We start from the raw sequence: 144,179 nt of genomic DNA, 5'->3' as shown, positions 1-144,179 counted from the left end.
TTAGCTTTGGACTTAGCTTTGTCTTCTTTATCTAGTTCTTTAAGGTATAAAATTAGGTTATTTATTTGAAGTATTTCCTTTTGTCTTCACAGAGGCATTTACCACAACTGGAGTGCCTGGGTGGTTTAGTCGGTTAAGCATCCAACTCTTGGATTTTAGTTCAGATTATGATCTCGTGGGTTGTGGGATTCAGCCCCACAATGTGCCCTACACTCAGTGGGGAATCTGCTTCTCTTCCCTGCTCTCCCTCTGCCCTTCCATGTGTGCATTCTTTTTTTCTCAAATAAATAAATCTTTAAAAAATTTAGTGCATTTATTACCATAAACCGCACCCATAAATTTTGGTATGTCATGTTCCAATTTCATTTGTTTCAAGATATTTTTTGGCTTCTCTTTTGATTTCATCTTGATCCACTGGTGTTAAGGAGTGTGTTGTTTAATTTCCATATATTTATGAATTTTCTGTGTTTCTCCTGTTATTGATTTCTAGTTTCATACCATTGTGGCTGGAAAAGATGCTTGGTAGGAATTCATTCTCTTTAAATTTACTAAGTCTTGTTTTGTTGAACTAACAGATGATTGATCTTGGAGTATGTTCCATATGGTCTTGAGAAGAATATGTATTCTGTTGTGCTGTTGAATGGAAAATTCTGCATATGTCTGATAGGTACATCTAGCCTAAAGTATAGTTAAAATCCAATGTTTTCTTACCAATTTTGGATGATCTATCCACTGTTGAAAGTGGGGTACTGAGTACCCCTACTATTATTGTATTATTTATTTCTCCCTTCATATTTGTTAACATTTGTTTAATATATTTAGATACTCCAATGTTGGGTTCTTATATGTTTACAACTTTTGTATCTCCTTGATGGGTTGACTCCTTTATCATTATATAATGACCTTTGTTTCTTGTTAGAGTTTTTGACCTAAAATCTATTTTGTCTTATATAAAGTTACCTATGGTCTTTTTGGTTTCCATTTGCATGGAATATCTTTTTCAATCCCTTTACTTTGAGCCTATGTATATTCTTAAAGATGAAGTGACTCTCTTGTTGGCAGCATATAGTTGTTTTTTAAAACCCATTCTGCCATTTTATGCCTTTTGATTGAAAGAATTTAACCCATTTATTTTAAAATGATTATTGATAGGTAAGGATTTATAATGCTATTTTACTGTTAACTACCTGTTCTGTAGTTCCCTTGTTTCTTTCTTCCTCTCCTGCTATCTTCCCTGGGAACTGATGGTTTCTCATAGTGCTTTGCTTTGATTTGCTTGTCTTTATTGTTTATGTATCTATTGTAGGTTTTTGCTTTGTGGTTAGCATAACACTTACATAAAACATCTTATAGGGTGTCTGGGTGGCTCAGTGGGTTGGACCTCTGCCTTCAGTTAGGGTCATGATCTGAAGGTCCTGGGATCGAGCCCCGCATCAGGCTCTCTGCTCTGCAGGAAGCCTGCTTCCTCCTCTCTCTGCCTGCCTCTCTGCCTGCTTGTGATCTCTCTCTCTGTCAAATAAATAAATAAAATCTTTAAAAAGAATCTTATAGATGTAAAAGCCTATTTTATGCTGATAACAATTTTACTTCAATTGCATATAAAACTCTACTCTTTAATCCTCACCCCCCATTTTTTCAAGCCTATTGGTCTTACAGGTTTTTAAAGTTCTCTGGTTCTATTTCACGCTGACCACAGGAATCTACTTCTTTGTAAAGTGGAAGCATATAAGACTACATTAACAACATATAGTTTATATAAGCCTTCATGCTGTGCTTTATAACAAAATGAATTTCACTAACTTAGAGTCCAAAAGCAAACGCCTTTCCAACAAATAAATTAATAGTTTATTTCTCATAATGTGAAATGAATTTAAGTGAATCAAAAAATAATAAGATGATCAAATAATCAGGATGACTATAGTATTATTATTAAAATATAGCAGTTTGGGGGCACTTGGGTGGCTCAGTCCATTAAGTGTCCAACTCTTGATTTCATCTCAGGTCATGACTTTAGAATCATGGGATCCAGTTCCATGTTGGACTCTGTGCTCAGCACAGAGTTTGCTGGAGATTCTCTCCCTCTCCCTTACTGCCTCACTGTCCCGCACTCCCCACCCCCAGACCCCCCACTCAGTTGCACATGCTCTGTCTCTGATAATTAAATAAAGTCTTTAAGATATAGGAGTTTATTTATCTCCAATAATGCCTTTTGATATTTATTATGAGATGTTGCTGATTATGGTGATGGTGACCAGGGGATGGTAACTCATGGAGACCATGTCATATTTGGTATAATTTTAGCCATATCTCAAGGAGGTAAGTATTATTGTCCTTACTTTACTGAAGTTGAAACTAAGGTCCAGTGTCCCATCTATTGTCACATGGTTAGAAGCAGTAAAGGCAAGACTCAAATGTAAAGCTCTCATTAAAGTTGTGACACTTTTCTTTTTTTTAATGTTTGAGCTGCCTACATTAGAATGGCACCCAAATACAGAAGACCATATAACGTAAGGCAATACACCTGGCATTGGCTTTGTTTATTTATTTACAAATTCCCAGAATGTTATAAAATTTGATTCCTCACATAGCAATTTCATGCTCAGTATCCCTTTGTAGAATCTCTGCTCATAAGAAACGGCTGTTGCTGCTGATTCAGGCTGCCCATTGTCTGGGAAGAAGAGTTACATTTTACTAAATTAAAATGAGAAATGAACTATTGATCAAACAAAGCCAAGTGAAACTTTACTTGAGAAAATGAAAAGTACACTGGGCTTCCTGAGAGGTGATCTGGGGCCTCTTTATTCAAGTTCTATACATACTAAATACAGAAAACAGACTCCGGAAATGTATCATGGGAAGTATTCATGAACTGGATTAAAAAAAAAAAAAAAACAAAAAACTCATCCAAAGCTCACAGCATTACTTGTCAGAGAACCTGCGTGCTTTAGTCTGTAGAAGAGCTATCACTACTCAAAATGCTTTATCTTTCCGGAGCTAAGTTTTCTCTTCAGTCAGTTAGGAACAACAGAGTCTGTCCCGATCTTCCCTGGGGGTTGTAAAGGTCAAATGAAATGATAGCTGTGCATACTGACCTCCATGCTGTTCCCAGGTCCCTCTCTGGGCAGGCTCAACCTTCCTGAGAGTAAGGGGTGCAGGCTACGGAAATTGCTATGATCCTACAATTCTCCTTGTTCCAACGTGTGGGTTTCTCCCCACACCACCAACCACCATGTCCTCCGGCTCAACTCAATTCTGACCCTATCCACCCGAAGATAGCATCAGATCTCACAGGTTCAAGGCTCAGCCTCACCAGTACCCTTCACTTCAGATGCCAATCATCAAGTCAGCTTGTCACCTTGGGCTTCTGGCCAGCAGACTATATGTACATCAGAGCTTCCCACTATTCCCTCCTGAAGTTTAATTTGCTAAAGAAGCTTTCAGAATTCAGGAAAGCAGTTTACTCACTAAATTACTGGTTTATTACAAAGAATATGAAAGGATATGGATCCACAGCCAGATGAAGAATTACCTAAGGCAAGGTATGGGGGTTGGAGGGAGAGCTTCCTTCCTCTTCCAGTGTACCCCTCTCCCCAAATCTCCATTCTTTTGGTTTCTATGGAGGTTTTACTACATAGGCAAGGCAGATTAAATCTTGGGCCCTTGGCAACTGAACTCCTAGGGCACCCCCCACTCTCTTCCAGGTCAGGGTGGGGCTGGGGGGTGGGGAGGACTGAAAGTGCCAAAACTCTAATCAGACGGTAAGTTTCCCCGGCAACCAGCCCCCAGCCTTAGGTGACCTAAGGGCTTTTAAGGAGTCATTCATTTATGTAGCAAAAGACGCTTAGGAAATCCCAAGGGTTTTAGGAGCTCTGCGCCTGGAGTGGAGCACTAAGACTAAATGAATAAATATTTTTTATTATACACACATGCTAGGTCCTAAGCCAGGCTTCTCAGGAGGGAGGAATAAGCCTGTCATTTCTCTGCTTACAGTTCCTTGCATGTAGCAATGCCAGTAGGAAAACAGTCAAAACTATGTGGATATAACATCACATGATTTATTACAGACTGACATTGACCAAGGTCAAAAAGGAAAATATCACAGGGGCCCAGAAGCTCTTAAATAGGTTTGATTTAGCCTCTTTATAAATAAGAAGAGTGTTTTCCTCTTCTCCTTCATCCTCTGTCACCTAAAACCCAAGGGGAGAGCTATATGGAGGCTACTGGTAGCTCCACCTCTAGTTGAAACCACAACAGAAATGCAAAGATGGATGGAAACTAAGTCAGATACACTAATGCTTCCACAAGGCTTGACTTTATTTCTTTTTTTATTTTTTTAAGATCCTGTTTATTTAATTGACAGAGAGAGAGAGAGAGCACAAGCAGGGGGAACAGGGGAGGTAGAAGCAGGCTCTCTGGGAGCTCGATGCAGGACTCTATTCCAGAACCCTGGAATCATGACCTGAGCAGAAGGCAGACGCTTAGCTGACTGAGGGAGCCACCCAGGTGCCCCCTCAACCCTGACTTTTTTTTAAAGCTTGACTTTAAACTGAACACATTTTTCTCTTCCTCATTCCTTTTTTTTTTTTTTTTTTAAGATTTTATTTAGTTATTTGACAGACAGAGATCACAAGTAGGCAGAGAGGCAGGCGGGGGGGAGAGGGGAGTGAAGCAGGCTCCCTGAGGAGCAGAGAGCCTGATGCAGGGCTCCATCCCAGGACCCTGAGATCATGACCTGAGCTGATGGCAGAGGCTTAACCCACTGAGCCACCCAGGCGCCTCCCTCTCTTCCTCATTCTTGAAGTCTCCCATTCCCTTGACTTGTATTTCTGTAGAATTCTTTGTTCTAGGAACTCAATATCGATACTTAGTAATGAGGCTCAGACAGCCCGTGTCAGGGCTGGTCATGATACTCGCCTGGAAGACATGATGAAGGCGGCTGGCAGAACCGACTGGATTCCAGAGTCAGTCTTCTACCCCAGGGGCAGATCCGCAGGGTTTTTTGTTTTGAACTAAGATCCACGTCCAAAGTGGGGCATGATCTCGGGACCCTGAAATGAGGGGCCACACACTTTCCTGGCTGAGCCAGCCAGGCGCCTCTTGGGTCTGGAGTTTTGAAGGTACTAGCCTGCTGCAGCCTCCTTGCCTGGCACAGCAATCAACTGTCCTCCTTCGATACCCAAACTCTGTCTTTGAGGTACGTGTTTCAGTTCTGGAGCATAGAGGTTAGCTTTTGACACCGCAATTACTATTAACTTCACTTAGGTTATTTTTTTTTCTCATTAGCAGATGGGAGGAGGGCAGGTCCTCATCAAGGAAACCCCAAGTGGGTGTGTGTTCAGGCTCCATGGGCCTCTCTTTCCCATTAGGTTACATTCCCATTGGCTCAATTCATTTTTGTGATTTCAAGAATATAAATAATTCACACTTTTCTCCTCATTTTTACTTCTCCATAAAGTCTTGGTGACCTGAATACATTCCCCAGAATTCACTGACTTCATACGTTCCATTTCTACAACTGACTTCAATAGCTTTCCCTCCTTGGATAAAATAAACTCCCTAACAGATCTACACAGGCTCCTCCTAGTGAAAAGTTCATGAATAGACACGAGACCCTTTATAAGCCTGATATTGCTATTGTTAGATTTGTGTTGCTTGTTTCAAACCTAAAACATCGGTAAGGGTAAACCTAAAACATCGGTAAGTTTGAACAATAGTTAGGACTACATTTCATCTTTCTTGTCTCTAGGCTTTTGCTACTGCTCTTCCGCCTCATTCCATGCCCTCCTAGCATCTTACCCCAAAAGGTTGAAATTCTACCAACCCTGGTATTGAAACTTACCTGTAAACAGTTCTTCAATCTCCTAAACCTGCAATCATTCACTGGCATTTGTTAGTGAAACACATTTAGCGATCTGCTCAAGAGCTACTCTGCAATATTACTTTGCTTGCTCTCTTTACTGCGTACCTATCTTTCAGTTTAATTTCATGTTAATGTCACTTCTCCCCACCTAGAATTTTAACTCCTTACAGCAAGCACCTGTTAACTTCTAGGTAATCCCACCCTGTTCTATCTGATGTCTTCATTTAGGAGGCCCAACCGAGAATGATTGGTTGTATTTGTTGCTTTAAACATATGATTCCTACATTTTGCCAAAGGAAATTAAATTAAGCTGGTGGTCCTTTAACTATTACCACCTCTTCTACCCTGAAATTTTTTTTTAAATTTACTTTATCTGAAAAGCTAACAGAGCAGAGTTTTTTTGTTGTTGTTGTTGTTGTTTAACACAGAGAGAGGTCATGAGTAGGCAAAGAGGCAGACAGAGAAAGAAGGGGAAGCAGGCTCCCTGCAGAGCAGAGAGCCCAATGCGGGACTTCATCCAAGGACCCCGAAACCATAATCTGAGCCGAAGGCAGAGGCCTATCCCACGGAACTACACAGAAGCCCCTGGAGCAGAGTTTTTATGGGGATTAGACAGCTTCAGGGTGAGGGCCTGGTGGTCTGAAAAACCAAACATGTGATTGGATGGTTGAAACTTTCAGCCTCACCCCCCAACCACTGAGGCCAGGAGAGGGGCTAGAGACCAAGTTCAATCCCCTGGCCTAGTGATTTAATCAACCATACATACAAAATGAAACCTCAGTAAGAACTCTGAAGAACTAGGCTCGGGAAGTTTCCTTTGAGTGAAAATGATGTACTGGGAGTAGGGAATCTGAGTCCATGGGAACAGAAGCTCCTGTGTTCAGAACGCTTCCACATCTCACATCCTATGTATCTCTTCACCTGGTTTTTCATTCGTATCCTTTCTCATAAAATGGCAATGTATATATAGTGTTTTCCAGAGTTCTGGGAGTTGTTCCAGTGAATGAATAAACTTGCAGGAGTGGGAGAGGCCCTGAATTTGTCGCTTGCCAGGCAGAAGTGGGTGGTTTACATTCACCCAGGACTTGTCGCTGGCGTCAGAAGTGAGGGGCAGTCCTGTGGGACTAAGCAGTTAACCTTGGAGTCTGTGCTAACTCCAGGAACCAGAATTGAGTCGAACCAATTCTGGTTCTGGTGTCAGAAGACTGGTATCAGAATGTACACCGAGTGGGCCACACACTTCCTATTATCTCATCTTGGCCTCACAGTAAACCCTAAAGGTCAGAGTGGCTATCATTATCCTTTGTGCAGATCAGAAGGTTGAAGCACACAGAGAGTGATTTCTCCAAGATCAGAAGCATGGTATTTTGATGTCAAAATCCAATGTTGTGACTTACTAAGTTATACCACCCCCAAGTCTGCCAGGTCTCATAAGCTAAAGAGAACTCCCTTGGCAGTGAGGGAGTGAAAATACACTGCGCACCTTTTTTGCTCATCTACAAATCTTTCTGGAGCCTCCTCTTACTGCACCTACTTACTGTGGTAACTGGTTCCGGACATGCCTTGACCAACTTTATGGGGCTACATCTCATTCAGACTAGCCATGCTCCTTTTGTGCAAACATCCTTGGTTTCCCTCAGCCTCTATACAGGTGCTCCCAGATGAGTGGCAGTGCAGACCACTGACCAATGGGCAAAGGAAGCCAACAGGTGCGTAAACACTCTCCTCTTTCGTCTCTGAGACATGTATTATAAAACTCTTCAAACACCAGTTGCCACACAGTAGAGGCTCACTTGGCGGCGTAATCCTGTACTGTTTCTCTCTTTCACCCTGATGTCTTCCTCCTGTCCTACACTCCTGCTTCCTCACATTATTTCCCAAATAAACTACCGACATTTTTGTGGGCTTGCTTTCTGTGGAACCAGATGAAGACAAAATATGGTTAACTTCATCCAAAGGTATGTTGATGATACCCTAATGACAAAATGACCCAAAGAAATGGGCTCTCCCTGAATTGAAAGCCCCTGCACAACTCTGGTTTGTGGCAAGACAAAATATGGTGAAACTAATTAAAAGTGTTTCATATCATGGAATTTTTTGAACGGGATGACTTTAAACTAGTAACATCTGAAATGAAGAATAGTATGGTAAATGAAAAATTAATATCAATGAAGAGTGTTCATAGAATTTATGGAAAAATTAACATGAAGAGATTTCAGAGTAGATATCTGTTTACATGAGTTTAAAATTTATTTTTTAAAAAAATTTCAATTTTGTTTTGAATCTGAGGGATTTAGAATAAAAATTTTTATAAGTTACTATCTGCCTCAGAAACTCAGTTGTCATAGCATACTGTTTGTATCCTCACTGTTTAGTGTCAGGCACATAATCAAGACTTAGTAAACAAGTGTTGGATGGATAGAATCTGGAAACAGAATCAGAGGTTGTAGTAGGTTGAACTGTGGCCACTAAGGAGATGTGTCTTCATTCTAACCTTGGTACCCATGAATGTTAACTTACTTGGAAATAGGCTCTTCATGGATAGAATTAAGTGAAGGATCTTGAGAGGAGCTCATCTGGGATTGACAGGGTAGACCTTAAGTCTGGGGATAAATGTCCTTAGAATAGAAGAAGAAACAGACGCAGGGGGAAGGCCATGTAACTACAGAGGCAGAAATTGGACTGATGCTGCCAGAAACCAAGGAAGACTTGGAGCCATCAGAAATTAAAAGAGGCAAAGAGGGGTTCTCTCCTAAAGGCTTTGGAGCGATAGCCAACATAGAATTTTGTCCTCAAGTATTATTTTTATGATTGGAATAAAACATACTTCATCATATTCTGCAAAAAACTTGGTTTCCAAGTGCTCTAATATTTAACAATTCTGAGTCCTGCTGGGTTAAAATCAGTCAACAAGCAGAGCAAAGTTCTGAAATGCTAGAAGGACAAAGCATAAGGTGAGCAATCAAATCCTACAAAACTAATAATTTGGTGCTTACAGATGAACTGGAAAGCTTCTTTACATTTCAACGTCAGTACTAAACTTAAATGTATTGAACTTAAACAAATTCCATTTGGCAACCCACACACAAGGCACCCCAGGTCTCAGGAAGCTAGCTGAGGAACAAAAATTCTCATCTCACACTGACCATGACACTCACCTTCAATCAGCGGAATGGCAGGCACCATTTTTGTTTCCTCGGTCTCCTAAATTCTGGAATGCCTTGTGTGTATGTGAGTTTCTATAAACTGAGTTGAATATAATTCTTGTGTTTAAAAGTACGTAACTTTCCATTCAGTATGTCCTCTGATTCCAAGCCAATTAATGTTAATAGCCAGAACTTTGATTTCATTAAATTTCTTGTAAGCAATACAGACGTTAGAGGTAATTTGAAGGGTTTTTCAAAAGTAATTTTATCTCATATAGAACCTAAACTCAAAAAAAAAAAAAAAAAGTGACAGAGAGAGAAAGAGAATCTGTTAAGCATTATATTGAACAAAGACAACAATATGAGAAATGGATGACTGTAGCCCCAGCAAACAGCTTGACTCCAATCTCATGAGAGATTCTGAGCTAGAACCACGCAGGTTATGCTACTTCTGGAGCAATCTGAGAAAATAAATCTTAGTTGTTGTAAGCTGCTAAATTTTGGGATAGCTTGTTATGCAAAGCAACAGATTACTAATTCATCTAGGCATCATAGATTTGAAGAAGAAAATGTAGGGCTGTTGTTTTTTACTATTTTGAATCGGAGAGATTCTTATGCAAAAAGAAACTATGTTTTTAAAACGATCTGAGAAATGCCTTAATTGAAGCAGGTCATTAGTGAGCTAAATAATTTCCAGCAACAAAAATGGAACATTGCATTCCAGATTACTAGGGGACTAGTATTAGATAAAGAATCATCCACTCCCCCCCAGATTTCCCTACTTGAAGTCCAAAGCAATGAAAGGAAGAATGGGGGTGGGGTGGGGAGGGAAGCACAAAGGAGAGCTGCTTTTATTAATGATCTACTATGCCTTGTGTACTTTATATAAATGATCTTACTCAGTCTTCACACCAATTGCATGAGGTAGGTATAATTCTCTTCATCTTATAGGTGGACACCTGTTATGCCCCAATAATGGGTCCGTGATTAAAGGAGCGAGACTGATATAAAGCAAAGGTCAAGCAAAGTTTTATTTTGCGGCAAGCATCAAGAATCTAATCGAACGTTCAGGGACGCACCTCTTACAAGAGAGGGCGACCCTTCTGTTTCACAGACTAGCTTTTAAGGGCAAAGGCCATGCAGTTGGGCCTGGCCATGCACAGGTGACCAATGAGATTGTAACACACACAGGAAACTCCACAGTGATGCTAGGTGACCAACTGAATTACAATTTACCCTAGTAGACATTTGAACCAGCCTATTACACCTTGATTAGGATTGGCACCAAAAAGCTCCCAAAGGGCGGGGCCATACTCCTTGGTAGCTAGGGAGACAGTATGCAACCCCCCCATTGATCCGATGTCTCCACCTGGCCTGACCGGGCTTTGCTACCTGGAGCTGGTTTCTAGGACTTGTTTTTAAGTGAATCCCCTGGGGGAAGGGGAGCAGGGACAGTTTAAGGGTTAAACAACAAGGTTTTTGTTTAACCTCAATGAAAGCCTCTTGCTAAAATATAAAAATATAAAATAGGTCTTTACACACCTAAGGCCCAGTAAGTGGTAGAGCTGAAATGTGAACACATGGGCTGCTGGCTCCCAAAGCTTATTTTTGTTCTACTGCATCGGATTGTTCTCCCTTCCCCCTCAAGTTCTTGTGATGCCCCAGGGAATATCAAAGCATATAAAGCCTTTCTTTTTGGAATATTCCACAGCATTTGGCAACGTTGAACACGAAGGCTAGGCTGAAAGTCAGACTCTCTGGCCTATCATAGATGGTGACCTAGATCTTCTTAGTCAACTGCCATCAGACCTCTGTTACAATTTCATAGGGTTTGGCAGACAGTTCAGGAAAGGGGAGAATTAAGCAGTAAGTAAAAGTAACTTAACCTAAGATAGATTGTTTTCTTCTCAGTTCCCTAACTTTATAGACAAATACTACTTTCTAATCTTTTTTTTTTTTGAAGAATTTATTTATTTGAGAGAAAGAGAGTGCATGAGTGGGGGAGGGGCACTCTGCTCTGCTGAGCAGAGAGCCCAACATGGGGCTTGATTCCAGGACCCTGAGATCATAACCTGAGCCGAAGGCAAATGCTTAACCGACTGAGCCACCCAGGCACCCTACTACTTTCTAATCTTATTTAACTTTCCCAAAACACTTCAAATGGAAATGTTCACCGAATGTCATCTTTACCTTGAGAGTTATGATTATGCCTAAATTTTTAAAATCTTTTGAATTATCAAGAATAAGCACAAGACATTTATCTCCCAAGAAATCTGTACTGATGGCTGACATTTCTTTGAGAATATAAACTTCAGCATCACTCTTACTGCTAATGATCTATAATTCTGTGAAATCAGATTTATAAAACTGAGCAGGAATGAAAATCGTTATTACTAAATGAGACATGGTTAGAAGCTGGCCCAGATAATTATCTAGCCAAAGTGGAGAGACATCTACCTCTGTATTTGGAGAGGTGATGAAAAGGTGACCCTGCCAGTGATTAGTTCATTGTTTTGTTAAAACACCTACAATTCCTGTGGTTAGCTTCACTCCCTTTGTGTTCTGCAAAGCTTAATAAATGTGCATGGGTAAGGGTTACAGGATCAACAAAACAACAACAAAACAGGGGCAGTCAATATAAACAAATCTTTATAAATCAGCCTCCCTTCTTCAATTCCTGAAAACTATGCCAAATCTTCAAGGAAAATGAAAAAGCACCTTCTCGCAGATTTCCATCTATGTGAAAGAAGGAGGCAAATATGATCCATAAACTGTAAAATCAATAAAGCAGTGGAGTGGAGCAGCAGCTGCAAAAAGAAAGGGAAGGAAAAAAAAGGGAAGGAAAAAAGCAAGAGATTCGTGGAAGAATCCAGGAGAAAAACAGAGCTAAGAAAGCACTGTAAGAAGTCACTTGCTGAAGGTTACAGGCTGGCCTTGAAGTGACCAGGGACAATATAGAAATGTTACAACTTACACACTGGAGTGAAGAAGGTAAGAGTTAGAAAAGATATGTTGATTATCTCATCTACAATAACTCTGATTTAAATGACATCATTAACTAATGACTAATCAAGGAACAGACATGTACGTAATTCTTAACAGTATAAAGACAACATTAAGAAAGGCGCTATTAATGATTTAAATTGGGTGGTGGAGAAAAAGGGAATGGAGAAGAAAGAGGAAATGTTATTTTTATTATTTCTCATAGCAGAGGACTATAATGCACTGACTGAATGCATTAATAAAGGTAATCACCAGGACAGAACTACAAAGCTTCCTAAAACTCAGAGCAAAATATAAAAAACAAACCAAAGGAAATAGACCACATAGAAAAAGGACTTAAAATATATAGACAGAAAATGTGCAACAATATGACGGAACCAAGATCAAACATATATATCATTTTAGTAAATACAAATGAGTTTAACCTCCATATTTAAAGGATTTTGGATTAGACTGGAATATAAAGAAAACGAAAACTATGCCATAGTCCTTAGGGACTGAGGATAGTCAAAAATAGAAAGATGGGCAAAGTCTACTAGGAAAAAATATATTTTGAAAAAAATTCTTTTTTAGATTTTTTTTTTAAGTGATCTCTACTTGCAATGTGAAGCTCAAATTTACAATCCTGAGATCAAGAGTCGCACGCTCCACCAACTGAGCCATCCCGGACCGGGCGCCGTGGAAAAGGTACATTTTTAAACAACCAGGAATTATTAACATAATATCCACAAAGGAATAATTCAGCCCAAAGAGCAGTGGGCACTTCATGTTTTCTAAAGGTGCAATGGATGCAGAAATATATCCCTTACCATTATCCATGCATCAAATGACATAGCAACAACAACCAGAAAGCAGAAATTACAGAAGATAAAAAGACAAAGAGAAGCACTCTGGTAATAGAGGACTTCAAATCAACTCTTTCAGTCTGTGACAGTTTGAGCGGATGAATAGTCAGAAGGCATATGAAAGGTCTATATGACATAATTTAAAAGCAAAACTGATCAATATATACACGGCTGCACCCTGAAAACAGAGTATATGCATTCTTCCCAGCTGCCCATGAAATGTTCATGAAAATTGGCCATATTGAAAAAAATTAGGGTGCACAAAGAAGCCTCAATAATTTTCAAAAAGTAGACATACTTAAAAGCTTCGATGAGTGAATGAGTGTTTCTGGAACACCTACTGTGTTTTGGGGGGTACTCCTAGGAAACAGATTCAAGACAATGATTTGACTATAATTTGGGAGGTGCAGGAAACATACAGGGCGGGGAAGGGGGTGGTGGGGATGATCTAAGAGAGACGGGGGAAGGGAGAGGAGCCAGGGATCATGTGCCTTATTGAGCCAGCTACTGTAATGGATGACTGGAGCCCAGTTTTGCTGGGAAACTCTGAAAACTAATGTAGAACATATCGGGCTTATCCTACCTGAGGATCAAAGGAACCGGGACATTTTAGACCAACTAGCAGAGGGTAAAAAGCCCTCAGGGGAAAAAATGTGGAGGCTGGCTGCTGAAGTTGAGCCCTTGTACACTGTACTATAAAGAGGAGTGGAAGGGCGCATATGGGACACCAGCAGGATCTGATCTTCAGTGTGCGAGCATAGCTTTTAATAATCGGGGAGAGCTAAAACCAGAAGGGATGAGTTTTTCTGGGCACACAAGTTAGACAGAGCAGAAGTATGAAATCAGAGCTTTTTCTAAAGCTCCCTTGTGTTTTTCTATTTTCTTTGTTCTTTCTTACAAGATCCACCTGCCAATGAGTGTATAAATGCCCCAGTTCTTTCCCCTGGGCTAGGCTGTACAGTTCTTCCATAACGTCTTGTCTTGATTATGCCTAGAGACCATTGTTAGAATAGTTTGCACAACTTTTCCTCATTCAGGTAACAGTGATGTCCTGTTCTAGGTTTGTTCCTCCTGTTTTTCCTTCTAGTTTGCCCCTGCTGCTTTTAAAGACATTTGCATTGATTTTGTGTGGTGGCTGGTGGGTGTTGGTAGAAACTGGAAAGGGACTGTAAACAATTTGGTAAGATGGAAAACATTACATGGGGTGTGAAATGTAAAATGTTTAGCATACAACATGGTGAGAACACCAGCCAACTGTCCTGAACTCTTGACTGAATGTTGGCTCTCCACTCTGTTCTAGAGTTAACTCTTCAGTAGCTGGTTGATTCTAGGACTTTAAGTGGGGAGAGGCTGGGGATGACTGAGATAACCAGGGGATTCCCTAAGGGTACTGGCTAAAACTCAGCCCTAAATGCAATCTAGGTTAAAACTTTGTCAATATTTACTTTTTTTGAGTTAGATTTAAGACGGCATTTTTCCCTCACCTGCTTTGCAGATGGGGACCAGAGAGTCTATAAAATCTCCCAGATTTCTGTAATTCACAATGGTTGTGGTCTAATGATGCAGGAAGACCTCTAAAGAGGCCACATGAACTTGATTAGTCTAGACACGTATCTTAAAATCCTTGCTCCAGTACCATTTCCAAACAATAATCAATTATGTGAGTGTATTTATTTTTGTAAATAAGTTTACCAAGGTGAAATCAGAAGCTACTTTTTTTTTTTTTTAAAGTGCAGTCCCCTTATGTGGGCCACATATAACAAATTCCTGAAGGAAAACCAGGATATGGATGAGTTGGCTAGAAAGATCTGGGTTGATTTTTTTTAATCAAAGAGAAGTGAGTAATTTGAAACACTGAGGACTTAAATGGGTCATGGCTTTGTTCTTAGAAATAAAGAACTCAGTATTTCTCTGCTTTCGATGTGTGTAATTGATTCTGAAGGAGTTTTTGAGAATCTATAATGCTGTCAAGCAGAATTCATTGTGCCGTGTAGCTGCAAAGCATGCAATTTTCAGGCATATGTCCATGATCAGAAGGCACATACTTTTCTGATGTGATTTTGCCCTGAAGAAGGTTTTCTGATTTCACTCTCATGCTTCCCTTTTTTTTTTTTTTTAAGATTTTATTTATTTATTTGACAGAGAGAGAGATTACAAGGAGGTAGGAAGGCAGGCAGAGAGAGAGGTGGAAGTAGGCTCCCCACTGAGCAGAGAGCCCAATGCAGGGCTTGATCCCAGGACCCTGAGATCATGACCCAAGCCAAAGGCAGAAGCTTAATCCACTGAGCCACCTAGGTGCTGCTCGCTCTCGTGCTTTTTTATTAACACGATTGCAATGAAAAATATCATCCAAAACTTAAAAGGGGAATAAAATAATTGTTCCACTCTTGTTTCTGTTGTTAGAAAATGCCTTGTTCCTAGTGTTCCTAAATGAAAGGTTAGCAAGTTGTTTTGTTTTGTTTTCTGTAAAGGGCTTGATGGTAAATATTTTAGATTGTCCGACTATCTAGTGTCTGTTGCAGCTATTCAACTCTGCTTGTAGAGAGACCATCTAATACATAAGCAAATGGCTGTGGCAGTGTTCCTATAAAACTTTATTTACAAAAACAGGTGGTAATCTAGGCCTAGCTATAATTTGTTGACTCCTGCTTTAGAGTCACATGATATACAAATTTGTTTGATTTACCATTACTGTTGATTAGGGCTCATACAATTGTCAACTCTGTAAAGGTAGATGTTCCTTCATTATTAACTGATAAGATCTAAATTATTTTTGGCCAATATTATGCAAATAATTTTGTCCAGGAGCAGTGAAAATTATTTTTGTCTGATAGTAATACAATGATTTTCCTTGTGTCAAAAAGTTAAGCCCAAAGGCTATGGCCATATTATTGATACAACAATAGGACAATAACCAGTTTTGCAACTAACCTTGTGACTTATTGCTGCATTCTTCCTTTCTTTCACTGATAATATAATCATTAATTACATGTATTCTTTCTTGAACTAACTTCCTTCATTGATGAGTTTAATAAAACTTCAGAGCAACCATTCAACCTAAATGCCAGGATGTAGCTACAGGCTTTACAACAAAAAGTGCAGGAGACCAGAATGTACCACCCCCCAAAAAATGCCTTTTTGGTATAAGTACTATTTAGAGCTGGTTGTTATTGTTGTTATTTAGAGCTGATTATTTTAAGAAACAGCAGATGCAGAAAAAGTTCTGCAGACAGAGTAGAAGTTACTCTTGTGTAAGAGAAATTTGCATTTATAAAGGAAATCTTCGTTTGTAAAGGTGTCTCTCTCTTTGTACCAAAAGAGAAGCCTGACTCCAAATCCCAAGAGTCTCTTATTAGCAGAGAAGGTACAGACTCCAATCTGCATAACAGACCTTACCCTTCTTTCCTATACTTTTTCTGTTCACCTTCCCATCCTTCTTCATTTGTTTTAGCTAAAGACAGTGTTTAGGCTCAAGTTCTAGCCACCTCTTTGAGTTACTCATCCCTGAGTTTTTCCCATGTGATGGAAGATATATCTTTTAATAAACTTCTGTTTCCCTTGTTATTCTCTGTTGTTACAGGTGCCCAGTGGAAAACCTGGAAGAGTAGAAGGAATTATTTCCTCCCCTCTGAAAATATGGCACGTACTTCTAATTCTGATAGGTGCACAGGGTAGACCTCTTGCATCATTTTCTATTTTCCAGCAACATTTGTCTCAGTTGGCAGATACTTTACCCACTGGAAGTTGTCAGCACACTTTTCTAATACTACTTTTACTTTCATACATAAAAATGAAGCAAAACTAAAGTAACGTTTCAGTGTAAGCTAAAACCATTTGCCAAATACATTCTCCCCCACCAAACCAAAACCCCCACCAACCCAAAAACAATCCTCAGGGGAATCTGAGAATTTTAATTCTTGTTCTCCCTTCGGCTCACAGCAATGCCTGGACCTGTGTACAAGAGGATAAAACTTTGAAGGACAGTTGAGTTCATGCCAATCAGCAGGCAGTAGCAAAATGAAATGGATTTTCTTTCACACTAGACTAGATGGTATAGTGGAAAGCTGAAAACTATTCTGTTTCATTTTGGATTCATGGCTTTTTTTTTTTTTCCTACTCTGTGATACTTGAAAGTCAAACTGAATGTCAGAGATAAAAATGTCATGCAGATAATGGCTCAGTTCCCCTGGGTTCACTGGAGATGTATGCAATGGAGACTTTTGACAGAGGTATAGAGAGGTCAGTTCAGCTACACTGCTTCCCAGCCATCCCCTGCTATTCCTCACTCCAAAAGAGTAATTCAGTATTGTGTCCAGTTGAAACTCAGGTAAGACTAATATTCAGCTGGGCTTCTAGAGGCTGAAAGACAGTCAATTTATGAAATTATTAAAGAATAATTTTTTTAGAAAAGATAAATCCACATCTCTCATACATATATAAAATGGCATGTCAAAGATTTTACTTAACTCAGAAAATACATATTAGAAATTTTGCAATGAATTTGAATTTGCTTAATTTGTGCCATAATGGCTTCTTCTACAGAGAGGGAGGTAAATTAATCAGACCTCCTCCAAATTCATTTGCATATTTTTAGACAAGAATCATTTGTATCTCTTTCAGTTATTTACAACTCACACATTTGTGAACATCAATAGAATGAAAACTGCAAAGATGCCATAGAACCAGGTAACCTGGAGAGGGATATTAGACAATGTCTAGCTTTTCTTTGAAAACGTCCAGTAATTTTTTTTTCTGATGTATTTCAGTACTTTTCAATTTTTTCCTACAAAAGAAAACCTGACTAACGTTTTGTTTTTATCGCTAGGGTTATATAAAAACACAAAAATGCAATAGTGTTCTCCTCCTGCATCTGTTTGCCAAAAACAATCAAAATAGGACAACAGATGGGCTGAGTAGCAAATACTTGAAAGCTGGAGAAATCAAGTGGAAAGAAAAGTAAACTTTAAAATATCCTTTGCTTAATCATGCCTTTATAGCACATTACTTTGTGTTTCACAATGGGGAAAATTTTAAGAGAAACATACTAAATGGATGAGCTATCTTTTAAGTTACCCTGTTTTCATTTCACAATTTTTTCAACATTTTGGAATGTCAGAAAAAGCCCCATGAATTTTGGGGCCTTGAATCAAAAGCCCTGAAGAATAATGTGAAAGTCTTATGACAATTGTTCTTTGAAGAACAAGGAGGACACAGCTCTTTTCCCACCCAAATCTCCTCTTTCTTGCTTGTTCTTCCAGAGTCTCCATTTGTGCTAGGTTTCCTCCCTACCTCCTCTATCTTCTCTTTTTCAGTTTTCATGAAAAATAATTTCATCATCTCAACTCTTCAGGTCTTCTTTCCTTCCACCTCTCAGCATAAAGTTCTGAAAACCTAAGCAAATACTATGTCCTTTATTCTTTGAATGGAGTGGAGAGAGCTACCACAAAAGCATAATTTGATACATTCCTCCATGCCACAGGTTATTTTAAACTTAAAAGGAAAATATTGGGGGTGCCTGGGTGGCTCAGTGGGTTAAAGCTTCTGCCTTCGGCTCAGGTCATGATCCTAAGGTCCTGGGATCGAGCCCCGCATCGGGCTCCCTGCTCAGCAGTGAGCCTGCTTCCCCCCTCCCCTGCCTGCCTCTCTGCCTGATCTCTGTCAAATAAATAAATAAAATATTTTTTAAAAAAAGGAAAATATTGTTGCTATATATCTTGGAATATAAGTAGCTTCCATGTCATAATTTTAAGTATAGGTACACCATGAATGATAATAATTTTATCAGATCTTTGTAAAAAAAGATTTCACAGCTTTTTTTACATGTCATTCAGTTCCTTCCAACACCTCAAATTCAGACAGGCAAAAAGACTGTATCTGTTTGCTAGGGCTGCCATAACAGAATACTCTAGATTGGATAGCTTAAACAACAGAAATTTATTTTCTCACAATTCTGAAGTCTGGTGTCCAAGGTCAAAGTGTCAGTAGGGTTGGTTTCTTCTAAAGTTTCTCTCTTTGACTTGCAGGTGGCCATCTTCTCCCTGTGACTCACATGGTCTTCCCTTTGTTTATGTTTATGTCCTAGTCTCTCTCTCTCTCTTTTTATATTTTATTTATTTATTTGACACAAAGAGAGAGATCACAAGTAGGCAGAGAGGCAGGCAGAGAGAGAGGTGGAAGCAGGCTCCCTATTGAGCAGAGAGCCTGACGCAGGGCTCCATCCCAGGATCCTGAGACCACGATCCAAGCTGAAGGCAGAGTCTTAACCAACAGAGCCACCCAGGTGCCCCTCTTTTTTTTAAATAAGGATACCAGTCACATTGGATTAGGGCCCACTCTAATGACCTCATTTTAACTTAATTACCTCTTCAAAGACCCTACCTCTAAATAACAGTCACATTCTAAGGTCCTGAGGGTTAAGATTTCAACATATAAATTGGGGGAGGGGCAGATATAATTCATTTCATAATAAGGGCCATTCTTTTCATTTTAGTAGAAGAAAAATGTCAGGTGTTCAGGGATAAAGTGATCTCTGAAAAATCCATCAAGGAACAGAGCCAGCACCTATAATTGATAGCTTATACTATTGATTTCTTTAAGTCATTCTTAGAAGAAAGCATTGTTAGAATGCAGATCTTGGGATGTCTGAGTGGCTCAGTGGGTTAAGTGTCTGCCTTTATCCCAGGTGGTGATCCCAGGGTTCTGAGATGAACCCTCACCAGGCTCCTTCCTCAGCAGGAAGCCTGCATCTCCCTCTGCCTGCTTTTTTCTCTCTCTCTCTTTCTCTCTGACCAAAAAAAAAAAAAAAAAGAAAAAATGCAGATCTTCTTGGAATTTCAGTTGGCATTATGGAACAAGCTTGAAGGAAGTAAAGCTTTCTTTCTTTTTTTTTATTTTTTTCTTTTTCTAAAGATTTTATTTATTTATTTGAGAGAGAGCGTACATGAGAGCAGGGTGAGGGGCAGAGGGAGTAGCCCATGGATCCTGTCCCTGTGCCTTAATAAAACCACCTTTTTTTGCGCCAAAAATAAATAAAAATTTTTTAAAATATAGTGTAAAATTATCATAAGTATCTGAGTGTGTAATTACGTGGCAAACTACTCTGCACTCTTTATGTAGATTAATTATAATCTCTATAACTCTACAAGTTGACATGATTGGCACTTACAGATAAAGACATAAGGCTTAGAAATGTAAATGACTTTATCAAATTCACCCATCAAATAAGTTGAAGTGCTAGTAATTCACACCCAGGTCGATGTGCATTTAACACCCAGGTCTATATAGCATACCACTTTAATCTCTCCTTCCCCATTTTCCCACAGGTAATATGTTCTTGTTGCATGGAAATTAAAGAGCACAGGTAAATAAAAAGAAAATAAGAATCACTTATAATCCCATCACTCAGAATTCACCACCTGTCCTTATTTTGGCATGTACTCTTTAGTTGTTTTCCATTTATATGTATCAAAAATATGTATAACTTCCTACACATAAACTCAGTTTTCTAAGGAATGTCACACTTCTACATTTTCTTCAAATCAAATTAAATTTGCCTCTGACCTTCATCCCCCCAGTCTGCCAGAAGTCTCTTATAAGTACTGGGGCTTCTGATCTTTCTTGGGGTCAAAGAGAAAAATGGGAGGCTTATACACTGCTAGTAAAGTGGGGCGATGCCTTTGATTTTCAACCCATCATGGCAGGCTTTATCACTATCTAATGTCCAGCAATTTGGGAGGGAAGGGACTCCACAGCTTCAGGGCCCAGAAGAGCGCAGTCTTGCTGTGGATTGGAGGCTAAGTAGCAGACTGAGATTCCCTCTCAGGACTCACCACCACCTACAGGTACTAAGAGGCATGAGTCCTGGGATCTCCAGCTCCTGTGCACCTCCCCCCAACCCCTGGAACTTTAAGGAATGCTCCCTTCTATCTGCCTGTCCATCTCTCCTGCAATTCCTTCTCCCACTATATGTATAATCCCTTTTGTTCAGTTAAAAAAACTAAGAGCTGAGAAAGGAAATGTTTATAGTTAATAACTCCCTTTCCAAAAAAAGGGAGAATAAAATCTGTGACTATTGAGGAATTATTTATTCATTCATTTATTATGATTACTGCTTACCAAATCAAAGTCACATTCTACCTGCTGTTTTTTAAATCTAATTTGACAATCTTTACCATTTTTTTAGCTCATTTTTGTCTTACTATTGAGTTTTAAGAATTCTTTGTATATTTTGGATACAAGTGCTTTATCAAATACATGTTTTGCAATTAGTTCCTCCTGTTCTCTCATTTTCTTAACTGTCTTTTGCAGGGAAGATGTTTGAAATTTTAACAAAACCCAATATATCAATTTTTCCTTCTTTAGACTGTGTTTTCAGTATTGTATCTAAAAATTCATCTCTCAATCCAAGGTTATATTGATTTTCTCCTATATTTTCTTCTACAGCTTTTATAGTTTTACACTTTACATTTAGGTCAATGATTCATTTTAGGTTAATTTTTGTGAAAAGTATACGGTATGTATCCCAAGGTCCAGGACCATTTATTTAAAAAATTGTCTTTTCTCCACTGAATTGCCTTTGAGTCTTTGTCAAAGATAAATTGACTATATTTGTGTGGGTCTATTTCTAGGCTCTCTATTCTGTTCCAATGTTCTTCTCCACCCCCGTCCCCATTCTATGCGGTCTTGATCATTGCTGCTTTATAATAAAACTTGACATTGGGTAGTATAAGTCTCCCAACTCCATTCTTCATTTTAGTATTGTGCTAGTTTTCTAGGTCTTCTGCTTTTCAATATACACATTAGAATCAGTTTGTTGGTATCTACAAAATAACTGCTGGGATTTTGACTGGGATTGTATTGAGTCTGTAGGGGAAGCCAGAAAGAACTGACATCTCTCATCAGGACTGTCAAGCAATGACAGATGGGAGAGAGTTGATTGATAGTACCCAAGCTTTCCCAACCTTCAGGTAGACATGTCTGTGCATGTTCTGCAGCATTTCCCAGAGTCCTCAGCAGGATCAAGCACCTGCTTGATTGCCCACCATGGCAACTTCTCGTTAAAACACCTTTTATACCTTTTATGCCTTTTATGGGCTTTTTCTCTCCTCTGCTGACTTCCACATCTTCTCAGCGTCACCAGCTAGACCCTAAGACCCAACCTTTACTTCTGTCTTGCTTGTACTCACTAACCTTTGCCTTACATTCTTCCTTAAGCTCTTCTTTCCAGGGTTTACCTTTTAACTCAGGCAAATGAAACCCGGAACTACCCCTCAGTGGTGGCAACAGCCCTGACAAGACCTTCCACTGGCCCAGACCACCCAGATCATCTAAAAGTCTCATCCCTGCACAGGTGGGCCATGATGTGACCTCCTGGAAGGCCTGGTAATTGTCTGTACCTCATTGTAACACTAAAGTCTCCACCCAAAGAGAAGCCTCAGCCTCATTTACATAACATACAATTTATGTAGAGGAGGTTTCCCTTAGGCACATGGGCGAGCTTATGCCCACCTCTACATATAATGACATGGCTTCCCTATCTGAATAGTCATCATAACCTAAACAAAAGGAACCCATTAACCCTCTCTTGGAGAGTCATGGCTTTGAAAGCCATTTTTCCCAGGATCTCCTTATTTGCTACAAATACAGTTTTCTTGTGCGACTCACCTGGTGCAGTTTCCGAGACTAACCAGGAGACGAACTCACACTGGTTCAGTTACATGACCAGTGGTTCCTGGAATCACTTACCGGAGAAACTATGTACCCTCAAAACCTCTTCTGAGGGTTTGCTTCTGGAGAGATCCAAACTAACAGCTGTGACAACACAGGATACTGAACGGCAGGCTCAAGTAGGACAACTCCCATTTCCTAAATGCATCCAGGTTCCAAAGTAGTACCAGCTTTATCCGATCTAGACAGAAAATATACAGATTTAGGTAACTTAATACCTAACTCCGGGTATTCAAATTTAGTCTTTAATTTAAGATGCAGAAAGCAAGCGCCTCTCAGACCTGCTATCTCTCCAGAAGGAAAAAAAGATACAAATGAAACACATTTAATTTCAACAAGCATGCCCGTGCATGAAAATCTACCTTAAAATAGCTAAAATGGTAAAAGATGTGTTGCTATTTTAAAGCCAGATTTGGATTTGCCTCAGGCAGCTTTTAGCTTCTAGAGTTTTATGGCTCACTAGTTTCAGGTTAGAAAAGTGGAGTTGCAAAGGCGTGCTGTGGTTTGTCTCCGCCATTCTTTCACAATTTCGTGGCATGAGGGTTTTTCCAGGGAAGGAGAGAAGGATGGGGTGGAAAGGTACCAAGAGAATGGATCCAACTATTTCTCTTTATTTTTAACAGTCTTCAAAGCAAGTCACGCACAATGAGCACTGCAGAAGCACCAGACATTTGTTAGGGGGGAAAAAAATCCTCTGCGGATGCTCTCCTTGATGGAAGAAAATGGCTTCGTAAAGAAAGGATACAAACCCTGGGCTCTCTTTATTTGCAATTGCAGAAGGAAATAGCCACTATACCAAATCCTCTGTCAGCTGCAAAAACAATGTGTTGTAATCAGATATTTATTTTTGCTGAAATGGAGCTGCAGCTTTGTCATTCTCTATCCTGCAGCCTTGCAAAGCGCCCAGAGAGCTTTTGTGGGCCTTGGGGAGTGAAGAGAAGGAAACATCCTCACTTCTGCAATGTGATTTTTCTTTTTCCTCAAGAACCCAAAGCAAAGTTAGAGGAGTTTCTCTCCAGCTTCTGGAGCAAAAAACAAAAATGAATTAATTAAGCTTATCAGACGGTCTTTAGCAAATGTAGTATCAGCCCTCTATTGTGATACAGTATCGGCCATCATTTGCTTCATTTTTCCTGGGAGGAACTGGATTGGGGCTAGTGATCATGAAAGAAGCCCTTCGTTGTCTCAGTCCACACGCTCGAGCGATTTCAATCTGGTCTCCAGGAGACTTGACATCATAAAGGGAAATTGTGTTCAGACCTTCGAATCTATGAAATATTACCTCAACGCTGCTTGATTTCTGTCACTACCACTGTTTCTCTCCCCATATCTCCAAACTTCATGGGAAAGAAATCATTGCCCTATTACTTCACCATCTATTATTTCCTTAACTCTAAGATCCGTTGCCATAGAACCCTTGAATGATGCTATTCTTTTGAAGGTCACCAAGGACTTTACTTTCTCCAATCCCATAAGCATGTTTCAGTCCTCATGGCTGCACCATTGGACACTGCCCACCCACTTCTCCTTCTATGCAAGCCTTGTGTTTCCTTGCCTTTTGTTGACATGGTCCTTCCCTCTTCCCTATGCCTCCTCCTGGCCCTTCCTTGTGGTCTTTCTCCAAGTTTCTTTCTTGCAGCCTCCTATTCTTTACATTTACTCTCTCAAAAAGCATCCATTCCCATACTTTCGAACATCATCTCCTTGATGGCTGGAGCTTCAGCAGCAATCTTGAATGATGAAGTACCTGGAAGAAGGAATTCCCCAGGGGAGGATGCTAAAGCAGGACATTAGAAGGAATCTGGTCCCCTGATGATTTTGCTGAAACCACCATATTTATCCTGCCCTGCCTACTTCCCGATTCCTTCTACATGCTAAAATAAACCCTGTGTGTGTAAGCCATTGTTATTTTGGATTTTCTATTATATGCCACAGAATCTAGTTTTCTTTTATTTGACAGAGGGAGAGATCACAATTAGGCACAGAGGCAGGCAGAGAGATTGGGGGAAGCTGGCTTCCTGATGAGCAGAGAGCCCTATGTGGGGCTTGATCCCAGGACCCTGACATTATGACCACAGCTGAAGGCAAAGCCACACAGGCACCCAACAGAATCTAATTTAAATAATAAAAATGGGTATAACGATGCCATCTCATAAAGGTAGTGTAAGCTTTACATGATATAAGGCATGTGCCTAGCTCGTGTCTCTAGCCAGGCATGGCCTCTTTGGTCAAATATTATAGATATTGTTATAAACTCTATGCTTGTGTTCCCAACTTCATGGTGCATTGTATCACAGAATGTTGACTATGCTGAAAACAAATTTCTCCGCAAACCAACTCTTCCTCTGATTGTCTTATTCTTTGGTGTATGACATGACTAATCTCTTATCAATCAAAGTTTTGATTCTTTTTTTTTTTTTGCTCCAAATATTGAGTCAATCACTGAATGCTATTGATCTATTCCTTCAAATTTCCTCCAAATAATTCCCTTACATTTTCCCTGTAAACTCCCTAGCTGAAACTTTCATTACTTACTCAAACTATTATAATCATCGACTCAATTGATTCCCCACTTCCTGTATATCTTCCTACTCCAAGTTATCCTACTGAAACGCTGAGATAAGTTTTCCAAAAGCACAGCTCTAATTTCCTTATTCCTCTGATTAAAAACCTTAGTGGCTTGTTAGTGCCCACAGAGTTAGACAATATGCTCTTCAACTTGGTGCCTGAGACCCCAGTCTGTATCTTCTGATCCTCATCTCTTATCTCCTTCCATGTCCATCAGTCTAGACTCTTTGATTTGCTTTCTGCTTTCTTAATTCTGCTGCCTGGCTCACATTTCACTCACCTAGAGTGTCCTCTGATTACTCCGCTCCCTACATTTCAATATTTCAGCTAACATTCAAAGCTTCATGGAAGAACTATCACTCCTAGAAGGAAGTTCAACTTTCAAATCAAATGTGATTTTCCCTTTACACAAAGCACCTTGTATCTCTCCCATGGTGCTTGTGCTCAATTGCTTTAGCGTATTAGTGCTCAAATTTTAGGGAGAATCTAAATTATCTGGAAGAACTGTGAAAATACAAATTGCTGACTCCTAGAAACCCTGATTCAGAGGGTCTGGGGAGGGGTCTGATATCTGCATTTCTTCCTTCCTTCCTCTTCTTTTTCTTTCTTTTTTTCGGATTTTTGTTTATTCATTTGACAGTGAGAGAGCAGAAGAGAGGGAGAGGGAGAAGCAGGCTCCCTAGGGTTACCATCCTAGGACCCCAGACTCATGACCTGAGCTGAAGGCAGACACCTAACTGACTGAGCCACCCAAGCCTCCCAGAGATCTGCATTTCTAACAAAGCCCCCGGTGACGCTGATGCTGCTGGTCTGGGGATCACATATTGAACACTGCTTTCTAGTTATCTGTATCTCATTCTCTCATTTGCAGTATAAACTTTTTGAGATCAGACAATATGGCTCATTCCAATCTTTGTATCTCCTGATGCTCCCAGCACACAGTAGATAATAAGTATTTATTAAAATGGACCTGGGGCGCCTAAGTGGCTCAGTGGGTTAAAGCCTCTGCCTTCGGCTCAGGTCATGATCTCAGGGTCCTGGGATCGAGTCCCGCATCGGGCTCTCTGCTCAGCAGGGAGCCTGCTTCCTCCTCTCTCTCTCTCTCTCTCTGCCTGCCTCTCTGCCTACTTGTGATCTCTGTCTGTCAAATAAATAAATAAAATCTTTAAAATAAAATAAAATGGATAAAATGAATAGAACAAGAGGCCAAGCAAAGCGGGCAAGGACCCTTTGAAGCTATGTTCAGATGTTGATTTCCATCATAGAGAAAGAAAGCATTTAAGTGCTTTTGCTAAGAGCATAACCAAATTCTTCCTGGTCTTAGTTGTTGTTCTTGGTCTGGGGAAGTGAGCTCACAGCATGTGCTTAGAAGAATGTTAGATATTAAAGGCAAGAACACGACATGAATTCAGGGAAAGCAGGAGCCGAAGGGCTCCCCCAAGGAATAGGACAACAAAAGTTCAACATTGGGGAAATTAAGTATGAAGGTTGCCATGGTAAGGTGACAACAGATTTCAAATCTGTAATTGTACCTGGTGAGAGGCATGTTAGAGTCCCTTCCATATACCTTTGTTTCCTTCTTATGCTTTTAATGCTTTAGAAACAAGTCACTCTGAATTCAAGTTGTGCTTCTAATTGCCCTTATTATTATTCTCAGAATGTTCTTCAGAACCAACGTGAGTTTTTGGGAAAGCGAATTAATTGCAGCTTTTCTTGATTTGGAAATGTGGGCAACTGGGTATTCTGGTGGCTCCGTGTCCCGTTTTCCTTCTGTGTGTGGATAACAGACTGATACTCACCTTCTGCCTGTCTATCCAGTTCTCACGTCGTGGCTTTTTTTCACGGGGGTGAGAGGATATTTTGCATATGGAAAGTGTTTTTGAAATGACGAGAAAATGAAGAACAAGTCAGCCAAGAAAATAAAACGCACCACAGTCATCCCCCAAAGACCTTTGTTCTTACTTTTTCTTTGTATTTCATGTCATACCTCTCACGAAATAAATCCTACAGAAATAACAAAAGATAGATGTAGACCATTACAAGAAAGGATGTATATCCAGTATGGATATTTTTTATTTTAAAGAGGCAATTCAATTAGACCCAGATGGAACATTTAAAAAGTCACATCTATGCATCATCGTCTCTCAGCAGCGGCACAGATGGTCCCTCTCCATTTGCACCACATGCCAACACGGTCCGTGTGTTCAGCTGTCTGCCCCTCCCCCATCACGATTCCAAGTTTACATGTAAGAGGACATGTTGCTTGAGTTAACTCAGAGACCCTTGGGAAACTGCCTTGCCTGGAGCCCTGACATTACTATTTTATAATATTTCCTTCTTCAAGGAAGCAGATGGGATTGCCAGACCGTGACTTTTATCTACTGTTCTTGAGTAAGGCGCCCTAAGGCTTCCTGCCCCTTCCCAGAGACAGGCCACAGATCTCCAGTGATGAAGAGAAGCAGGCAACAGCTGTGGACCTTCTGTTAAAAGCCCTTATTTGTTTAAACATCCTGTTTCCTCGCTGTTTATGTTTCTAGAAATTAGGGAGATGCTTATCCCTTCTTGTCCCAATACCGTTAAAAATTACAACCGATGTCATCAAGGGCCCACAATTTCTGTCCTGAGTGAAGACACAAAACAAAACAAAAAACCAGAAAACAAAAACAGAGTGAAAATACACCATCACTCTTACTGCCACATCATCACCCCCATCTGAGTGCTGGAATGGTTTGCCTGGGGACGGTAGCAGATGTCTGCCTTCTCTTGGGAAATGACTATGGTGTTCTAGGGGAATATACCAGCTCAGGGCTTCCAGGAGAAACCCACTCAGGGAAGATCCTGCATCACTAATGGCTGAGAAGAACTTACAATTAAACTAAAGGGAGAGTGAAATTGTCTGTCAGTCTATCTCGAGCTGTCCCACAATGTCAGCTTCACTGAGATAAAACAGAGCCGGCCAGAGAGCAGAGAACCCCTCGTCTGGGCATATATTGAGGCCCTAGCACATTTCACAGTCTAGCATTTATGTATCACTTGAATTCTTAGCTTTCTGAGCTCACTGATTTCACAGACAGTGAAAGGCATTTCTCATTTTCAACATTTCACAACTGTGTTAACTTCTGCTGTATCCAGTCCCCAGTTGGCAATGGAAAGCTAACCGTCCTTCTGCAAAGCCATGTCTTCCCATTCTTCAGCCCCTCCTGTATCTGTGCCCTTTGCCACGTGGCCTTAGAGTGCTCCGTTTGTCCTGGGTAAAGACAGTCTGGATCAACCAACAGTCAACTGACTCCTGTACCAATCCTCTACCATTCATTCACTGTTGAAATCTGGTTTTTTGTTTTCTCATCTCTCTCCACCTCCACTGTCATTGCCCTAGTCTGTATACACCTGAACCATATTTCACCAGGATTCTGTAATGTCCTCTTAGATGGGGCCCTGGCTTTCCCTCACGTTCCCCTGGAAGCTTATTCCCACCCAGCAGCCAAGGAACCTTTTAAAGACATAAATCGGATGGTGTTAGTCTCATGGATAAACCTTGTGATGGGTTCTCGCTCTTGGAATAAAATCCAGTATGTCCACACAGTTCTCAAAGTTCGCATACCGGGCTTCCTCACTGGAATGGATACCAGTCTTCCTAGTCTCCTACTGCAGTGGTCTGCTCCTTTGTCTCCTCAGATAAGCCAAGCCCACTCCCATCTTAGAGCCTTCAGCCCAGTTACTCCCTCTGCTGGGGACCCCCTTTCCCCAGCCATGTGGATCATCAGCTCCATGTCCTCTGTCAGTGGTTGCTTCAATATCACCTCCTCCTGCAGCTCCTTTCGGAGCTTCTCCTTGTCCTCTGCTAACAGGTCTCTTCCAAGTTGTAATCAGAGCAGCTAGATGGTTTCTTCCCTAACATTAATCACAATCTGTAATTATCCTATTTATTTCCTTTTTTGTTGGCGGCCTTCCTAGTTAGAATATAAGTTTCCCATAGACAAGATCTTATTTTCTTATTTTCACCGATCTTTCTAATACCTCACCCATAGTCAGTGCTCTGTGTATGTGTATGAGAGATTAAAACCGGAGGACTCTTACATACACACACACACACACACACACACACACACATATATATACACATATTTGTTTCCTATGGGAAACTCATAATTTATACATACATACGTAATGACTACTTGCACATATATGTTAATGGGCCTTTTATCAGTAAGTTCATATAACATACTAATGCATATTTGAAACACACATGTTTGTAATCTATGTATATGTATAATGTACACATATATGTAATGAGTCTTTTATTTTTAACCTGACACACATCTATGCAATTTACTCTTTAGAGTCCTGCATTACAGACAAAACTGGAACATTTTTTTATAACAGCAGATACAAGCCTACCTCATTAAATTTTCAGAGTATTCCTTTGTATGAATGTACCATAATTTATTTAGTCAATATGAGCTAGCGCTAAGACTGTTCCCATTCTAGAGTTGAGGAAACAAAGGCTGAGGGAGAGAAATCCTTGGCCCAAGCCAGCCAGGGCTGGACCTGGTGGCTGAGTCCCAGTGGTGGGATGGGGTAGTATGGGCCTGACCTTGCACTTGCAAGGCACATGCATGAACGGAGGCAAGTCTGTGGGGGCTTGGTTTTTGTTGATGTTGCACTTCTTTGTTTATGGCTTTCTGTCGACCATCCTCCCTTTCATGAATCCTTCTTCCGACAAGTTGAATAAGATGACACACATTAGTGGTTTTCAAATATTAGTGCCCATAAAATCACCCAGGTATCTTGTTAAAACACAGATTTCTAGGCCCTGCCCCCAGAGATTCTCACCCAGCAGATCTGGCTGGGGGCTGAAATTCTGCATTTCTAACAAATTCTTAGATGATGCAGATGCTACCAGTCCACTGAGCCCGCTGTAGGTACACGAGGTGCTCCACAAACAGTAAAGCCCATGCAAACTCCGGACAACATGAACTTTAAGTTTTTAGTAAGCCCCTACCGAATGCCAGCTATGGTGACAGACGTTTTGGCGAAAACCCCGTAACGTGGGGCCTCGTCCGTGAAGATTTAAGAATTCAGTTGGTGAAAACAAAATATGTGTCACAAAAACATAAACTTTCAGTGCCTTAAAGAGTGAGATAAGTGACAAAGGAATGGTCTTTAATTAGAAACCAGCTCTAGGCGTACAAAACACTCCGCGCCAACCACTGGGTTTGGGCATGTACTTATCAAACAGCCATTCTGCTGATAGGCCTTCTTCCTTCATTTTAGCTGTGTGCCGAATTAGCTTCCTCACAGAACTCATCGGACGACTGGTTTGAACCTCTGCTTGCTGCCCCCTAGCTTAGCTAAGCAGGTCCTAAGAGGTGCAGCATCAGAAAGGGTGGCTGTGTTCAGCTGGGTTCCCTAGAGCAGAGCCTGAGATGAGGGTTCTTGTGCACATGAGTTATTTACGGAGAACTCTGGGGACGACCCTGTGACCAGGTGAGGTGGGTAGGGCAGGGTGGAAAAGGGATGTGGTCTCGCCTGCAGCCTCACTGGACTCCACAGGGCACCCGACTCCAAGGTACCAAGAACTGTCTCACCTTAGGGGGCTGGCCTTTGTACCCCAATATTAGTCACTGTGGCCTGGGGCTCTGTGGCATCTTCTCCCATGTGCTGTGCCTCCCATCAGCACTGGCAAGTTCAGTAGGCCCTTGCAGGCCAAGGGGTCCTTCTCCGGGGGTTCACAGAACGCCAGCCTTTCCCCCATTTCCACACAGATGCCCATAATCTTTGTAGAAATTCACTTTTCTTATTTTATTTAACAAGCATGCATGGCCTATTGTAGGCACCAGGTGTTTGTAAGGTCAGGGCCTTCACCGGTAGGGCCTGAACTTCTGTCTCACAGCCCACAGTGATGTCATTTAATACCGAAATCTGACCTCATGGCTGCAGAGAGAGCTCAGGTGCACTCTCACTCGGGGCTGCACATATGGAACTCACCCGACAGAAAAGGGAATGGCCTGCCTTTAATGTAGTCCTCTTCTACCCTGCTTCCTACGGCAGCTTGGGGAGCCTCTAGTAAAGCCAGTCTGTTACTGCCCTCTCACAGAAAATCTTGAATGGGTACCCTATTGCCCTCAGAGTAAAATCCAGAGTCACTGTTCTGGTCTGCAGGGTCCTTCATGCTCTCTTAACTGCCTGCCTCACCTCTCACCTCTCAGTTAAACCTGAGGAATGCTGAAATACCTGCTCACCAGGATGTCCACCGTCCAGGTCTTAGGCTGTGGTAATACAATGAGTATGCCCAAGATATCAGTTCCTAATCCCTGGAAACTATTGATCTTACTTTATATGGGGGGGTGCCTAGGTGGCTCAATCGGGTAAGTATCTGCCTTTGCCTCAGGTCATGGTCCCAGTGTCCTGGGATTGAGTCCTGCATTGGGCTCCCTGCTCAGCGGGGAGATCTATGCTCGTGCTCTCTTTCATGGTCTCCCTCTCTTTCTCTCTCAAATAAATAAATAAAATCTTTGAAAAAAAATCTTACTTTATACAAAAATATCTTTGCAGATCGGATTAAGAATCTTGAGAAGGAGAGATTATTCTAGACTATCTAAATGGGCCTTAAATGCAATCCCAAGTGCCTTATAAGACAAAAGCAAAGGACAATCTGACAGGGCAGTAGGTGATATGAAGACAGGCAGAGACAGAGTGATGTAGCCACACCAAAGCATGCCAGCAGACCCCAGAAGCTGGAAGAGGCAAGAACAGATTCTCCCCTTGAGTCTCCACAGGGAGAATGGCTCTGTCGACACCTTGATTTCAGACTTCTAACCCCCAGAGCCGCAAGAGAACAAAACTCTGTTGTTTAAAGATGCCCAGTTGTGGTAATTTGTGGGAGTGGCCCTAGAAAACAAGTACAATTATAATATTACCCGTCTCTGGAATTACCTGGGCGCCCTACTCTCTCCCACAAGACAAACTTCATCACGATGACTGTTTCTGCAGCTCACGGGTTGCCCTCTCCAGGCAGCCTGCTAGGTCTTTCCGCCCACCACCTCCAGGCTCTGGTCTGAGTAGACACCCCTCCTCTGTCTCCCACGTTCCAGTGAACAATCCTCTTCCTTGCTTTTTGCCTCATTCTTTTATATGACCTTCCAGGGTCAGTCTCCCTGTGAAATGCTAAATCCCTCGGACCTTATTCCTTTTTATAGTTCCTAGACCTGGCTGAGGGCAAAGTGGCTTTTTGGTATTTGTTTCTTGACAGGAAGAGGGGGTGGATGCTGCTGTTCAGTGGCTGAAGTGGGAGACTCAGGGGCCCTCCGGGTCTCACATCACTGGCTAAATCTCACTGGATGTGGGTAGATGGTGGCTCCATGCACAGGCTTCTCCCCCGTGAAGTGTCACTGCAGCCTTCCAGGTTCCCCCGCCCCCACCCCCCTGAAGCTTTCTGAGGCCTCAGGCCTGGGTGCTCCCTTCAGCTTTGCGTCTGCAGAGCTCGCGTTTACTTTCTGCTTGGCTCTTCCTATGTTCTTCTCCTCTCTCTGCTCTCACTCTCCTGGCTCCCAATCAGCCGTGACTCACCACCTCAGACACTGCTCCCTTTTGTCATTATTTTGAGGAGTAGCATGATTTTGCTCATTATCGCCTTCGGGCTAGAACAGGAGCTGGCCTGCAGTGTTTTAATTCCCAGGGCCAAGCTGGGGGGCGTAAAGCAACTGACAAGTTCAATAAGCTGGGGGTCACGTCAGGGTTCTGGTAATCTAGTTGCTCTGAGGAGGTGGCGGCTAAACCTGGACTCAGAAAATCAGCGACGGGGCTTCAGTCAAGAAGACGATGTTAGAGTCTTTTGAATTCTTCATCTATGAATTTGCTTTCCAACTCAGACTTCTTGGACAACATTTATAGTCAAATTTTAGTCTCTCCCAAAACCTGACAGTTTTGTCTCTTTTAGCCTCCAAGGAAGACAGATAATGATTTTGTCCTTTTTTTTTTTTTTTTTTAAACATTAGGTAGGGGGACTCCCAAATACAGGGGTGGTGTGTGTGTGGTTTTATTCTCTCTTTTTTATGCTGCTGAGAAGCCACTATGGTATTGTAACTATGGAATCTGTGCTCTGGGGGAGGTTTTAATAATTTATTCAAAAAATGGCTCAATTATTTATTTATTGTTGCCTAACAAAATATCCCAAAACTTAGATGCTTAACACAACAAGCATGTGTTAATTCACAGAGTTTCTGAGAATTAGGATAAAGCAGCAGCATGTTCTGGCTCAGGGTGTCTGATGAAGTTGCAGTCACAATGTTGGTTGAGGCTCCTACAATTTTCAGAAAGGCCTGGAGTAGCTGCTTCCAGAAAGTCTTATTCATACACCAGTTGGCTGGAGACCTCAGTTCCTTGTCACACAGACCTCTCTACAGGGTTGTTTGAGTGCCTTTATGATAGCATAGCTGGCTTCTCCCAGAGCAAGTGATCCCAGAGAAAGAAAGGAAGAAGGCACAAGGCCTTTGATTATCTCGTCTCAGAAGTTACACACTATCTTTCTACCTTATTCTATTCCTTAGAAGTGAGTCACTGTGCCCACACTTAAGAGGAAGAGAATTGGGCTTCACCTGTTGGAGGAAGTGTTAAAGAATCTGCAGGTATGTTTTAAACCACTTGGGGTGACTTTCCTTCGAATAGCTCCAGAGAATGCAAACAAATCATTGTTACCACCTGGTATTTGAATGTTTTGCTGGGAGGTTGCAAGAAACATAATCATCTTACATTATAATCATTAGAATAGGGAAAAAATAATAGCATTAATAGTGAAAAAATAATGTTTATGAGGATCTGTGAGACGATACTGTACTATCTTATCTTAGATCTGGATAGGTGATAGGATTTGAGGAGAATAGTGGATACCACTGGCTTCGATCTCAAACTTTCTGTTTAATATATACAATATTAGCTACCTATCTCATTGTGTTCTTTGATTCAACAATTCAACACCAAGTACCATGATAAATGAGCCAAAATCCTTGTTTTCAAGGCTGAGAAATGGAAGAGAACTATCCTAGAAACAGCCAAGCCCAGCACCAATAGAAAACCCCATCTGACCACAGATGAACCTAGCAGAGACCAGGAGAACCACAGGGCTCAGATATGTTGAACTCTACAGAAACACGAGACATTAATATTTATTGTTGTATACCTCTGAGCTTATGTGACTATTTGTTACACAGCAGTAGTAACCGATACAAGTTCTCTGTCTAGTGGAAAAGACAAACAGAAAGGCAGATTTTATAATGTAATATGATATTTATCATACTCTAAGACTGGATAGGGTCTTCTGACAAGAGTGAGAGGGGAGGGCCTACATCTACCTCAGGGTGATCAGGGAAGCTGAAGACTTCTGGTGTGCCTGAATGAAGTCCAAAGGATGATTGCCAGCGTGGGCTAGAAGGCTGGAGTGTGGGCCCCATCCTTTTCAGGTAAGTGCAAGGTCTTAGTAAGCTATTAAGTAGTTGTAAAGGATGGGTCCGAACTGCTGGCAGCCACTGGATCATGAATCACTTCATATGTCCTGCTGAAGAGTTTGCTCTTCATCCCAAAGGTAACCACTGAAGGACTAAAGAGCCATAACATAATCAGATTGATGGTTTATTAAGCCCACCCTGGGAGTTGTGTGGACCCAGGCGGGAACCGGGGTGGCTGGTCTTGAATCTGTGCTCCTCCAGATATGGCCATGGGAAAGAAGGGGGCAGAGGAGGGAAATATTAGGAGGTGGTTCAGACAAGGCTTGGCAACCGGCAGAGTGAGGGGGTGGTACTTGGCTTCAGCTCCAAGGCAGAGAAGTTTGGAAGGGGGCGGTGGTAAGCATTTCCATGTGGGTCATGATGTGTTTGAAATGCCTGTGGGTGAGCTGAAAGGAGGTGTTTAGTAGGCAGGGGAAAAGCAGTTCTGTGCCTCGGAAGAGGTGCCTGCAGCAGGCAGCAGGCATAGACTCTGGAGCATCAGCCACAGGGAGGCAGTAACCAAAGCTATTATAGGCAAGGTTGGGTTTACATAGCATGAGAAGCAAACCAAATTTAATACCTTAGGGAAACACCAACACCTAAATGATGGGCAGAGGAAGAGAAACCAAAGGAGACTGAGAAGGAGAAGCCAGAGAGTGCGAGAAGACACAGAGGAAAGTGGGTGCACATAAAACAAAGGGTTTTGAAGTTGGAGGTTAACAGTATTACATATCACCATATCATGGGGAGGTAGGAGCATGGAGGACTGAAGAGTGTTTTGTTTGTTTGCTTTGTACCCAGAAACTATGATGAGTTTCATGGCGACTTGAACAAGGAGTGAATCAAAGGTCAAGAGGAATGAGAAATGTATTGCCACAAGTACAGAAGGACATGCAGACAACAATGGATATTAACTACTGCTCAATAAGAAAACCATCCGTGGTCTCTTGGCTGCAGCTCTAACTTCAGCCATGGATAGGGAAAGAGTTCTGTGCAGGCAGGCTTTGACTCACTTCGAGCGGACAGCATCTTGCCTCTGGTATGTCCTCTGAATTTTCCTTTCTGTCCAGGGCTTTTCCAATACCATGGGCACTAGTGAGAGCTGGCTCGGCCCCATATATCTAAGCTTGAAAGTATGGGGGAATTAACACTTCTATGGGAGAATTAATAATTACCCACCCATGGGGATGCAAGCTAGTGAATAAACTCTTCTACCTTGCATTTATTGACAACAGTCAAGATATGGAAATAACCTAAATGTCCACTGACGGACAAAAGGATAAAGAAAATGTGTTATATGTATGCAATGAAATATTATTCAGCCATAAAAAAGAAGGAAATTCTGCCCATTTGTGACAACAGGCAAGGAGCTTGAGAATATTATGTCAAATGAAATAAATCAGACAGAGGAAAACAAATACTGTATGATCTCATTTATATGTAGAATCTGAAAAAAGCCAAATTCAGAGTAACAGGGAGGAGTAAAATGATGGTTGCCAGGGGGTGTGGGAAATGGGGAAATCTGGTCAAGGGTACAAATTTCCAGTTATAAAATGGGTAAGTTCTGTGGATCTAACATTCAGCCTATAGTTAATGATTCCTCATTTTCTATCTGAAAGTTGCTAAAGAAGTAATTCCTAAACGTTCTTACTATAACAGCACTCCAACTGATCTTAAGAGTTAGCTTGCTTTAAGCTATGGACTCCTTGCATTGAGTCACTAAAACTGAAATTCCTTGATCTATGTCAGAACTGACCTTCTTTCCTCAAAGCTTCATTCCTTGAAGCCTAGAGGAGTGAAGAACCAACTTTCCCAGAAGATGAGGTCTGACCACATTCAGAAACAGCTGCCCCAGAGGCCAGCAGGTCTGGGTGGAGTATGATCAACTTGTGACTAACGACCTGGGCACCTGTTTCTCTTACATGTAGCTCCCTTCCCTTTTCCTGTGCCTTCCCCCTTTAAAACCCTTGGTCTTTTGAGATGTTGGTCCACCGTCTTCCCAGGTGGCCACCTTCCTGAATCAAGCAATCTCTTCTTTCCCACCCTCACTAGTCTCTCGAGTACTGATTTTTAAGCATTGAGCAGCGGAACCTGAATTCGGAGCCAGTTCTCTGGTAACATTACCACACACACAAAAACTGTAATTATGAGAGGGGACAACGTTAACTAACTTTATTGTGGTAATCATTCTGCAATATAAATATGCAGTAAATCATCTCCTTGTGTGCTTTAACACAGTGTTTTATGTTAATTATGATTCAATAAAGCTGGGGGAGAAAATGCCTGCCTCTCATCTTTAGAGTGGACAGTTCTGAGAGGGATTCTGGAACTGAGCTCAATCATGAAGAGCAGCGCTACTGACAACACATGCTCATATTGGCCTTTCTTCCTCAGCTCCCTCTCTTGGGCTCCCTGGGATCACCACTCAAATAAGCTACTTGAATCTAAGGTCATATCTCAGGCTCTGTTTGGGGTACAATCTAAATTAAGAATAAAATTTTTTACACTAAAGATGTAAGATAACTACATAGGTATCAACAGGTACTCAACCACTGCACTCCCTCTCCTTTGCTGCTTTAAGTGGCTTGTTTTGTATCACATGACCTTACTCTCCAAAAATAGCTAATTGAACCAGGAGCGGGTGACTCAGCCCAGCCAATCCAAACTCACTCTGGTCAGTAACCTATGATGTTGCTGTTGTGAACATGGGGGAGGAGCTATTGACTAAAAAGAAAATGTCTTCAGCATGCAGATGTAAGCAATGAGAGCGAAACTGAAAGGTGGAGATGGGTAGAGGGAATGGAGGAAATACCATAGCCACATTATGAGAGAACAAAAGCAGTGAGTTAGGGCTGCTTCGGTGGTTCAGTCAGCTAAAGGTCCGTCTCCTGGTTTTGGCTCAGGTCATGAACTTAGGGTCATGTGGTGGAGCCCCGCTCTCTCGGGAGTCTGCTTATCTCTGTTTCCCTCTGACCCTTCCCCACCTCCCTTTCAATGCTCACTCTATCTCTAAAATAAGTAAGTAAGTAAATAAATAAATCTATCTTAAAAAAAAAAAAAGGCAGTGAGTGAGTTACCAAAAGAATGTAAAGAGACAGGGTGCCTGGTATATTTATGCAATGAAATATTATTTCATTGACTGTGGATCAGCTCAGGTCATGATCTCAGGGTCCTGGGATGGAGCCCCACATCAGGCTCACTGCTGTTTGGAGAGCCTGCTTCTCCCTTTCCCTCTGCGATTCCTCCTGCTGTGCTCTCTCTCACTGTCTCTCTCTATCAAAGAAATTAATTAATTAAATATTAAAAAAAAAAAGAATATAAAGAGACAGAAGTGGAGTTTCCATGGGGCTCATAAACAAGAAGAGAGGAGTCCTGCATGCTCCTTCTCTTTTTTTTTTTTTTGGATTTATTTATTGATTTGAGACAGAGAGCAATAAGTGAGTGCATGTGCAAGTGCAAGGACAGAGGAAGAGGGAGAAGAGGACTCCCCACTGAGCAGACACGAGGCTTGATCCCAGGACCCCAAGACTGTGACCTAAGCTGAAGGTCGATGCATAACAGAGCCACCCAGGAACTTCTGTCTCCTTGATTTTTAATTCCGTTTCCAGCCTTGTGACTCTGAACCCCTTCCCCCTCCTTTTGTCCACAGGACTGTTAATGAGACCATTCCCTGCAGCCACAACAGCCTCCATAGTCAGAGTGGCCAGAGGGCGATGCCTGAGGGGAGAAAAGTGATGTCATCATTTCCTCCTCCAAACCAGTGCCCTTCCCTTCTCTGCCTTTGTGTTTCATGGGGGCTTTTGGTACCAAAAGGGGGTTTTATTAAAGCACAGGGACGAGACCACTGGGCAGAAAGAGCTGTCTCGCAAAACAGCTTTTGTGAACTTCACCTCCTCCCTTCCCCTGGCTTCTGGTGGGGTTCAGCATATGGGAAACATCAGAAAGGCCAGGGATGGGAGGGTGGGAGGGGAGGGAAACTCTGGTGTTTTATCTCCTGTTTCCTTCTACCACGGTGATGTAAGTTAGCGCCATCTTCACCCCGGCAGTCTTCTCTATGTAATCCAGCCACCCTTTCCAGATTCAGGGAGCTGGTCCCTTCCCTCCTATCTTTGTAACTATGGTTGGGAAGGACCCCTTATTGATGCTAGCCCCAGGGGGCTGCACTCTCCCTCTTCGTTTCTCTAAACCTGCTCACACCTTCATAAATAGTCCCTGTTATTAATAGTCCCTCTGACAGGATCCTGACTGTTGTGGGAAGACAGTACACCAGAAGAGAGGGATGATCTTGAACCTTGAACTGGAAGGACAGGAACTGCAAATTTGTGCCTGATAATTACAGACTGCCAAGCTGCACTACTCCCAGAAACATTTTTCACATTGGGATGGAATTGTGTGAACTATGCTCCCACTGACAACTGCACTTTTCCCCTTAAAATATAAGGTAAAGTCATGCTAAGAGAGAAGGAGATAAGAGGGGGTGCAGGAGAGGTTCTTTGAGATCTGAAAGACCCCAGCAGTGAAAGGGAGAGCCTGATGAAGCTGGGAACTATAGCTGGTTGTTTTTACAATCATTTCAAAACTTCTTGTTGTGGTACAATGTGTATGCCGTAAAGTGCACGCATATCCTATTACATAGTTCTGTGAATTTTTGCAAACTGAACACACTCGTGTAATCAGTACGCATGTCAAGAAACAGGACATTTCCCATGCCCTAGAAACTTCCCTCATGTCCTGGTTAACTCACTAACCCTTAACCCCACGGTTAAGGTAACCACTATCCTAAACTCCAACACTATTGATTAATTTATCCTGTCCTTAAATTTTATATTCATGGAATCAAATAACACGTTCTTCGTATTTCGCTTTTTGCATTCTACATTGAATTGGTAAGGTTTACACATGTTATTTCAGCATGTAGTTGTGGTTTCCTCATTCTTTTTTTTTTTTTTAAGGTTTTTATTCATTTATTTGACAGACACAGCGAGAGAGGGGACAGAAGCATGGGGAGTGGGAGAGAGAGATGCATGCTTCCCTCGGAGTAGGAAGCCCGATGTGGGACTCAATCCCAGGACCCTGGAATCATAACCTGAGCCGAAGGCAGATGCTTAATGACTGAGCCACCCAGGCGCCCCAGTTTCCTCCTGCTTGTTGCTGTATGTACTACATGTATAAGCAACCATAATAGATTTCTCCATCCTATTGTTGATGGGGATTTACCTAAATTTCAGTTTGGGACTATAATGAATATTTCCACTATGAACATCCTAGTACGTATGTGTCTTTCAGTGAACAAAAATGCACATTTCTGTTAGGTAGATATTTAGGAACAGAACTGTAAGTCTGTACACATTGAGTTTTGTAGATGCTGCCAAATGGTTTTCCAAAATGGTAGTACCAATATATGTTGCCACCTGCTGGGCATGAGAGTTCCAATGGGACCATATGTTTTTATTGGTAACAGTCCAAGTAATTGTGTGATTTTTAAGCTGTGCTCCCAAGAATCCCAGGTATGGGGGTAATCAGGCAGAGTTTGGGGTTTGTAGTCCAAGGCTGAAAGGTAGAAAATTGAAGCTGCCAACATGAGAGTGGAAAGAGTCATGCCCTGGGGCTCTTGCCAATCTTGGAAGCTGGAGTTATGGCTAGAGAGCTTAGAAGAAGGAACTAGAAGTTTAGATGAATTTGAAGGACACAGGGAGAGCTGTAAGCCCATGAGAGAAGAGAGGTGTGAAATATTCTGTTCAAAGAACGAGTTTAGAGAAATGTTGGATGAGTTGAGACTGAAGATGAACAGCTTGAAAGAGAGTAGCCTCAAGCTAGAGGAACTTGTAATCAAGGTCACCTTGATGCCAGCCATGAGAGAAGAGAGGAGGGCCAAGGAACACAGGTAGGGTTATTTCGAGAAGATGAAAGAGAAGGAGCCTGCAAGTGGCTTGCCCCATGTCCTCCAGTCTTTTCAGTCACTATTTCTATTTAAAAGTTATATTTCTTTCTTGTTCCCTTTTAACTAGTTGTGTCAATTCCGCCTGCATTTTCTTCTGTTACGACTTTGCTGGAATTGCTCAACCTTATCTTCTTTGGTATTCCTTTTTCCCTTTCTTTCTCCTCATGCTGAACTTTCTAGCCCTCTGCCTCTGGGTCTTCAGGATTCAAAACGACAACAACAAAAAATGAAAACAAGTCTCCTTTACTTTTCTACTATCATCTGAAACCTTGGCTCTGCCACCAGTATTTAGAACTTTATCTTTGCTATCTATTCTACAGTTGGCCTTAGCTATTTGTCCTCCAAGTTATTCTGAAACGGTGGCTTTTAAAGGTTTTATTTTATTTTTTGTTGTTTTGTTTTGTATTTTCTTTTTTATCATTGGAAGGTCTTTCAAACAAAATCTCAGTTGAAACCCTATATAGGGAGCAGGAGAATGTGGAACTGTTGTTATGATGTGAATGATGCCCCCTAGGGTTGAGCAGTATGCAACCTGTACAACTGTATGCAGTGCATGTAAGACATTTCTTTCTTTTCTTTTCTTTTCTTTTTTTTTTTAAAGATTTTATTTATTTTTCAGACAGAGATCACAAATAGGCAGAGAGACAGGCAGAGAGAGAGAGGAGGAAGCAGGCTCCCCACGGAGCAGAAAGCCCAATATGGGGCTCGATTCCAGGACCCTGGAATTGTGACCCGAGCCGAAGGCAGAGGCTTTAACCTACTGATTGGGAACCAGTTTTATGCAGACTTCAACCAGCCTCATACAAGTGTGAACTGATGGTGCCTTACCTCAGCCCCACTTCTCACTTCTGCCCTAGAACTTCTTTTTCCTTGAGAAGAACCCCTTGACATATGTGTGCACAACCCAGAAATACAGGGCTGTCCCATGACTGAGCTTGATCAAAGGAAAATGAAAGTGGCTGGGTAAATCTCCCTTTTTTGCCCCCCGGAAAATTGTCCTGATGTGCATTTCTCAAGATATATCAGTTGCTTCACAGGAATTAATCACCCAGGTGCCTATAACACTGGCTAATTCATGCATTCTTGCATTAGCTCTCCCTCCTTCCGCACTTCCCTCTCCCGCCACTCATTCCTGCTCCCTGAAATCACACTCTCAAATTAACTACTTTGACTTCTTCCTCTGTCTGAGGCTTTGTTTTCTGAGGAACCAGCTGGTAACACCTCCTAACTCAACCTGCTGAGGGAGGAGAAAAGTATTTCCAAGGCACTCTGGTGATTCTTCTTCGTTTGAAATGAGTGTTCTGGAAGAAAGTTATATTGAGACAGTTAGTAGGGATATCTTGACTGAAGAACTGCTCATTATTCTTGGAGCTGGACACATTATTTATATTTAGGTGCATATATGAAAGTTCAGCAGGCAGAAATGGAAATGGGCCATTGTCATGGTCAGATCAATAGGTGTGGAACACAAAGTGGATTTATAGTGGGAAGGTATAAAAGCTCTAGTCCCTTAGAGAATCTGCTTGGCCTAGACTGGAATTTTGCCTTTAATAACAAATGAGAATAAGGGTTTAGGTCTCTAGGGCTTTCTATCTGCACAGCCTCTGAAAGTTTAAAAACACACACCATTAGCACTTGCCTCATCTTTCCTAAACTGGCGGTTGTCACAGTTCCTTTAAAGAAGTAAGACAGTGCCTCGGAAGACAGCAGTCACCTCCCACACCCCCACTCCCCCAGACACCCAGGATACATCTTGTGTATACTTAAGCTGTCTCTGACACACATAATTTCTTTTTCATCCCTGAGTAATCAGTCTTCTTTATCCTCTTAGCAAAGAGAATGGTGTATTTTTGTACAGAAAAGATTGGGAGGAAAGGAAAATAAAAGAAAGCCCTTTCCCCCAAGAAATACAAGTATAAATTCCCACAAGGTAGCAACAAATAAAAGATGGCAAGGAAAAGCCACAGAAGCTTCTCGAATGAGGGTGTTTGTCAAGTGCTGGTTGAGGATCCAGTTCTATTTTGAACATTTTGAAATTGTTTTTTTCAAATTCTGTTGTTTAGGGGTTAATGACGGTACTGAAACCCTACTGCTGTGAATAGGAGGGATTAGTTTCTCTATTTCGGGATTAAGGTCAGTCTTATCATCCACAGGCTGCCACATCCTGTCAGCAACCCTCAATCCTACGATCATTCTGCTCACAGTTCTCAAATCCTCCCTTGGGCTGCTGGCCTCGCAGGGCCCTAGACTTTTTCTTTTGAATATTACTAAAAGGGAAGATTATTGGCATGAGTCCACTCTAAGACACATGGGGGGCTCACCCTAACCTTTCATTTCCATGAGATTCTTCTTCTTCTTCTTTTTTAAAAAATATTTATTTATTTATTTCAGAGAGAGAGAGAGAAAGAGAGCACACAAGCAGGAGGGGTAGAGGGAGACGGAGAAACTCCAGCAGACTCTGCACTGAGAGCAGAGACCGATGTGGTGCTTGACCTCATGACCCTGAGATCACGACCTGAAAGGAAACCAAAAGTCTGATGCTTAACTGACAGCCCCACTCAGATGCCCCACTTCCATGAGATTCTAAAGACACAGAGGAGAGTAGAACTTCACAGGCCTCTTTGAGGTAGCGGTTGATTGACCGTGAAGATAGCCATATTATTCACCCTTCTCTTAGCACTAGGGCTTTGAAGATTTCCCCAATAAGAAGTGGAGTATATTTCCCTATATCTTGAATTTGAACTGGTCCTGTCACCAGCTTTGGCCGACAGACTGTGGTAGAAGTAATAACCATTTCCACTCTTTCTGACTTTGTCATGAGAAAAAGTCCCAGCTGACCTCCTGGAGAACATGATACTACACCATCTGCCAACTTCCAGAGGCTGAGCTGCCCAGGTGACCTGTAGTTGACCATAGTCATGTGCAGAACCCAGCCAAGACCAGAAGAACTCCCAGCCAAACCTAGCTCAAAATGCCAAACTGCAGAACTGCAAACTAAATAAATATTTATTTTAAGTCATCATGTTTTGGGGGCAGTCAGTTACAAAGCAGTAGAAAACTACTACGGAGGGGTCCACCATATTTTATGGATCCTTTGTCCAGTTTGCCTTATTATCATTAATGGTATTGGCAGCCATGAAAACAATACATAATATGAGGAGTAGAACTGTAGATTGTACAACTCATTTGGGAATAATTCCCATTTTGGACATGAACAATGGCAAAAGCAGTATTAATGTTCTTGACTTTAATGACCTACTAGATGTCAGAAAGACTGGTTGAACTTCAGTTGTGAAAAATTTAAAGCACATTTCTCTACAGCAGCATCTTGGGGGAGACACTCAGAAGCTGGCATGTATCATAATGAGAGTATATTGCCTGAGGTAGGGCTTCCCCAGGAGCAGACCTGAGACAAGGATTTCAGGGGAAGTAGTTTATTTGAGAAGAGATTCCAGGAAACATAAATGGTGAGATGGGAAAGAGAGAAGAAAAGACAGCCAATAAATAGTGATAAGTACCAGGCAAGGTATCATGTGAAGAACTGAAGATTGATTCTTCTGAGGAACTCTGGTAGATAGGGTAGAACACACAGCTCAAGGCTACCCCAATCTGGGGCCAAGGAAACTGGGCATCCATCTACTCACCAATCCCCATCCACCCTTGGTTAAGGACTGCTTCCCAGGGCATTAAAACTTTAGCGGTTCTGATGTTCTCTGCCCCAAGACAGAATTTGCTGTGTTCTTCACTGCAAACAACCTTTTGTGAGTAGAGGTAAGTGCTCAAGGGGATATGAGCAAGCACAAGCAGTGTCTAGTAGAAGGACGATGGGCCACATTTTTCTGAATTGCTTGTGGAGAGAGGATCATGAACTTAAGACAGGAAGTCCGCTGAACAGAGTGGTCTTGAAGCTGTGTTATGGCAAGCAGCTGCAGGAGCTAAGGATGGTGAGATGGTGGGTGGGAAACATCAGTTGGGGCTCCCCACCTGGGATTGGGACTCCTGAGTAGATACCTGGAGCTTTGGCAACTCATCCTGGAAGTAGCTGTGGGCATTGGAGTTCATCGACTTGTTAATGGTTTACTTTTCTTTAGTTTCCTTGTTTCCCAAAGTCTTATACATTCTAGGAGATGGATTTGAGTTTCAAATCCTAGATGGACAACTTGAGATATATGACTAACTTGCTTGAAGGTAAACTAGTATGTCAATGACTGTATGAAGAGCACCCAGAGCAAGGACCTTGAAGTCAACAATTTCTCCTCTCCTAAGAGAAATTAACTTGATGTTCATCCCGTGCACACTGTTTGCTACATCCTCTGGTTTATGTCCTTCCTCTCTGAGCCAAGGATTTTGCAAGTTTCTTCCAGACAGTGTGGGAAATAGTTAAAACTGGTGTTGACTGAGTTGCAGAGGAGGAACTACAGGATTATTAAATGACAAGATATAGTCTTTATGTTTGTTTTCTCACTCCCAAACCCTGCCTCTCAAATGAGTTCACTCTGGACATATCGCTCTTGTTACTCCAAACCTTGAAGAATTCTCTACTTAAACTTCACTTATCTGTGAGGTCTTCCCCAATCATTCCATCTTAAAATAACACCCTGTCCACCTTCTGCCCTCTTTTTACCCTTCACTGCTTACATTTCTGTGTGACACGTACCATCTGATACACTTCATACTTGATTTGTTGGTTTATCTATCTCCCTTAGCTTGAATATAAATTCAATGAATGCTTGAGAATTTTCCCTGTTCCTTCTGCTGCCTCTTCCCCTCCCACTGCCCTGTGTACTCCCACATACTCAGAACAGGATCTGGCCTAAAATCTCAATAAATATTACATGAATGAATGAAGGAATGAATCAAAGGTGTTCGCTATGACTTTTGACTAAGAAATCCAGCTTATTTGTCTTTGCTGCTCTTTGTGAAGCCAAATAACTCCTGAAGTTCCCTGGCTGGTTAAACTGAGAGAGGCACAATCCTGGATTTCTCTTTCAAGCTTCCCTATAGCTTTGAAAGTACACATCTGGTTTGAGTCACATCTACATCACTTACTAGCTGAAAGGTCTTGTTCAAATAAACTATTAATTTCTTCTTCCACACAATGGGCTAATAATCCCCACTTTGCAACATTTTTAGGAGTGTTTAATTAAGTTGACATAAATAAGGCACTTAACACAGTACCTGGGATGTAGAAGATGATCACCAAGTATGAATCTTCTTCCTTTTCTCTTAATTTCAAGGGCAGTCATCAATTGGCTGCCCAAATCAGTGACACAAAGATTGGTAAAGTTGATCAAAGGAGAGGATGAGGGAGGATGTGAAAGAAGGAAAACAAATTAGAAATGGAGAGGCTCCATCCTAGGCTGCTCCTAGGATCTGGGACCACCTTTCACCTTTTGGTTGTTTGTACAAGGACCATGGATGAGGAGGGCAGAAGATTTAGCCTTTCCCTAATCATTATGTTTCTAATGTACTTCCTGAGTAGCTTCCTACCCAGAGCTGATTCATTCCCAGGGAGTATGTCCTCTTTTAGCCAAAAGGAACTGACTGCATAAGAGTTGAGGCTAGACAAACACAATTATTCAGGGAAATGGTTTTCAGAATGAATTATGTGATGGGCCTTAAAGCAAAATGCTTATATCTCAACTTTCATGTATCCAGTAGGGGGTTTTAATTACTCATACAATGTGGGAAGACACCTGAGAGGAGAAGAAATTTAGGACAGGATTTTCTACTATGACTCATACATTGACCCCTTAGCAGCTCTGACACATGTAAAGAATACTTATCTACTTTATCTTCTAGCAGCCTCTCTATGGCTTTAATTTTCAACAAGAAATGTATTGTTATAATCGTTCCTCAGAATAACTTCCCTGAGCATCTGGTTATGTCTAGAACTTCTTCTGAGGCTTGAGAAGAGGGTGAGGAACTGCCAACAGTTATTTATTTATTTATTTATTTATTTATTTATTATTAAAAGATTTTATTTATTTATTCGACAGACAGAGATCACAAGCAGGCAGAGAGGCAGGCAGAGAGAGAGGAAGGAAAGCAGGCTCCCTGCTCAGCAGAGAGCCCGATGTGGGACTCGATCCCAGGACCCCGAGATCATGACCTGAGCCAAAGGCAGCGGCTTAACCCACTGAGCCACCCAGGTGCCCCTGCCAACAGTTATTGAGAGTGATGAGTTTGTCATCACTGTTTCCACTAACTTTTCTAGCAAGCCCCCAGAACGGCTTTCAGGGGTTAAATTATCTGGTGGCCGATCAAGGCAACCAGGACAAATTCATCTGTATCAATATTATGGGGTAAAAGAGGAAGGCAGAGGAGGAGATGGAGGTGAGGGAGATGATGGTGGTGATGGTGAAGGTGGTGGAGAAGGTGGAGGTGAGGGCATTGGTGGTGGTGGCAGGTGATGGAGGCAATGCTGGTGACTGGGAAGATGGCAGTGCTAAAGATGGAGATGCTGAAGATATTAGGTAAGAGGAGGTAGAGGAAGTGGAGATGGTAATCGAGCTAATCAAGGTAGTAGTGGCAGTGGTGTTGGTAGGGCTGGTACAGGTACTGGTGGAGATGATGGCAGGGGAAATAGTGACAGAGGCAGTGATGGAAAAAATGGTGATGTCAAAAGAATTGAAAACATGCCTGTACAAAAACTTGCACATGAATGTTCACAGCAGCATAACTCATAATAGCTGAAGAGTGGAAACCATCCAAATGTCCATCAATGGATGAATAGTTAAATAAAATATGGCATCCACACCATGGACATTATTTTGCCATAAAAGGGAATGAAGCTCTATTACATGCTACAACATGGATGGACCTTGAAAACATGCTAAGTAAAAGAAGCCAGACACAAATCCATCACATACTGTATAATTCCATTTATATGAAATGCTCAGGAAGACAAATCTATACACAAACATAAATCAGTGGTTGCCTATGGCTGGAGGAAGTGGGATGGGAGTGACTGCTAATTGGTATGGGGTTTCTTCTGGGGGTATTAGAAATATTCTAAAATTTGATCACACAACTCTGCCAGTATACTAACAACCATTTAAGTGGGTGAATTATATGGTACATCAATAAAGCTGTCAAACAAGTGGAGGCAGCAGTGGTGTGGTTGTGAAGGGTACACTTTTGGTGCTGGGATTGGATTTTGGAGAGAGGAAGGAAGAGTTGATCGATACCTGATAAACCTAAATATAAATATAAATATATATATATAAAATATAAATATAAACTTAAATATAAATATAAACCTACATATAGGGTCAAGCCTGAGTACCACAGATTTTTTTTTCCATAGCTGTTTTCTTCTGTCTTCTGGAAAACTATATTTTCTCCCCTAGCCAACACTGAATCCACACACAGATATTTCTGAATGAAGCCAAGTGTCACCTGCCATTGGAATTGTGTCTAAAAGAGACATCTTTTGTTTTTTCCACACAGTGTTCTTAGCACACAGAACTGGCTTCTCAGGAGCAATGGGAGGGAGTGGCCAGACTTCCTCTTTTCACGTGAATGCAAAATCAGACGGAGTCCATGAAGAAATTAAAGCAGACATCTGGGGTCTATAATTTTTAATAATTTTAAACTAGCTACAAAATGTCAATCACTTCACAAACCGACAGAGGAGACAGGAGGAATTTAATATTACATGCTGTAATGATATTTATCTCACAGTTTATCTATATTTCATTCATTTATATTATTTTTTTAAAGATTTCTTTATCAGCTACTAAATATCTCAGCAATTTGGTGTGCATAGCTCTAGATTAAGCAACAGAGAATTGTACTGATAACAAACCACAGGGGGAAATGGTGATTAGTAAGAGTCAGCCTTATAAAATTTACATCTCCACACGGTTTCACAGCAAGATTGCTTTCTCTGAAACATAGCCTTCAAAAGCAGCAAACAAACCCTATATTACATTCATTTGACATAGTTCAGCCAAACGTCTATTTTGCTGGAAATGATTAAATGGTGAGTGTGTCAAATCCATCTTTTTTTTAAAATTATTTTTTTTAAAAAAAGGATGATCATGATTAGTAAGTCTATATATTGACAGAAAGAAAGTGACACTACTTCAGTTTTGCTGGTAGAACTTAATCTTGACAGTGTCTCAATACTGAGCATGCTTTGTTGTTGTTTTATTGTTTCTGTTGTTGTTGTTGTTATTGTGTGTGTGTGTGTTTTCTCATCAGTATGCTACTGTCATGGAAAGATTTTGTTTAAGTAGGAATCTAAAAATCTATTTAGTTCTCATGCATAAATGCATAAATCACATCACTTTTAGTGCAATGCCTGTAATGTAATTCCACATTGTCTAATCATGAAATCATAAAGACAGATGACAGCCATGAGGAACCAAGGACAGCAAATTTTGGGAGTTTCAGAGCCTGACACCCAAAGAAAGGACAGTGGCAGTAGCTCTGTGGAATGTCACAGTTTTACAAGAAAAATACTGTGTATTGAAAGAATCAACAGCACATTGAGCATTCCTAAATTGTTGTCATTCAGCAAACACCACTGAGGAGAGAAAAGGAAAAATGAAACCCAAGACATCTTAATGTAGGGAGTTAGAGCCACCAAATGACTATTATATATAACCTTTGGAAAGAAAGAGACTCAGAAAGAACAAAAGACACATAATAGTTTGGGGAAGCTGATAATGACACAAGACAACATTCACAATGGGGGTGAACTGATGTGTGTATGTGTGCAGACCTACTAGGTAATACGATGAGAAAAGCCTGAAGGTGCTATCTTGCCCAACAGCATTTGGAAGAGAACACAGGTGGACACATTTAACCACTCCCCAGCATCTTTGTTGCACGTTGGTTGGCCTCATCAATTCTGGTTTTGTTGGAATCAGCCTAGAAAAAAGGGAAGAAAATAGAACTCAGGTTACCTTTGGACAGTCTCTTCTTCCTTCTGGGTCTGTTCAAATGCCCCCTTCTTGAGTGAAGGTATCTTTAAACTTCTGCCAGAATTGACCCTCTCTTCTTCTGTGATCCCAGAAACATTGCTTGTGGTTCTATTTGGACATGGTCCTACATCTCAGTACTCATGACTGTTTCACCCTACCAGAGAGTACCCTTTTGAGGACAGGGTTATATCATTTATCTTTCTGTCCTGGAATGACACCCAGTGATGTCTCTGGAAGGCATTCACATCTGTGGATTGAGTTGAATTACCACCATTTATGCAGTTGGGTTTGAGTCATGGCTAACTTATTACCAGTGTCATGTTGGGTCATTTACATAACATCTTGGGGCCTTGGCTTGCTTGTCTCTTGGCTGGGACAAAAAAGAATCCTGCTAACAAGCACGAATGTCTATTATATCCCATTCATTCAACCTTGACATCAAGATTGATATTAACTATGAGGTGTATATTATTATTAATTCCTTTGTCCAAATGAGGAAACCAGGCAGCATGGAGTCAGAGTCCACCTAGTAATCACAATGTTAATTATTATAGTATTGACGTCTGCTGTGAAAATGAAATGAGTCTGTACGAATAATGTGCTTGGAATATTTTTTTGCAAAGATTAAGTGCTCAATATATTTTAAGTTGCAATTACTGTTATTGAGTGAAAACTCGACTTGTTTTCAGGATGTTTAATAATTTTAAGCTCCATTTCTAAAGACTCACTCCCATGAGTTTGAGAATCGGCTTATTTGTTTACTTACTTACTTACTTGCTTATTTAGTTTTAAGGAGGCTCCATAACCAACTGGGGCTTGAACTCACAAATCCAAGGTCAAGAGCCACATGCCCTACTGACAGAGCCAGCCAGGTGCCACTTACCATTGCACTTTTACCATAATTTTGTGCCTTGACTGATCTCACTCTTTCAGTCACCTTTTTCTGTATATGCAGCATGAAACCCAGAGCTGCTACCAGGATAGGTTTTCAAACCCCAGAAAATGAACTATTCCTAACACCACTGAGAAAGGTATGAGTGAGCAAGCAGAGACAAAGATGAAGATTCTGTGTATGCTGCTGTTTTTGTCTTACCAAGACTTGTAATGGTGTCTGCCCCTCTCTAGCCTGGAAAGAGGAACACGAAGCTGAGAGCCAGGACAGGGAAACTGAACTCCTTTTTTATCCACCTGCATTTGTTAATGATTACTGATTTTGCATTTACTAGGGTGCTTGGTGCTTTCCAATCTCCACCAAGCTGGATATACTTTATTTAGTTTAATTGTGAATTCCTAGCACATTTAGAGTTATCTATATTCAACTAGAAATTTGCCAAGTTAAAATAGAAATATTGCTATATTATTCATTATTCTGAATTATCTGGCAATGGTTTCCTACCATCTGTTTGGATAATCAAAAGTTGACTTTCAAAACAAGTTAAGATAGAGCATAATTTTCCTTGATTGTTTTGATCTATGGATTCATATTTTGGACTCTAGGTTCCTGATTTGGAAAATAAGTATTCTCTCCAATTTTATGTGGTTCTTAAATCTTCCCTCTTTAGCTATAAAGTCTATCAGAAATAAGGATACTTTGGTGCAAAGGAAAATTCTAGGCTCAGACCAATGTGAAATGTTTCTGCAGATTTAATTATGCTATTTTTCCAGGCTGAATACTAAGGAAAGTTCAAATGGGAAGAAACCATTAATTTAAAAATGGATGGCACATTTAGAAATGAGAATTCTAGAAACTTTTGCATTAAGAATACACTGGTGAGCATTCACCTGGTGGCGGAAGGGGATATTTTGAAGTAGAGCATGAGATTATTCTCTGGACATCGTCAAAGGATGTAAAACAGACCTATGTCCACTGAAGATCTGTGATTTCCACCTAAATTTTCTCTGAAGCATATAAAAATTCAAGCCCATATACCTTATGCAATAGGCACTGCATCTTTATTATGTAACAGAAATCGCATCTTTTAGGAAAGAATCCTGAGGTAAGCTCCTTTTAGATGTCTCCCTGGTATTTGGAGAATGCCTCTGTGTTCATTCTTTTTATATGCTTTAGGACTGTATTTATGGAATATGCCCCACCCCAGTTTCCATATTTCTATTTGGAGAATCTTAAGCTCATTGGCATACCCGAGATATGCCACATGATTTGCCCTTGTGAGAAAGCAAGGATGATCCCCACAGAGCTACTAAGAGAGTTAGAAGGAGATCATTAGCCCATCCTTCTGAACACTCTGGAAGTCTCAACTTCAGACCATGGCAGTTAGCTTTTAGGCCCCTGCTCAGAATTCCAGAAGTGGCTGCTTGTTACCCTACATAGTAGCCCCATTCTCATCTGAGGTTTGAATTGTTCCCTTATTATCTTTCAGATGAAGAAATCAGGTCATGAAGCTGGTAAGCAGGAGGAAATGCCACTGGAACTGAAGACCTTAGTTTTCAGATGCTGGGTTTCCTCATTGATAGAATTGAAAGGAAGGCTAAATCTTCAGCCTCACTGTATTTCAACATGTATGTGGCATCTACACTGACAACTCTAAAATTGAAGTTTGAACATGACTATTTCCTGAACAACATAAAGCAGCTAATACAACTTTCCCCATTTTATTTTTTTGAAATTATACCATTTCAACCTTAGAAGACTGTACCTATGTATACCTTAAAGCAGAAAGCAAGACTTTTAAATAGACAAAGTAATTTCTGGACAGTCCATGGGGATGTATTAAAAATTACATTGTTTTGGACTTACAAAACTTTACTATCAATCCAAGTGATGAGAGAGGACGATGATTGATGAGGTAGGTTGAAGATTATTGTCGGGGGCCATGAGAGAATATGGGAGAAACATCAGAACATTTGCTTTCTTTGGTTTTGTTTTTTAATTTTTTAGTCATTTATTTATTTTAGAGAGAGAGAGACAGAGAGCATGAGCAGGGGAAGGGACAGAGAGAGAGAATCCCAAGCAGCCTCTGCATGGAGCATGGCATCTGATGAGGGCTCAATCCCACAACCCTGAGACGATGGCCTGAGCTGAAACCAAGAGTTGGATACTCAACAGACTGAGCCATCCAGGTGCCCCAAGATTCTTTTTATTCTTAGACTGTAAGCCTAATTTACTGTTAGAGATGATCACTGTTTCCTATTATCACAAGTGAGAACCTACGTGAGAATTTTGAAATCTATTAAAAACTGGGCAGCTCATAGGACATGTATCATTTGTGCCAATGCTGGGTTGAAACTGACTCTATCCAATCATGTTCAGATTCTGATTTTGGAGCTACGACAAAGGCTAGTTATTCAAAGGCAACTAGACCCCTCTCTCACTTCTTAAACAATTCAGCACTTCAAGAATGACACAAACCATAATGGCTATTCCCAAACCACTTGCCTGACTTCCAATTACACATCATAGCTGCATACGTTTTTGCCCTTGTCATAAATTGGGCCCCTCTAAAAGTTCTCTTCCCCAGAGAAGAGAAGTAGAAACGCGAAGTGGCAGAATTAAGATGCCACTTGCCTTTCCAGGAACACTTTTTTGTGCTGAAAGTCCTACTCTATCAATAAAGATTTGACCCCTCTCTCTTAGTAAAAGTACTCCTTCTGGAACTCTAATTGAGTTAGAGGTACATTATCTCCCTACATCTGTGAGTAAATTGGGTTCATTGACAGAAAGTGAGTACTTCTTGTTTTTTCAGATCATTTTCCTGATGGAAGATGGTTCTCTCATTGTTTCTTAGCTCATTTTTCTGGGCCGTAATGGGTTAGGTCAGCTTGTGTTGGCTCCAGCACTTTTTGAAACTCTCAATACTGTCCTACAATCTATTGATTTGTGCAGCTTTAAAAGCTTTAGCATATCAAAGGCTCTTAACAATGATATGTGTGTCATGACTTGTAAAAGTAAGCAAAGCACAAGCTTTCTGCCGGCAAACACTGACATTTGTGTAACTCCGTATCGATCAGGCAAAATATTATGCGATCAGATATTTTTAATAGGGAGCACATGGAACACAATAGGGTAAAGCGTTTCCTTTATGTTTGCTCTTTCTGTTTTCAACTCAGTGGAGCATTCTTGGGTACCAAGAAACCCAATGTTTGCCCTTGGGATTCAAAGCATCCTTCTCTGCTTACTAAAGTGGAATGAATTGTTAAAAAAGAAACTCAGGGTTTTAGGCTCAAAACTTCAGTATCTCCCAGGGCATAAACTCATACAATGTAAGATTAGCCAACTAGAATTGATTATAGATGCATAATTACCAATAAAGCTATAATGTATCTATTTCTTCCTGTTGGCATTTTGACATCTTAGATTATAAGCAATATTCAGGACTCTACTGATTGGGGAGGTGCCAGAATACAAGATCATAGCAAGTATGTCAGATTTGTATAATGTGGAATATCGGGTTTTGGTGTCCCAAATCTTTTTATAAAGGCTATCCAGTGTTTCTTTCGGTTCCCTTCCAGTCTCAAGCCCCTGAACCCACCCCTTCCCATTCTGTCCTCTTCACTTTTCCTTATGCCTCTTGTTGACACCAGGGGGTTTTGTCTTCGAGCCACATCTGGTGTCCTTGTGTGAACTCAACTTCATTAGACTACGCTTTCTATTTTGAGATCTGGACATGTGAACTGTTGAACTGGAAATGGAATCTGGGCCTTTTTGAACTATCATTAAAGCGCTGGCATTTATAAAATCAAAGCTTATATTCATCTTCTGGTTAAACTAAAATAAGTATTCTTTCCCTTATTTCCTGATTCTATTCCTACATCATCTCTTGACAAGCTCCTAACCGATCTTCAAGACTGGATTTGATTTTTTTTGGAGATTTTCCCATTGCTTAACTCTTGAAATCTTTCCTCCTCTAACCCTACTTGGCATTTTATGTGTGGCTCTCTTGGCAAATTATCTTTCGTGTGATAGTAAATTCAGCTGGAGGCTCACTGCCTCCTGTAGGCTGTGAGTTTTTTAGCAGTGGGGATGATGTCTTTCTCATCTTCATATCCTTTGGAGCCTAGCACAAGTCCCGAAAAAGAGGTGCCTCTGAAGAAAACCTGCTAGATTAAATTCTACCTTCTTACGTACTTATATGTTGTGAATTTTTGTCTAAAAAAATAATGGGGGAAATTTCCACCTATCAGGATGCCTGAATCCCATGTCACAGTTTGAGGGACTTACTATGCTGTTTATCCCAGTGGTATTTCAGAAGAAGTAAGGAACAATGGAAGCTTACTGACTGCCACAAGCTTACCTTCTCCATGATCCTGTCGATCTGGCGATTCTGTGTATCGATCTCATTGCCCATGTCCAGGGCCATGTGACGGAGGTTTCCAATGATACCGCTCACCTGCTCCAGATTCTCATCCATTTCATTTTCTCGGGCATCATTTGTTACCCTGGTAGTCAAAATGCAATTTTTTAGCAGATAGAAAATGTGAAAAAATTCAAATACTATGGACCCAAAGCTCAAGGAAACTATGGAGACTCGTAGGTATCAATCCCATGCACCTTTAATTTCTGTTCAAAATGAGTACATTTTGGCTTTTATACATTAGAAAATAATTTTTATTTATTTAATCATTTATTTAGTAGGCTCCAACACAGTGCTTGAAGTCATGACCCTAACATCAAGACCTGAACTGAGATCAAGTCAAACCCTTAACTGACTGAGCCAACCAGGTGCCCCTAGAATATAATTTTAATATCTATCTATCCATTTATTTATTTATTTATTTTTGGTAGGCAGTGAAGCAAAATTTACCGAGAGATAGCAAAATAATAGTACAGAGTTCCCAGGGAGGAATGGGACCTAAAGGGGTTTGCCCTTGGAAAATAACTTTTAAATATCATTTCTGAACCCTTGACTTTCTATTTTTAAAGAAGGCGTATTAAATAGATTAATTTATCTATTTCTCTCACTTGCACCAGCATGTCATTTCCTCTCTGTGATCATATGCTTATCCCAATTTTCATTTTTTAAGAAAAAAATTATTTTAGTTGAGAGAATTGGGTCAGAGAATGAAGATGGAACTACTTAGAAACTGTATTTTTCTTTCTGAAATGTCAACCAAAGTCTCCAAGAGTTAAATTGAGAATAAAAGAAAAGGCTTGTTGTGTTAAGTCAGAGAATTTCTCTGCTCATCTTCTTTCCCATTTGAGACCAAAATCACTGGGAAGAGTAAGAATAATTACAGTCTGCCCCTTAATCCTGCTTGCTCCCAAGAAACTCAAATGGAGCTATTTATTCAAGATGATTTCTTCTTGCTCCAATTTCATTGCAGTGGGGGTGGGTTGGTGGCATTGTGAATAGGTGATTTTGTAGGAAAAAAAATGTGACGAAAGATTATTTTTCCAGTTTGGCAAGGAAGGGGTGGGCTCTCGAAGTGCCTTACCACCTCGCCATTTTTTTCACAGCTCAGCTTAAAAGTTAAGAAGGTAGTGACTCTTTATTGCAAATAGTAAGTATTCATTCTAGGATGTTCTGGCTAAGTGACATTTCCCACTGCAGATGGTGATAGGCTAAAAATGTTCAGAGGGGTTAAATCCCATCCCCCATGGTAACTCCCAGTGTAGACTGGCCCACAAAGGTTTTAAAGCAGCCTAAACCAGGAGAAATTAAACGGGAACTTCCTAGCTTTCTTACCTACAAAAGCAGCTTATTTAAATGACTATCAACAGCTAAGACATACTTCTGGTTCCATGATTCTCAATGCTGATTATATATTAGAATCACCTGAGAAGCTTAAAGAGCCCAGATGCTTGGGTCTCACTTTTTTTTTTTTTTAAGATTTTATTTTTTATTTACGAGAGGGAGAGAGAGAGAGCAAGCGAGCACGTGAGTGGGAGGAGGAACAGAGGGAGAGGGAGAAGCAGACTCCCTACTGAGCAGGGAGCCCAATGCGGGATTGGGGGGCATGCTAGAACCCCTGGATCCCAGGATTATGACCTGAGCCAAAGGCAGACATTTAATTGACCGAGCCACCCAGGTGCCCCTCAGTACTGATGTTTTTTAAAAACAGCCTCAGGTCATTCTAATGTGCATCCAGGATTGAGAACCCTTGGTCTAGTTTCCCTGGGAGCAGATAGAAACAAGAATAGAATTGTCATCTGTGAGACTTTATGTAGCTATCTGGACTTAATACCTAAGTGACCATGATCTGTCACTTGAATCTGGCTTTTTGGCTAGTAACATCAGCTACAATGGCCCAGGCATAGATAGATATACATCTCTGTACTACTCAAGCCACTAGGCACCCTAATCACTGCGGAGTCAAAGTAGAAGCCTCGAAAAAAAGAGGTTTTTTACATTTTCTTTTCTTTTTAACAGGAATATTTATCATTATTTCCTCTGTTTTCTAGTTTCCCGAAAGCTGATTTTTAGATAGGCAGATTTGTGTAATTTGAGATTTTTAAATAGGTCCTTAAGTTGGGTTTTGCTTCCAGGTCCCACAGGAAATCAGAAGTCAGGGATGCTTGTTATTCTGTATTTGTCTTCGCAAGTCCGTTCTCTGACCTGTTTTGCTCTCTGCCAAGAGATGCTGACCTCTCTCAACTGCATCACCCAGATTCTCTTAATGCTCAGGCTTCCAGTAGGCTTTGGCAGATGTCCAGTGACATATTGGGGGGCAAGAGGAAAGAGGAATGGGGGCATTTATTTCCCTTTCTCATTTCCTGCTATTTTGCAACAGCTGCATTTCTCTGTAGTGGTAACTACTGTTGGGTTCTGATAACAGAAACTTCAAGAGTTTTCCTGCTATTGCTAGTCCACAAATGCTTTACCGTCGCTTGTTATCAACCTGGCCCACACCTCTGTAAACAATGTCTTTAATAAGTTCTGTTCAATTCCATCTGTGGAACGAGACACCTGTTTACTGCCACATCGATGCCGGTCACGGTCATGTGACTCCCTTTGTCTGATGAAACTGGCAAACCCGACAAGGCTTGATAAGTGCTTGTACGTTGGAGCCTGCCCCTTTGGAATGCTGCCACCAACATGGAAGAAGCCAGGGTTCTGCTGGAGGAACCACACGGGGGAGAGTGGAGGCGCCCTGCCCTAGCCAACCCTGAGACGAGTGCCTGAGACCATCTAGTGCCATCGTGCATCCACCTGCATGAAATGAGGGAGCCCAGGAGGAGCTCGTGGCAGAACTGCCCATCCAACATACACATTCATAAGTCACCACTAAAATGGTTGTTGTTTTAAGAACCACCCAGCTAGGGGTGATTTGATACTTAACCATGGACAACGGCTATAGAGCTGGCTGCATGCGGCTCACCTCCGAATGAAGCCACCACTGATGGCCATCTGCTCCCGTTCATCCACCACACGAGCAGGCTGGCTGGCCACCACACCGTCCTGATTGTTGCCCCAGGCTTTTTTGTAAGCATCACTTGATTTAAGCCTATGCAAAAAAGAGGGTGAGTGACAAGGCAAGGGAGTGGAGCATCAAGCTCACAACAATGGTCACCTCTTCAAGCGAAGAACCGAACCAAGCAAATGGGTTTTAATTCGAGGCATCAGAGAATACCGATATATCATGATCTGGACCCAAACAGTTGGCCACCACCATGCCTCAGCTACTTAGCATTTCATTTCCAATCGAGCCAATTGCAATTGTCAAGACTGCAACCTTTGCCCAAAGGTTGTTCTTGTTTTGGTCTGTTTTTGCAGTTTAGTTGGATTTAAGACAAGGATTAAGGTAGCTGGAGGACATTCAGTTCTATTTCAGTGACATGGTTATATTTTGAGACACAAAACACACAGAAAAACATACTGGCAGACAGACACATAACAAGACTGCCAAGTAGAGTGTGTACATCACACCACAGCAACACACTGTTACCAAGAAAAACATACTCGACCAAGTTTTGACACACCATCATGCAAAGATTCCCTGTTTTAATTCTTTCCCCAACGCATGTGTGGAACTAACTCTTCCAACTCTGCATGAAGGACATAAAGGATTGGTGGTTGGCCAAGGGTGGTGGTCTTTGAGTTGCCTCGAGAGTGATTTGAATTAGATAATATATCGGTACTTCCAAACAGTCACCATACATCTAGTTGATGTACAAACCTTTGTCCACAGAGACAAAAAGTAAAAGAGGCATAGTGAAATGAATGCAGGAAAATAGAAGAGAGAACAAGCCATCTAGCACCAGAAAAGGAAATCCCTCTACGTCTTCTTCATGCACCAGCTACAGGCATGAGTAGAAAGTGAAGCATTCTCATTTAAGCCAAACTACTCCAGAAGTTGGCCATTCTCGAGAAAGGCACTAGCAGGACAGTAATAGCCTTCATGTGGGTTTGAAACGCAGTTCAATAGCTTCTTTGTCAGGCTGGGGGACGGGGTGGGAGTGTTTACCAACTCCTATTTCAAGCTATCCTGGGATGTGGCAGGGGAGAGTGGTCTGGAACTGCTGTGGTCTCCACGGGCCATATTTCACTGAGCTGCCTTGGAGACAAACTTAAAATCCAGGCATACCTGTTGTGCCCAATAGAAACATGTGCAGCATATTTTGGTGGGTGTGTTGTAATTTAAGGCAATCAAAGATGTTTTTAGGTTCTTTGCATAGTAGAAACCACATGCTTTTCAGTCCAAAAACAAGAGAACTTCCTGTGGTCCCATTTTCCTATTTTCTCTTATAAGACACCAGAATTTATGCCCACCCCCCTTTTTTTTTCTTACACTGGAGGATCACAGCCATCTATTATAAACTGGCTCTAATACTAATATTTGCAGATTGGGGACCAAGTAACCCTGGAATAAGCCGGAAAATTGTACAAATGGAATTTCAGCAACTCCCACAATCTAGTGTATTATGCCATAGCCCTTGGAGCTGTCAGAAGTGACTCTGCTAAAGAGCCACAGGGCCACTCCGTGGGACAGGATCCAAAAACCAATTTAATAGAGCTGAGAGTCTGGCTTTGTTTTCTTTCCGACTCCCCATTCCCTCCCTTCTCACATTACAAGAAGTTATATGGACCTCGTGAGGTTTTCTGCTATGTAAGATATCTGGTATACCATCTTTGGCAAAGTCAAGGGGGTGGGAAAGTTTGCGTTTCTGAAAGAAGGCGAATCACTGCACCCACAATGCTGCACATAGACTCACAGAACTGCCGTACATCTACCATAGTCCTTTGAAACATGCCGAGACAGGGCGAAGCCCTCACAGAGTCTGGGGCACCACCAGCCACTGCATTGTGACACATGGTTTTTAAAGCATTATTTACACACAATAGGGAACACTTCACTCAAGCTTTGAAGCTCAGTTAGGGTCTCTTGTGCCAACTACTATGTGGAATGCATAGGGGCCATGATTTCATCTGAACTTTAGAATTCATCCTGGGGCGGGGCCTGCCTCCATGCTTTCTCCACACAGTAGATGAATGGGGAAATCGTGTCTGTGGGAATTCATCACAAGACAGGTGGAAATCTCACCTGGGGGGCAAGCGGCCACGGAAAAGGATATACAGTTAAGTCTTGACTAACTGGAATGCGTAGCCATGAGTCGTTTTGGTGAATGGCACAACTTTCTTAATTAACAGTGGGCCATGGAAGAAAATTAGGTATCAGGGGTGATTGCTGAACATCTGTTAGATTCTCAAGACACTTTCTTGCCTTAGAGTCTTTGGGTAGTGAACATGACCGAATTTTTCCTTGGTTATGGTTTCACTTGATGTGCCTGATGGCCCTTCCTCTGAGGATCAACCCTTATTGTTTGGTCCCCGTAGGTGTGGAAGTTACAGGATGTAGTGATAGAAAGAGAACTGCCTAGATTGCCCTTCAAGAGAAACCATTTTAAGTCCCCGAAATGATCCCCCAGCCATTTGTTCAACTGTCTCTTTTTACTAACAGTGGAAGGAAGCAAACGTATAAATACATTTGAGAGTTCCAGTCAGCTGGATTCCAGTTAATCAGGCTTTACTGTAGATCATTCTTTTAAAACAGTTTTAAATTTATTTGTACATCGAGCCCCTCCCCCTCCTAAACAGGAAGTGGGATATTTTAAATCAGCCTCAAAGTTTAAAGGATGTGAACGGTCGTATAATCAGCTAGAAATGACATCAGTTGCTGTTCTAAAAGCTAGGATCAGGAGAGCTTTTAGGAAAAAGGCTTCTGTTCAAAGGGAAGTGGGAGGGGTGAGGGAGGCTGGGTAACGGGTTTAATTTTCCAAATGCATGTTGGACAATCCACTCATGCATTTTTTTTTTTCCACTGCTAGTCAAATAAGACTATCTTTCAGAACCCTCATTTTCAGGTTCCTTCTGTTGTAAACCTTTATAACCACATGTCACATTTCTGCTACATTCCAAAAAAGCGTTGCAGAACCTTGAGAACAGTTGAATGTTTTGTGATGTTCGTGCATGCAAAATCTACACATTTCAACATTTTGGTCAGTGTACAGGTAGATCGTCCAAGAGGAAGAATTTCAGAGGGATGGGTCCAATTTGAGTAAGGCTTGAGCACCTCTTGCTGAAGGGCTCACGGCCTCTGTGCTGGGTGCAGCTGGGGCATCTACAGTCTAATCGCTGGGCAGATTTGGCAACAGGTGGGGCAATCTCTGTCACACTCTCTGTCTTATGGATGCTCGCTTACGCCAAATTACCTGTCTCTTTTGCTTCTGGAAAAACCCAATCTTGAACTACGTGTTTCTCAACTTCCAAACTTACCCCCACAATCTTTTCTAGCTCTGCAATTTTGGCTTTTGGGGTGGTAGGAAAATAAAATTTCCTGGGTGCCTCTTTCTTGAGGCTCATCTCTGTCTCAAGGTACACTTTCTGGAAAATGTTGAAACGTTCGTCAATAAAAGTTGCTGACAGTGAAGCTTTCACTGTAGTATGCCTGATTTTTAATGCATCAACAGTAACTCCCACTAATATCATCTATGCTATGAGATGAATGCATTGGATACGGTATTGATCTGTTGTTCTGCATGCCACATACTCATCCTGCCTTTGTGCTTGGCAGGAATGAGCTTATCAAGGCTTGGAGATGGGCCTTGGGAAACCAAAGCTTCAGGCAGGCAGGCAGCACCTACTTGTTACAGGGACACACACAAAGCCCGCAGAATTTTCCTAGGTCCGTCAAATTCTTTTCTGCTTCTTTCATGTCCTTATTGATTTGGTCCATCCCTTCCTCAATGCGTTCCAGTTGTTCTGATTAAACACAAGTATTTTATCCCCACAGAATGAAGCAGATGGAAAAGGACAAAGAAAAAAAAGACAAAACTTCAGACATTCACTTTGACATTAAAAAAGAAAAAAATCAAAAGAAAGAAGAAAAGAAAGAAAACTGGACGCCACAGATTAGAGCTGGTACCCAGTACCTACTTGTTACAAGGACATATGAAAAGGCCACAGCATTTCCCTAAATCTTTTAAATTTTTCTCGGCCTCCTTCATGTCTTGGTTGATATGGTTCATGCCTTCTTCGACACGATCGAGTTGTTCTGGTTAGGACAAAGGGATGACAGTGTGGAATGAATTTTTTGGGGGTTTCCAACAGAACATGAGAAATGACTATGTGGAGCAGAATTTGAAAGAGAAAGATTTTCCAATGCATGGTCCCAGAGGATGCATTGCTGGAACCTGCTGCCGCCCTACCAGGCACAGGTAGAAGGAAATGAACAAAAACAATGCTTGAAATAGTTTGTAATTCAGACATGATGGGATGGGGTACGTGGGTCTGTTGGATTCTGAGTGTCCAGGAAAGCAACACAACCTATTCACTTATTCAGACACCAGCGAAACCCAAGAGAAAGAAAAACATGGTGTTAATGTTTTAGGAATTCAAGATGTCATGATACTAGAGAAGGTACCTGCTTCAACTTTAAATATCTCTATCTTTTGGTATTAAGTATCCTCCACCAGGTAAGGGTAGTAAATAGAGTCAATCTTCTTTGGGGAAAATAACAATTAAGGTGATAATTAGCAATGGGTACCAGATCTTTTTTTTTTTTTCTCTAGTGGTGGGCTGTTCCCTAGCCCAGGGACAGTTCTTGATTTTGAATCCTTAACTCATAGACACTGCTTAAAAAAAAAAAAAAAAGAAAAAAAAAAAAAGGCAACATCAGCAGAGTCATGTTACAAGCACTGGGACATTTAAATTCCTCTCTTTATCCTATGATTTAATTGTTATGAAAGTTCTGGAAGGCATTTCACTTCTCTGCTCTCTGATTTCCCAGGCTCTACAGTGGAGGAGGGGGGCGTGTTAGATTCCAACCCCAGGCAGACAGCAGGGAGAACAAACACATGGGTGTCTGGAGGAGGGGTGACAGGCTGGAACACAGAACAGTTACCGAGTCATCTCTTCCAGCAAAGCAGACCTGAGTGCATCTGAGACGTAGATCAATAGCCATAAAACCAGCTCATGCTTCTACGTTGCCACGGTTACGTTCACTAACTTGATTAATTTTTCAAAAGTTATGGCACCACATTGAGTAAATTACAAGTTCAATGAAGGGGTTTTTAGAATAGCTTTTAAGACCCTTAAAGGAAAGCAGCAATGTGATGTGTTGGCTGTCAAGTTACAGAACCTAATTACACTTCCATCCCTCTTTTCATCTACATTTCTATGCACACCTGCCTGTGCCTCTGGGAATAAAGTCTTGATTGGAATAAAACTGATAAATCTATTTCCAGTCTAAGGGCAGACATAAGCACTTAGAAGAATTTCACATTAAATTGTCCAGTGGAAATTATCATTACAAACTAAGATAGGTTCCTTATTGACCCAAACTGGAGAGACTGTCCATTTGGAAAACAAGAACCCACTGTGTTTCTCTCTAATGGGGCTAAAGAATAGAATCCAGTTTAGAGAATCTGCTACCGGTGCTGTGCCCTTCAAATAATGGATGAAGGCAAGATTTAAGTGTCTCTCCAGCATTGGATAGCTGGGGAGAAAAACAGTGTTGTGCCGGTGAACTTCTGCTGGGTAAGCATGGGTCTAGTAATGTCTTTAAGAAAATCTTTAAAAGGACAAAATAAAATAAAATAGAAAGGATGGCAAGTCTTTACATTCCAGAAGATTTTGTGTCTTTATGAAGACTTCTTTCCAGTTCCCTTTAAAGAATGTAATAAATTAGCCTGCAGATAAAATTAACTATTGACTAGGGGGACTGATAGAGAGAGAAAAAGCTCAACATCGTCAAAAGGAAGAACCATGTTAAGTACAGACCGAAATCCCAATGGAATAATTGCTAATAGCTTCCTGGAGTGCGGGGTGGAGATGGAATTGAAGGAGCATCTGGACTCAGGGAAAACATGCTGCACTCCACTAATGACCGCTGAAATACACAGAATATGGCATGGGGGTACATATTCAGGCCTTTGTCCTTTCTGGGGAATTTTTCTGACAACATTTCAGGAGCACCACCTACTGTAGGCCCAGGGATTAGGAGGTAATAAAAATAAAATAAAAAATGTAAATTGATCCACAAGTGCTGTGTTTCTGAACCAGTGAATTCAAATTAAAATATAAAAACAAACAAGCTGGTTGCAGTCGGAATTTCTGTGAACTGGGTTCTATCACAGGTTGACAGACTATTAGGCAAAGGTCATAGCTAAGAGAGGGATGCTGAAGCTCTTTCAGAAAACAATTCTATAGCTACCAATATTGGTTGAATTTATCACTTCAACACAATTATGAGCCAAGCCCTTAATATAAAAACTATTGTGGTGCCATTTTGTCATTGGTATTCTCACTATTCATCTTTAGAGGATACCGTATTAGGTTTGTGGGTGTTTGGTACATGGAGACTTCATGGCTTTTCAATGGAATTCTGTGAGGACATCTCTCAGGAAATGCTTGAAAATAACCAATATCTTCATTCCATCCTGGTGTGACCAGCAGCATCTCACCGGCTGATGCAATGTACTGCCCATAGTTGACTGCTCCTTACCTCTCTAGGGTGGTTTCTGGCTGTTTTCTGTCTATTCTTGGAGACTCAGGAGGACAATAATATTTTGAGTTAGGAGAGGCATTCCAGTATGATGATGACACTATATGTTGAGGCAAGAGATTGTACTTTTTTTTGCCGTGTTTGGATGACTGGTTATTTATGAGAGATCCACCAATGTGAGGATAGTGAGGGATCTAAGTTTAGACATTTTTTTTCCTACTAATCTTACTTAAGCAAGACAACATGAGGCCCTTAGAATCCCCAACCTGGCTAAAAAACGAACAGTAAAAGAGTAGCAAGATGTCAAAGTTATTGACCCAGTGTACAGGACTTCATGAGTATAGTCAGTTACCAGATGCCACCTATGTGATTGCCATTATCCTTAGCATTATTGAACATTTGGAAATTCATTACATAAATTTAAATAGTCACATGTGGCTAGTGGCTATCACACTGGACAGTGCAGCTTTCATCATTTGTAACAGATATTAGTGTGTAGACTTTAGCAAGAGGAATGTTTTCTCAAATGCTTTCTTGTAGTGCCATGAATCTTTTAAGAAAGTCAGCAGGCACTCTGGAAGAGGCCTTTGCTCTTCCTCTGTCAGGTAGAGGTCAAAGCTTTCACTGTTTAGCTTCAAGTAGATCCCACGGGATTTTCCCAAGGGCTGCATCTTCAGCATTGAAACAAACACATAACCCAGTAAAGACCAAAAGGAACAAGAGATATGGAGATGAAAGATTAAATCATCCCACATCAGTGATAAGGTGGTTTCATGGTGATTTCACTTCGAAACAAATTTTCTAGAAGGAATAAAAGTCCCAGGACTCAGTACATTTCCAGGGCCATCTGTCATACTCAGTGCTCCTTGGTGTCTCCTGATACCTGGGTATAAAACAAGAATCCCATAAAGAATTTCTGAATGCAACCATTTAGCTGGACAACCTGGAATGGTTCTTTGGAAGGATGTCTGTTTCTTGAAACTCCTGTGCAGCTGCAGGAGAGAAGCAATCAACATTTTTGGTGCTGAGGCATAGACAAAATTAGGAGAGCATAACTGGAGAGAAATTTTAAAGCATCTAAACACAGCATATGCAGAATGAAAATGCATTTATCATGACAATGAAGACAGTTGTTGACTTAGGCTCATCCATCATTTTAAAAGGTCCTAATCACCTTATAGTATAAATGGAACATGTACCACTTAAGACCAGGCAGAAGCCACTCACTTTGTGTGGTTTTCCAGTTGTGTGTTTTTTCTCAGTATCATTGGGATCACCATAAATCTGGTAAAACCAAGGCTAGCCTACAAAATACGTTTACTGAGGGATTCAGCATTTACTGTGGTGTGGCCACAAATGAAATGTTTTAGCTGAGAATATTAACTATCTTTTGGGGGAAATCTATTCTTTTTCTTCCTTTCTCAGAAAAATAATACATAGATGTTCCTGAGAATCATTTGTGCTTAAGAATATATTTTTGTATGGAGATTCTGGCAAATTTTATCTCGAGATTCTCTTCATCAAAGTGCAATGAAATTTGCAACTCAATTTAAGCATGTTATTCACTTTCTCTCTTTTTCATTCCAGATTTGTATATATTATTTTCCAAGTCTTCATGTCAATGTTTTATGGTATTGGGAAGAAAGCATTACTTTGAATCTTTCTCAGAACTTTCCTGCAATTATCTTTCTCCCTTTTCTATCCCCTTCACATGAAAATTAATAAGGTGGAATTCCTAATTATTTGAGTGTATATGTATCAGTTTAACTCTGGAAATGAGGTACTACTCTTCCACGCGGGCACCTGTGGGTTAATTTTTAAAAGTTATTTGCTATGTCCAGAGTTTCAAAATCTGGGACATTGTTACATGGATCAAACCAGCAACTATTACAACATAGCAAATTTATTTGGGGAGTTCTGAAGACTGCCACTGCTATTATAATTCCTTCAAAACACAAGTACGTCACTAGGCCCAGTTATTTGTGTCTAAATCGTTAACAATTTGTATTTTAAAAATTGTGGGGAAGTGTTGGGGTTGATGTTCAATTATTTAAAAAAACTTTTTTCTCTTGATTTTTTAATTGGTTGGCATATATTTATGGACAAAGCTCAATACAAATAAATAATACAGAAACAAAAGCTATATATGACAGCCAGGATGATGTGTCCCTCAGATCTCCCTTTAAGAGGGAATTTGTAGTTACCTCACATGTCCAGTTGCTACACCTAAGGGATCCACCAAAGTATTTTCATGGAGACCATGCTGTCACTGGGATACTTCTAGCCGTGAGCTCAGCCATATGGCTCAGCCGTAGCCATAAGCACAATGGCATCACTACATTCCTTCCTACAGTGGGGCTGCTTCACTGGGTTTTCTTAGCCCCTGGACTCCCCATCAGCCTGCCTAACATTTTCTCAGAGCAGGACTGGAGTCTGAGGCACTTCCTCCCAAATCCTCTCTGCTCTGTTCCTCTTAACAAGTTGTTAGGCCTGCATCAGTCAACAGCTTTCCCCACCTACTCCTACTCCTCTTCCCTTAACCCATCACAGGCATCCACAAGAGATCTCATACACTTCTGACTCAGCATTTATTCCCAGGGGACCCCAAATGATACCTTTTCCAAGTTCCTCCCTGCCTTGCCCTAACTCATCAGAAGGTGGTAAAGATTTATCCCATTTAGTGTAATGGTTGAAGAATATTTCTTTTATGGCTAGTCCATAATTCATTTGATTGGTCTCCCCACTGACAGATATTTAGGCTGTTTCCAGTTTTATACTCTTAAACATAATAGCTGTCAATGTATTTCTGCAGTATATAATTCCAGGAGTAGAATGTCTTGGTTAAAGATGGGTATATATCATAATTTGAAAATATTATCCAATCATTCTTCAAACATACATATCAGTCTAAAGTGCCTATCTGTACATTGAAGATCTCTGTTTTCCCAAAATACTCACAGCATTGGTGATTATCAATTTTAAAAATTTGTATCGGTCTGCTAAAGACATTATTGTCAGTTGAAACATGGTTTCATATGTCTGTTTATAAACTGATGATTTATATCTTACATCAATTTGCTTGTAGGTTGTTGCCCTTTTCTCTGATCACTTGCAAGGTCTCTCTGTATTTTAGGAAAATGCCTTATGTCTGTTATCTGTATGGCAATTCCCATGACCCCACCCCATTTGAGGTGTCTTTATTTTTGAAGTTTGTTTGTGGTGTCCTATGTTGTGAATACATTTCACATTTTTATCTTTGACATTAAAAAATTTCTGATGACTTCTAAGAATTTTCTAATGTTTTCAACAACATAAATAAAGAGAAAAAATTCTCAGCAATTTGCTTGTTATGATAAGAATTCAGAATAGAATCAGCTAGCTAACTTATGGCTAGAATTAAATAAGCATCACCATACCACAAGATATACTGAGACAGAAGATATTATCTTTCTAGATTCCACTTTAGAGTATAAAGATGCTTTTCATGGGTTTTCCGATTTCCGTTGCTTTTAGCATTTCCATAATAATTACAAAACAATTTAAATATTTTAAATGGTCCAATTCCCCATTTTCCAATGATCTCCCTCAGCTTATATCCTGTTGAAGACCTAAAAGGACCTAGTTTGGTTACTTAAGGAATCCTCATGATGACTTAGAAATCAAAACTGTCAGATACTGAAATAGGATGGTCACAAGAAATGGAAGTGATATATTAATCTCTCATTCTATCTAGGTATTACTATAAGAAGACTAAGTTTATGGGAAAAATTGGGGGAAAGGAGAATCAGAGAATTCTCAAACTGTCCAAAATACTATCGTTAAAAGAAAAAAAATGACTTTTGCCTTAAAAATTCTGTTACTCCAACATATTTAACAGGGAGAGTAGTGACATTCAATCAGTCATGAAGGCTTTAACATTCCCATACATCTACCAATCTTTTCAACAGAGAAAGGGAAAAAGCAAGATGGTGAGAACTCTAGTACCCTTATACTCATACTCATATATGCATATAAATATGTTCCAAGGACTACCTCTGTGTACACAAATAATATTTTTAAATGCACTTTATTCAGATGAGGAATTGTTCTTACTGAAGAAATCTCAACTTACCTCCTTGTTCATCCAACATAACCAAAGTCCTGATACCAGCATCTTTACTCTACATTCCAATAATGGTAGCAAAGTTGAATAAAGAGTTAGAGAGAGAAAAGAGAGAAAGAGAAATCAGTAAGGGGACAATTAGCCCTAGAATTGGAAAATGAAGAAGGACCAAAGGAAAAAGAGGGAGGAAATAGGGCAAGTGTACTAAGGGTGCAGGAGGGACTCAGAGGAAGTGGTCATCTGTGGACTTGCCCTATCAGTGAATCTTAGGATAGATGAGGGGGTGTGGCTCAATTTCCATGGGGGTAGGGCTGGGGTTGGGGGTTGGCATGGAATTGGAACACACAACTTAATATTATAGTGTGGTTTTATATTTGCAAAACAAAAATGCCCTGTAGTTTCTATAACACCAACTATAAAAAGCAAACCTTTCAAAATCTTCTAAACTAAATCTTTGCTGGCATGATGGATCAGGAAGTTTCCCTCAGTGAATTGGGACTGGATGCCCCATTGGTAAGTAAAAAACTTTGGGGGTGAGGTGATTGCCTCACAATGGTTGAGAAATACAGCCCCAAACAGAACTCACCCTCCCATTTTCCCTCTACGCGGAAAAGTTCTGTGAGATTTAGAAAACCAATGGCCAGATGAGAAATAAAGGCTCTCTATTCTGAAATCTAAAATTCTGCACAATAATAGAGTATGAGAAAATAATTCACCCACAAGCTTTACTGCACTTCTTTTATGCAGAAGTCTGGGAAAGGCAATCCTCATCTCCCTCCACATGATCTAAACAAACCAAACACCACCTGAAATATCTGGTGATCGGAGTAGGATGTGGTGGGTAGGGGAAAAGATATTTGAATGGCTCAGTCTTAAAAATCATCATTGCTGGGAGCTCAAACTGGTGAAGGAAAGACTTTTCATTTTATAGGGTGATTGTTAATAAGTATGAATTGGTATTGCTAACAGTTTGGATTAATTGGTTTTTCAAGGAATACTCATGGTGGTCCCTAGAATAAACTTGAATGGAAGACACTTCTCATGGCCCCATATATTTTCCACTGACTTATTTTAAACTGAGAAAGAAAGAGAGAGATGTTAGTGGAAGTCCCCAGAAAGATTTAGCTTTGTTTTGTTCTGTTTTGAAATAGTATTTTAACAACTCAATAGGGCTTCTAAAATACAGAGCACTGAAGATGTTTTCTGTGAGTTTTATAAACTCACTATTTCAGAGAATGGTCCAGAAAGGAAAAACCAAGTTTCCTCTGAACACATTTTGATAGGCTTCAGTTAGTGAAATTAGGAAGTCGTTTGGAGAGCTTAGGTTGGCTTTCAGAGTCACCAACAGCACAAATTCTGGAGCCAGACTCTGCCCTGGGATCCTGGTGATTTCATTTCCTAGCTGTGGAACCTCAGGTAAATGTCTTAATTATTCTGTGCCTCAGTTCCCTCATTTGTAAGACAGCAATAATAATAGTTAATACCTCATGAGTTGTCATGGGAATTAAATGAAATAGTATGTGGCACATGCTAGAATGGTGCCTGGCCTAGAGTTAGAATGACATAAGGGTTTATAAAATAAATATCTTCAGAAAATGCATCTATAGCAGGATATTTGGCAAATGAAAAATATCGTCATTACCTGCTATGGTCAGAAGCTTCCAGAACACTACCTCCCAAACCTTAATATGCAGGCAAATCCCCTGCACAGGAAACATCTTATTAAAATGTGGACCCTGATTCAGTAGGATTGAGATAGACCCCAAGATTTTGCTTTGTGAATAAGCTCTACCATCTAATGATATTGCTGGTGCTGGGATACCTCTGGAGCAGCAAGATTCCAGACCCCAGGACACGTTTCAAAATCTTTTCTTTACGTGTGCTGTAAATAGACATCTGTTTACACTGGCCTGTGTTTCAACCATTTCTGTGCCCAGACAGGAACAGAAACAGCTCCCTCACTTCCCAGAGTATGTATAAGGACAAAACGAGCTACAGAATGTAAAGACTTCTAAAAGTTCAATTCCAGGGGAGGCTATGGTTCCAAAAACAATTAAGATAAAGGATTTAACTTGTATAAAATCTCGATCAGTGTGGAATGGGCTGCTGTGTTTGCTTCCTCAGAGCCTTCTGCTTTTTGCAGAATTCTCAAATAAAAAGGAAATATGGTAGGAGTTGCTGAGGTTAGGGAAGTGTTACGCATAAGTTCACACTCTGGGATCAGGAACACCTGGGTTTTAATTTCATCTCTGCCATTTGTAGCTGGGAGTCTCAAGCAAGTTCCTTAATCACTGTGTACTTCAGTTTCCCCCTTGGTAAGATGGAGATCAGAATAGTAGTAAAAGGTAGGGACCTACAAGGGTTAAGTTAGGTTATATATGTTTGATGAAGATAGCTCTGGGTATAGTACCCAGCATATAGTAGGCTCTTGATAAATATTAGAACTTACATTCGATTCCATCGTGTTGCTGACAGTTTTTATCAAAATAACTGGATTGTTCTTTGGGGAAACTAGAAATGTAAGGGAGGAGAAGGGCAGGGATGAGGACAGTATTTCAGGGAAGGCAGAATATTACTTTCTCTTATTCTTAAGTATTATGTTTTAATAGCTGGAAGTGAGAGGAGGTGGTTCCATTTTTGTCTTAGCTTAATTGTTTGAGATGTTTAATTCTGTTTGAGATTGCTGGGAAAACTGTCACCTAAAAACCAGAGGATTGGTTTCATTTCTTTCTTTTTTCTTTTCATTTCTCTCTTTCTATTTTTCCTTCCTTGCAGATGAATCAAGACCATATCTAGAACATTTTTAAGTCTTTCTTTTGTCATTCTGAGATGCTTTCCCCAAAGTCCAACACATCTGAACTAAAACCAGGACTCTTCTGGCATTTCCTTAACTGAGAGAATTCCCAAAGGCCCCACATCTACCTATATGAAAAGAACTACCCTGCTTCAAGTTTCCAGTTTTAGTAGAAAGTCTGGCATAACAAAGGCATGGCTTTAGAATGCTTATTTTCTTCTCATCGCCAAGGTGCCTTGAAAGAGAAGTTGGGATGAAAAGAAAATACGCTTAAAACATCGATGCAATGTTGAAGAACCTCAGTAACTATTACTCCGTGAAAGCTCTAGGTGGTGCTTCTGGTCCGGCCTCCCCTCAAGCAGTGAGGCTTTCTGGGGTGACTTTCCATAGCCCAAGACATTCATGTGTAGACTTCATTCCCAGTATGTAGTGTCCACAAAGTCAACTTTTTTGCCTGGACCAAATATTCCCTTCTTGAGGAAACATTCATAACTCTGTTGCCAGAATTAATTACATGCTCCAAAGACAGGACTTGACTTTGGAGAGCTATTTTCATTCCTGTTTTCCCACATGATACCAATTTATATCTTCCCTCCCGCCCCCAAAGAGAGGCCTTCCATACACGTTTGTTGAAGTGCAGCCATCAAAAGAGCCAACGGGAAACTCGAAACTGGGAACCAAGTACTATATGATTTCTAATCTTTTTGCCTATGTGTGGTATCCAGTTTTTCTGATCTTTCCCAACTAACTTCTGTAAAACCTTACATTATCCTTGAGATGCCAATAATGGCACCTATTAAAAAGCAAGTTTCTATACCTGCCACTCTGTTACACCCTAATGTCTGTGAGGACTGGCACAAAGTCCTATACTGAACTGCAAGTGGTGTTGTCTGCCTTAGGGAGACTCTACAAATTTAGTATACTTTCCCGTCTTTGAGACTAAATTTCAGTAAGAATTCAGCTCAATTCAAATTATATAGCACTGATATAGCACTTGGGATCCTGGGCAAGATCCTGGTATTTCAGTGCTCGTATTTGCCAAATGATTTCTGCCCTTAATGAATATTTAATGCTGATTCCTTTAAAGAGAATTTCTTTTTTGATTGAAAAGCAGACTACCTTCTGAATAACCAATGCCCTAGACCTAAGGGGTATTTGACCATCAATATAAAATAACCCAGGGGGAAGTAAAAGCAATCAACCTATGCTAATAATGCCTTGCTCATAAGTTCCGAAGGCTACAAAGTCTAATAGCGTCTTCTCATTTATGAGCGGAAGGAACTAGCTTCCATCTGTTTCACCCCTTGTTCTAAGATGCAACCTCATGCTTGATCAAGAAATCCTTCAGGAGAAACAAAAATGTATGATTCAAGTATCCTACTTCAATAAATAGAGCTTTTGAGAGTTTCTCCTCCCCCAGAATAAATTAGAACAAACACTGCTTACTCAAGACTGGTTGACACTGTCTGCCATTTAAGAAGAGGCAAAAAAGAAGTTCATTGGCCCACTGACTCTGATGGATGAGGAACCAGTTCAATGTAATGCATCCTAATGCATTTGTTCCACCACTTCCCACATTCTAAGCAGGGTTTCAACACTGCACGGGTGGACCAAATGGTGATAGTTCTGATATTTTAGAAATTTACTTCACGTGGGCACACACATAAATGAAAATGAAAAATGAGCCTGGAGTCTATAGTTGAAGGTCATAAAGACATATAACATGTCAGTTGACATGTGGGTTCCCTTCAGGTCAACGTGAGAACTCATGTGGGAATGTTAAGAAGATTTGCTCCTTTTGTTTGCTCTCATTATGGGCTGAGAGACAATAAGCCAACTCTGAAAGCCTCGCCAGCACTCAGATTTTGAATACCTGCCTTCTCTTTGGGGGTCCTCAAGTATTTCTGCATGAGTGTTCCCAGAATAGAGCAACAACAACATTTCTCTTCATTTAGAGAAGGAAAGCTGCTTTCTGTGCTGCCAAAGGCTGCTGTGTTGGCCTGCCTTCCTGTGGGAACCAATTTGTGCTACATGGCAGGCTCAAGTACTCATTTTTTGTGATAACAGGTTTCATTAAGTGTATCTCCCACCCTTCCCTCGTGTCCTGGGGAGCTCACGGTGCCCCCTTCTCCCCACTCCTCTTGTGGCAAGTCACGTTTAGCCAATATTTCATTTCTGGATATGAAGCTGAAGCTGCAGAAATAAAGGAAGATGTTGACTTCCCTCGCTTGAGGGACAGCCGAACTTCCTGTTAGCCTTATAACATTGATCTTTCTTTCCTTTCATGTCATTGCATAAGCAATTTACAGTAGCATGAGGCAAGTAGGCTCATTTAATCATTCTGCTCGAGAACACACAAGATCTCTAAAAATGATAACCACACATGAATTGATAAGCAGTTTTAAAGCATAGCTAAAATAGCATTTCACTGAATAAAAACTATTAGGCTTGTGTTATTCAGTTAAGATAAATATAGCCCATCCCATTCTTTTTCCACTTCATCTCTCCCAATGGGCAAGTTCAATTAATCCACTTATTCCTCCTGGTTGACTACTGCTCTCCCCAACTGGAATGAGCAAGCTTTATTGTAAATGCCCTTTTGATTCTATTATTGCTATCTGCCCTATTTTACCCATTTAAAAGTAGTTTGGGATTCATTAACGATGCCTTGCAAATGGATGTTCAATCCAGAGTCGGGAATATAAAAGAGCTTCTATATTTGTGTTATGGCCTTGAAATTCCTTTTATCAAAGAATTTTCCTATTACTTCATGAATTTTAGTGCCTGACTCTCAATATTACAATTTCTGAAAACATTGTAGTCTATGGGGATATATATTTTTAAAAGTCATATGTGTGGCTAAGTCAAAACAGAATGTCAAGATTAGATGTGACTTAGAGGCATCAAAAGCATTACAAATGAAGTTTTTATGTAAGTAATGACTTTATATTTGTTTAAAGTGATTCAATGTTCTACGATTTCTTAGGAGCATTTACTTGGAAATACCATCCTTCTCTACTTCCCAGACTATAAAGGTAGCCAGGACTGGGAGGGAGAGAGGATCCTTTGATGACATCTCCTTCATTAATGTGAATTCCAGGTAGGCTATAATGAAATCAATGGAATCAATAGGATCATAGCCTAGGAAAAGGCAGTAGGGTCTAGGAAAAGAATATGCCAGCAAAAGGGATTAGTTTATTTTGAAACATGGCCACTCCTTACCTCTTCAACCAGTTGCAGCATACGACGGGTGCTTTCCAGTGACTGAGATTTAAAAAAAAAAAAAAAAAATTATGAATGCAGGAATCAGAGGTCTTGGAAAATCTAAACTATTCTCTTCACTTGAGAGACACAAAGGGTTACTATCACATATTCTTTTAAGTTTGTAACTGAACACATTTTCAATCTATTTCCTATCAGTCTTTCTACATAATAAGATTCCCTAAAGCAATTACATTAAAGCTGATCTTCTAAAATCAAAACCATATGATGAAGCTGATCTTGATATCAAAGACAAAGTAATCTGGAAAAGATAATTTTGCATGTGCAGGATGCATGAAAAATTATCTCAAATACTCAGAGGATTAATTTGGCCTCCTTGGACCAGGAATATTGAATTTTAAACACAAACATAATTTCTCATGAATTGAGATGAATCTAACATCAAGTTTCTTATAAAGCTCCTAGAAACACAATTGGAAGTTCTTATCAATACAAATTAAGCTGTCGCCTTAGGGTGAAAAAAAAAATCAAGCATGTTTGAAATAACCAGCCTATAGGAGACAGCTACAATAATTATCTTCAGCCTTAGATAAGACAAAGTGAGATGGAAAGTCTGAAGTCAGCACTGGTCCCTCAGGCACATCATTGTCACTTTTTTCTCAGTTCCTTTGAAACTAACTACTAGACTCCAGAACGAGTGTGATTTCTCAAGGCTTTGTTTTTAAGTGACAAACTTATTTTGGACAAGATTCTGCAGGAGCAGGAAGAATGTTAAGTTTCCGGGAAGAGCTGTCAGGAGGCTGCTTGTTGAAGTAAAATGGCTATAAGGCGTGGTATGCTGGTAAATGCTAAAATAAATGAATATGAATATGTGAATATAAAACAGATATGAATATACATATATGTATAGTTGTTATTTAAACTTATTATTTTCCTGATAGAAGGGATCGAGATCATAAAATTTAGAGATAATACAATACACAAAGCCCTTTATTACAAATTTCATGTAGCAAATTGATTCTCGCAGAAAGCTTTTGTCAAGTTTTGCTGAACTCTTGTGTCCATTGCTAAGCAGGCAAAGAACAAGTGTAGTTCTGACATGAATGTCATTTGCATTAATGAGTAAGAGAAAAGTGAGACAATGAAGAAATGTTGGGACTTTGCTACTTTGTCAATGATGCAAGTGACTTCTTTGCTGAAGAGAAAAAATTTTTCAAATACTAGATTTTCTCCATTTTTTTGTGTTAATTAAAGAATAATGGTGAGAGACATGCACACTTTGAAGTTCAATCTATGTTATTAATATTTTCTCCACTTAAGTCTAGACAGTCAACAAAACAGTAAATCAAATCCTGATTGGGAGCATTTGCAGATTCCTGTGCTATAAACATCCTTAACCTGTCTGATTTTTGACCACAGCATGGCATCCCTGAAGGTGAATTTGGGAAGATGTACAGTAACACGCTGTACTGTTATATGGTATTCCTGCACTATAGTTGTAACACAAGTCAAAAACTTTGAGAACATACGTAATAGGGAAATATTTAAAAACTGATTGAGTTTTGAGTATTTATTGCCCTTGGTTTTTTAATATAATCTATTTAATTATCAATTTGTATAAGTCAATTTTAACACCAGCTTGAAAGATTCTGGAAAATGTAACAATCAGCTGTCAGAATCAGGCCAGCTCCAGACAGCCAAAGACAGCTTTTCTTAGGGGATCTTGACTTCTCTAGATTTCTAGGAATTGGTAGTTTCGGCTAAGACTAGTTCTATGTAGGTTTATCCACCCATTCCTATCTGTAGAGGTGTCAGGTGTATAGAAAATCAAAGTCCTACTCCTCCGTTTTTAAAATTGAGATGTTAGTAGACCTTTTCCACCTGAACCTGAATAAGACAAACTACTCAGCTCCCCATGTTTTGCTCCTTTCTCACGTCCCATTCCTCACCTCATCAGCCAGCTGGTCAGCCCGTCGCTGCATCTCCTCCAGCTCATTGCGCATGTCCGCGTCCTCGGCCATGGTAGTGGTGGGGGGGTGGCTGGGTCCTTGGCCTGGGGGTCAGTGATGGCTTTGGGCACAGAATCTAGAAAAAGCAGATTTGAACATGTGAGAGTTTATGTAAGTGCGTGTCATATGTGCAAATAGGAGAGCTAAATAGCCTACGCTCTGTCTCCATGACTCAGTCATCTTCTGAAAGACAGAAGCCATACTCAGGGTTCAGTAGAATCTTGCTATTTCTCTAAAAGGTGCATTATAAATGCATACTTGCCAGCTTTACAATGGAGACAGATACCTGTCTACATATGAAGCATTTTTAAGACACACCACCCAAGAGTTTGGATGGTGGTGTCGAGGGATGTGGTTCTGGGTTAGTATACTTTTTAAAAAATATATTTTATTTATTATTTGACAGAGAGAGACACAGTGAAAGAGGGAACACAAGCAGGAGGAATGGGAGAGGAAGAAGCAGGCCCCTCGCCCAGCAGGGAGCCTGATGTGGGGCTCGATCCCAGGACCCTGGGATCATAACCCGAGCCAAAGTCAGATGCCTAATGACTGAGCCACACAGATGCCCCTGGGTTAGTATACTTTTAACCTCACATTTATTTTCTATTTTTATTTTATTTTTAAGACCTTTATTGAGGTATGATTGACATATAATAATCCCACATATTTGAAGTGTATAGTTTGAAAAATTTTGACATATGTACACACACAGGAAACCATGACCACAATTAGGAAAACATATTCATCACACCCAAAGTTTTTACAGACTCTTTGTAATCCTACACACCCACTCATCCCATCTCATCTTACCCCTGTGTTGAGACTACTGCTTATCTGCTTTCTGTTACTATAAATTAGTTTGCATTTCCTACAATTTCATATAACTGGATGATACAGTCTCTACTATTTTTTGTCTCTTTTTTTTAGTTAGCATAATGATTTTGAGATTTATTGTGTTGTAGCATGTATTAATAGTTAGTTCCTTTTTGATGTTGAGTCTTACTTCACCGCATTTAGAAGCATTTAGATTGTAGAGGCTAAGGGCAGGCCCGAAGTGCCTACAAGAATTTAGATAGAGAAACTCCTCCAGGAAAGGAGCAAGCACCATAGATAACTATAGTATAACAAGAATTTGGGATGGTAGACACAGAAGGATTTAGCAAAGTCTGATTATTACAATTCCTCCCTATGTTGCATTGTTTCTCTATAGCCCAGCAAACATTTGTTTACCAACCATTTACTCTTTTTTAATCTTTCTATGAATTTTTTTCCTTTCCTTGGAAGTTCCAGACTCCTACCCTCTTCTCCTTAGTTCAGGATGACATATATACCTCATTTTGCCTGACTGCCTTTGGCACTCCTATCTATGTGGATTCCCCATTTACATATAATTAAATTTGATTTTTCTCCTGTTAATCTGTCTCATGTCAGTTTAAGTCTAAGGCCAGCTTAAAGAATCTTAAAGGATAGAGGTATATTTTCCCTCCCCAGCAAGGGAGCTAAAGGTAGAAAATTTTTAGTCTCCTTCAGTTGTTATCAGAGGTTGCCGAGAAGGCTTACGTGAGTATGCATAGCTATTTTTCCAGAAAGGGATGGATTCTTGTTTCTGAAATGTGACCAGCCCTTTCTTGGTTATACACCTGAAATTCCACATGATGCAAATTACACGGAGCCAACCAGCCCCGTTCCCCTCTTCCTTTTTCCTTTCTTTCTTTCTCCTGTCTTCCCTTCTTTCTCAAATATTTATTGAGTATTTTTAAGATGCCAGGGCAGTGTTAGGCACTAAGGATACAGTGATGAATGAGACAGGTAAATTCACTGTTGTCATGGAGCAACAGCTTAATTAGGAATTTGGGAGTCAAATAAGGAAATTAAATTATTCAGTGTGAAGCTAATTTTTTGGGTCACACCATACCTGCCTATGGGTCACAGCAGGCCTCCCTGAGGAAGTCATGTCCCCAGGAAAGGCCATCAGAGCCCAAGGAAGGGTTTGAGATGATAAATATTTGATACACAAAAGCCTTCTCTGTGAGTAGCACAACTATAGAAGGCCTGGGTTCTTGCTTTGTGGCTGAGATGGTCAAGTGGGCACTGGAATTTTCCCTCTCTCTTCCATGGTAGTGCATGGTCCTAGGGAAATGGCTGCCCAATTGGGAATTACATCTCCAGTTCTCCCTGCATGGAGGTGGTAGAGTTGGTAGAGATGGCGCATGAGTTACAGTGGAAATGATGTGCATCCCTGCCACGCTAAGGCCGTTCAGAAGCAGGCATTCTTTCTGTGTCCTCTCTTTCCCTCTCTACCAAAAAAGCCAGAGCCCTAGAGGATGGCCAGGCCATGAGACAGCAAGAACTTAGGCCTTGGAAGCCATGCAAGGAGGCTTGGAAGCCATGCAAGGAGAGTTAACCACAAAGACCTGAACCTTCATATGAAAGGACAGTGCACTTCTACTGTACTGCACTACTGAAAAGGTGAGCACTTTATTTTGTTACAGCAGTGGGTGTTACAATAACAAAGGCAGGCCAGAAGAAACGTAGAACGGAATAAAAATACTGCGCAGGAGCATGAATTCCCAACTGAAAAACATATCTGTGTATGTTCTTCTATTTAAAATTGAAGATGGGAAAGGAACTTAGATTGAGGGCCTTGGAGCAATACCATGTTTAATTATTATTCATTTTTTAAAGACTTTATTTATTTATTTGAGAGAAAGAGAGAGCATAGGCAGGGGAGAGGAACAGAGGGAGAAGGAGAAGCAGACTCCCCACGGGAGCAGGGAGCCTGATGTGGGGCTCGATCCCAGGATCCCCAGATCATGACCTGACCCGAAGGCAGATGCTTAACTGACTGAGCCCCCCAGGTGCCCCCATATTTAGTTATTATTTTAATAATTATTGTTATTATTACTTGTAGGAAAAGGTGTTTTTTTTCTTTTTTTTCCAAAAATAAAGTGAAAAGTCTTAATCAAAAATAATCAGGTTCTGAGTCAGGCCCTCAATGAACTCATCTCCTAGGTCCGCTGCTATACTGCTTTCTCAACAGTTAAGGTTAAAGTCCTCTGGGATTTTAACTTGGCACATATTATTAGACTCTTCCACATGTATTACTCTTATGAAGTAACTCAGACTATTCAGGGTTCCTCAATAGGAGGAGTCCTAGAGTGAACCTTCTTTGGAGATAATAGATTTCACAGTTCTTTTATACCCAGTGGTTCTTGGGCAAGTGACAAATGTGGAATCACAGTAAAAAAAAAAAAAAAAAAAAAAAAAAAAAAAGAAGAAAAAAGCTTCAGAACTACCTTCTACTTACCAGCATTTTTTAAAAAAAGGTAGTAAGCTTATATTAGGTTAGTTCTGTGTGCAGCCATTTAAAATGTCGGCAGAGCATCATACCATGAATCTGCTGATTTTTATTTTTTAAAATATTTTTATTTATTTATTTGACAGAGAGAGAGAGAGAGAGAGATGGAATACAAGCAAGGGGAGCTGGAGAGGGAGAAGCAGGCTTCCCGCTGAGTAGGGAGTCCCATGTGGGGCTCCATCCCAGAACCCTGGGATCATGACCTGAGTTGAAGGCAGACACTTAATGACTGAGCCACCCAGGTGCTCCAAGCCTGCTGATTTTTTTTTTAAAAGATTTTATTTAGTTATTTGAGAGAGAGAGACAGTGAGAGAGAGCACGAGCGAGGAGAAGGTCAGAGAGCGAAGCAGACTTCCCATGGAGCTGGGAGCCTGATGCGGGACTCGATCCCGGGACTCCAGGATCACGCCCTGAGCCGAAGGCAGTCGTCCAACCAACTGAGCCACCAATATTTACTTATTTGAGAAAAAGAAGGAGAAAACATGAGTGGGGGAGGGAGAGAGGGAGAGAGCATGAGTGGGGGAAGGGGGAGACAGAGGGAGAGAATCTCAAGCAGACTTCCCTCTGAGTCTGGAGCCCAACATGGGGCTCAATCCCATGACCCTGAGATCATGACCTGAGCTGAAATCAAGAGTGCCATGCTTAACCAACTGAGCCACCCAGGTGTCCTGAGCCAGGTAATTTTTGAACACCAGTTCTGGCCACCATAATATGTACTCTTGATATAGAGCTTTATATGCTTTGTGTTTTACTTAAATACAGGTCTGCACTTTGGAAATTAGGGATCTAGAAAGCAGAAACCGGAAGGAATTTACATTAAGCCATTTCTGAACCTTGAACTAGGCAGAAACAAAATTCCTGTGTTCTTCTGGGTGGCTGGAAACTACCCCTCAGAATAAATGGTGCATCCACGGAAATGTGGAGTAGATTGTGAGCCCTAGCTTAGTGGAGTGGACAAGAGCTTGCATAGATGGTTGAATCTGGCACTAGGTTGCAGGCTCACCCTGGGCAAGTTTATCACCATCTCTGAGCCTCAGTTTTTTTCAACAGGGCACATAATCCTAAGGTCATAGGCTTTCCGAGAGGAATTTAGTATATATTTTTTTACTTTTATTTAAAAAAACAATTTTCCCTTGGGGAGAGACTTTTATTTATTTATTTTTAAATTTTTCATTTTTTATAAACATATATTTTTAACCCCCGGGGTACAGGTATGTGAATCGCCAGGTTTACACACTTCACAGCACTCACCATAGCACATACCCTCCCCAATGCCCATAACCACACCCCTCTTCTCCCAACCCCCCTCCCCCCAGCAACCCTCGATTTGTTTTGTGAGATTAAGAGTCACTTATGGTTTGTCTCCCTCCCAATCCCATCTTCTTCCATTTTTTCTTTTCCTACCCCCCAAGCCCCTCACATTGCATCTCCACTTCCTCATATCAGGGAGATCATATGATAGTTGTCTTTCTCTGCTTGACTTATTTCGCTAAGCATAATACCCTCTAGTTCCATCCACATGAGACTTTCATTTTTTAATTTTTATTTTTTACTAACATATAATGTATTATTTGCTTCAGGGGTACAGATCTGTGAATCGTCAGACTTACACAATTCATAAAACTTACCATAGCACATCCCCTACCCAGTGTCCATAACCCAGCCACCCTATCCCTCCCATCCCATTTACCTCCAGCAACCCTCGGTTTGTTTCCTGAGATTAAGAGTCTCTTACGGTTTGCCTCCCTCCCCAGTCCCATCTTGTTCCATTTTTCCCCTCCCTTCCCCCCACAACCCTCTGCCCTGACTCTCAAATCCTTCATATCAGAGAGCTCATATGATAATTGTCTTTGATTGACTTATTTTGCTTAGCAGAATACCCTTTAGTTCCATCCATGTAATTGTAAATGGCAAGATTTGGGGTTTTTTGATGGCTGCATAGTATTCCTATATATATATATATATACCACATCTTATTATCCATTTATCTTATTATCCATTTATCTAGGAAGGAACCTAGATCCTTTCCATAGTTTGACTATTGAGGACATTGTTGCCAAAAACATTTGGGTGCCCGTGACCCTTCAGATCACTACATTTGTATCTTTAGGGTGAATACCCAGCAGTGTGATTGCTGGGTCATAGGGTAGCTCCATTTTCAGCTTTTGGAGGAATCTCCACACTGTTTTCCAGAGTGGCTGCACCAGCTTGCATTCCTACCAACAGTGTAGGAGAGATGAGGGGAATATATCATAGAAAGTTCTGATCAACCTTGTTCGTAACGACCTGGGGGCTTCATATTCGGAAAGCCTTGCTTGTTTGGAATAAGCCTGTACCTTTTTGCAAAGAGTGGAGGAAATCCAGTATTTGTTAACTAGGGTTTCCTTTCTAACGGCTGGCCAGGAGGCACGTTGCTGAGATGCTAAGCCCTGCAGCAGCCTGAAACCAGGGAAACCAGCAGAGTGCCCGAGCCTGCAGTCCTGAAGCAACACCTCTCACAGGATTGCCATGTGGAGACAAATAAAAGCATCTTCTCCCCCTGTTCTCTATCTTTGTATTTTGCTGCTGGGTTCCTTGGGGAATCATCTTCGTTCACTCTAAGCAAGCAACTGTCCTTTCCTCCTAATAAGTTAGTTTATTAGAAGGCTGGTCCTGTTTTTTCCAAACTAGAGTATGATTGCTAGTTCTCTCTTCCAGGTCTATTTCCCGATGGTGCTCTCTCTTGCTCTCCCTTTGTCTCTCTCTGTCTCTGTCTCTTTATCTTTCTCTGTCTCTCTTTCTCTCTGTCTCTGTCTCTGTCTCTCTCTGTCTGTCTCTCTCTCTCTCTCTCTCTCTCTCTCTCACACACACACACACACACACACACACACACACACTCAGGTCTCATGGGTTTCTTTGGCAATTTCCTCCCAAAGTTGCTATTCTCAACCCCTGAAAAACAGCTGTAGGGCCCTCCCCGCCCCCCACCGTGCCCCAGCTTCAAGTTGACAGCACTGACAAGGATCTGGCTGATGGGCTGTTGGGTGTGATGGCAGAGAAGCCATCCAGTGGATATCTTTGTTTTCAGCGCTTCTACGGTCTCCCCAGGAGCTCCCGCACCTTAGTCCTGCTCTAAGAGGTGAGAGATGTCTGATGTGGGAGGAGGGCCAATGCACATAACGATCTCAAGTGCACAGCATTTTCAAGCTGAAAAAGCAGCGTCCACACCCTTGAAAAGACGAGAGGGAGAGCAGGCATGGGGTATGTCTCCAGATGTTCTGTTGGGATACGTAATGCTAGTGTTGGCTAAATTTGCCCCACAAGCCCCAAACCCAGGCACACTAACCTTCTAAGAGATAGCGCCTGCAGAGGCCTACTGATGTTGATGAACCCCAAACCGATCAGCTGACAGGATGGTCCTAGTGAAATGGTTTTTAGTGTCCAGGTGGCATAGCACAGTCACTCATATTATTAGCACATTGAACCTTCATCATGCATGTCGCTTGGGCTAATGATGCGGTCCAGGCCAACAAAGCCTGCTGCTCAGTTAAATGAATTAGGAACAGAGCCACTCCAAACTATTCCCTGGGTCTCTGCTATAAGATAATCTCCCATTCTATTAAGGATCCAACAGTATCCTATTATCTCAAACCACCAGTGTTTAGTAAAGGACCTGGCCCCTAGTAGGTGTTTAATTCATGTTAATTGATTCGTTGAGTGAATGAACACACTGTTCTGATGCACACACCACCCCCCCCACACAGGTGGCATTTAATGTTCCCAAGTCAGCAGTTTTCCAGGTATGGTCTAGAGCAGTGCTTCTAAAACTTCAGCGGGCTTCAGAGTCTCTCAAAACCTGGTTAAAATGGACTGCTAGGTCCCACGCTCAGAAATTTTGAATCAGTTGGTCCAAGATGCGTTCCCAGATTCTGCATTCCCAACAAGTCCCAGGCGATGCTGCTGTCACTGGCCCACAGACAGCACTTTTGCACAGCTCTGATACCTAGGACCCTATCTCCTGGAGTGTTAGTGAGTGTCACTGCGTGAGCGGGGAGTGGGCAGGTTCGGCAGGTACCCAGACTCTGGGGGAGACCAGAGGCTCAACCAGGGGTTTCAGGGAATTATGGCCAAATCCAGTTCATTGCCTATTTTTTTACTGGCTGTATGCAAGGACAATTTTATATTTTAAATGGTTAAAAAGACTCAAAGAAGCATAACTTACACATGTAAAAAGAGTATGAAATTCAAGTTTTAGGGCCCCTGGGTGGCTCAAATGGTTAAGCGTCTGCCTTTGGCTCAGGTCATGATCCCGGGGTCCTGGGATCAAGTCTTGCATCGGCTGCCTGCTCAGTGGGGAGCCTGCTTCTCCCTCTGCCTCTCTCTCTCTCTCTCTTCAATAAATAAATAAAATCTTATAATTTTTAAAAAACATTTTATTTATTTATTTCAAAGAGAGAAACAGTGAGAGAAGGAACACAAGTAGAGGAAGCAAGAGAGGGAGAAGCAGGCTTCCAGCCGAGGAGGGAGCCCAATTTGGGGATCGATCACAGGACCCTAGGATCATGACCTGAGCCGAAGGCAGACACTTAACCACTGGCTACCCAGGTTCCCCATTAAATAAATAAAATCTTTTTTTAAAAAATTCAAGTTTTAGGGTCTATAAATACAGTTATATGGACACAAGCATGCCCATTGGGTTCCCTGATGTCAGTGGTCCTTTCAGGGTACAAAGGCAGAGCTGGGTGGTGGCATGTGTCTCTCACTGGTGCTATACAGAAAACATGGGCTGATCCCTGGGTTAAATCAAGTTAAACAAAAAATCCTTAAAGCATTCCCTCTCAGTCTTTATACCCACAGAGCACTGTACATTTCTTGTAGAAAGACACATTTTCTATATTTGTCTGAAGAAGCCCCTTCTTGTGCAATGGGTTTGTATTTCCTGGACCATTTATTTTTTTATCTTTTGTTTCTTTATTTTTTAAGATTTATTTATTTGAGAGACACAGAGAGAGACAAAGAGAGCACATAGGGGCAGAGAGAGAGAGAGTTCCAAACAGACTGCACCAAGCACAGAGCCCAATGCGGGGCTCAATCCCAGGACCCCGAGATCATGACCTGAGCCAAAGCCAAAAGTCGGACGCTCAACCGACTGGCACCCCTGGACCATTTTATAATTTAACATGTAACATGAATTTGCTTTTGACTGCATTAGAGATAGAAACACCTGAGAAGCTGTTGCTGTCTGTACATGGTACAAAGTAAGCAGGGTGCTATTCCTTGATGTCAAGTATAATTTGGAAAGTTCTGTTTTTTCATGTGGCACATAAGTCTATAAGACTAGCATTAGACATGGGGCAAGTAAAAGGCAGAGACAACCCTTACTTCCTTGTCAAGAGGGTTACTTATTTTCATGCACTAGGCTAAAGCTGTTCTCTCCATGCAGAGTCTGGGACTCAAATATGGGATTAGGACCCAGGAAAAGAGATGAGCATGGAAATAAGAGATGTGTGTTTTTAGCACATTTAGCTATTAGAGATATGGATTGCTATTATTCTGGGGACGTTGGCCATTAACCTAAGCATGATAGGGCAGGAACATATTGGAAAAAAATGTAATGAGAGTATGCCATGAGCTGACATCTATTTCTCTTCATGCTTTATCTTTTAATTAATACAACAAATCAACAAACCCACACACATCAACACCTACTGGCTGAAATCATCCCCAAGCTGAAACCTATAACTTGGTGTCTTCTCACACTGCTGATAATTGGAATGAAGCCTCTTCAGGGTCATCTCTTTCTTCTCCTGCAGAACCTGCCTGCTTTCTGGTGGAGATACACTTTAAAATTCAACAAAAGTTTATCGAAGACTCACTGTGTTCAACCAAGCCCAGAGAAGAACAAAGGGATTTTATAAATTAAATTGGACAACTCTCCTTAGTTACTAATAAAATTGCACTAACCGGTACTGAGGGCTCTTTGCTGGACCCTGTTTCAAGTGCTTTTCATATAATAATTTACATGATTCTTCAATGCCATATGGTGTGCATACTATTACTATCCCCACTTTGCAGATTAGAAAACACGTTTAGAGGTAATTCTCTATTAACCACACAGCTAATTTTCTATCAGAAACCTAGGTCATTTTCTTTTCTTTTCTTTTCTTTTTTAAAGATTTTATTTATTTATTTGACAGAGAGCGATCACAAGTAGGCAGAGAGGCAAGCAGAGAGAGAGGAGGAAGCAGGCTCCCTGCCGAGCAGAGAGCCCGATGCGGGACTCGATCCCAGGACCCTGAGATCATGACCTGAGCTGAAGGCAGAGGCTCAACCCACTGAGCCATGCCAGCGCCCCTGGGTCATTTTCAAAAGTATAATTTCAAAGCATATTTATTCTGAAAGCACATTGTGTGTTATTTTTGTCTTCTAATCAAAAACTAAAAACTATTTTATTTTTAGTTTCATTTATATGCTGAAAAATAACATAGAGTGGTTTGGCAGGTACATCTCAGGATACCCCAGCTTTCGAAATGATTTATCATCTCTACCTATGCGTTTACTCTCCAGTTCTTCCCCTCCCCATTTTTAGCTTATTTTAATTCTCTTTTCCTCCTAGGATGTGACTGTGTTCTCTTTATATCTTCTTGAATTGACAAGAGATTCATTTATTTCACTTTTTTTGGTACAGCATACTTATTGCTGTAAAATTGTTCTCTATGTGTTATTGTGGCTCTATCCTAAAAATTTGGGAATATTTGTTATTTATTTCTAAATAGCTTTAAATTTGAATGTTAATTTCCTCTATTCTCATTTCTTCTGTTTCAAGTTTAATTTGAAATAACTCAAGAGTTATTTGAAAGTATGGTTTTAAAATTTAAATAATAGAAAAAAATTAAATAATAGAGGTTTTTTGCTTGTCATTTCTAATTTTATTTTCATCATGGTCATTGACGGTGGCCCATATGATTTGGTTTTTGAAATCAGGTGAGATTTCCTTTGTACCTCAGTGCATGGTCAATTTCTCGTAATGTTTGATTTGTGTTTAAAAAGAAATTCTAGGGATGCCTGGGAGGCTCAGTCTGTTAAGCGTCTGTCTTGGTCTCAGGTCATAATCCAGGGGTCCTGGGATTGAGTGCCATGTTGGACTCCCTGCTCAGTGGGGAGCCTGCTTCTTCCTCACTCTCTAATCTCTGCTGCTCCCCCTGCTTGTGTTCTCTCTCTCTCTGTCAGGTAAGTGGATAAAACCTTAAAAATAAATAAATAAATAAATAAGTAAATAGAAAGTCTGTTCTATCTCTGACTCTCTCTTGCTATCTCTACATCAAATCAAGCTGAAAAGGCAGGTTTGTTATTCAGATGCCCTGAAATCTTTAGTAAACTTGATCTACTGATTTCCATGTAGTTAAGTCCCTGGCATTACTGTAGCTTTATCAATTTCTTCTTCCATTTCAGCTCATTTCTTGCTTTTTGTATTTTGCAGCTGCATTGTCACATAACAGTCCCATGATCACTACTGTTTCATAATAAATTGTAGTTTTTATGAATATTAAGTAATAGAATTGCACCCATTTATCTCATTTCACTACATTATTGATTGATTGACTGAAGTACAGTTGACACATATGTTACATGAGTTTCAGGTGTATGGCATAGTAACTTGGCAAGTCTGCACGTTATACAGTGCTGACCACAAGTATAACTACCCTCTGTGACCACACGGCACTACAATCATATCCCCGACTATCCATACCGTACCTTTCATCCCCATGACTTATTCATTCCATGACAGGAAGCCCGTGTCTCCTATTCCCCTTCACTATGTTATTTATGCTGCACAACCTTGGTCAAACTCAAGGGTCAGGAATAAATGAACTGGCCCTATTCCTTTCATCATCTAAAACAAACCCAAACAACAGCAATAACAAAGCAGCATCACCCCTCTAAGATGGGGGATCTCTCATATGGCTCACGACTCAGAATTTAACAGTAGAGCAGTCACCTGTTTTCTTTGGCTTCTTGTCCTCACTCGAGAAGGACCTTGTACTTGGATATGTTTGGAGGCAAGATATCTTTCCCCAACTACAACGATAGGAGAATGCAATCAAGGAGGAGCCTACTGCCATTATTTTTACTGGATGGAATTTCTTCTTGAAGATAATGGAACCACAAGACCCAAAGTGCCCATTCTAAGGGAACAGTGAAGTGCAGTTATGGCTGCTGAGACAAGTCCCCAAGATTCCTCAAGTGCATCAGGAGCATCATTTACTCTGAACAATCAGAATTTGACCCAGGTTCGAACCAGCCTTTCTCAAATAAGAAAAATCAGCTGCATTTATTCCAACATTCTATGTCATTATAACTATTGTTGTCTAAATATTATGCATAATAATCACCATTTACTGAGAACTTTCTATGTGCTAAGAAATCTATATAAAGCTGGGGGTGGTTTATATAGGAATCCCCAAACCTTTGCTACTCCAATGGCAGAACCCAGACAAGCCACATCAGCTTCATGTGGGAGTTTGTTAGAAATGCAGAATCACAGTGGTGCCTGGGTGGGTCAGTCTGTTAGTGTCTGCCTTTGGCTGAGGTCATGATCCCTGGGTCCTGAGATGGAGCCCCGCATTGGCTCCCTGTTCAGCAGGGAGTCAGCTTCTCCCTCTCTCTGTCTTCCCCTCCCCCCACCTGCTTATGCACTCTGTCAAATAAGTAAATAAAATCTTAAAAAGAAAAAAAAAATGCAGGATCATAGTCTCCACCCCAGACCTGAATGAGATCACCTTCTGAACAAGGTCATCAAGTATCAGAAGTTTGAGAAGTGCTGCCCCAAACCATGTTATCTCCAATATTAAACAAGAAAAGATGAAGTACAAGTTGGCTCAATAAACAGCCAATATCAGAAGGTCAGTGGGAGAGCCTGAGAAGTCCCCAGCACGGGAGCCAGACTTTGGGGGAGCAAGACTCTGGGCCTGTCTGTGCTTCCAATGCAGCACCAAATCCCATGATTCCACTTTGCCCCCATTCTACATGGCCTACAGACTTTCAGCAGCATTTGCTTCCCAGCAGATGGAAAGCTCCATGGGCCATGGGTTCCAAATGTCCCCCAACAGTGTCCTGTACTTAAAGGATGGTTAATTTCCATGAGAGTCTTTCCTTCAGATAACAAAGGGTAGATGCTTATCAGAAAAAGCACATGGAGACTTTCCTTCAAATAAGAGTCCATGGGGGTGCCTGCGTGGCTCAGTGGGTTGGGTCTCTGCCTTCGGCTCGGGTCATGATCTCAGGGTCCTGGGATGGAGCCCCACATTGGGCTCTCTGCTCGGCAGGGAGCCTGCTTCCCCCTGCTCCGCTTGCCTCTCTACCTACTTGTGATCTGTCTTCCAAATAAATAAATAAAATCTTAAAAAAAAAAAAAGAAAGAAAGAAAGAAAGAGCCCATGAAGGCTAAGACTCATTTAAGATGATTAGAGCTGGGGGTTCCGCGTCCCCCGCACAGGTCTGGAACAGAATCTGACAGTGATGAATCAGTACCAGAGCTTGAGGAACAGGATTCCACACAGGCAACCACACAACAAGCCCAGCTGGCCGCAGCCGCTGAAATTGACGAAGAACCAGTCGGTAAAGCAAAACAGAGCCGGAGTGAAAAGAAGGCACGGAAGGCTATGTCCAAATTGGGTCTTCGACAGGTTACAGGAGTTACAAGAGTCACTATCAGGAAATCTAAGAATATCCTCTTTGTCATCACAAAACCAGATGTCTACAAGAGCCCAGCTTCAGATACCTACATAGTTTTTGGGGAAGCCAAGATCGAGGATTTATCTCAGCAAGCACAACTGGCAGCTGCTGAGAAATTCAAAGTTCAAGGTGAAGCGGTCTCAAACATTCAAGAAAACACAGAGACTCCAACTGTACAAGAGGTGAGTGAAGAGGAAGAGGTTGATGAAACCGGTGTAGAGGTTAAGGACATAGAATTGGTCATGTCACAAGCAAATGTGTCAAGAGCAAAGGCAGTCCCAGCCCTGAAGAACAACAGTAATGATATTGTAAATGCTATTATGGATTAACAATGTAATCATCTGAAAACGAGGACCTTTTTTTGGTGTTTCAAAAGAATAACTGCAGCTTGGTTTGAAATTTGTACTGTTTCTATCATTAATAAAGTTATGGCTTCTTGTTGGATGAAAAAAAAAAAAGATGATTAGAGCTGGACAGTCCCAATAAATGCTTCCTCTGAAACTGATAATAATTAAATTATATGTCTTAATGCCAAACTAAGGATCAGAGGAAATCATAATTTTTAGCAAGGTTCTATTTATATTCCTGTAATTAAAAATGGTCAGTTCTTAAATCTATGTTCATGGTTATATAAGTTCTTCAACGTGTGGACTGGACTCAGTTCCCTGTTCTTCTACGTTGGATAGTCTTGTGCAGGAAATTCAATTTCCCTCTCTCTTCCTAGTGGGCACTACTGATTTTAACAAATTGCTTAGTTGAATAAAAAAAAAAATCTTTCAAATATGAAGAACAAGGGGCTCATAAATAAATGGATTTACCACCTTCCTTCCATTTTATGACCATGATCTGGCTCACTGATAAGTCACAGGGCTCACAACAGCACTTTTTTGTAGCATGGTCTAAGGTCTCTTTGCATCTAAACTTTTTTGGTTGCTTGTAAAAATGCTGACTGCCATTCATACCACCTATGGAAGGAGACAGATGAAGATGGGGCTATAATTTGCATCTTCTACCACAATAGACCCTTCTTATGTCCAATAGAATGGGAGGATTCATGTATAGCTTTGTGTAGCACTAAAGGGCTTTGCAAGTGTCCAGTGAGAAACTCTGATAATTCTAGAATAAAACCATCTAGAAAGGCAAATATGTGGCTATTGTGATCTGAGAAAAGGTGGCCTCCTTTTCTCCCCACCAACTTCTTCTCAATCTCTGATGGCACAGAACGGGCTAGGTTAAACTCGATGAATGCATTCCTCCCAGGAAAATTTGCCTTAAGAACCATCTCATGTAAACAGCTCACAGATATGTCGCTGTTTCCCCAGTCTCTCCAGGGGAAGCCAATGACCACCATTACCACTCAGTGCCTTTCAAACTCAGCTTCCTTATTTTCCAAACCACTGCACCCCGCCCCATTTCTACATGGGATTCCGTGTCTGTACATCTTGGTATATAAAGAAATACAGTCCCGAACTGGTTTCTTTGCAAAAGAAAAGTCTGACTTCCGGGTGAGACCCCTCCCTGAGCTATTCTGGGCATAAAGACAGCATGGTGGGTAGGCGGCATCAGCTTGGGTTTTGTTTTTTAGGGTCCTGGTCTAGGACCCTAAAGCAGCCAGCTCCCATGCAGCCAGCTTTTGGCATCTCTTAATTGCAACAGGGCTGCCAGCCACAACCAACATTGACTATGCCTAAATCTCTCTTTTTCAAAAGTGCCAATGTTTCCTTTGTTTTGCAAACGCAGCCAAATGGGTATTTAGCAGTGGAGGTTTGTATTATGCTACAGTTCCGGATTGTTTACTTGGGAGCCAAGCACTGAGGACTCATTGACGGGGAGAGAGGGAAGGGCAGAATGGTATTTCATCTCACTTACTCTGATCCTACTCAAAGCAAACCACAGTAATCTGTTCAGCCATTTAACCAATGTTTACTAAGTGCGACCCCAGCACCCCACATTCAATTCAGTGTGCAGCTGGAGTGGAATGGCCACCTGGAAGGGTTGACTCTAGGAGCCTTGTTAGCGGCCTTTTGCTTCCAGGTCTCTTCCCCCATCTTGCCTAGGAGGAAACTGAAGATGTTTGTATTCCAAGGGACCTGGCTGGTTCCTGGGAGAACAGTGATATCCATGTAGGACTAAGCAAATCCAAAAGCACAAAGACCTTAATTCTAATCAAAACAAACTATTTCTGGGCACCTGGGTGGCTCAGTGGGTTAAGCCGCCGCCTTCGGCTCAGGTCATGATCTCAGGGTCCCGGGATCGAGTCCCGCATCGGGCTCTCTGCTCAGCAGGGAGCCTGCTTCCCTCTCTCTCTCTCTCTGCCTGCCTCTCTGTCTGCTTGTGATCTCTGTCTGTCAAATAAACAAATAAAATCTTTAAAAAAAAAAAAACCTATTTCTGTGCCCACAGGACCAAATCAGCAGTTGTTGGCTGCTATTATGTTCCTGTTCACTGATAGTCTTGCCTTCAGTAAGGGATGTTGGTGCTCTGTTTGGCCCCCTGGGATCCCCCCTCACTTGTTCCATACGGGCATCCCTTAATTTTGGTATATTTCGCTCCTGACGCCCCACTAGGACCCTTTTTGTAAGAAGCCCGCTAAGGCTGCTTCATCTGATCTGCTGAGAACTATCAGTGCCTGGGTCTTGCCAGGGAAGACCTATATATAGCTGGTGACCCAAGGGCACAGCAGAACAGAAGCCCAACTGCTTTGACCTTAAGGTGAGGCATGAGGTATAATGGACCATCCAAAGTTTCTCTTGGAGGTTATGCCACATCTAAGACCTCTCCTGAAATTGTTCCACAGCCTGCTTCCTCTCCATCTCGCTGTCCTGCTTCCTCCTCTCCTTTCTTTTTTTCTCCTGGTGCCACTTCCTTAATAAATCTTGCACATACATCCTTGTCTAAGGGTCTGCTTCTGGGGACCCCAGCCTAAGACAGCTTCCATCGGCTTGAGAGTTATATTTCATGAAGTATGGATGACTGTAGACCAGGTACAGAAAAGAATGAACACATCATTGCATCAGGAAAGGAGCAAAGGCAGGAGCAGAACAGAAACTGCCTCTATTCCCAGCCATGCCAAAGAATACGGTAAGTTCCAGCTGGACTTACTTGGATTTGAAGACACCACAACCAAAACACCACAGAGTGGCTAGAACTTGAAGGTTACTAGACCATCGCCATCACAGGAGGAAGGAAAGCTCAGAGAGGTAGAGTAGTTTTTTGGTAGTCATATCATCATCTGGAACCCACATCTTTTAACTCCTCTTCTAGGCCTCATCTTAAGGTACTACTGAAACCGCACATATCAGGAAACTTGGAGGGAAGGGACTAGACTGATGTGGGCTCATTGAAGGTCTTCAGAATGTATAAAAATACCACAACTAATGCCCATGTGGCCTGTGCTCTTTTCCTCCTGTTAAGTTGAGGCAATTGCTCTATCTGCCATCATATCATCTCTCTACTAACAAAACCAAAACTGTAGTTTCTGCTAGCTTAGATCTCTTCTGGTGGTACTGATCTTGGTATAGAATGTTTCCTCTACTGAATTTAAAAGGAGGCATATGAGCTCTATGGGTTTTCTCTAAGAATCAGTAGTATTTGCGTTGTTAAACTAACTGAATTTTGGCATTTTCCTTTTGGAGACATAAACAGCTTGACAGATGAATGATGCTGATTACCACCATCTGCTTTCCTAGGAAAGGTACTCATGGTGAAGACACCCAAAGCCGGGTCCTCCACATCCTAGACCTGTTATCCATGTGAATAGTTTGTTCAACTCTTATGTTTTCTGCACAATTAAAGCATAAATGCACACCAGATTGTTAATTTCATCCTTTTTAAAAATTGGCTCTAATGGACTCATGTTTCAAACTTGACCTCATTCTAAGTAATAATACCTATACAACCAGATGTTTGATGTGTTAAGTATGTTTTCCTGCTATATACAAATAGACACATCACTACTCAAATTTTTTTTAAATATTTTATTTATTTATTTGACAGACAGAGATCACAGATAGGCAGAGAGACAGGCATAGAGAGAGAGGGGGAAGCAGGCTCCCTGCTGAGCAGAGAGCCCGATGTCGGGCTTGATCCCAGGACCCTGAGATCATGACCTGAGTGAAGGAAGAGGCTTAACCCACTGAGCCACCCAGGCACCCCTCACTACTCAAATTTTTTAAAAGAAACTTTATCAGACTCTTTCAGAAGCCATTTTGTGTGTGTGTGTGTGTGTGTGTGAGAGAGAGAGAGAGAGAGACACACACACACACAGAGAGAGAGAGAGAGAGAGAGAAAGAAAGATACCTGGGAGTTCATTGCTTTATAAATGTAAAGGGAAGGGCCACCCACCCATATTCTTGCCTACATTTGCACATTTTTGACCCATGTAGAGAGAACAAAGATAGGCAAAGGAATTTGGCAAATAGTGGCTCTGAGTTTGAGCAAAATCTAGGGCGTGGTGGCCAGGGCACAGTAGTGGAACATTAGTATATGCGTGTGTGTGTGTGTGTGTGTGTATCTGAGTGCGCGTGCACGCGCACGCAGTTGGTCTGGATCTTGCTCTTGGCTTAAAGTTTAAAATTGGTCCTTTATTCTATTTTAATTAAGCAATTCTCTTGCTCACTGGCTCTCCCACCTGAAGAGCTTGTTAAAGCTGAGATCACTCATGTATTAAGTGGTTCTGTAACGGTGTCTGATAATTTGCACTTCTAAGAAATTCTCAGGTGATGCCACTGAGGATGGTACAGGGAACACACTTTAGAACCATTTCTCCTTAAGTCAATCAGAGAAAGACAATTATCATATGGTCTCCCTGATATGAGGAATTTGAAAGGCAACGTGGGGGGTTAGGAGGGTAGGGAAGGAAAAAATGAAACAAGATGGGATCAGGAGGGAGACAAACCATAAGAGATTCTTAATCTCACAAAACAAACTGAGGGTTGCTGGGGGGTGGGGTTATGGACATTGGGGAAGGTATGTGCTATGGTGAGTGTTGTGAAGTGTGTAAACCTGGCGATTCAAACACCTGTACCCCTGGGGCTAATAATACATTATATGTTAATAAAAAATAAAATAAAATCCACCCCCCCCAAAAAAGGAACTATTTCTCTTAACTGATCTGACTACAAGGTCACCTGAGCCCCGTTACTAGAATATCCTTGCATCATCCTGGATAAGCCTTTTAGGCAAAGTGCTAATTGGAGTGCCCAAAAAGAAAGCTGGGGTATCATGCAGGTAGAACAGGTTGTTCAACTAGGATTGTGTCTTCCTTCCCAATAAATACGTGCATGAAGTGAAGAATTCATCCTGAGGCTTGTTTTCCTTGAACATAATACCTACTCTCAAAGTCATGGGAAAGGAGACTACAAACTTCACCTACTCTAACTACGAAAGGCTTCAGATATCTATTAAATAACTACAGACAAATACCAAATTGGCAGAGATCAATTTACTAAAGACACTGAGGAAATAAACAATAATAATTTAAAAAATAAAAAATAAAAATAAAAATAAATAGAAACATCAGCACTGGGAAGTAGTTATAGGCAAATAAAGTTTGTCTCAATAAAGAATACTGAAGAAATATGTCCAAAGTTTAGGTTGCAAGCCTTCAATGAAGGGAATTCCTGCTTCTTGGAAATACATGAGGAAAGGCTAGTGGCCGGTGGTGGTCAAGATTCAGTTAAGAGGGCGCCTGGGTGGCTCAGTGGGTTAAGCTGCCTTCGGCTCAGGTCATGGCCTCAGGGTCCTGGGATCAAGCCCCGCATAGGACTCTGCTCAGCAGGGAGCCTGCTTCCCTCTGTCTCTCTGCCTGTTGCTCTGCCTACTTGTGATCTCTCTCTCTCTGTCAAATAAATAAATAAAATCTTTTAAAAAATTTTTAAAATTAAAAACAAAAGTTTCAGTTAAGAGAGAGACACTGGGTTTCCTTGCAACCTGAGGTTGCTGGATCCATGAAAGAAGTTAAGGTGTAGTTATGATATTGATGCCACAAGCATGGATCCCCACAAAAGAGTAGGTTCTTTATAGCCAGGGGAATTGGGGTTCATTGATTAGTCAGAGCAAAATCCTTTAACATGCCTCTCAGTATCTACTTCTTCCATAGGCAGTCTTGAAGAGGCAGACTTAGATGGACCTAATTCTACCCTCTTGTCCTTTTGGGGAAAGGTTTGCCATGCAGGAGCGGACACCATCCACGTCTGGGTATTAAAGGATCCACTGTGGTTGTCAACAGGGAAGATGTTCCCTAAGTGGACAAATTCCAGGGAGGAGCTGGCTCATTTGCAAAGTGGCTTCACGGAGATGAGAGGACCAAAAAATGGTGACTTTTTTAGTGATTATTTCCCAGATGAATCTGACAATATCATATCCAAGAATATAGGCATTCACCCTGGACTTTATCATTTTGACCTTTGATGGAAATTATTATTATTATTATTATTGCCTTAAATAACAGTTCTGCTATGTCTCCCCTTGAAGCAACCAGGAGCTACAAGCACACCCCCACTCTAAAAAAACTCATCATGCACCAACTTACTAACGGATTAAGCTAAGAGACTCACGGAAAATTATTTGGTCTAAAAACAAATTCACAGGGATGACTGGGTGGCTCAGTTAGGCAGCTGCCTTCAGCTCGGGTCATGATCCTGGGCTCCTTGCTCGGTGGGGAGCCTGCTTCCCCCTCTGCTTCTGCCTGCCACTCTGCCTGCTTGTGCTCTCTCTCTGACAGATAAATAAATTTGTTAAAAAATCTTTAAAAATGAATTAACAGCAAGATTTCTTTAAAATAGCAAAGCTCTGGGCTTGCATTCTAGAATGTTTCATATTGTTAAGTACTTGACAGAAAGAATAGGACCAAAAAAATAAAAAAGTCCTACCAAAGTGTGAGGCGCTTCAGCTGACCTCAGAAGAGCTCCAAATGATGATAAAGTGTTTCTGAAGTGATTGTGTTAAGTCACTGGGAACAGAAGACTGATTTATAAAACTAAATTTACCCAAATCTCTAGTTGCTTAAGATAGGTAACTAATGTGACTATAATTACCCCAGTCTATAAATTTGACTTCTTCAGTTACTCTATCTGGCACTCACTATCATTAATATGGAGTGGATTTAAGAAACACTTTAGATGAGACCTTGTGGGCAGAGAGCCTGGGGACTTTTTTTTTTTTTTTTTTTTTTTTTAATGAACCAAGAATATCCAAGGTAAGGAATCTTTCTGTGGTCAAATGATAAGATTTTCATGCTGGATAAATCTCTACTCTATGAGTATCCCATGTTCACTTCCATCATTCAATGTGTGTTTGATTATTGCTAGTTTCAAGATACAATTTCAACAAGTTAAAAACACAATTCTTATAAAAAATATAGAATGAATATGTGTCAATGATTTACTTAACTCATTAATGAGGGAACCAACTGATGATAATTGGATTCAAGGATAGCTCATATACAATAATGCTGGAATGAGATTTTTGAAAATCTCATTTTTGAGAAAATCTTTTATCTTTTCTACCAGACAGAAACATTTACATTTTTAGCACATAAAAAAATCTTGAGGTTAGGGAACATGTAACTTCACAGAGTAGGGAACCTGATCAAAAGTCAATATAGGTTAAACAAAGAGAGTTACATAATCTGTGAGTGGGTCCCTTAGACCACCATCCTTTGCCTTATTCCCTAGTTTAGGATAACTTTTTTTAATAACAGAAATGGGTGAGTTTTTCCTTGGGCACAATGCCATTTTATGTGGTGGCAGTCACCAGATGAACTTCCTGCTTTGGAAGGCTCAGTGGTTAGTCATGCTTTCTCCCAGTGCACTTGGTGAAGAATCTTAAACATCTTATGCCCACGGTTCTCAAATCTGGTGGGGGGAGGAGTGGGGCACATCAAAATCTCTTGAGGAGCTTAAAAAACTCCACATGCCAAGCCAACACTCCAGACCAATTCAGTGCGAATCTCTTGAGAATAGGTCACAGGCAGCAGTATATTTTAAAGCTCTTCTGGTGATTCCTCTTTTTTTGCTCTTCTTAAAAAAAATTGATTGATTGATTTTTTAATTAACAGATAGTATATTATTTATTTCAGGAGTACAGGTCTATAATTCAGTCTTATATAACACCCACTGCTCATCACATCACATGCCCTCCCCAATGTCCATCACCCAGTTACTTCATCCCCCCAACCCCCTCCAGCAACCCTCAGTTTGTTTCCTAAGCTTAAGAGTCTCTTAGGGTCTTCCAGTGATTCTAATATATACCAAGACTGAGAACCACTGTATTAGAATCAATATGTGTGTGTACATGTGTATACATAAATTATTTTAAAATTAGGATCATACTAACATTTATTTATACTGTTTTTATTTTTTTATTTTTTTTAAAGATTTTATTTATTTATTTGACAGACAGAGATCACAAGGAGGCAGAGAGGCAGGCAGAGAGAGAAGGGAAGAAGCAGGCTCTCCGCCAAGCAGAGAGCTGTATGCGGGGCTCGATCCCAGAACTCTGGGATCATGACCTGAGCCGAAGGCAAAGGCTTTAACCCACTGAGCCACCCAGGTGCCCCTATACTGTTTTTAAACTAGAGAATTTTCATGAAAAACATTGCCCGAATACCATTTGATTATTTTTATTTATTTTTTCAAATGCCATTTTAAAAGACTGTATTGTGTTTCATCGTATAAATGTATTATGATTTATTTGGCTATCTCTTATTCCTGGATGTTTAAAGCAATTTTTTCTTTTCTCTCTCTTCTTTTCTTTTTTTGCCATTATAAATTAGACTGCAATGAACATATTTATATAAAAATTTTATCTACATCTTGGATTATTTCCTTACAATGGATTCTGGGAGTGGATTTACTGGCCAAAGAAAATAAATGTTTAAAGGCATCTGAGACATGTCACCAAAATGCTTTCTACAAAGGCTTATTAATGAATACTTTTCAAATGGTGATTTCCTCCATAATTTATTTAGAAAATGCTTGCATATTCCAAGAAGAGTTAAAAATTCCTTTTTTTAAAGATTTTATTTATTTATTTGACACAAGTAGGCAAAGATCACAAGTAGGGAAAGCGGCATGGAGAGAGAGAGGGAAGCAGGCTCCCTGCTGAGCAGAGAGCCCAATGCGGGGCTCTATCCCAGGACCCTGGGATCATGACCTGAGCCAAAGGCAGAGGCTTTAACCCACTGAGCCACCCAGGTGCCCCAAAAATTCATTTTTAAAAGTATTTCTTAATGGACATTTTAAATTTAAGTTTAATTTAATTCAGCTAAAATTTATTTTAGTGTGTATATGGAGAGAGTTAAAACCCCAGTTTGATATTTTCTCCAAACAGCTCCTTTTCCCAATGCTATTTGTGGAATAATTCATTCTTTCTCCATTAGTTTATGTAACATAACATACATAGGTTAGTACTCTTAACCACAGAGAACAAACTGACAGTTACCAGAGGGGAGGTGGGTGGGGGCATGGGGGCAATCGGAGTTGGGGATTAAAGGCTGCACTTATCATGATGAGCACCGAGTAACATACAGAACTGTCATATCACTACATTGTATACCTGAAACTAACACTCTATGTTAACTATACCGGAATTAAAATTTTAAAAAATATGTAGGTTGGTGAACTGTACTTTGTAATGGTGGATAGACTCACAGATGCACATGAAAGAGACTGACACTTGTAACAAACTATTTTGAGTACATTCTTTTCTCAATTTTAACCATTAGTATATTTTAGAGTGATCTAGTTGTGGTTTTAGCTCTCACTCCCTTACAGAAGTCTTAGGTGTTGAAAAACAACTCGAAAGCTCATCCTCTCTAAGATGGCTTTAATCTGTCTACAAGCAGCTTGTCGCTTTGCCAATAACAGACCTGCCTAAATCCATCTGTTCTACTTCAAATATTCTCCCTCTGCAATATTGGTTATATCCCTGCATCGCCTATGAAGAAAAGGTTTTTTTCCATGGAATGTCCCAGATCAACATATTATCAATTCTGAATTGAGTGGAACCCATTTTTTACATATTTTTGTTTGTATTTATTTATTTTTAAATATTATTTCTATAATCATCAGAGTCTCATTATCCTATGCTTAGTAGCCCCACTGAAAATCAATAAAGGAAGCCTAAAGTCATCAAAGACAAATCACACAACAGAAAAGGAAGCCAGAATTACACTCAAGAAATCAGGAATACTTTCCGTGAATTCAGGACACAAATCTTCTCCTTCCTTACCCACAAGATTCCTCTGTTAGATCATAAGAAGTAGACTTGTCTACTAAGTTTTTTAATGAGTGTACCTCATCAGCTATTATTCTTTTTTAGCTTTGTGGTGTCTAAATTCAAAGAAAATAAATTTATTTTATTGCATCTCTCCTACAGACAGGCAATATTCAGACCACTAGTGATTGCCTATTATAAAGCAGAACAACGGACTTCAGTAAATTTCCACCCACAAACCTCTGAAGGCAGAGGAAGGCATAACATCACCCCTCTCTTCCAAAGAGAGGAGGGGGGGTCTGTGTGTTGCTGTTTCAGAAGCTGGGAAGAGCTTATGGGGACCAATTCACCTTCACCCACCCAAACTCTGTTGTCATCAAGAAATTATTTGCACTTTGGAAGGGTACACTCCCAGATGGTGGATAAGAATTAAGGGTGTCATCTGTGGTCCTTTAAGTGATCAAACTTTGAAGTGCTTTCCAGCGCCAGAGTCCTTGTCAGACCATCTCGACTTTTGGAACTCTAGCAAGTTGGCAGCTATGGTCATTACAGTCACGCAAGGGCCCACTGGGACTCCAACTCAAAAAGGCAAACTTTCAGGTTTTTCTGTTACCAAAGGCCTGGCTATGGGCTGCCCTGACACCTTCTAGGGAAGGGATCCCTCCATGTCACTTCAAGTACTTCCGGCTAGCAGGGGCTGTGCTACAAAGTTCCAAGGTGCCTCAGCAACCTTTTCACTTCAAGTGAGGAAACAGAAGCCTCAGACCCCCTGATGTGGCTGAGCTGAAGGAGGAAGCTGAGGGAAGTTTCCTGAGGTCAGTGAGGCACAGAGCAGGCTGACCTTTTTCAGAAGTTTCTGAGGTTCTGGGGCTGCCCAGAGCACGGGAACATCTTTCAGTAGGGCAGGCCTGACTAACCCTTGGGAACATGAGTTTTCTCTTTGGAGGATTCGGAATGGCTGCTTTCCCCCACCCACTCAAAGCTCCATGCCTTCCTTTCCTGCTTTCCCTCCAGCCCTCAGAGTGCTTATAGAGCAAGCAGCTTAGGATGAGGCCAACGGCTCAAAGCAAGCCCTAGCTTTGTAAAAACTTCCTCAAGTTCTTGCAAAGATATTTCCCTACTGGCAGTGAGGGTAAGGGGAGGAGGTGGTCCTGGGCTGGCTTCTTCCAGGAGTCAACCTGAGCCAAGAATCTGTGTCTAAGAAGTTTACTAGGTAAGCCCCCCACTGCTGTCCTGGGAGACCAGGGAGGGAGTGGAGGAAGTAAACCTAGAAAGGGGTAAAAGCCAAGCAAGACAAGATCCTCCTGTGGGAGCTCTGATGTGTAAAACATACCTTCAAGTATGTCCCACCTCAGGGCCAAGGTGCTGGGCTTTTGGAGTTGTTCGTGAAAGTCACTGAATGCGGCAGGGAGACGAAAATTCCCAGGCATTTCTGGAACTCTATAAGGATGAGGCAATCCTCTATGGGGTTATACACAGGCAATCCTTTGCATGGGGAAAGTCATAGGTTGCCTTTAGCAGCAAAACCTGCAGCAGAAGCTCTCCAGTGGGGTGATAAGAAGGATCCAAGGTGAACTTATGTGGTAGGGGGCTACAATGTCCACTGTCAGAACCCTCTGGAGATAGATCTTGTAGCTCTGGGCTGAGCAGTACCCCAGAACTAGAGAAAAGCATCTTGCCAAAAGCAGGTGGTAAGCCATCTGTGGGCTCTGTGGGAACATGAGGGTACATCCTGCTTAGGGAACCTTGCCAGTCAGCAGGGTGGAAGGCCTGGCCAGGTCCCCTGAAACCTCCTGGCCAGCCTCTTTGTGGGTGTCAACACCTTTTTGCTAGTCCCACGGTGTGAGTGATATGTAGATCACAGAAGGTTTTTGTGTCATTCAACTGCATTTGCTTCTGCCAGACAACCCCAAATATTGGAGTTATTCTTGAATGATCCCCCCCCCCCAAAAGGAGAATTGCCCTGCATATGAAAATTACATTTCAACCCTCACCACTCTGAGAAATTCAACAACACTCCTTGGTCTTGCTTAGCATCCAGGACCCATAGCTATTCAGCCACTCATCCAAAGGCCCTAATAAAAGGGACAATCACTGAGTGCTTAGTGTCTGTCAAGCCCTGTTTAGAGCCTTGGATGTGAAAACTCAGTGTAAAAGTTCCGGTAACTCTGTATGAGATGGGGGCCTTTACTGTTTCCGTTTTATAGATAGGAAACCAAGGCACAGAGGGGTTAAGCAGATGGCATGGGGTTCCACAGCTAGTGAATGGCAGAGGTAGGATTTGAAGCTAGAGGGCCTGAATCCAGAGTCTTTGCCACTGACCACTGAGTTACAATATGGTGAACATACAGCCCTAACCTAAGGGCTTATGAATAGTTTCTGGATGTGAAGAAGTCAGAATTCCATCAGGATTCAGTTCAAGGCCTGGTGAGTGAATTCCAATTCAAAAGTTAGATCCCACTCTGACCCTTGTTTACACTTCTTATAGTTCAATTGGTGTGAAATGAGAGATAAGAGGAATGGAAAGGACTTGGTCAAGATCATGCAGTTCTTAGTATCCAAAGAGCCTTATTCTTGGTCTACGGTCTTTCTATCCAACATATTGTCTCATTCAGACTCTTCATTGAGATACTTCATTCCTTGGAAACAATGACTAAGAACAGTTAACATTTACTAAGTCCTTAATGTAATATATACCAGGTGCTTTGCTAAGTACTCCATATGTGTCATTTTATTTAGTCCTAGTTATATGCCTATGACATAGGCATGTATTAATATATTCATTTATTTTCAGATGGAAAAATCTGAGCCTTACGTGGGTTTAAATATTTTGCCCAAGGTTATACAATTAGCAAGTAACCAAACCCTAAATCACTTTTATTATAGAATCAATTGCTTTAATTAGTGTCAAGAGAAATTATCCAAAAGTTGGAAATAAAGCAAAAGGATGATAGCATCTTTTTAAATCATACTGAGACCCTGTCTAACAGACTCACCCAAAGGATCATCTATTTTCCTAAGGGAATGTGCCTTTGTTTTGCTTACTACTTTTTTTCTCTCTCTCTTTTAACTGCTTTATTAGGATATAATTGATGTATAATAAATGCACATATTTAAAGCCTATAATGTGATATATTTTGTCATATCTACATTGCCATGAAACCATCACCACGATCAAAGTAATAAATAAATCCATTGCTCCCCCAATTTTTTACTATTGGTCTCAGTGGGAAACCAGACTATCAAGTTCCATGTTCCTTTACAGAAGACTGGGCAAATGACCTTCATCCAGTAAAGATGCAAATGATTTCTCTTTGGTAGAAAAGATAATCCCAAGTGTTACAGTTTTACTGCCCTATAGGACATTAATCAGTCTCCTACTTAGCTAAGAAATTTATTTTAATACACCTTTCCTGACTGTCTATATAAATCTTTGTTCCTCAAATGCTCTGTGAATGGACTTACAGCCTCCTGTTACGTTAATGATGTGAAGGAACCTTTGGTATATATCCATTGAACGTTGGTAGGGGAAAGTCATGTTTTAACTCTGGAAATTCTATTTTGCCACTCCTGAGTTTGTGAGTGTGCATCTCAAAAGCAGTTGTTGTATTCTTGTTTCCACAGGCCCTTCCAGAGAGCAAATCCAGGCACATGTAACGATGGTAGAGCTCTACATGGTTTTAGAAGATCATGTCTGCCATGTTAGAGAGCAAGTTTGCAGCTCTCACTCATTCTTATTTGGTATATACTGGTGGAGTGACTTGGCAAACACGGTGTCCACAGAATTCGTGCCTTGAGTCTGTCTGAGTTCCTGTTCTTTCCATTCCACCAGATTTGAGACTTCTTTTCTCTGTAACTATACAAATATCTAAAATCTCCATAAATTTGCTTTCCAGGAGGCAGGTATCACAGGCAGACAGGCTTTCTGGAGCCTGCAATCCCCATAGCTAGACCCTCAGGGGGATGTGAAGAAAATAGAAGATTTCATGAATAACAAAATGTTAAGACGAAAGCCACCAGGAAAGGTTAGTCTGCTTTAATCACAAGTGCAAACACTGCTTCCTTCAAATAGATTTATGTGTTGCTTTTTGGAGGTAGCAGCAGGCTTGTTTAACATTTTCTAAGGAATCAGATCTCATGCTTATTAATCATTTGCTCCCTCAGGAGCAGAACTGATGAAAATGCTTACCAATTTCACTTTGACTGTAATTCTCCAAACCCCTGTCATTTTGCTTGCCATAACCTCACCTCTCAACCTTGCCCTGCCTCTTTTAGCTGTCCGGCTTCCATCCCACTTCCAAAATTCAGCACAAAGGGCATCTCCTGGAGGAGTCTGGTAGCCGTAAGGCCCCTCTGGCCTGCCAAGCACTCTAAGGAGTCCTGTCCTGGTATGGTTGACCTTGTGCCACAGTGGTCCCTTCATGTCCTCTCCATCTCCCACTACCCTAGGACAGGTTCTCAAAGGATACCCTCTTAGTGCCAGTGGCTAGCAGACAGAAATCATTGAGTAAGTATTTTTGAGGACAACAATCATAGCTCACACTTCTTTTTAACATTTTTGACACGATGCTGCATCTCAAACTTAAGCAGGCACTCACATATATGTTGCTTAATTCTTTCCTGCAGCTTTCTGGCACCAATCTCTCTTTGACCATTTAAGGCAAGATATTCTCAACTATTTTGAACATGTTAGTATTTATGAGATAATCCAATAAGCAACTTAAGAAATTACACACACACACACCCACGCACACGCATTCACCAGCTTCAGTATCATAGAAGGGGAAGTACTGAGGGCTTAGCAGAGATTCAGGTGTTAGAGAAACACATTCAGGTTTCTTTCCCAGAGAATTTCGAGACCATTCTTGGCCATTTGGATGTTATTTTTGTGGGCCCAGATTAATGCACCCAGAAAAATGTAGCCCCATGCAATGTTTATCAGCGGCTCTGGGTCTAAGCAGATCGAGGTTTATCAAAGTTTCCCACACTGGAGTCATGAAGCTCTGTCTTGCCCTCTTCCACTTACTTAGACTCGACCGGCTCCTTAAGAAATGCCTGGGACACCAGACTCGGCACTATTTCAAACACAGTTTGTGGGCTTTGGTTGAAAAATAAATTTTAGACGTAAACAGTTTTCTGAAGAAAATGAATTCCCTAATTAAGAAAATGGCATTTTTACTTTATTTTATTTTTATTAGTATTTTATTTAAAGTTTTTATTTCTTAATTTGACAGTGAGAGAGACAGAGAGAGAGAGAGAGTGCACAAGCAGAGGGAGCGGCAGACAGAGGGAGAGGGAGAAGCAGAGTCTCTGCTGAGCAGAGATCCTGATGTGGGGCTTGATCCCAGGACCCTGGGATCAATTCTGAGCTGAAGACAGATATGTAACCAACTGAACCACCAAGATACCCCAAGAAAATACCATTTTTTAAAATGTAAGTATAGACTCAGAGATCTTAAAAAAGTCTTAAAAGTTAAAGTCAGGTTTTGTTTTGTTTTGTTTTCTTATGAAGAATGTTGGCTGAAGGACTGCTAAATTGGCATATGGTTAAATTAAAAAAACAAAAAAGAAAGAAAAGCTATACTCCATCTAGCTAGAACATCATGAAGGCTTGGTGATCACAGTTCCTATTTTGTTTTTGTTTTGTTGTTGTTGCTGTTGTCATTGTTGTTGTTTTCTCCTCCTTGTAAGAAACCTGGCAAAATATTACCAGGCTCTTAGATATTTAAAAATAGCACAGAAGCTTTTGGAGCAGGTTCCATTCTGTAGTTTCAAAAGGCAACATCTTTGTGCATTTTTTCTCCCTTTCAGATCTTTTTTGATCCGAACAGTCCATTAGATGCCTGTACATGGAGGATGCTGGGGGCAGAGCTCATAGCACTACCCATGCCAGGACTTCCCAGCAGGACACCCTCACCAAGGAAATGAATAATAAAGAAGGAATGAGTGTAATCTCTGCATCTCACAGGACAGCCTGGCTGTCACAGAGGCTGCATCTAAGTTCTGAATCATCTCCTTGAGTGCTAGAGCCACAACAGAAGAAAAGCATGAGCCATAAAATTCAGTGAAAATTGCCCATTCATTGTTTTCCATGAGAGTAAACTGGACATAGGAAATAACATAGAGTTAACCAGCTGTGTGTCCACGGGTTGTTTACTGAACCTCTCTGAACTTCTACCTTTCCAGCTGTGAAGCAGAATTAACAGGACATACCTAACTGCTGCTGCGAACAAAACTATACAGTGTGGTTCATGGACCAGTAGCCTCAGCATCACCAGGGAGTCTGTTAGAAATGCAGGATCTGGACACCTGGGTGGCTCAGTGGGTTAAGCACCTGCCTTCAGCTCAGGTCATGAGCTGGGGGGGTCCTAGGATTGAGTCCACATTGGGCCCCTTGCTCAGTGAGGAGGCTACATTTCCCTCCATCTGCCGCTCCCCCTGCTTGTGCTCTCCCTCTCTCTCTGACAAATAAATAAAATCTTAAAAAAAGAAAAGAAAAGAAAAGAAATGCAGCATCTCAGGCCCCACCCCAGACCACCTGAGTCATAACATCTGAGGGTGGGGCTTCGTAATCTGTTTTAACAAGCCCTCTAGGAGATTCTGATGCACACTGCAGTTTGAGTAACAGTGAATATGACTGACAGTAGATTCTAATGGTTAAGAATGGTTTAAGGCATAAACAATGAATCTTGGAACACTGAAAAAAAACAATACAATACAAAAATGGTTTAAGGAGTGAGGTTGCAGTGTTTCAAATGTTGACTCTACTACTCACTTTCTATGTGAGCTGAGGCAAGATGTTTTGGCTCTCTGAGCCTTATTTTCCTCATGACAGAAATGATGGCTATTGTAAGAATTAAATGAGATAATACAGGTAAAATAGCAGAAAGCCTGAAACACAGGGCTCAACAGATGGTATCATAGATACTTAAATACAGAAAAGAACAAAGCCAGTGTTATACCACTGAACCAGGGGATCATGAGTGAATTTTTTTTTCTTTATTTCTTAAACTTCTCTTACATGTTTATTTTCTGCAATTGCCATGAATTTCTTTCATAAGCAGAAGAAGAACCATAAAATGATTTGTGTTGAAGGAAGACAAACATTAACAACTGAAATAGAAGAGGTATTGGGTTTGGCTAAGGAATATTTCATGGGTTGTTATGTACACATACCCAGACCCTTATCTGTACAGCCAAGCATAACTTTTACTGGCTTCTGAACATACATGTGTGAGTTTGATCATTCCCATGCAATCAGTTAGGAAGAAACTCTTAGGCCTCATTACCCATAGGCATGGGCTCAAGATAGATTACAATGAGCTGTCCTCCATCCCTCTTTGTAGGCATGCAACCATCAGGTAAACAAACCAGGTAAGCCCAGAAGATCACAACATAGACCATCATGCGATAAGCCAACTTAGCGAAGGTCACTCTAGACCAAGAAGTTCCCAGTTGACTCACCCACTGAGCACAGAGTGAGCTCAACCAAGACTAAAAAAAGGAGCCCCACTGAACTCAGCCCAAACTGCTGTCTTGTAGAATCAAGAGCTAAATAAACGAATGATGTCTGAAGCTACTATATTTGGGGATTATTTGTTACCCAGGGAGAGCTAACCAAAATACCGAGTATATCTCAAGAGTTTGCTACAGTGTCATCATCCATACCCAGCAGTCAAAGTTCTTTCCACTCTTTTGTGTTAGAAGTTTTACAGGCAGTTGAACGATCAGTACGAGTAAGTAGCAGGCGGCAAGTAGAGCAGAAATAAAGCATGCTTGGAAGGCAAGTCAGTAATGGAAGGTGCTGTCTTCACGTCCTTTAATAAAAGAAAATAGGCCAAGAGGAAAGAAAAAGAAGACTGACTTAATATAAGTTTTTCATATGGCATATCAGGAACAACCGGTAATTCTATTCTTAGCCTTTTCCTCTATTGAAGCTGAAATTTATTTTCAGGGTAATGTCTATCTTGGTCTGAAAAAGAATACTGAAGTCGTGGCCAGGACAGGAAGAATGTAGTTGGCAAAATAAAATGTTGTCATCCCGTTTCATCGCAGGAAGCTAAAATAAAAAAGTCAATGCAGGGCTGGACCCAGATGTCACCACCAATCTGCCCAAGTGATTCTTGGTGACACATCTTTACTGATCTGCTGATGGCTGACAATTAATGAATCCTCAGGAGCAGCAATCTGGGCAGAAGTAGGGTGTTCTCTGAAGCTTTAGGGAGAAAGAAAATCCTTGCCTTAGCTGTTGAGATACTGCCTAGTGTTTTCTAGCTTTTGGGTCACAGATTTTAATTAGATGAATTAATCCATCTTGAGTACCTAGAAGCACCCCAATTGACACACAGTTGACTCACTGTGTGCCAGGCAGCGTCTAACCTCTCTGTGTGTGCTAATCCTTACAACAACCCTATTATCCTCACTCCTATTTTACACATAAAGAAACAAGAACAGAGAGATTATTTAGCTTCCCCTTTCATCCAAGGCCAGAGTGCCCACCATTAACCAGATCGCGACCAGATAGCAGCACAGTGCAGGAACGCTGCAGAGGTTTGATAAACACTGTGTTTGACTTAGCACAGAAGCCCTAACAGGGATGCTGTGCCTGGGGGGCGGGTGAATACTCATAGCACATCCATTCTTTCTGGATTTCAAAGGGACACTGAAACTCTTTATAGTTTAAAAGGTGGCAATTTAGTAGACTTGTCTGGAAAGTGACTTATCCCCCACAAGCAAGCAGTTTTCACCTGGGTTCTGTGTGTAGATGATGGCAGAAGTACCCCCTACACACACCCATCATGGTCAAGGTAGCTTGCCTCTATTCTTTCTTCTCTGTAAAGTGTTTTAACCAAACATCAACATTTCCTGGGCTCGGCATCTTTCAGTCTTTATTGATAAGGAGAATCTCGCAAGTGCAGTTTTCTCTCCTTCTCAATAAATGGGTCAGCCCCCTTTAATCCTCCCATTTTCGACTCCCAGCCCACATACCCTTACAGAACATGCATGCCTATCATTCTTTCTTTTGCTCCAAACCAGGAAAATTCAATGTGAGACTGTTCTTTGAAGTATAATGGCTAAGAATCCGTTCAGAATCAATATGGCCCCAGCAAAACCACCAGAATTCCGAGTTTTCCCAGCAGGCTTCAGACAGAAATGGAACCAACATATTCAAGCATAAAATGAATTCCAAATTGCTCCATTAAATAACACCAGAGCAGGAGAGTGCTCTTTACCTGGGCTGAAGGACATGCTGCTTTGAAGTCTTAGATGTCAGTAAAGATACGTTTAAAATTTCAACCATGATGTGAATGAACGTACTTTTATTCCTTGCCAATTTTGGAAGCAGAAGTCGATTTTATATGGGGATAAAATGGAACAAAGGAAGAGACATAGCTTGTCATTTACATGTACTCCTGAGATTTCAAATATAGATACAGCTTCAAATATGGAAAAATATAAGCAAGTCACAACACCTTCTCATAAGCTTAATTATAAATCCATTTAAAAGCACATATTGAGGGGCACCTGGGTGGCTCAGTGGTTTAAAGCCTCTGCCCTCAGCTCAGGTCATGATCCCAGCTTCCTGGGTTTGAGCCCTGAATCAGGCTCTCTGCTTAGCAGGGATCCTGCTTCCCTTCCTCTCTCTCTGCCTGCCCCTCTGTCCACTTGGAATCTCTATCAAATAAATAAATAAAATCTTTTTTAAAAATAAAAAATAAATAAAAGCACATATTGAGGGACACTTGGGTGGCTTTATTGGTTAAGTGTCTCAGGCTCTTGAGGTCAAGCCCCATGTGGGGCTCTGTGCTCAGCAGGGAGTCTGCTTGAGATTCTCTCTCTCCACCTCTCTGCTCCCTCTGCCCCCTCCCACCCCACACTCAGGATGCACACTTTTTCTCTCTTAAAAAAAAAAAAAAGACCAAAACATCAATGTGTGGAATTTTTTTGTGTGTATATATGTAAAAGATAGATAAGATGGCATTCTTGTCACCATTTCGGGTGCAAGAATATGGGTCTGGGACATACCCAGGGTGAGGACTTAAATGCAATACTTTGAAATCCAGAGAAACAGCCTTTTTTTTAGACTCAAAGATTCAAATGAATATTCGTTTTCCCGGAACACATTTTGATAGCTAATCTAAGTTCTCCCAATCAGGAATTTCCTTTGCATCACTAAACTCTCGACATAAAAATGAAGGAGGGTGAGTTGATTGCCTTAAGTGTAGAAGACAAAGCATGAGGGGGATGTGGTTTGAAAGGTCCAGATTCTTTGACGCCAACCATCCAGTTCCAGTTACTGAAAGAGATGTCCTGCGCACTCTGATCTCCCTAAAATCAAAGACATGCCAGATTTCCCCATTAAAGAAGAAGTCAAGAGAGGTGAGAGAGGAGACTTCTTAGGGAAAGAATGTCTAACAGCAGCTGGTTTTGGGGGAGAATCAGAATGTTCCTTAATCTTTCCAAACACCTCCACTCTCCTTCCCCATACCCCACCCCCACTTGCCTGGTATGTCCTGGCTGAAGATTTCACAGATATTTTCCCTGACTGGGCTCCCTTCCCTAATGCAGCCAACCCCCCCCCCCGCCAACCCTTTTAAGCAGCATCACTACACTCACTCATACACTACACTCAGCATACTTATCATCTGGTTGTGGTTACCAACATGGACCTGAGAGTCAGACTGCCTCAATTCAAATCCTGGCTCTGCCACTCACTCTCTGTGTGTCTCAGTGAGCCAAGCTCCTTCACCTCACTGAGCCTCAGTTTCCTTATCGGTAAAATGGGGATAATAATCATTGTTACCTCATAGGATTTTTATGAAGACGAAGTGAGGCAATATTTATGAAAATGATCAGTGCGATGCCTCGTGTATGGTAAGTGTTAAAGAAGTGTTCATTTAAGAGGTAAACATTCCGGAATGAGTTGTTTAATATATCCCTCTCACATGTAAGTTTCAACATAGTGTTTCATGTCACTGAGGTGCACTAGATATCTGATTCACAAGGTTGGAGTGGGGAAGGTATTACTAGTATTATTGCTATTGTCAATAGTTAACACTTACCAAATGCTTGCTCTATGTCCAGCACTACAGTCAGAACTATATGGATTATCTAACTCATCTTTGTAATAACTCTTAGAAATAGATACTCCATTGACACCTGTTTGTCAGATGAGAAAAATGAGGCTCAGTAGGGACTAATCACCTGCCCAAGGTAATAAGGTCAGGAAGTACTGGCTCATTCATAGGGGGTTGGAGGAGTATGCCAAGTTCTGGATCATTTGAGAAAGTTTGCACAGTAATCATTGGGAACCAAGCCAAGAGATCAGGACAGTATGGTGGCCATGAAAATGTGCCCTTTGGATTTTTGCCTGGAGGTAGGGCTTGATTACCACCTCCCCCCAACCCACACACATAAACACATAAACCTTGATGTTGGACTAGACTCAGTGACAGGTTTCCAAAGATTAGAATGAGAGAAGGGAAAAAAGAGTAACTTGACAGTGGAGTCACCTGGCAAACGCTATCCTGGGTGAATAGTGAATTTTAACGTCACCATTGACATCATATGGATTTGCTAAATGTGAGATGATGGGTGGGGCACTTTACTTCCGCCATATTCTTTCCCAAAACCCACAACCCCAGTCTAATAATGAGAAGAAGAAACAAACCCAGATTGGATGACATTCTGTGGGTACCTGGCCAATTCTTCTCAAGACTATCAAGGTCATGAAGAACAAAGAAAGATGGAGAAACTATCACAGGAAGGAAACGGGGAGACACAACTAAATGCAGTGTGGTACCTGGACTGGACTCCAGAATAGGAAGAGAACATTAAGAGAAAACCTGGTGGAATCCATCTAAAATCTGGAGTTCGCTTAATGTAAATTTTCTAGTTGTGACAAAAGGTACCATGACAACAGCAGGTGTTAACAGTGGGAGAAACTGGATGAAGAGTATTCCTTCGTCAGGGGAGAGGTATGCCATCTTCACAACTTTCCTGCAAATCTAAAACTATTCCAAAACAAAAAGTTTATTTAAAACTGCCCCCAGAAGTTGTGATTTGGTCAGTTTAGGATATGGCCTGGCTTTGGAACTTTTATAAGATCTTAAGCAATTCTGATGTGCAGATAAGTTTTGGAAACTCCTGGTCTACATTCTTAAGAGCTACACAGTTGAGCACTGAAAGCAGTTTTTAAGTAATGCCGTGTTAAGGTGGGCCCACTCCCAAGCTACTGGCACTTTCCTGTGATAATAGTGCAGGGGTTCCTCCTAGACCTATACTCCTTGTGAACAGGCCACATCTATTCTCAGAAGCAGATTTAGATCTCTCTGGTGGGAGACTCTGGGGGTACTGGGTAGGTGGGCCTACTCCTAATCTTCTTCTACATTAGCTAAATGGATATTTAGGTGTAACCTTTATAGAACCAAACTAAAATGGAGTTACTTATGTCAAGGACAAAATGGAGCTGGTTAACACAGGTGAGTTAAGGAAACTTAACCTGACCTTACAGGAATTAACAGTTCTTCTCAGAAATCAGCAGAGGACCCAGCCAATCCCCCAAATTCCGAGTCTGTTCATGCCATCTCCGGACTCATTGTTCCCCTGACTCAGCTCCCCAGGTAAACTAGACCACAAGGCAACCAATCAGCTGAAAAAGCCAAACAGCTTCTGTATTTATCCCATAAAAATCCCTCAGTGTGTGGGGAACTTGGAACTCACTGTTCCCACAGCCTTGGGTTTCCTGGCTTGCAGGTCACAAGCCTTTGAGATTCGCTCATCTCTCTGCTTTGTTTTATTCCATATGCAGCTTGGTTTTTGACACTTTCCAGCATGGGCTGAATTTATTCCTGAGAAGCTGGGTGAATGGAACACCAGTAAATCAATTCATATTTTAAATGCATAGTGGGAGCTGACTCTTTAAAGGTTTTTTGAAGAGAACCTGTGGGTAACAAGAGCTTCCTTCTGTAACAGGTCTCCCATGTTAGCTCAATTCATGTATTTTGGAAAATTTGGGCTCTAAAGTTTTCTTGCAGCGAATGCTTCATGGCCTGGTTATCCCCCCCTCCCCTCCCCGGGGTCCACTGGGGGAAGACATGGCTGCAGGAGGCACCTGCCCAGATCCTTGTTACCCCTACCGGCAAGGGCACCAGACCCCCAGACGTGCAAACACCTGCCTGGCTCCTGCCTCAGGACTTTGCACCAACCTTTGGAAATACTCTCCCCACCATCATGGATCCCTCCTCCTCTGCAGCTTAGCTGCCATGTCCTCAGAGGGGCCTTCCCTGCCTCCCTTGTTTCCACCTTACCCGATTTTAACCTCCTGCCTAGCATGTGATAAACACGTGGTGGATGACTGAGGAAGAAGGGAGGTCGGAAGGCTGCTAATGAGAAGCCATCTGGTTCAACCCACCACATGCCCATTGGGGCTCTGGAGGCATTGCCAGGCCGCCTGTAGGTCACCAAACAAAGAGACCACCCTGGCCCTGACTGTAGGCCCCTCCCCCTGCCAGCCTGCCCCTGGAGACCCGTCCCAGTCCCTGACTTTCTGGACAAGGCCTCCACCACTCTTTGTGGCTCAAAGCAGCCCAGCTTTGGCAGGGTTCAGAATGCCAAGGGCCCCACAGGCACGCTGACCTCCCGTGAATGGGGTGGGCAGCCCCAGACCTCTTGTTTGGCCCTATGGAAGCTCAGCAAGGCTGCGGGACATCCCTAGTACCCCCAGCAGCTGCTTCCCACAGGCGTTTCCATAGCTCACGCCGGGGACACCCCCCCCCCACCGCAAGCCTGCCGTGATTGCTGGCTCCACAGAGCGATCCGTGCCATTGGCATCACTCTCCAGGACGCTGACAGCGAACACTGAAAGTCAAATCCTCTAGAGCCCCCTGCCTGCTTTTCCAGGGCTCTGTGAGCCTCGCCTCTTCTAGAGCGATGATTGTGGATGGAGGCAATCAAGGTCGGAAAGTGCACGCAGGCCCTAACTCAGGCCAGCAGGCAGGTCTGCAAACATCAAAATTACCGGTTCAGAACGAGGCCCGGCTGCTGAGAAACGGTCGTTTGGGAGGCCCCTGACTGTGTGACGTGCATCCAGGTGCCCTCTGGAGTAGGAGCACGTGGCCGACTTATGGAAGAAGAACGGGGCTTCCCCTGGCGTGGAGGGCGGAATTCTAAGATGGCTGTCGCAATTCCTACTCCCGCCACACAGGCTCTGCGTGGAAACTCCTCCCATTGAGTGTGGGCGGCTTCTGTGAATAGGATGGGGTGTCACTCTGTAACCAGGTTAGGTAATATGGAGAAGGTAAAGGGATTCTGCATGTGTGATCAAGGTTCACAAACAGTTGACTTTGAGATCATTGGTGGGCCTGGCCTGATCAGGAGAAAGCCCTCCCAAGAGGGCTGGGCGGGCCTTCTAACAAAATCCTTCTAAGGATATCCTGCCGCTGACCTGGAAAAGGTAAATTGCAATGCGGTGAGAGGTCCTGCGCGGGGGGACCAGGTGGTGAGGACCTGAGAAGGATTCCAGCCTGCCAGCCAGCCAGGAAACCCGGCCCTGGGTCCCACCAGGCAAGGAACTGAATTCCACCAACAACCTGAATGAGCTTGGAAGCGGACCTCAGGCTCCTGATGAGAATGCAGTTCTGGCAGCTTGTGAGACTCTGAGCAGAGAGCCCATCCAGGTCGTGCCCACAATCATGACCAGTGGAAACTGTGAGATAATAAATGCTGCTTGAAGCCTCTGGGTTTGCTGTCATATGACACAGCAGGAAATAAGAAATGCTTCTGGGTTCCAGAAAGGCCTCTGTGCATTGCTGGTGTAGTCTCCTGAAATCAGAGGGCTTCTACCCCCTCCTATCTCCCTCTCTTGCTCCACTTAGGAAAGCCTTGTGGGTGTTGTGGTATAGGGTGGGGGTCTAGTTAACAGGTGTTAATTTAACAAAGTCACAAGAGTATCGTTACTTATTAGTGAGGGTTTTGGGGTTGAAGGCTTCCCAATATTTCTTCCAGCTTGACTGTCCCTGATTCTGCGATGTAACCCCCACACGGAGGCACAGAGTTGGCACAGCACACCATGCATTCCAAAGGGCCTAGTGAGTTGCGGCCCAAGATGGGGTTCAAAACTACCCTAAATGCCAAAGGCCCCTACTTTTCCTTCTCTGCTAAAACACTTTGGATTTTAAAATGGTCATTTAAAAATGATCTATTTGGGGGCAACTTGGTGGCTCAGTCCATTATATGTCTGCCTCTTGATTTCGGCTCAGGTCATGATCTCAGGGTGGTGAGATCGAGCCCCACATCAGGCTCTGTGCTGAGCATGGAGCCTGCATGGGATTCTCTCTCCCTCTCCCTCTGTCCCCCCCCCCACCTGCTCATGCTCTCTCTCTCAAAAAATAAAAAAAAAAATTTAAAATTAAAAATTAAAATGGTCTATTTGGATCCATGGTATACAATTTGCACTCACAGGTCTACAACTAGCCATTTTCCGTCACAGACCTCAGCCCCATTCTTTCACTTCTTGTAGTTTCAACTTTATCTTCTGGTTGGTTCAGGGAGAGGTGGACAGAATGGGCTGCTCCCCGGTACTGGCCGCTGAGCACCAGAGATAGTACTGGCGCTGATGCTCTAGGATATTGTTTTTCGAAAGGATCATATATGTTTCATGAAGTCAGACATACTCTCTCCGAAATGGTGCCGTGCAGCATTGTTTTGCACCCCACCTGCCCCCTTTATGTTCCTTTGCCACCTGGAGGCTGAAGCTCTGTGTTTACTGCAGGGTGTCCTCCCCAAGACAGCAAAAGCTGCTGCCTTCCTCCCACTCCCCTGCTGGCAGGCTGGAATTAATTATTCCCTCTCTTGGTCCTCACCTCATGCCATTCTATTTTTAAAATATTAACAACAGTAAATTGGGACTTGCATTTTGGTCCGATGCTCAAAAACAAGCCATTTGCTGCCTGTTTGCATGGAGTCCCCAGGGTGAAAACTGAAATCAGCCCTCAAGTCACGAGATGTCAAAAAGAGATGGTTCCCTGATTCCTTCGGCAGGATATCGGAAACAGCAGGACCTGCCAAAGTGCCGATGCGTGCTGGTTGAAGGAGAACAGATCACGGGTGGATGTAAGCTGGGGGTTGTTTAAAGACCTAGAGAGTCAAAGACGTAATGAGGTTGGAGAAAGAGGTCACCATGGCCAGGGTCAGGGGGTCTGGAGGATGGGAGCGACAGCCCCCTGCCCTGAGAGAGGGTTTGAAACACCAAAGAGGTTGGAGGCAATTCCCCGGAACCAGCTTGAGAACTAGAGATGAGAGAACAGGACAGACAAAGAAGAGAGAGGGGAGAGATTCTGGAAGATGGTGGCACAGGGGCTGGGCGGGGTTGAGGCTTCTCTCAAATGAGGAGAATCATACCCTGACCTAATGGGGTGGTGGTTTACTGAGGAATGGAGTTGAGACTTGAAGGTGGACCAGGATGGGAATCTTGGCTCTGCCATTTTCAGGCCGAGGGACTAGAGGTAATTTATTAACCTCACTGAACCTCACTTTCCTCATCTGTAGAATGAAACCAATAATCCCTCCTTGCAGTTTGTTGTGGCAAGCAAATGAGATGATGTTCCCCCAAACCTTAGCTTACTGCCTAGCCTACGGGTGTGAGTGAATGGTACCCAGTAGGAGCCCAATGAATATGTGTTAAATAAACACAGGACTAAATCATCAATGCACCAAAGCTCGAGACAGGTGTTGTGATGCTTGGGGTGTCTGGAGGTGACAGCTGACACAGTGGTACCAGCCATTCTTAATGCCCCACCTGTATCTCCTTGGCCCCCACCTTTCCTGTACATTCCGAGGGCTACTCAAGCTATGACTCCCTACTGTGGGGATTTCTCTAGTCTCAGGAGTATGCTGAGCTTCCCACAGGGCTGGAGGCAAGTTTACAGCCCTTAGCCAATGAAGGATGGGAGTGCTTCGCAAATACTCGATTCCTGGCCTTTCAGATGAAGCATTCTGGGACTGAGGCCCAGCAGGTGGTAACCTGCCCATACTCACCACTGCGCTGACTGCCTCCTCATTCTCTTACTTCCCTTCTCACCTACCAGACTTCCCTAGGATCGCCTCTCGAATACGATATGCGTACTAACATCCCTCTTCAGAGTCTGCTTCTGGGAGGACCCAACGTGAGATAGCACTCTGACTCAAGAATTTAGAAACCTTTAAGTTGTGCGTGTGTGGTGGGAGAGCTCAGTAAAGACGCGGGTGCAGGATCTAAAAGAGAGAACAATTCTTCTGCTCGGGGTCTGAGCTTCAGGAGTCTGCCATCTGATATGTGAAGTGAGCTGAGAAAATGTACAGCAGGACTCAGAATGCTCTTTGAAGTGTGGGACTAGACAGCTGGGTGAGTCAGACATCCCCTGATCATCTACGGAATAACTAAGACGAGGGCTCCAGTGGGACCTGCTGGGAGGCCCAGTGCAGGTGCCTGGCTGCTTTTCCATGACGCAGCAGCACAGTTGAAAAGCCTTCAGGGTTTTTTCCACTGCCTCCTCCCTTGGGCTCCCATTTCCAAAGTGCTCATTGGGCAGAGGACCGGCTGAGAATTGTTTCTACCGTTATGGGGAGCTCTTGCAATTAGAGCAGAAAGAAGAGTTTGCTTAAACAGGGGAGGGCTTCTGGAAGGAAAGGAAAAAACAAAAACAAAAAAACAAAAACCCTTCAAATACAACTGCCCTCACCAAGGCCAGCCCAGGCAAAATTTCAGATAAAGAAATGTTGGGCACCTGGGTGGCTCAGTTGTTAAGCGTCTGCCTTTGGCTCAGGTCATGATCCCAGAGTTCTGGGATTGAGCCCTGCATCGGGCTCCCTGCTCTGCAGGGAGTCTGCTTCTACCTCTCCTACTCGCCCTGCTTGTGTTTCCTCCCTCGCTGTGTCTCTGTCAAATAAATAAATAAAATCTTTAAAAAAGAAAGAAAGAAAGAAACGTCATCACCAAACAATAAGAAGGTGATTTTTTTTTCCAGTCTGAATCCAGAAAGGCTTACTCAACCTTAATGTTCAGAGGAGAAAATTTTCATTTTGCCTACCCCATGAATTTACTGGACATCTGGGGCTGTGGTTGTTTGGTCAACTTGGAGAGATGTAGCAAGATGTTCCAGGTGCCTTCTTGACCCAAGGATATCTAAAACTTACACCCAGGGGCTCTAAGTTTGGCAGGTTAATAATAAACCATGCCTAAATTCCCTGATTTCAGTGGCATTTGGTGGGAGTTGTCAAGCCCCAGGATGGACAGGCAGAGCCTGGTGCCTAACCTGTGGTAGATGGAGGGCTTTCCTCTGTCTAATGCTCCCAAGTTTGCCGGGAGCTGTGGTAGATAATTTTGCAAAAATGGTTGGAAAAACTCCCCTCTCGGTGTCTGTCGTTTCTCCCATACTGACTCTGTGCTTGGCCATGAGACTTTCTTTGGCCAATGGGACAATAGCAAATGTGACCTAAACAGACTTGAAAAGTGCTTCCATATTGGCGCTCACACTTTCTGTTTTTGGATGATGAGAGATATGTGGTCTAGTTACCTGCCACTCAAGCCCACACCCAGTACCAATCACCATTCATGGAAGTGAGGATGTTACAGACCGACAAGACCCAGTAGAAATCTCAGATGTCTTCTAGGATTATGCCATGGTTGTTACAGATATCTCAAAATATATATTCTCATCACCACTTGAAATTGTGGTTATTGTTAGACTCTCCACCAAATATTGCTATTTTATGCTGTACTTTTTAAAAGATCATGTATTACTATATCACAAATTATAAAAAAATTTTGATAATTGTATTTCAATACAACTTGTTTCTTATGAGATCTTACATATTCTATTTTATACATTAAAACAATGTCACTCTGCAAAGGGATTCATAGCTGTCACCAGATTGCCAGCAGGATCAGTGGAAAAAGCAAAAAGCTAATTGTATTCAGATTTTTAAAAAGTAAAAAAATTGGTTGGTCTATTTAGTGCAATTTATTTGCCCCATCTTAGCTCTCAAAATATTGATTTAACTTATGAAGACATCTTGAGGAAAGAATTTCGGCAAAAGAATTTTGCCACAATTTGCCAAGAAACTTCTTGTATTTGGTTCTGGCAGGTCACAGAACCACCAAAAATGCCATAACTTTGGCAGGCCACAGAAGAAACTCAAATGTCTCTGGATAGAGGAAGATAACAGAACCAAGTGGACAACAAGGTATAAAAAGTTTTGTAGTGTTAGGCTCTATGGCAAATTGGAGGGGACATATGCTGCCTTAAGGCATTCATATTTAAGATATCTGCAAATCCAGCACTGGCCACATAAAGTAAGTTTTGGGGTCACATTGAGCCTAAGGCCACTAGTTCGCCATCCATGAATTAGGAACAGAACTGGACATCTGGCTAATCTTCATCCTTGAGCTGGCCCTGCCTTTGACTAGTTTGACTGCCTTTTTCAGGGCGGTCAGATTCTTCTTCTTCTTTTTTTTTTTTTTTTAAGATTTTATATATTTATTTTACAGAGATCATAAGTAGTTAGAGAGGCAGGCACAGAGAGAGAGGGGGGTGGGAAATAAGCTCCCTGCTGAGCAGAGAGCCCATGCAGGGCTCTATCCCAGGATCCTGAGATCATGACCTGAGCCAAAGGCAGAGGCTTAACCACTGAGCCACCCAGGTGCCCCCAGGGCAGTCAGATTCTTAGGCCCCCGTCTTTAGATCTGAAAAAATGGTTATTTTTTGTTTTCTTTTACCATCTTTCCTGCCAGAGATGCCATGAAATTTTAAAAATTAGGTCATAGCAGGAGAAACAATTTGGAAAAAAGAAGCAAGTGTCACTAAACACTTACAGGGTGAATTAAGACAAGTGTTTGGTAAGTGACCTGATAAAAATTATGTCTGTGTATATAGGACACATAATATGACTTACTATGTCTGCCAAGAAACTGGTTCTTCCCCCAATCAAATCATGTGGTTCCAGCCTCCAAGTCCTATTCTCCTTAACACTTCACATTCACAGCTGAGGGGTGTAGGTGAGCACTTGCGCCGAGCTGGATCAACCAGGGTCTTTCCCCAAGATTTCTGAACATGGAGTACAGGAAACAAATGGCAGTGCCTTTTCCATAGTGGATGTGTAGGAAGAACAAATTGGGAGTCACGTTTCCGGTACATGGAAGGAGGAACTGGGTGTTTCAAAGAGAAAGCAGAATCAGTACTCAGAAGGAATCAAGGATAGAAGGGAAAAGCATGAACCTCCATAGTAAACCTCTGCTTTTTCCATGGTTCGGCTGTTCAACATTTACTTGAATTCTCTGAGCCAGTCAATCCCCATTTTTGCCTAAACCACTTATATTTGGGTTTTTGTTATGTGCAAAACCAAAAAGACATAAGCCACACAGCCATCCTTTTCAGGAAGCTCTGCCTGGCAGCTGAGAATCATAAGAATGTTCCTTCTTTGCTTTTATAGACGTTGGGTCACCATCCGAGGCTGAAGGCCTCGGAGGGTAACAACAGACTGAGAGATTTCCAGCCTGGAGTGTGGCCCCGTGCTGGAGAGAAAACGTGAAAAGAGGTGAAGGCAGAAGTGGCAAGGCAGCCCAGGGCAGCGGAAGCAGCACTCAACAGTGAACCGACAGCCCTGGCTGCAAACACTTAAGCTGCGACTCTAGTAAGTCATTTATCTCTGGGCCTGGTCATGTGTCATTTTTAAAAATGCCATTTGTGAAGTCTGCCCCAGCAACCCAAATGTGTGATTCTACACAGAAAAGAAGGGCAATGTGAGCCAGCAGGATCCTTTCTTTCCTCAAGGGCAGTTGGTGCTGGGGTCCAGAGCAGAAAATAAGAAACGGCAGGGATGTATGAAAAGCGGTCATGTCCCCTTCTTGTATCTGTGACAGTTTATGGAGGAGACCAAAAGAGGAATGGGAATTCCTCCATGGGAATGGCTGTATCGTTTGTACAGTGGGTACATTTTCCTCTCTGATATCCTTCAGGCTGATGCAGCAGAAAGAAGAAAGGGGCTCTCTAGTCATCTGGTGCAATTTTGCATTTTGAGAGGTTTTGGGGGGCAGATTCTAGGAGCAAGAGATTGAGCCATTGTTGCAAGGGGAGAAAAGCATAAAAAGGAGCCCTGCATCCCCCACCTAAGACTCCTGTCCTCAGTAAGTAGAGACTTCTAGCCAGTGGCCCAGTATAGCTCCTCTCTAAGTTCCTGGTCACAGCTTTTGTGAGGCAGAGACAGTGAAAATACCTCATCCTCATCGGACCCTGTTTAAGATGAATGTGAACACTTGAGGAGCTCCTAAGATGGCTAGCACGTTAGTTCTCAAACTTGAGCCTGCCTCAGAATCACCTGGAGGGGATGAAAACACAGACTCCAGCCCTCCCCACAGCACTGGAGTTTCAGATTGTGTAGGTGTGGAGTGGGGTCTCAGAACAGCATTTCTAGCAGCCTCTCCGGTGACGATGATGATGATGACGCTGGTCCAAAGACCCTCGCCTAAGAACCAGTGTCCTAATGTAATGGGTCACTGATTGGGGAGGGTCAGTAATCCTGCACTTAGGATCTTAAGTTCAAACTCAAGTTTTCTCTCGTATTAGCCAGGTGGAAGAAAGAGGAACTTTTCTGATGTTCAAAGACTCATCAATTCCTACTTTGTCCCTTAAAATGGGAACCTCCTCTCTTTGGGAAAACCAGTACAGGGAAGAGACCTTCTACCACCCCCTCCAACCCTTTTCTTATTTGCCCCAGCTCAAGTACTCTGTGAGATAGGAAATGGGCAGTGAGCAATCAGAGCTCATGATGGCTCCCAACTTTCTCTCTCCCAACTTGGTTTTTTCTCTCAGATTTGTCTGCTCCAAGCGGCAAACCTCCTGAGAAAGATTCTGTTCTTTGGGAAGGATGGATGGAGAAAGAAGGTAGGACCTTAGGTTTCTAGATGTTCTGATTACACATATCTCTGCAGCCCTTTCTCCCTTAGTGGGTCCCAGTGTAGACTTGGAGCAGAACTCATCTGATTCCAGCTGCTGGTCCTAACCATTTTTTTCCCTAGTCAGGCTAAAACAGAAAGCCTGATATTTGGATCACTAACCCCAGTTAATGTATCCACTGGTTCATGGAGAGGGGACGGGCAGCACTTAGCACCTTGAAAGGACCTTTATTAAACAGTATCCTCTCTAAGTATAGAAAATAACACCCAGCACGTAGAAGATTGCTGTACAAATTAAGTATAATACTAGCTACAGTAGGGAGTGCCTGGGTGGCTCATTTGGTTAACTGTCAGACTCTTGATTGTGGCTCAGGTCGTGATCTCAGGGTCCCAGGATCTAGCCTCTTGTGAGTATCTGTGTTCAGTGCTAAGTGTGCTTGAGATTCTCTCTCTTTCCGCCCCTCCGCCTACTTGCACACATGCTCTCTCTCTCTCTCTCTAAAATAAACACATAAAATATTAAAAAAAAACTAACTACTAGTATCCTAGACCATCCTATATTTGTAGTATACTAGTACTATACCAGTATAATGGACTAAAATATAGTAACTAGTACATAGTAGATGCTCAAAAGACAATGTGAGTTTCAAAAAATTTCCCAAAAAGCTCTCCTATCCTCAAGGTCTAGATGCACAAAAGCAGAATCTGAGGTCATGGCCATAGGCAGGGTTGCTTTGGGGGATATGGAACTTGGAAGAGAAATCATTCTGTGAATGCGACATAGCAGCATCCATTTTGCAGCTCATGTAACTCACCTATGCAGGTTTTATATTTATTGGCTTATGAATAAAACTAAAGCTTTTGACAATGAGGTGAGATAGGCCGGAATCTTATGCCCAAGGCTGCCTCCAAGAAAACATCTGTGTTTGCACCTCTCTGCTTGCGTATTGTGTACACATACAAAACACACACGCATGCACACAATATTTAGTAAGGAATCCAACCCTCCCCGACAAAAAACCTCACACAAAGCTGAATACAAAATGAAGCCAACAGATGTAGCTTCGGTAACGATTCATAAAATAGCTTACAGCAAATTTCTTTTTCTCAAGCTAAAGAAGAGCAGGAAATTTTGCCTACCATCTCTTTTTAACTCATTAAGGGCCTTAAGTCCCCAGGCACCAAGCAAAAGGGGACCAGTGTTTAAAACATAACTGAACCTCTTGTGTCTCCAAATGCTATCCGGAGACTCACAAGTCCACTCCGTAAGCAGAAATGCTCTTCAAAGGCATTTTTAAAAATCCTCCCCCAAGTAGAAAAACCAGACTGTTGACACATTTTCCCATTTTATCATGCATGCTGCGCAAACAAAGATATAATGATACCAAGACCTATGTCTTTAAGCAAACTCAACATTATAAAGAGGAAAAGAAGCATACGGCCTTCACATCATCTGCAGTAAAGAACACTGAAAATCTGGCATGGCAAATGATGGCTACTAGAGCATGGTAATAACAGTTTCCTCCTCGATTGCAGAGTGATGGAAGGAATAGACCTTGACAAGCATTAGCTCCTTTAAGTCTCATGACAACCACGTGACATACGTAAGGCAGCTATTGCTTGCTTTTTATAGACGTGAAAATTGAGGCTCAATTCAGGTTACATAAATTGGTCCGGGTCCTATAATTGCAGTGGCAAAAATGGGCCAAGTATGCAACCATTTCTCTCAATGCAGTGCTCAAGGAGCTTGCTGGATACTTTGTTTCTCCTGGTTCCCCATACTACCATATCTCACCTGACTTTCTAACCCAGAGGACTGAGTTTTTTTGGATTTTGCTGACTCATGTTCTACATGTCCAGAGCATGCTTTCTGTTAGATCTCAAGGATTGTATGCAACTGATGGGAAAATTCATAGTTGGGAAAAAACACAGGCTTTGCAGTCAGAGATGAGAATTTTAAGCCCTTTTAAGGTTGCCATAGAGATTCAATGAGAAAATGTATGCGAATGATCTAGTGTGCCACACCACAGTCATTCTATAAGTCAGTTAGCTTTTTCTTATGTTCGTCAAGTGGTAACCTTGTTTGCAGCTGGAGAAAGTAGGGTGCAGGGTAACTGACCCATGGTTTTAGAATTGTTTCATGAGAAGGGCTGGGGAAAAAGAAATGCAAAATTCATTCCTTAGCTGGTAAGAGGTTTTTTTTTTTTAAAAGATAAATGGGAGTGATTTACCACATCATGCCTCAGTTTATTTTTCTCTCCTAGGCAAGAGAACACTGGATGTTTGAAAGGAAAAGTTAGCATTTTCTGGGGAGCCAACTCAACCATGCTGCCATTCTAACAGAGAAGCAGCAAATACGTAACCCAGAAAATTAAAGTTGGCCGAAGAACCACTCTATCCCCCAGTGACTATGATATGTGTGGACAGCAGAATCAAAAACATCTTTTTCATCTTAGTAAAAAATAAAGAATTTTAGCTATGTATTTTATATATGTCAAATAGCTTGGCTCTGTATGTAATTTGACTTAAATCACTCATAGGCAATGGCTTTTCATCCCTGAATACAAACCTGCTTTTGGCCACACTTTCCTTGAGAATCACCTGAGTCTTCATTAGCATTTTAACCCCTGACTTATAGGTGATAAAAGAGCAGGTCAGAAAAAAGAAATTATTGGCCAAAGTTTCGCAGCTAGTTGATGTGAACACAAGAGCTTCGTTGGCATCAAACTTCATTCCAACAGTTAGGGTGAATATGCATTCCTGAGTTGTTCTGATCGTAACATTTGGTTAATAAAAGGAGGAATTACTTACAGTAGTAGAATTCTTTTTTCTGCAAAGGGGTGGTTGGTATTCCCATTCACTCATTCATGTCCTGTATACCTGGTGTGTGACAGGCACTGTTACCAAGGATTCAAAAATGGTTAACATATTGCCCTTGCTCTCAAAAATTTTATAGTCTGTTAAGGAAGAAAAATGCATATGTAATTACAAAGCTATGTGAGAAATCATATAAGGGAGATGGGAGCATTGCTCATTGGGAGGAAAAGGTACATTTCTAAAGGCAAGAGTTGGGAGCCTAATACATACTTCTACTTGATCCTGAATCTTTGAAACCTGGTTTCACGACAGGAAGTTCCCAGAGGAGGTAAGTGGATTGGCTTGGGAAGTACTGTCATCAAAAAATACTGCTCTTTCTCTCAGTCACCCTATTCTTACATTGTTCCATGACCTTTATAGTCAGGGCTAGATTTTCTGACTGAGGAGGTACCACGTTCTTCAAAGCTTGACCTGTTTCCCCCATGACTGGTGGGAAGAATCTATAGAGATAGGTGCCAAAAGCCTGGGATATATACACTTAAAGGAAATGTTAGTGATATCTTAGTTGATTGCCATGTCCATAGAGACAAATTTACGTAAGGGCATATCTTAGACATTTACTGAATTCCTTGATGACTGAGGGTGTTAATTCATATTCTGTTTATGATGTAGCAATCCCTCTATGGATACTGACCACTCAGTAGAAACCTTCAATCAATTGCGCATGTTGAGTAGAGAACCACGTTTTTTTCTAAGTTGGGTTAATATCTTAGATTTAAAAAGGGATCCTATGTGAAACACATCTTCTAAAATAATAACATGTCAAAAGGGGATGCCCAGAAAAATGCAATGAAGGCAGAAACGTGCATGCTTTATTTACTGCTCTTTTACTGAAGATAGTACAGTGTTTTCCTGGCACATGACAGATGCTCAATAAATATTTGTTGAATTAATTAATTAATGAAAAGTGCCATGATGATGGCTGATTTAAGTTTGAGGAATACTAGGGAGAGTCATCTTAGAATTGGAAAAATTGGGTATGTTCAGCAATTTCCCTGGCCTAAATCAGGAATGCTATCTTGATTTCTAGTGTTACAGTGAGGTTACAATAGGATTTCCCAATAAAATAAAAAATTCACTTGACAGGACTATTGCATAGCCTTCCTAGCAGACACATGGGCATGTATGTCCCTCTACTTTCTGTTTATCAATGGATAAGTCACGGTCTGATTTACTTGGAGCTGTCAGATGGATCTCGGACTAACTGCAGAGAAATTCAAGAAATGCATGGCTTAACAACTTGTCAGTCATTATTTTTTTGAAATTGTACAAAAGATGAATATAAAGAAAGGAAACCAGCAATTTGGTCTGAGAGTCCCCATCGCAAAGGAATTCTGTCCAACTTGCAGAATTCTCAGAACTATACAAATGGATTTGTCTGAAATAGGAGCAGGGCCAGAGTGCAGTGCAAATCTGGCCTCAGGGGGGCACCTCTGAGGCTTTCATTTTCAGAAGTGCTTACGTCTGTAAAGAACAGAAGCCACTGGCTCAAGCCTGCAGGCATGAAGAGTCATCTCCCAAGTTCAAAACCTGTGACTGGTGGGATTTGGTTATAGGAAGCGATGGGGAAATGATGAGACCAGATGGTCATTTTATAGAACCTACCATTTTAGTGGGAATAGAATCTTGCTCTTCAAGTATAAAATGGACCGTTTTGGAGGATGGAGGAGGTGAGGGAGCCGAAAGCACAAACACGAGACGCGAGAGCATTAGCCATCTCTGGGTACTAGGAACCAAATCAGGTCAACAACAACAAAAACCCCAAAGCAGAAGAAAAGATTAGTGAGTCATTTGAGTTCCCACTTCACAGGAAACACAGTTTGGCTTCCTTTACTAGCTAAGAAGATCATGTGTATTTTTCCACGACCATGGAAAGCCCATCCATAAAGCCAGTGCTGCTGTCATACAGCATCAATCTGGTGATGACACTGTCATTTACTTTCAATTTCTCTAGAGTGATCACTGAGCATTTAAAAGGAAACATGCACCCTTCCACAGGATTGTCCCCCATCTCTTTTAGGGGATACAGATCTGTTCTTATCATCGGTTAAATTGCTGCCAAGGCTAACCTCTGAGAGACAGCAGTGAAGAAATCAGTTAGGATCTCCTCTTGTCATGCCATGCTTTACTCTGGTAAAACGCTGCTCAAACATTGAGGAGGAATGGGATTTTAGCAACAAGGGGAAAACACGGCTTTTCGGGAGCATGGGACTTCAATTCACATGTGACTCTGAGTTTAATTAATGAACATTGTACTGCCAGCTGCTAGCCTCTGAACTATAAATCTCAGAGGCTTTAAGGCTTCACCTTCTCTTTGTCCCTTGACCTTTAAGGCTTTTATTTTTTTTTAAAGATTTTATTTATTTATTTGACAGACAGTGATGACAAGTAGGCAGAGAGGCAGGCAGAGAGAGAGGAGGAGGCAGGCTCCCTGCCCAGCAGAGAGCCCGATGTGGGGCTTGATCCCAGGACCCTGAGATCATGACCCTGAGATCATGACCGGAGCCGAAGGCAGAGGCTTTAACCCACGGAGCCACCCAGGCACCCCCTTAAGGCTTTTTTAAATGTTATTTTCCCTCTCCACCCTTAACCCATCCATCAAACTTGATTAGTTTTTGAGCTAGCTACTAATATTACGTGATTCAAATCATATGAAATTGTTGTTTTAAGTACTTAAGAGCTCACAGATTCTAAGAAAGTGTTTTCCTTTTTTCCAAGTGGCAGAGGAAGAAAGAGGAGAAATGAAGAAACAGTAGCTAATAAACTGCTTTAGGTCTAGAAAAGGATAAAAAAAACAACAAGTTAATTAGTCTGGGAAAAGAATTATAAAAAGTTTAGGCAGGTTGTAGGAAACAGTCTGTGCCAGAGAACAATAAATCTGATTGAGAAGGGTGAAAGGTCCCCACAACACTGATGGCTCAGATCAGGGCTTTGAGGAAAAAGCCAGGATTTCTGAAGTCTGACCATAAAGACTTCAGAAAGATGATGCGAAAGAAATTCCTGGGAGAGAGGGAAAGAGAGAGAGAGAGAGGGAATGAGAAATTGAAGAGGAGGGAGACTGTGGATGTAAATTAATCTCATAATGGGGGTGGGAGTCAGGTCAGGTACTGAAGCAATGTTAAGGCAGGGCCTGCTGAGATCAACAGGTCACTGGAACCAGACCTACTATCCAGAGTTTGCAGCACCAATTTCATTAACTTCTGAATGGTACAGATATTGGAAAATATTAGTCCAGATCTGCCATTCTATAGATAAACAAACTGAGTTCAATGGTGGTTGAGTGACTTGTGTAAAGACAGGGGGACTCCCAAACAGGAAATTACAAGCAGATGCTTCAGGGCTAGAACTGGGTCTCCTGGCTCCTGATCAGCATCTTTGCCATCATGCCCTGCAGCCCAATCTAGGGGAAAAGATATTGGAAAAGAAATCATGTACATTCTCTGGGCTTGATTTGGCTGATACGAAAAATGTGGATGATGCAAGAGGTTGTGTAATAGACAGTTAATGGCTTAGTCTCTGGACTCAGAGTGATCACATTTAAATCCTGGCTCTGCTCTGTGATCTTAAGCAAGTTTCTCAGCCTTCCATTGCCTCAGTTTGCTCATCTGTAAAATGGAAATAGTAACGATACCCTGAATACAGGGTTGTTATGCAGATTTACTGAACTGGTACAGGTAAAAGCTTTTAGAATTAGTGGCTCACTCTTCTCCCCCATAAGCCTATTCTGATTAATCGTGGCTTTGGGTATCTCTGTTCTTCTACATGAGAGCTATGGCTTACTAAATGTTATCTAATATCATATATAAATTCATCCTATAACTGTGGTTTGCAGTATTCATTTAGAAATCAGAAACTGGTGGTACATTTATATTGGGTGAAATGCTTTGAAATCCTTGTGAAGAAAATTATGTAGCAGTGAGTAGCTATTATCATTAGAGCAGTGATAGTAATTCTGACACTGCAGCTAGAGTTCTCTGGAAATTTCCCTGAAATCTCTTCCCCCTTTTACAATTAATTATACTTTAAAACCCTTTCTGCACTCATCATGTTCTGCTTCCTCAATGCTATACAGTGTCTCCTCCCTCCCTCTTGATACTTGGAAGGTGCTCTGCATTCAGTTTAATAACCACCAGTTTGACCTCCTCTGAAACGTCACTATTTCCAAAATCCCCCCCCAGGGAATCATCTTGGAAATCAACATGTTATCCTAAGGATGTCTCACCTGCCAGTGTTTCGGTGAAGAACAGATGAGCATAGTCCCTCGACACTTCCGCGTGAGAATTGAAATAGCAACAAGATCTATGTCTGCAACTGCCACTTATTCGTCTGCATGGAGTCTCTGACTATTTCAGTTCAGCAGTTCTGACAGCATTTGTAATTCTGAAGCTCTGCTGTGAGAGTGGTAACCACAAGATTAAAAATGAAATAGGTATAGTTCAGACTTTGAGCTAGTCCTGGAGTAAGGAGACTCAGCAGAGTCAGCTACGATGGTAGGGAAAGAAATAGGCTCTCTGTCCACCTCACCTCAGTTTTCCAAAATTTTACTATAGTTTTTTTTTTTCTTCTAGTTTTAGCTACTTGGGACTGGTTGTATATGTCAGGCAGCCTGAAACATGCACAGAAAAACTGGCCTCTATTTTCATTCAGCCCGCCAGTGTTATGTTACAAGGCAGAATGCTCCAAGGATGCAAGAGAGTGCTCTACAAGTTTATTGTGCATGTGTACCTTCTGGGTACCTCTCATTCCTGGTTCTTGACCTGGTTTGCAATCTTTCTGGTAGGTGCTCATCTTGAATAATTTGTTCTAGTCAATAATGAAAATTTGAACCTTATCATTAACTTCTAGGCAAACTCATAAGTCCACGTATATCCTGTGAAGGGATCTTAAAGGATGCCTAAATGAGGACTGATTTTTTTTTCTTCTAATTAATCATCCTTTATACCAATTTACTCCCCTCTATTTCTGGAGGAAGGCAAATGTAATCCATTCTGGAAATAGCAGTTCCCAGATGTTAAGAAGGATCTGGTTACTTTATTATATCAGCTTCTCCTCTGAAATTAACTTTGGAAAATAAAGCACTAAATCATCAACTTGGTATTCAAAGCCTTCCATAGAAGGCTTCAAGTCTCTGTTCCAGCATATTCCCCAACATAAGCGACTCACTACCCAAATGGATGGAAATTTGCTGTCCATAACTTGGGTCTGCCTTATTTGTAGTTCTGCCTGTGCTGTAACTTTTACTCAGCAGATCTCCCCCACTTCTCCAACCTCCAAAAATCAGCTGATGTACTGCCTTCTTGCTCAGATCATTCTAGTCCAATGCAATATTGTCCTCCTTAGAATTTATCTTCTTTATTTCTGGTCACACTCAGTGGGCAAATCATTATATATTCCCTTCATGATTTTTCTTCCACTATTTTATTGTATTTCATTCTGGTATTATTTATTAATTTTTATTGTTTATTATTTTTACTAAGATTATTACATGCTAAACTTATTGAGGTCAAAGACCATATAAGCATGAGACTTTATATCCTCCATGGGGTTCATTTATGTATCTGGTGCTCATTGATTGGTCAATATCTTCCTATCACGTCGGTCCTTGCTGACAAGGGATGACACTGCAGAAATATATCTACGCTGAGGCTGACAACACCAATTTTCTTACCTTTATAGAATTGAAAAGCAGCTTCGTAATGTGAGAGAAATGGTTTTTTCATAGTACATCATATAAAAGAGCAGATTTATCTATTTTTATCCTTCATGTCTCCACTCTCAATCTCTTTCTCAAGTTATCTTTTATTTCTACTAATCATCAAAACCTACACGTTCTGCTGAAGGCTGGCTGCTATGGGAAGAGGTGCCACTGGCAGAAATATCAGTCTTCTGGTTGATAAACACCACTCTGGGGCTAACACTTAGAGTTTAGGAATTCCATTAGACAAGCTAATTAAGGGGCAGTTTATTGTGTTTGTGCATGTGCGGTTGTGCATGTTTAACAAAGTAGGAATAAAACTGTAAATTCTTGGGAGATTTTTACCATGGAGAGGTTAAGAAGATTATAAACTGTTTCGCATTCTGAATGCCAAGGTGATAATGCAGAAAATGCCAATGAACAAACAAGCAGCTACCATCGGAGGGTCTGCATGAATGTTTCCTGGCACATCCTGATGTCCATCTGCTCCGGCCTCTTCTTGCCATATTGCCCTGGATGTTTAAAATTTAAAATAGAAAATCTCTTCATTTTTTTTCCTGAAGCTTATCAATAATATAAATGTTAAATTCATGCTTCAATTATGTTTTTCTTTAATTTCTCAGTATGCTGTTCTAGAATTAGCTCCATAATTGTGCACATCGCCACTTCTTTCCAGATCTTTGCCCTTTGCCAGCTCCACTGCGGTCTTCTACCTCCATCCCCCCAATCCCCCCAGTCTTCCACTAGCAAACAAACCCAGCAGTAATTACTAATGTCCAAGCACGTAATTCTGGCAGCGTTAGGCTTTTTCATTTGACGCAACTACGCAGAGCTGTCTGGACATGCAGCATGAAGTCAAAGCATTTTTAAAGACTCCTACCCATCTTTTCTCCCCTCCTCCCATCACTAAAACACAGTTGTTTATTTCGCTTGCAGATTGCAGAGTTACAAAATTTTTTCATGCACTTACGTACCCCTGAATATTAATTTTACAACTATACACAGTAATAGATCAGTATATACTCATATGGAAACACATGGTTATCCATGAAATAGAAAAACATTAGGAAATAAATAGCCGGCAGTGAAAGTACCTCCTCTATATTGACAGGGCATTTTAGGAGCTCTGGTATAGAAGTGATTGGAGTTATGACTTACAAAAACAATCCAAGATCTTACTGTGAGGCTTTTCAAAGATTCATGACAGTGTTTCTTTTAATGCGCTGCATAGATACCTACCTATGACGCTGTTACTCTTATTTAACAACTATTCAAATAGTACAGTTTTGCTCCTGGTCATTTTATGCCAATTTTAGTTACATCAAACAGCAGGAAATATCCCAGTGGTAATTTTTTTCACTCAGAGGCCCCAATCCTCAGAATAGAAAATGGTTAAAGTACTTATCACTGTCTCAGCAAAATCCCGCAGTGCCGTAATAGAAATTGCAGTAGATCTTTAGGTCAGAGTCTGGTTTCAATCTAACACCTGCATTACCCTGAAGGACACAGTTGGATTTTCCTGAGGAAAACCAGTCTTAATGACATTCAAATCAGAAACTATCAGCTTGAGATAACTAAGGTCCATAGGAAACACTTCCACTCACTCTGAAACCATGGCCAAAGAGATTAAATCTATACCCTGGAGGACCTGTAATATTTCTCAGAGATGTATTTTTGTGAGTATGTGCTTATGTTCATGCCTAATTACAAGGATGGGGGAGAAGGAAGGGGAAGAAAGATTTGTTTTTAAAGTTGATTCTGCTTAGTTCAACTACCCCCTCTTTTTTTTAATCAAATAAAAATTTATATGGAAATATCATGTTGGTATCTACGTATATACCTCATTCATGCCCACTGAAGGTCTGCAGACAAACTCTGTGTTAAAAACAAAACCTTGATATCCAACTGGAGGATGAGTGCATATATATTTCTTTAATTTAAGAAATGTGTTTATTTTCGACCTAAAAGGGGGGGAAGGGGTAACATGAAAATTTCCATAAGTAGACTTATTTTTTTGAAGCTATGAAGGAGCTGAGGATGGGAGAGGTAATCAATTGCCTGCAAAGGAGTTCTGTGGGCAAGATTTATTTTTTGCTTTTTTAAAATTGTTAACCTACTATGCCTTCTCTATTAGGGAGTCTCTGTGAGACCGGGATCTCAGAGAGGCAATTTGGTCTCCAGCCCTAAACACCCAGCTCTGGCCGGGCATTCTGCAGCGGGTAGATCCGGGGGTGCTGCTGCCGGACCGCTGTCCGTGGTGCTGAAAGGTCGCGGGAGCCCTCGAGGGCCCTCGGTATTGCTGTCCAGGGTGCTGACTGCGGCCCGCCGCAGTCCCCAAGGCTAGCCCACCCCCGCCAGCCCTCCGCAGAGCCCTCCCACACAGCACGACCCGCCCGCCTTCCGCCAGCCTGCAGTTGACGTGAAGCAGGCGGCATAAATCAAGTCCGCGGGGCATGGAGGCTGCAGCTCAGCTTGCCCGGGGCGGGAACTCCCCCTTCTGCTTTCGCCTCCCCAGCGCCCACAACCTGCCTGTTCCCTAATTCTTCCCTGGATAATAGCGCCTTAACGACAACAGTCAAAATAACAGGGTCAGAACGACAGGGTTTGTTTGTTTTGGTCTATAGAAAACAAAATAAAAAACCTAGCAGCCTAAACATCTCTGAAAACTGCATCGCAAAATGGAAGAGAGAGAGAGTCCCACTACTGTTTCGAAAGAGTAAGTTATTATTCGGTACGTATCCTTGCGCTTCCTTCCCATCGCTCCATCTGCAATGTCCCCATTCCTCCCTTCCCCAAGCAGCTCACCTAGAAAATACTTTATAAAGCCCCAGACCGGAGCTATCCCAACGCGCACACACGGAATACCGCACCCTAGGTGCACAAATACTTGTATTTGCCCAAGCTCACTTGGCTCCCTGGCTGTGGTCCCCTCTGGGTATGCAGCCATCCAAAACCAGAACCACGACCCGAGGTGGAGGCTCCTTACCTTGGCTTCTTCAGAGGGTGGTGTTCGCCCGGACCCTTGCAGGTTGCAAGTGTGGAGGAGCCGCCAAGCAGGGAGGGAAGGAGAGACAGCGCCTGACCTCCCCGAGGTTTCGTCTTCAATGCAACGTGAGCTCTGCCCTCATCAAAGATGGCCGTCCCTTTTGACGTCAGCAGCTTTTAATAGCCCTATCTCGGAGGGGCGGGGAGGAAGTGTGTTGAGGGGAGGGCGGAGGGAGGATGGAGGCCGGCGGTGGGAGGGGAGGAGCCGAGTGGTGCGGAGCGCTTGACTCAGCTCCCGGTGCGCTATACTGCAAACCTTCGTATTTCAGGGTTTATTATAAACACCTGAACGGGACGATTCTTAAATGACTCCGTTTTCACAACCGGTGTCAGGCAAATACATTTATCTCGCGACCGGTTTTCTGATATTCTTTGTGTGTCTATGTATATGTATATATGTATCTCTCTGTTATATTGTGTTATATATGCGACATATATGCGATTATATATAATCCCCCCACCCCCCGCTGAATTGTCTTTGGTTGAGTCATAGAAGGGGAGGGGAAGGCAGAGGAGTAGAAAGAGGGGGAGGAGGGAGCCGAGGGGACTTCAGCTGCAATGTGTTTTTTTCTAAAGAAGCGGCTCCGAAGGGGCATCCCTGTCAACCCTCACCAGCTCCATATATGGCAAGGCTACGTGGGCTGCTATTTTTATGAGTGATTTCTTCATTTTATCAAAGCAGCATCGAGCGCTTGGAGTTTGCATTAATGTGGTCAGTTGGGGAGACAGACTCGTACACGTTATTTTAAAGTACGTCAGAGCAATTATCTCTGAGAGATACAAAATGAATTGGGCGAAGGGGGAGGGAAGGGTAGTTAACCCGACCAGCGTGGGTTTCCTGGAGTTCACGGCTTGGAGTTGAGAGTTCTTTGCTGAGGGCAAAATAGATGACGCTGTTTTCGGTTGAATATGCAACCGGAGTCTGGGGTTTTATGTTGGGTTTCTTAGGAATAGTTCGCGGAAGCGCGTACACACCTTTTAGAACCGTCCGGACTTTCAAGGGGGAGTGTGGAGGGCTGAGGATTCAAGGATCTCTGGGACGCTACAAAAATTCTGGTGGTTCATTCAGTGCGCAAACCTAGGTACCAGTCGAGGCCGGAGGTGGGCGGGGTGGGGGGAGGTTGCTGACGCTCGAAACAGCGTGAGCGAGAAAGGCTACTTGGCGCTGGTCATATGAGAGAATAAAAATAATAATCGTAAAGAAATAATCCTAACTGTCCTCCTTTGTTGTGCTTTAGGCACGGAGGGAGAGCGGGTGGTGGGGTATGCAAATGGTTTCGCGGTGGCAGCCTCTCGGATGATTCACAGGTGTTGGGGAGGCTGTCGCGGGGCTCTCCGCGGGGAGGGCGAGCTGGAGAGTGCGTGGGAGGTGGGGGACCTCGGCTGAGGAACTGTTTGTACTTTTCCGGGAAGGATGCGATTAGAAGTCGTGCCTTGCAATGTTAAAACTTGATGGCCTCTTTCAGGCGATGGAAAATCCTTGTCTCGGATCCGGAAAAACAACACACAATCCCCAACCCTGCCACCACATCCACACACCCACCTCGCGCTCTGGCCTCAGGGCCAAGCTCAAGTTTGTTTTTTGTTGTTGTTGTTGTTGTTGTTTGTTTGTTTGTTTTAAGAATTTATTTATTTATTTGACAGAGAGAGAGATCACAATTAGGCAGAGGCAGGCAGAGAGAGAGGAGGAAGCAGGCTCCCCGCTGAGCAGAGAGCCCGACGGGGACTCGATCCCAGGACCCTAGGATCATGACCTGAGCCAAAGGCAGTGGCTTAACCCACTGAGCCACCCAGGCGCCCCCAAGCTCAAGTTTTTAATGGCAAGCTATTGGAGAGAGAATCCCAGGAAAAGAAGGAAAGGAGGAAAGCAGAGTTGTAAAGGGGACGTTCATAGCTAGCAGAGCTATAAGAATTTAATAAAGGTTGCTTTTAGTTGAAATAAGTACAAGTCATTGTTTCTTAACGATTCCCTGACCCAAAGGGTATTTTGAAATATTAATGTTATTAATAAAAATTAACAAATAGTGCTTTGATTTTTATTAAAGCAGGATTCCCAAAACAAGGCATGTTGCTGAAATTTGTCTACTTAAATATTCATTAAACAATAAAGATTCTTACACAATAAAGAAGAAGAAGATCTGCATGGTCCTTAGACCCTTAGTTGCCAATAAAACTGCTAGTTATGGTTCTCACTTTCGTGATAAAGCAAGCTGGAATGGACTGGGAGAAAGTGGTGACAAAGGCAAAGTCACTACAAAATCCTTTATAGTCAGGATTACCCCCTGCCCCCCAAAATGTGACACTAATTTAGCATGTGGAAGTTTCTTGGAGAAAAGCCTACAGTGGAGAGAAAGGAAATAAATATATGGCCCTCAGACTGAAAGTCATTCATGCAGAAAGTTTTGTGAAAGAATGGAGGAGGTGGGGGATTTTCCAGATTTAATAAATAAATAGAGGAAGTTTGGCAACATGTAGACTCATACGCAGGCAAAAGTTATGTGGCAGTCACGGGAGGACTGGCTTTGTATTCTGAATTTTCAACTGCTAATGCCCCACACTGATATCTTTAAATATTACACCTATGAGGAGAGAGTCAGACTGATTCAGAGCTTCACAGAAAATTCCACAGGCCCACAGGATTAACTTGTGGTGGTGGTAGCATTTTCCACTCTCCTGTGCTTATGCTGAGAATAATACTGTTTAGGATTTTCTTCATCTTGCTCTGGGAAAGGTAACAGAGTCTAATTTAAGAAACAAACACTGGATAAGTTTAAGTCTATTAAGAATGACCAGATAGCCCTAACTGTATTTTTAATATAATAATAAGATTTTTCCCCTAGGATTTACTCATTGCTTGATTTAAAAACAAAGCAAAACAAAACAAAACTGTTGTCCTCCTTGCCAGTAGGGAACCAGCAGATTCAAATTATTATTCAGGGTCTATAAAGGCCTAAACCACACAGAGAAGGAAGGTGATGGAAAATTTGCTTTGAAATGATTCAGCTGCCTGTGAGTTATTTTCACAAAGAACCAATAGGTAGAGTAACTAATGCTTAGGAACTCATTTGATGAGTAATGAGAAAATTACCTGCTCTGCTGGATGGATATTTACACACTATGCTAATTCAGTCTCTGAAAGCTTTTTCTGGTACATCATGCCCCCAAAGTTTTCTACTTTGTAATAGCTCTACATCCAGGTAACTAGCTTATATTTGTCAGGTAAGGAGCAAGATGCATGATTGACTAAAAGATGACTTCAAAAAGTATCATAATGAAAGTTTCATTTTAAATACTTATTTTTATTTATTTGAAGTGGGGAGGGGCAGAGGGAGAGGGAGAGAGAAACCCAGGCAGATCCTAAGCTCCATGAGGAGCCCCACATGAGGGCTCCATTTCACAACCCTGAAATCATGACTTAAGCCAAAACCAAGAGTCAGATGCTTAATGGTCTGTGCCACCCAGATGCCCTAATAATAAAAGTTTTCATAATACTTGCTATCACATGATCTTTCCAAAGTCAATTCACAAGTAGGTTAGCTGCTTGCTCACCTCAGAAACCTCCTCTCCAAGGTCTACCTTTGGGATATGTCTATCATCCCATGATAATTTTTGAAAATACCGCAAGGGCACAAGGCTTGGGCACAGGAATATACAATTTGACAGATCTACTGTTTTGATTCCTTGATTTGTTTTCCACATGGCTTATTTACCGCTTTTTCTTCATATGTCCTTCCAGCCCTTACCCCAGCCCCCACCCCATTTACAGGTAGTGAATGAATAGTACCTAGTGAAATTTCTCAATCTAAACTCCGCATGATTTTCTTCTTCCCTGAAGCCACTGAGGTAGGGACAGACCCAGGAATATTGGTTTCTGTTTCTGGCTTGCCATGTAGAGAAGGAATAAGACTGTACACCCAGAGTTTTAAATTACATTTGGTTTTTACTAAGAACAACATTGTAGGAAAGAATGAGAGTGCTCATTAGCCAAAGGCTAGGCGCTTCCACACTCCTATCCCTTAATGTATCAAAATTATAAGCTCTATTTTGTACATGAAGGCATCCTAGAACCCTCTTCAATGCCAACACATGCCTGTGGTCAAGTAGGAAGGAAGAACCTTGTGTCAGTTTGGGACAGAAGAAAGCAGAACAGAGTCAAAGTAATGAAACCTTAAAAAGGCTCTTTGAGAGGGATCACAGTATTCCTTCTGTGAATCTTTTAAGAATATTGTTCCGCCAGCTCTCTGTACCTCAGTTATCTCATAGGTAAAATGGGGACAATAATTATAGCCAACTCGCAAGGAAACTGTGAAGAACTTAGACTCATCACATAGGACACCATGGAGCATTGGTTAAATAAAGTAAATTGATCAATTTGATGAGACTTTTAAGTTTCTCTAAGTAATGACACATACCTCAGCTGCTTTAATATGGAGGGTTTTTTTTTTTTTTCCATTAGCTGCCAATTAGATATGTATAATCCTCTGGGCCTTGGTTTCTTCATCTGTATTCATTCATTCATTTACTCAACATCTAAAACCATCCACATGATTGGCACTGGAACATACTCAGGTTTAGGTAAAACAGAGGAAGGAATCAAGGATTAGAGAGGTTGAATAACCTGACTAAGGGCACAGCTAATGAATGGTACAGCTGGAATTTGGAACCTCATGGCCTAAGTTCATAATCATCATGTTTAGTACAAACTCTTCCAGCTCCATCAGATTCATTTCCTCTGTATTAGGGTTCTCCGGAGAAAGAGAAACAGAACCAATAGAATGTATACACACATGCTTAAACAGAGGTATTCTCTTTCCCCTGCCCCTCTCTGTATATATGAAGAAAAAGACTTACTATAAGCTCATATGATTATGGAGGCTGATAAGCCTCAAGATTTGCAGGATGAGTCACAGGCTGGAGATCCAATAGAGCCAATGGTGAAGTACCTGTCCAAAGGCCAGCAAGCTTGAGACTCAGCAAGAGCTGTTGTTTCAGTTTGAATCTGAAGGCAAGAAAAAGCCAATGTCCCAGTTTAAGAGCATTCAGATAGAAGAAACTCCATTACTCAGGGGCAATTCAGACTTTTTATTCAATTTAGGCTTTTAGCTGTTTGGATGAGGACCACCACATTAGGGAGGGTAATCTGCTTTAGTCAGTCTACTGATATAAATGTTAATCACATCCAAAGATACTCCCACAGAAACACCTAGAATAATGTTTGACCAAATATCTAGGCATCTTGTGGCTCAGCTGACCCATAAAAGCCACTCATTAAAAGCCTATCACATTCTCCCTTTATAGCTAACCTCTCTGCCTCAACATACTGTGGCTTGTGTATGACATTTTTCATTAGCAGCCTCAGGGGTCTATTTGCGGATGGAATGAGTCTATGGATCACCCGCCACAAGGCTTGGTTGGGGTGAATTCCAAGAAAGGGATCTAGGCTGGCAAGATGATTACTGGGAGTAAACAGAGACAATATAGTCAAAGGAAGAGTGCCAAGTACAATCAAGGAAGAAATTCAGAGATCAATACCAAATAAGGAGCATAAATAAGAACTGGGTCAAGATGATGCATTCAAAATATAATTGAAAGAGTCAGCGAGGGAGATCAGAACAGAACAGCCGGTTTGATCACTGGTTTTCAGGGAATGATAAAAGATCTTAAAAAGGAACTTATTCTAGGAGCCAGGAACTCCGGTAGTAAAAATCAGGTTGAGATGGGTTGAGGTGAATAATTCAGGATATGTTTGGGAAGGGACAAATGATATCTGGAACTATTCTGTCAGTCTTGGCATGAAAGGCAGTGACATTCTGCCAGCTAATACACACCAGAGCGTTTTTTCACTCTAATATCTCAGCAGGTAGCATCAGTGATCTCCTGGTCATATCCAATGGACTTCCCATGTTTCTTAACCTCTGCCTTCACCTGATACTCTCTAACACTCATTCCATTTCTGAAAGTGTTTATGAAGTGGCTTCACCTCTGGTCCTCTCCCTTGTCCTCATTTTCCATAGCAGATGAGTTGAAGTAGCAAAATTGTGATGCCCAGCAGGTTAAACTGTATATTTCCCTGAGCTCTACACAAGCCCTTTGGGAGCTCCAGTTGTCATGGAATGTGTCCTGACTCTCCACTATGAAAACTTCTGTACTCTAAACCAAAGAGTAGAAAACTCAGCAGCTCACATTTGTATACCCTGGTACAAATTATAAAGCACTATCACACACATGATCTCATTTTATTCTCACAATTCTCTGAGATATTTATAAAAGCAATTATTATTTTATTTCTAAATGAATATATGAGAATTCTTATTGATTTTTTTCCAGACTCCTGTAAAGTACAGACTTCTGTATTTTCCATGGTACATCAAGAGAACCCAATGTCCTATTCCTTCCTTCACATCTTGTCTTAAAAGAATATGATTCATACCCCTGATTTTAACCATTGTTTTTATGTGTATGACTGTTAATTTTATGTTACCAGTCCCATCTTCTCTCATGAGCTTCTCTCATATTCCTAGCTTCTTACTGAATACTCTCATCTGCAGGATCAAGGCATCCTCAACCTGAATGTATATATTCATCAGTTGATTTCCTCCACTCTTCTTCATCTCTTACATTCTTAATTAACAATCTCACCAGGTGTCCTGTTTGCTAAATTAGCATTCAGAAGTATCTTCATTTCATTCTCCTTTTCTAGATGAAAATCTTGTCTTATTTCACTGATCTGTTTCCTCTGCACATCTCACCTATGAGAAATGTTGCTCTGTTTTCAAAACATTTTCTAAATGCAACCACTTCTCAGCTTCCACGTTTGAAGTCACCATCATCTTTCACTTGGGCTACTACAGTAGCCTTCTGATTTGCTTTCTTATTCTGATTTCTTCACATAGCTACCACAGTGGCACTTTCAAAAAATAAATCTTTCTAAAAAAGGTTAAATAGCTCCTATCACATTTAGAAGTCCTTCTCCTAACCTACAAGATCAGGCTCCTGGTCACCTCTCCAAATTCATTTCCCAACACTCTCCCTTTACTTACTCCATTACAATCACATTAGCCTTCTTGTTCATTAGACAAACACACACAGTTCCACATCAGGGCCTTTGCATTTACTATTACCCTTACCTGAAACACTCTTCCCTGGATCTTCTCATATCTAATTTCCTCAAATGCTACTTTTTCAAAGGAATTTTCTCTGACAATGCAAACTAGCTAACCTTGCTAACCTCCAATTCACTATCATTATTTCTCTTACCTTGAATTATTTTTTTTCATAGCACTTCTCTCTCCTTGACATTACATATTTGTAACAATTTTCAATGACATTAGCTTTTCCTTTGAGTAGAGTATTTTTGTTTCTAAATAGTATGCAGACATTGTTAATTCTTTATTCATAAAATAGACTATCATTTTACTTTTACTTATTACTATGACCAATGATAATCAAGCTCTCTTACATTGCTTTTGTCCTTCTCCCCAACCTCTCAATACCATGACTTTTTATTAATCACTCAATTATTAAAATGAATAGGTTAGCATTGTTCACTGATAAATTAATCCCACATAATGAATATGATTCTTCTTTTGCATAATTTCCCACTTACTTGGAGAAGATTTTAAGAACTTTTATAGAGGACAAAAAGATGGTTGCTTCCAAAGAATCATGACTCACATCGACATCCAACTTCTCATCAGCAAATGTAAATGGTAGGGGACAATGGGATAAATCTTGAAGTGTTAGAAACAGTAGTAAGTTGCAATCTATACACCTTATTAAACCAAAATGTTGATAAAGAATTAAGGTCAAAATGAAGACATTTCCAGACATATATGGAATCAGGAAGTCTACAAATGAAAATTTTTTTTTTTAAAGATTTTATTTATTTATTTGAGAGAGAGAGACAGTGAGAGAGAGCACAAGCGAGGAGAAGGTCAGAGAGCGAAGCAGACTCCCCATGGAGCTGGGAGCCTGATGTGGGACTCGATCCCGGGACTCCAGGATCACGCCCTGAGCCGAAGGCAGTCGTCCAACCAACTGCGCCACCCAGGCGTCCCTACAAATGAAAATATTTTATGAGGATTGCACCCCAGCAAAACAATCCACAAAAAAAAAAAAAAAATCCACAAAACGCAGGAAGCCTAGGGATTTAGTAAATGTTAGAACTAATGTAGGATTTCTTTCCTAGGATCAAAGCTAGGAAGCAAGCATAGAAATAAATCATTAAAAATTAGATCATTTAACAAATAGTGTAATTTAAAAGGTGTATTAGTCTGACATCGATCTCTTTGAACAACAATAAAAATGTCTTATAAATGCCAGGAAAAACACGCTATCCCAAATATTTTTTTGTCCAAATGTGACATAATTTTGAGCAATTTTTGATGGAGCTTAAGGAAGGAGCCTCCATCTATCTCTTTTGTTTGATTATTTTCTTTGAGTGAAGATTTGGTGTCATAGGAATATTGAAAGACTCACTACTTGGTTCTGCAGTGAATAGTATTCATATCATCATGATGCCATGAATGCTATATATTGGTTTTAAAGTTTATATTCAAGCTGTAGTCAAGCACAAGAGACTTCACTATGTTTTCCTAACAGAATATAAATATTATGAGCCCTGTCCTATAAAAATGTTGGTAGTACTATCAGAATGTGGTAGTTAAAGGAGGGAGCTGAGGAAGGGACAAGGTAAAGAGGTGTTACTTAATATATAAGCTCCAACTTACTCATTTTCTGTGGTAAAGGGTTAAGAGAATTACTATAAAGTTGATAGAAGAAAGAAATAAAGTCTAATATATTATGTGATTATATATAAAGTTATATACAAAATTATAAAATTAATCAACAGAAAACCAAACTTTAATAAAAGGAATAAGTTTTGAGTGTTTGAATGAGAGAAAGAGCCAATTAGATCTAATCTTTAGATCTTATCTTTTTTGTTTTAAAGATTTTATTTATTTGATGGAGAGCGATCACAAGTAGGCAGAGAGGCAGGCAGAGAGAGAGAGAGAGAGGGAAGCAGGCTCCCCGCTGAGCAGAGAGCCCGATGCGGGACTCGATCCCAGGACCCTGAGATCATAACCTGAACCGAAGGCAGCGGCTTAACCCACTGAGCCACCCAGGTGCCCCAGATCTTATCTTTAATAAAAGAGAACTAATACATATTATTCAAAGTTCATAAATCAAGTAATAGAAGTACATAATTTAAAATTAAAGTTATAAACATGAAGAAAATTTTAAACTGACACATTTAAAGATGATTACTTTGGGGAAGAATAAAAACTAAGATGTGTGATTTTATTTATTTTTTTAAAATTTTTCATTTTTTAAAATGTGACTATTACTCTTCTTAAAAAGAATAGAGATGGCAAAATTATAAAATTCTTTCAAAATGCTTTTTTTAAAGATTTATTTATTTGAGAGAGAGAACATGAGTTGGGGAGGGGCAAGAGGAGAAGGAGAAACAAGCTCCCCACTGAGCAGGAAACCAGACAGATGTGGGGCCTGATAACTGGACCATGACCTAAGCCGAAGGAAGGTGCTTAACCAGCTGAGCCACCCAGGTGCCCCTTTCACAATGGTTTTAAGGAGGCACTTGTTTTGGGTGGCCTGCAATGTTCTACCTAGAGTGACTATCTTATAATGCCTTAGAAGTTCTAAAAACTTTTTTGCTCAGTCTGTTAAAATGCTATCCACTTTTGTAGTGGAGAACAAAAAAGAATACTGAAATGTATTTTTAACTCTTTTGTTTTTCTGGGTAATGCTAGAGAAAGAGTCTGGATTAAAATTGAAAAGCAAGATATAAGAGCTAACATCTGGGCAAGAGACCTGTTTGAGTCAACATCTCAATAATGTAATTGTGTTTATGGGAGAGCCACTTTTGTGATGGTGGAATAAGACCTCCAAAATCTGTTCCTCTACAAAAGCAATGAACTCACTGGCAAAAACAGTTAAAACCAAAATTTTTTATTGCACCTCATTAATAGCTTTTTTTATTTCAACTTGGTTAGATTTTAGTTCTTTTATTTCTCCAGAAAGGGCTTTTATATCTCCCGAGAGGGTTTCTCTAATATCTTCCATGCCTTTTTCGAGCCCGGCTAGAACCTTGAGAATCGTCATTCTGAATTCTAGATCTGACATATTTCCAATGTCTGTATTGATTAGGTCCCTAGCCTTTGGTACTGCCTCTTGTTCTTTTTTTTTGTAGTGAATTTTTCCATCTTGTCATTTTGTCCAGATAAGAGTATATGAAGGAGCAAGTAAAATACTATAAGGGTGGCAAAGGCCCCAGGAAAATATGCTTTAACCAAATCAGAAGAGATCCCAAATTGTGGGGGGGAGAAAGGGGATAAAAAGAGGTTCAGAAAAAAAAAGAAACAATTAAAAAAAGAAAACAAATAAAGAAAAAATATAAAAAAGAAAAAAAGATATATATTAGATAAACTAGTTAAAAATGTTAAAAAAGAAAAGGGTAGAAGTTAAAAAAAATTAGCAGAAGAAGGGAAAAAAATAGAAAAAAAATTAAATTAACTGCAAGACTAAAGAATCATGGGGAGAAAGCCATGAATTCCATGCTTTGCTTTCTCCTTCTCTGGAATTCGCTGCTCTCCTTGGCATTGAAACTGCACTCCTTGGTAGGTGAACATGGTCCTGGCTGGATTTCTTGTTGATCTTCTGGGGGAGGGGCCTGTTGTAGTGATTCTCAAGTGTCTTTGCCCCAGGTGGAATTGCACCGCCCTACCAGGGGCTGGGCTGAGTAATCCGCTTGGGTTTGCTTTCAGGAGCTTTTGTTCCCTGAATGCTTTC

General features: G+C 41.4%; 2 protein-coding genes across 4 annotated transcripts; one reads left to right on the top strand and one right to left on the bottom strand.

Annotated features, from left to right (window-relative positions):
* Positions 1–48,139: 48,139 nt before the first annotated feature.
* SNAP25 (synaptosome associated protein 25) lies at positions 48,140–133,471 on the bottom strand. Of its 3 annotated transcripts, XM_044263448.1 has the most exons (9): positions 133,312–133,470; positions 124,565–124,633; positions 76,473–76,608; positions 74,524–74,565; positions 68,517–68,565; positions 61,545–61,662; positions 57,782–57,907; positions 54,757–54,901; positions 48,140–49,451 (listed from the first exon to the last, which is right to left on the bottom strand). In XM_044263448.1, the coding sequence occupies exons 3-9, from the start codon at positions 76,542–76,544 to the stop codon at positions 49,383–49,385; spliced, it is 621 nt and encodes a 206-aa protein (XP_044119383.1). In that variant the 5' UTR covers positions 76,545–76,608; positions 124,565–124,633; positions 133,312–133,470; the 3' UTR covers positions 48,140–49,382. The 3 variants fall into 3 exon arrangements, with proteins under 3 accessions (XP_044119383.1, XP_044119382.1, XP_044119381.1); XM_044263447.1 differs by lacking the exons at positions 61,545–61,662; positions 124,565–124,633 and adding an exon at positions 61,837–61,954 and having other exon boundaries at positions 133,312–133,471; XM_044263446.1 differs by lacking the exon at positions 124,565–124,633.
* On the top strand, positions 89,334–89,947 carry LOC122916262 (nascent polypeptide-associated complex subunit alpha-like; the record flags this gene model as incomplete). Its single annotated transcript, XM_044263449.1, has 1 exon — positions 89,334–89,947. A coding segment is annotated over one exon (600 nt), but the record flags the coding sequence as incomplete, so codon positions are not given.
* Positions 133,472–144,179: the final 10,708 nt, after the last annotated feature.

This window comes from Neovison vison, chromosome 8 (genome assembly GCF_020171115.1).
Source record: "Neovison vison isolate M4711 chromosome 8, ASM_NN_V1, whole genome shotgun sequence".
Lineage (NCBI taxonomy): Eukaryota > Metazoa > Chordata > Mammalia > Carnivora > Mustelidae > Neogale > Neogale vison.
This window is presented reverse-complemented; position numbering and strand designations above follow the sequence as displayed.

Coding starts and splice junctions, on each gene's coding strand:
- SNAP25 (XM_044263447.1), bottom strand. CDS start 76,544: ATGGCCGAGGACGCGGACATGCGCAATGAGCTGGAGGAGATGCAGCGA. Junction 74,566..76,472: donor CTGACCAGCTGGCTGATGAG/GTGAGGAATGGG, acceptor TTTAAATCTCAG/TCACTGGAAAGCACCCGTCG. Junction 57,908..61,836: donor TTCATATGTCCTTGTAACAA/GTAGGTACTGGG, acceptor TTTTTTGCATAG/GCTTAAATCAAGTGATGCTT.